The 121,896-nt window shown below is 44.6% G+C and overlaps 3 protein-coding genes across 4 annotated transcripts; 1 reads left to right on the top strand and 2 right to left on the bottom strand.

Annotated features, from left to right (window-relative positions):
- Positions 1 to 12,575: 12,575 nt before the first annotated feature.
- On the bottom strand, positions 12,576 to 45,325 carry CLIC1 (chloride intracellular channel 1). The gene is made up of 6 exons (XM_063291289.1): positions 45,198 to 45,325; positions 15,922 to 16,031; positions 15,556 to 15,681; positions 15,342 to 15,448; positions 13,748 to 13,929; positions 12,576 to 12,936 (listed from the first exon to the last, which is right to left on the bottom strand). Exons 1-6 carry the CDS (start codon positions 45,234 to 45,236, stop codon positions 12,775 to 12,777), a joined length of 726 nt encoding a protein of 241 aa, XP_063147359.1. The 5' UTR covers positions 45,237 to 45,325; the 3' UTR covers positions 12,576 to 12,774.
- Positions 45,326 to 57,421: 12,096 nt separating this feature from the next.
- Positions 57,422 to 75,560, top strand: SAPCD1 (suppressor APC domain containing 1). The gene is made up of 6 exons (XM_063296380.1): positions 57,422 to 57,812; positions 67,219 to 67,349; positions 71,854 to 71,991; positions 72,907 to 73,008; positions 73,947 to 74,054; positions 75,384 to 75,560. The coding sequence occupies exons 1-6, from the start codon at positions 57,422 to 57,424 to the stop codon at positions 75,504 to 75,506; spliced, it is 993 nt and encodes a 330-aa protein (XP_063152450.1). The 3' UTR covers positions 75,507 to 75,560.
- Positions 75,561 to 83,806: 8,246 nt separating this feature from the next.
- On the bottom strand, positions 83,807 to 120,799 carry VWA7 (von Willebrand factor A domain containing 7). 2 transcript variants are annotated; one of them, XM_063291291.1, is made up of 17 exons: positions 120,725 to 120,799; positions 114,568 to 114,822; positions 112,780 to 113,061; positions 111,177 to 111,273; positions 108,687 to 108,800; positions 105,412 to 105,607; positions 101,718 to 101,887; positions 101,333 to 101,445; positions 100,395 to 100,511; positions 99,465 to 99,644; positions 98,049 to 98,226; positions 89,597 to 89,749; positions 88,809 to 88,901; positions 87,789 to 87,988; positions 86,258 to 86,394; positions 85,105 to 85,273; positions 83,807 to 84,361 (listed from the first exon to the last, which is right to left on the bottom strand). In XM_063291291.1, the coding sequence occupies exons 2-17, from the start codon at positions 114,805 to 114,807 to the stop codon at positions 83,921 to 83,923; spliced, it is 2,880 nt and encodes a 959-aa protein (XP_063147361.1). In that variant the 5' UTR covers positions 114,808 to 114,822; positions 120,725 to 120,799; the 3' UTR covers positions 83,807 to 83,920. The 2 variants fall into 2 exon arrangements, with proteins under 2 accessions (XP_063147361.1, XP_063147360.1); XM_063291290.1 differs by having other exon boundaries at positions 87,708 to 87,988; positions 120,725 to 120,795.
- Between the last annotated feature and the right edge of the window lie 1,097 nt (positions 120,800 to 121,896).

Genomic DNA, 121,896 nt, shown 5'->3' on the forward strand with positions numbered 1-121,896 from the left:
GAGCTAAGGTATCTCAGGTTCCTCATCCCATTGCAAGCATCACAACTCATCAATGTGTACAAGGCAATGTGGACACTGGGAAACGCCATCCAAACCTTTTAAAAGGGACTGGGATCATGGCAAGATATTCACTCGGCATTAACAAGAGGGAAGAGTTAATCACACCTCCCAAAAGGGGGACTCCGCCCAGAGTCCCCCTTTTGGGAGAGGTGGGTGGTAATAGAAATTTGAAAAATAAACAAATAAAAATAAATACCTTCCCAGGAGGAGGCTTCCAAGGCTAGAGAGCCACAGCTGAGAAAAGTGTCTCATGAATTAGAACCTCAGAAGACAAACAAGGTTGCTACCTCCTTGGAGAACATCTTCCAAATGTGGATTCAATGGTATGGTTCCAAAGCTGTCCATAATAAACCACAACAGTGTCAACATGGTAACATTTGCCTTATGACATCATTGCGTAAATGACACAGTTATGCACTTGGGACACAATGTCGCGACACGTGTCATCATTTGCACTTCCCTGCACCACCACCCATGGTCATTTGCACTGCCCTCTGCTCGTTTCACTTTGGTCAGGATGAGTGGACCTGACCCTGGCTATGGCTTTCCAGATCTTCTTAGACTTCATTTCCCATCAGCCCTGCTGGTGAGACCTGATGGCAGTTCCAGTCCAAAAATATCTAGAAGGCCATGTATTGGTCTTTTCCAAAACAATATTTTCATTCACCCTAGGATACAGTCTCTGAATGAATGAAGCCTATGCTGGATGAGCACGAGGAAAGCCATTGGCTAACTTGTCTCTATTCATAGCCCATACCCAAACCTCATGTTCAACAACCATGTGATAATTCCTCAAGAGTTCATACCATCATAAGAGAGCATTAATTAAATTTTGCATCCTGTGACTATTGTTCGAAACAATTCAGTGTGGCTGTCTATTCATTAGAGGGGTACATCCTTTATGAAAGAAGATATGGGTATGCATGCCCAGGTTTATGTGAACTGTGTAACATTGTGGTGTTTGTTATAAGATACTCTGAAAAGGCAATCATAATCAATAGAGGAGAAGCAGCACAACAGTACAGCATCAACACTTAGAGGCACCGTTGGGTACAGACAGACACCTTAAAATACAAGATATATGATCTAAACTAATGATATTCAAAGGCAGACTATAAAACGTTTAAAACAATTTAAAGCTCTTCCCATCCCACTGAAATCTGGAAGTTTATCTTTGGTCAAGGGTAGCCCCCCTTGGACTCTATGGAAGAGAAAGTTGGACTTTGAAGAAGCTGAATATGAAGAGTATTGACGCCTTTGAACTTTGGTGTTGGAGAAGACTCCTGAGAACACCATGGACAGCCAAGAAAACAAATAAATGGATAATTGAACAAATTGACCCAGAGTTCTCACTCAAGGCACACTTATCCTATTTTGGACACATCATGTGAAGACCCAGCTCTCTGGAGAAGGCTCTAATGCTGGGAAAGGTAGAAGGAATGAGAAGAAGAGGAGGATCAGCAGCAGGTGGATGGATTCAGTTATAGTGATGATGGGTGCACCATTGAATAACCTGAAAGACCAAGTTGGGACAGATTGTCATGGAGAAAATCTATTTATGTGATTGCTAAGAGTCAACACCTACTTGATGGCATATAATCTATCTATCTATCTATCTATCTTGAGTAAGAGAATAGACAGAGGAAGTGATGACAAATATGTTTTTATGTGATAAGCAGCTTTTTCCTAATCAATCATTCAAGGCCCCTTTGAAATTTGAAAACACATCATGTTACTGTCACAAAATGGCTACCACATCAGGTGGGGGGAAACATACCTATTCATACAATGCTATCATAGTGGGCATGGCCAGTCTCAAAACACCCATTTACCAGAGACTGTGAATTCTAGTCCCACCTTAGGAACAAAGCCAGCTGAGCAACCTTGGGCCAGTCATTTTCTCTCAGCCCTAGGAAGGAGACAGTGGCCAACCACTTCTGAAAAATCTTGTCAAGAAAACTGCAGGGACTTGTCCAGGCAGTCTCCAAGAATCGAACATGATTCAACAGATTAAAAAAAAATAATGGATCTGCACTCCAAATTCTCCTGTAATCCCTGACGATGCTTATCTTTATTTTTTCTCTGGGCAGGTGGCATATTTCCAGACAAAACCTGGACTGCATCTATCCTCCATTTCTATGCTCCAAGGATGCTTACCTACAGCATCTTCAGAACCTCTGGATAAGGCCTTTAGAACCCTCTAACAGATGTTCCTAATTTTTTTTAATGTAACAGAAAGGGAAAACAGTTAACCAACTACGGGACAGAAGAGTCATTGCACTAATTCTATTTATTTCTAATTAAGATGTATTCTAAATGAAATGAAGCTGAATTTAGTTTTTGACCTGGACCTGCCTCTTTTGGGAGTGTGTTTTTGGCAAGCTGCTGCAAAGCTGGGGGTGGTTCTTAGCTCAGAGAACAACACGCAGCCCTGGCCGATGGGATTTCTTTGAATCCCAAAGGGATCCTTGCAAAGAAATACGATGCAAAAGGCAGTCATCTTGTTTTGCAGCACCACAGCTTCCCTTTCCACTTTTAAAAATAAAATGAAAATAACATTGAGCAGGCAGGGTGTAAATTGGTGCCCTTGGATAGCCTGTGGCCTACCCCTGTTTAGCTGTTCCTTAAGTCTGAACACTGAATTTTTTGCTTACTAAAAACAAGGGTGGAGAGGCACAAAATATTTTCTGCTCCTCCGCCTCTGCTGAGTGGGTTCCCAGCATTACATTTCTGCCATTACAGATGCTGCAGCTGCAACCCAATCTCTGTGTAGGTTGGCTGAACTGAAGGCAGCACTTGAAGCTCTCCTGATGTTGCTGCTTCGGCTGTGCTCTACCAAGAGCCTGCCCAACCCCAAATCAACGAGCTCTGTTCATCCCAAATCTCTAGAGCTTTTGGTCACAAGACCGACTCATCATTAAACCTGGGTTGCAAACACGATGCTGCAAGCGCGCTCACTCCCAACTTGCAGAAACGCCCCTGTTTGTAACAGGATGGGACAAAGGTGACTTCAAATGGCTATTCTGACCCAGTGTCTTGAGCAAAAGATTGATTCCTGCCACTTGGGTTTAATATAAGTTCCACTGCCAGAAGCTGCGTGCATATAAAAACCAAAATATTGCTGACGCTCGCACAGACGTCCTTGATCTCACATCTACCTTTATTTTGTATTATCTTGATTGAGGACCGCTGGTCAGTGTTTAACTTTTCAAACACAGCGTTACTTTTCGGGGTTGCTAGAGGTGCCCGGGTGCTTGCCTGAACTATGGTTTTTTTAAAGATGGATTGTTGGTGACATGACAAGAGTGGCATTCACACGTCATGATAAGCTATTAAAAATTGGTTCAGAAGTCACTATTGGCTGGGAAATGGATTGTGCTGTCTCCCCCCCCACACACACACACATGGAGTCAAGTGGAGAGGACCAACGTTTTTGGCCTTTGGGGGAGGGGTTGGGGAGGTTTTTAAGGGCTGAAACAGGTACCTTAAACGTGGAAGATGTTTGTAGCATCCATTCTGTGTCTCATTTTTGCCCCTCCCACCCAAAAAAACAGGAACATTGCAGCCACAATCACCTTCATTTCAGGGCTGCGACTGGCAGTGCTGTGGAATCACCAAAGGCCATGTGCAACCTGTAGGATGGGTATTGTTTACCCCAGTGTTTCTCAAACTCAGCAACTTTAAGATGTGTGGACTCCAACTCCCAGAATTCCCCAGCCAGCCATGGGGAATTGTTGGCTGGGGAATTCTGGGAGTTGGAGTCCACACGTCTTAAAGTCACTGAGGTTGAGAAACACTGGTCTACCATATGCTAAATGAACAAAATAAACCACATTGCCAGCCCTGCTAGGTTAACCAGACCAGGAAATCCACTCGGCAGGAAACTCCTTTTATTGAGATTGGCTATAATAACAGAAACTTGCATTTCTGATTGGGTTGTACCTCCTCCTCCTCCTCCTCATACTTCAGTGAATTAGGGAAGTGTCTGCCTCAGCCGCTTCTGAATGTTATCTCTGGACTTCAGAGTTTCAACCCCTTTTGCCTAGGTAATGATTACTGCATATTTCTGCCTTCTTGACTCTCTACACAGATCATGCAATTTGTGAACCCAGTCAATAGCATACATTTTACAAGTTCTAATAATATCATAAACCTGAGGTGGGGCAAGATTTATAGGCTGCGTCTCCTTTGATCCGTTTGCTTGGGATTTGGATGGAGATCCATAGCTTCAATGGCAGGCCCCATTCTTCACCAGGAAAAGGACATTTTGAGTTCATATCTCCAGCCTCTCTCGTGAAACAAGTCCCAGAGTTTTAAGGAAAACATCTGCCTGAAAACCTGAATTGCTACTATAAAGAGACAGTCCAGGGCTGGATGGACGAGCTCTATGATTTAGAATACATTTTATATACCACACACCTCTGTTGTCCACAATGCAATTTTTTTGGCCATGTCTAATTCTGTTACTGACAGGAAGCTCTGGCGTGGGCTGGTCCATGAAGTCACGAAGAGTCGGAAGCGACTAAATGAATAAACAACAACAACGATTCTGTTAGCCTTACCAGGTAGACCAGATAGGAAACAGGACCAGAGGAGCTACTTCTACTTTATTGGAAAGCTACATTAACAGAATCTTGTAAGTCTGAAAGTACAATTCTCCCACCGTCTCCTTTACAGCCCGAGAAACAGGGAGGGTCCCTTCCGAGCCTCTTGCCCCGCCCACTACCCAGCTGTGGGCTACGCCCTCTTACCTGACCATTTCCTAGGCAGCGTCTGTTCGCTCCCAAGGTCTTTCCCACATACCATTACAAATTAACTAATATCAGAATAATTAATACCATTATGTCACTGGCAACTCATCCTTTCCTCCATTAGAAATAGTAAGAGTAATTTAATACCGTGCACAACAGACTTACAGAATTGGAAAGGGATTTCTCCACTCCGTTTCCTTGCATGCGTTTTTTTTACTTATACATCTGTTATCTTCCACTTAATTGAAATCTACCTGAATGGATAGCTCTGCGAGCCAAGGTCTTTCTCCAGGGATAGGAGAGATTTGTGGATTTCATATTGAGAATGCCAATTCATCTAACCTAATGCAAATTCAAATCAGTGCAGAAAAGGAAGTGTAGTAATTATTGAATATTCAGAGTTGGACTCTGAGAGAACCATAAAATGCGGGAGCCAATATCAAAAAAGACCCATTTTGGTTTAAATGTAGGTTGACATCAGATTATTTAAAAATCTGTCTGCCATCAGATGAATAGGTCCATGTTCCACCATCTTAACTTTCGGGGGGGGGGGGCAAGCGGTGCCAAAATGAGTGCTGGGGGGACACCAAAATGAGCGTGGGGGGGCACCAAAATGAGTGCGGGGGGCGCCAATATGAGCACGGGGGGGGGCAATATGAGTGCTGGGGGGGTGCCAAAATGGGCGCAGAATCCATGTTTGCCCTGGGTGACACAGACGCTAGTTGCAGCCCTGAGTAGGACCTCACTTATAACAACATACTGAAACTTGCTTCACTGGAAGATCCACCAGATTCCCCTTTTATACCCATCCTGATGTTTATTCAGAATTGGTTGATTTCTTCTAGCCTTTGAATTGGCATAATTCTGAAATCTTGCCAAGAAACTGCAGGGACCTGTCCAGGCAGTCGCCAGGAATCAACACTGACTGGGTGGCACCAAAACAAACAAAAAGAATTTACTTCAGAGCACAACAGTACCATGGAGGAAATGTGGAATACAAATGTAATAACAGACGAAATCATAAACATGCACAAGATTATGATCCTGAACAACCCTGCCAAGTAGTACTGTATACAGTGAGAGGCCTTCTGAGTAAGCAGGTATAGGACTGATTTTTAGCAGTGCTACTGAATTTTTTGCCAACTATTTTCAGAAACCTGAGGTCCTTTGGTACATATTTTTGCAGGAAACAAATGTCCAAATCAATTTCTTCACTTCTAATTTTTTTTAAAACATGGTTATTAAATTACAGTTAATTGGATGAAGAATGTTGGTAATCAGTGGAGCAGAAAGTTTAAAAAGGAGGGCCTTTTGCCTAGCTCAGACCCAGAAGGAGAAACATGAAAGTAATCTTCTTAGTTGGCTACGCAATACTGCTCCTCTTTGTTCCCCCAGGTAAGTGGAAATATCTGGGAAAATGTAGACTTCAGAGAAAGACGATTTATCTATTGATTTGTTTGCTTTATAATACAGCTTTTTCCAAGGTGGCTAACGAACTATGAAAGCAAACCAGTTCAAGATATAGACTAAACAATTATGTAAATAATATCACCTAAGAATTAAAAACTGGGTGAAAGAGAGGCATCTTTATAGATTTTGTAAATTTTGAGAGAGTAGGAGCCAAACATGACCCCAGGGAGTGTATTATGTAGCTTGGGAACAATGCAAGAAATTGCTCAGCAATCGCAATTTCCTCCCATCTCCTGGGAGGACAGAGATGAGCAGCACATGGGCCAAAGAGGATTATAAAAGGACAAAGCTGCCAGATGCTGTGCGTGTGTGTTTTTATGGCTGAGTGCTATTGTTGTTGTTGGACTCCAGGGGTAAGGTTTATACAGGTAGTCCTCACTTAATGACCACAATTAGGACCGGAATTTTGGTTGCTAAGTGAAGCGGTCATTAAGGGAATCTGGCCTGATATTACGACCTTTTTTGCAGTGATCATTAAGTGAACCATGTGGTTGTTAAGCAAATCACATGGTTCCCCATTGATTCTGCTTGCCAGAAGCGGGCTGGGGAGATTGAAAATAGTGATCGTGTGACTGGGACACTGCAATGGTTGTAAGTGTGAGGACTGGTTGCAAGTCAGTTTTTCCAGCACCATTGTAGGTCTGAACCATCGCTAAATGAATGGTTGTTAAGCAAGGACTACCTGTGGAATTATAGAGTCAGTCATAGGATAGGAAAGGACCTTGGAGGTCTTCTAGTACAACCCTGTGCCCAGGGCAAGAATTCTCAGACCATCCCAGACAAATACTTGAAAACTCCAGTGATGGAGACCCTAGGACACAGCCTCTATTACAGGTAGTACTTGTTTAGTGACCACAATTGGGACCAGCACCTTGGTCATTAAGCGAAGCAGTCCCTAAGTAAAACTGCAACTGTGCTTATGATCTTACTTCAGCTTTCCAATGCTTTACAGACCTGCAAAGGTCATAAATGTGAGGATTGGTGGCAAAGTTATTTTTTCATCATCACCCTGTGAATGGTTGCTAAATGAGGCAGTCGCTAAACAAGGACTACCTGTACTGATTATTAATTCTTGCAGTCAAGAAATTCCTCAGGATTTCAAGTTTGGATCTCCCTCTGTAAAGTTTCCACTCATTGGTTCTTGTCCTACCTTGGAGAGTTACAGCTCTTCAAGTTTTGCCCTATGCCTCCTTTTCCCTTTTTGTTCTTTAGGCTAAACACGTCCAGCTCCTCTAACTGTTCTTCACAGGATTTCATCTTCAAAGTTGTGACACTGCGTCATCACCAGAGGGACAGCGAGCAAACTTTGGCTCAGACTGATTGTTTTGGTGGGGGTTTTGTGCATTGCAGTTGGGGGGCTAATAAATTCAAATAAATAAAAAATAAATAAATGTTCTTAAAGGAAATGGGTGCAGTAAGGTTAACAGAGGCTTAGCACCCTTATTTTGCCTGTTTCCATGGGGCAGGGAGGGTCACATCACCCCTCCTCTAAAAGGAATGAATACATTCAAAGTATTCCAAGAATTTTCTTGCTTTGACTCATTTGCTTTTATTTTCTTCTACTCTCTTGCCCTCAATATCCAGTTTATATCTTGGGCCTTTATGCAATGCTTTGTTGCAGCCTCTGGACGTATGATTTGGTAACATAGGATTTAGATTTTTTTCCCTTGCAGTCACTAGGGGTGTTTCTCAACCGTGGCCACTTTAAGGTACGTGGACTTCAACACAGCTGGCTGGGGAATTCTGGGAGCTGAAGTGCAGACATCTTAAAGTGACCAAGGCTGAGAAGCACTGCACTAGAAGCTCAGTCTCTAAATGGCACTTGGATTCGTCTTGACTTACAGTTGAGATTGCAGTGAGAAAACTTAGATATGTGTAAATTGGAGAAGAAAAGACCAAGATGGGTAAAGGTGGGACACAAAGACATTTTTGAAATGTAGAACAGGAGTGGACAGCTGTCCAGCTCCACTTTTCCATTCTTCGAACACCCCCAAGATTGTCTGCAAGAGCCAGTTCTGTTTACTGCAATATATGACTGTAACAAACAAATAAAATTTGGAGACAAAGGTGTGATTTGGGTGCATTTCTGCAAAACTCACAGGTAGGACTAGGTTGAAACCTCATTAGTTTAAGTACATGAAGGTGGCTTTTAGGTGAAGGTCAGAAGAAACTGTGGAGTTCTTGGTGCTCTCTGACCTTGGTTATTTACTTGTTCAGGTAGGCCTCGACTTACAACCGTTCGTTTAACGATGGTCTGAAGTTACAATGGCCTCAAATGGGTGCTTTATGGCCTGTAAAGCACTTCTGAGCATCACAAAATGTCGCATGATTACATTTTGGGTGCTTGGCAACTGGCTCGTATTTACAACTGGTTGCAGCATCCCACAGTCATGTGATCGCGTTTTGCAACTCTTCTGCCGTTTTCTGGCAAAACGCACGCATTGGGGAAGCTGGATTCACTTAATGACCACAGTGATTCACTTAACAACCTGTGGTTCGTTTAACAATTGCTGTAAAATCTGATCTGGTCACATGGTAACTCGACTTACAACCGCAACGGCTTATGATGGAAATTGCAGTCCCAAGTCTTTGACTATCTGTAGACATTTCATTACCCAACTAGATAACATAATCAGTGCCAGAAACATCTTAGAGGAAATGTCTTTGTTTAGAAGAAACTTCTTTGAAGATGAATGTTAGAAGAGAATCAGAAAGAAAAGGCTCTTTCAAGTGGGTCTTCAAGCAGAAACTAGATAGCCATCTCAAGAAGATGGCAGATCTGGATTCCTTGCATCAAACAGGCAGATCAAACCAGAGGGTTTATGAAGTGTTCTGAAGCTCTTAGGGATTCACACCCCATACAACTTCTGTATGTCATCTGGATATCATACAGCAGTTGTTTTTTTGAAAATCTCTAACCTAGAGAAGAACGTCTTCACTTTTAAAAAATAAACTTGCACAAGAAACAGGTATGACATCAATTTGAAGGAGCAGAACCTTCAGCAATGTGAAATAGACTGGGTCACGATTTTTGGCCTGAACACTTGAGTTCTCAAAGTTGTGTCTAGTTTTGCCAGTGAAATTTTGGAGAGTCAGGCATTTGTAGTAGTTAAGGCTACCGTTTCTAGTGGAACCGTGCCAGTGCTTTGATGGCAGATGCAGGACCCGCCACAACTGCTTTAATGTCTCACCAGGCCTGGTTCTTAATTCTTCAGTACAAGTTCTTCAGTACTTTTCTGGAAGCATCATCCATTCTGGGTTCTGCTTACAGTTCATTGAACAGACATTTGGTGTAATGGTGAAGGTGATCAGGGAAGGTTCAGATCCACATTCAGTTTATTGGATAACCTTGGGCCAGTCACCATCTCTCAGCTCAACCTACCTTACAGGGTTGATTTATAAGGGGAAAATGGGGAGGAGGAGTACTATTATGTACCCTATTGTAATGGCATGTGGGAAAGACCTTGGGAGACGGGGCGAAGAGATGCTGCCAAGGGAACAGTCAGGTAAGAGAGGGCGTAGCCCACAGCTGGATAGTGGGTGGGGCAAGAGGCTCGGAAGGGACGCTCCCTAGTTTCTCGGGCTGTAAGAGACAGGGGAAGACTTGTACTTTCAGACTTGCAAGATTCTGTTAAGGTAGCTTTATTGTAAAGCTACCTTAACAGAATCTTGCAAGTCTGAAAGTACAAGTCTACTTTATTGTAAATGGTCCTGTTTCCTGCCTGGTGAGGCTGACACCTACCTTCAGCTGCACAGACAGACAGACTTAAACCTAATGAATAATAAAACTCTCTCCTCTTCTTCAAGGTGATTAGACAGTGAACAGTTTAAACTCACAGTTTTTTTTCATGTAACGGGTGGTTTTCAGAAAAAGCAGTGACGCTGGTATGACCCAGCATGCTTCACAGACCGTATGGGGATCTGATTAGATGTCTCTCCTGACAAAATCTAGTGCTTTAGCTGAACTACTACTTTAGTTATCGGCTGCGATATTAAAAACTTTTGTGAAGACAAGCTTTGTTGCTGCTTGTTTCCAGGATCCCTTCTGCGATGTTACACTTGCCTCTTCCCCACCATCTCCCCCCTGGATTGCTTGAAGTTTGCCACATCATGTGGCCCATCGCAGAAGTGTCTCACATCCACAGCGAAAGGTCACAGAGGTGATGCTACAATGTTTCTCACTGTTTTTGCAAAATGTTTAATCTTTTGATCCTATTCTCTCAAAGGCTAGGGGAAAAAATGGAGGGCGGGGCAGGCAGGAACACCAATCCCAACTCCACCCTTTTGCTCTTTCTGCTTGAGAATTCCGATTGGGTCAACACAAATGGACATCAGAAAGGTACCTGAGGAACGGGAGACAGACCAAAGGTTCAGGGAAATCCTGAAAGATTGGGTCAAGCTCACATCCAATGAAATGGAAAGGCCATGATTGGACATGCATGGTATTCGTAATGATCTTCCATCTGGCCTTGACTCCCGTCTCTCCCCCAGGTGCCCTTGAACTGGTCATCCACGAGAAGACCTGTGGGGATCCTTCCATGTGTGGAACCCGTGGCATTCGAACCATACTGGGAGTCAATTTCACCTACAGCACTTTCTGCTGCTCCACTGACCTGTGCAATGGGGTTTCTGGGGAGTTCAGTAACTTCTGGAAGCTGATGATCTTCACCCCACTTCTGTTCATCCTGGTCTATCTCTGTTAAGACAGTCATCTCAAAAGCAGCCTCACTGAATGGTATGTGATGGCACTGCAGCCCATCACTATCTATGGTTACAATCTCTGTTTAACTCAATAGTCCTGGGAGCTCAAAATGCTATAGGGGGGTCTCAGGCACATCCTTTCCTTTTCCTTCCCTTTCTTTAGATAATTTCTCAATTTTGCAGAGGGAAAATAAAGAATTTTTTTGAATGAATGAACGAATATCTTTATTACGGTCTCTGACCAGCCTTTACAATAGAAGAAAATAGTTTAATCTAACAAATCATTATCAGGAAAAAGGAAAACAATAAAACAGTGAAACAATATATCTAATAAAAAGTTTTACGCAATTGTATAACTTGATAGAAATATTTGGCCAGGGAGTGTAGAGTCAGCATCCCTTAAAAAGAAATAAACATAAAATCTATCAGTATGCTCCTCAAATTTAGAGATGATTGGGGACATCAGAGCATGACTTGGGGCATCATAAAAAGGACACCATATGAGGACATGGGGAAGAGTTTTTGCCTCCCTGGATCCACAAGGGCAAAGTCTCTGTAAATAAGGAGTCCCATGAAATCTTCCTGCCAGCAGTGGTGAAGGGAGGGAATCAAACTGGGCTCTGGGAAAGGCCCACCTATATTTGCTTAAATTAAAATTGTATAGATACCCTGCAGGAGGAGGTTTGTGGCTATCCAGAATTTGACGACAGAATTTGGGAGCACTGATAATTCCAGTATTTCCTAGCTGACATGGACTTTAGCCCCAACAACTTGGGATGATGAGAATTGTCTGGAAGAAAAGAGGTTGAATTATCACTCAAGAATCCAAAGATTCCAGGCTGTGGGAAGCTGCTTCAGTGATATCTGATTACAAACGAGATTGGAATTTGAGAGTCACTGGGTACTTTCTAGCTAAGATGCTATAATTTAACAGTATTAATTACCACAATAGTCTTTGTAAGACAGAGAACACTCACTGGATAGGTAATGAAAATCTTCCCCCAAAACTGAAAAGAATGCTTTCTAGGGGCCATTTTAAGGAATCCATGTTCTTAAGACTTCAACTGTAAGATATATTACAGCCTGCAACTGATTTTTCCCCCCAGCTACAGACAAAGTGTTCAGTGGGAAGAATCACAGATCAGTTCTGACCTGGGTCACACATAAAGCTTTGGCTGAGGAAAACTAGGCTCAAATCCTGGCTACGTTTGTGCACTTTTCTTGGCAACACTATGGAAGTGGCTTGCTCTTGCTTTCTTCTAGAAGATGTTTTGACTTCCCAGCCTACCCTACAGAACTGGTATCCCCTGGTGGTCTCACCTCCAAATACTCAACAAGCCCACACTCCCTTAACTTCTGAACTGTCAAAGCAACACTGCCTGCTCTTCTGGTCATCAAGCACAAAATGCTGAATAACCTAAAAGGCAGGATTGGTACACAGCTTGCTCCATCGGGTTTGCAGAATTGTCCAGTGGGATATCTCCTCATGACAGAAGCAACTCAATAGTCCTCTGGTGGCCATAGTATCATGCAACAACTTATAATTATTTCCCCCTCCTTTGGCAGGGAACAGGTAAAACATTAAACTTCATGTTTTGAAAAATGCGTATTTTTATTTCATTCTTGCTCATATTTAAATTCAAATCATTTTGTCCCTCCAGAAAACAGCATTCCCCCTGTGCTGCCTGCTGCCAGGCATGAACACGTATGTTAAAATACCCTTTGATAACCCCAAACCCCAAGAATCCCCACCAGGGAAGCCCTGTGTCCCTTTTCCATGTTTAGAAGTTTACTACTTCAAGGCTTTGGCAACCAGCTCATAAGCTAATTCGATTTCTTCGTCATCTGGGCAGGTGCTAGCAAACTCCTCACGGGCGTACGCGTTCTTGAGATAGCGGTGGATGCCACGAAATTCCTCAGGAATGGTAAAGTTGCGGTATTTCTTGCAAACCACCTGTTGGAGATGGACAACCGTAACTTATTTGCAACTTCAACGTATTGATCGATCAGGCTTGGATATGGATACGTTCTGTAAGGAGGGATTTGGCGACTGCATAGAATTTAGACCCCGAGTGCCTTAGCTTTTAGGAAGAACCGTTTTTAGCCCGTGTGACTGCCAAAATTAAAGGTAATTAAATTTGAATGAATGAATGAATAAATAAATAAATAAATAAAATATGCTGATAGTGAAATCTCAGCTAAGGAGGAGCTGAAAAGATTTGGAGGGAATCACGGTGGTAGGCAATAGTCAGACCTGAAGCAGGCATGAGTGCTTTGAATCTGATGTGGGAACCCTGTCTCTGTCAACCGTTTCCCTCCTTTTCCTGGCCTCGCACAGATGCAGCATGAGCTCAGGAAAACATGGGCTGGAGTTAAGGAGACAGCAACAGGTGGTTCCATTCTGTTGCTGCCTCCCTAATTCAAATGCGTATCTCCCTGAGCTCACACAAGCCCAGGATAAGGCACAGCTTTAGGGAACGGCTGACAGAGGGAGAAAGGGTGCACACCCCAAATATGAAGTGCCCTTCCCACTTCAAATCTGAACACGGCACTCAAACGGTGGAGCTCAAATGCTCTGTGGAGGTCTCTGTGCCTTCCTGTATAAAACCAGAAGCTATGGAAGTAAGACGAAAAGTGTCATTCTTCCAGCATTTTTTCCCCGAGTGGATAACTATATGCTTCTGGGAAAGGAAATCACCCCCTTTATTTTAGCTGCTGTTCCCCATGATAATGCACAGGCACCCTGTCTTTGAAAAGACTTTCACCTTGACAATATGGAGCTTGGGCAGCAGATTGCAGTCTGCCAACGTAAGTTCATCTCCGTCAAGAAATTTGCGGTTGGACTGGCCTTCATCTTCCGCGCTGTTCTCGTCCACCTCATCAGGGAGCGGTGCCATCAAATAAACGTCCAGCACTTTCAGCGCTTTCAGCAAACCTTTCTCCAGGTCTAGGAATTGAAGAGTGGTGTAGGAAGGAAGAGGAACAAGAGGGACCAATGAAAAATCCAAAGGAGAAGACTACACGGCTGGAAGGATTCAACTGGTAACTGGACCGGGAAAATGCTCAAAGGCTTAGAACAAGAGGAACAAGGGAGATGTGGAGATGTGGATACAGGAAGCCAAGAGTACCTGCAATGGTCTGTGGGAATGACCTTGGGAGACAGGACAAAGCCTTGCAGTCTAGGCAATGATCAGATAAGAGGCAGCTGAGCCCACAGAAGGAATGGGGGCGTGGCAAATGTCTCAGAAGGGACCCTCCCTAGTTTCTTGGGCTGTAAAGGGAATTGGGGGGGAGGGGGAGAAATGTACTTGCAGTCATGCAAAATTCTGTTAATGCAACCTTACAATAAAGACAGAGCTAGTACTCCTGGGTGTACTTCTTGTCTGGACTAACTTGCAAGGTTGACAGTATCCAAGAAGAAAGCAAATAGGACCGATTCCATCTATAGGATTTATGGGGTGAACTCAAAATGGGGCCATAGCAGCCAGTGGGATATCAGGGACAATGAAATGATGAACGCTTATGATCTGTTTCTTTTTTAAGACTGTTCTTATTGTTTTTAATGGAAGCTGCCCAGGGTCATTTGGAGTCAGGTAGCCTCTGAACTGTATTAATTAAAAAACAAAGAAAAATAATGTCAAAGAAAAAAGAAAAAGATTTAGCCAGTAAAAATTAAAGACAGCAGGTCATGAAAACAGAGAAGTAACTGACAGGCAATTTCACACGTCAAAGTGAAGTCAAGCATGAAGAAAGTTCCATTACACACTAATGAGAATGGAGTTGAAAGGTGAAAGCCGCCCAGAGTAGGGTGGCTTATAAATTAAAATAAATTAAAATAAAATAAAATAAATACACACCCAATGAGAAGCTCCACTTGGGAACTATTACCAAATATTGCAGGGTGGAGTGCTCTTTCTTAGAATTCTGCCAGCCAGCCATGCCCATTTTCAAGTTGGTCTATTCCATTCCGCCCTCCGTTCACTCTCCTTCCCCTCCCCAGACACTCAGTGTTTTATAGGCAGTCCTCATTGGCTACTGGGGCTGACCTCCCCCAATTAGAGTGTTTCCTTAACCTTGTCCACACACACACACACACACACACTTTTGCAAGTAGTAGGTTTCCCACAAATATACTTACTTCCTCGTGTTTGTTATCCATATATTGTACAACTGACACTTTGTGGGAAATGAGCTGAAGAATTTTGAATTGAAGAAGAGAAGCCAAAAGAGAAAGAAGAAAGGGAAAAAGCAAGGTTGAGGAACACAAACAACCAGGAAGCAAGAAAAAGGAAATGAATTCATAAGAGTGAAGCACTCACATAAGAACAACAATCAGGACTTGTGGCCCAAGATACTCACTGGAGTTGAGGGATGGGATTGAGTTCTTGATATAGGCAGAGAATTTGGCAAAGACATCAAGGCCAGCTGTGTTGGATTCGGGGTTACGAGCAGCCAGCTTTGGATATCTAAGGAAGAGGCAAAAAATGATAGGTTTGATAACACTGTATGAAATTCCTTCTATATTCAAAATTCCACTTTGCCAATCAGCTCTATGACTTTGTTTAGTTCGTACTTAGGAGGGCACAGAACCTCTTCCAGAAATTCTTCAATCTTGTTAGTGTCCGTATGGACCTCGGTCCCATACATCAGGAATGGGAGCTGGCCTCCAGGGCAGAGCTTCTGCACTGCTTCAGTCCTCCTACAAAGAAGAGGAAAATGTAAGTAATGAAAAACAGCTAACTGAATTTAATTTAAATTGGATATGCAGTTTGACTAGACCTACCAACCTACTTCTTTCCACATGTTTGGGACTTCAGTTCCCAGAGCTGAATGGGACCTAGCTGGGATTTTTGAGAGCTGAGGTCCAGAGTGGAATGGAGAAGGAGGGTTAGCCAGTAATGTCAGGGGAATAGGACAAGATTAGTGTTGTCTCACATACCTTTTGGTGTCCACTGTGGTGACATTGAAGGTCACTCCCTTGAGCCAGAGAACCATAAAGAGTCGCTGGGAGAAGGGGCAATTCCCAATTTTGGCTCCATCGCTGCCAGCCTGCAAAAGTCCAATCCAAACATGGAGGCTTGGATATAAGCATCAAACCCTAGTTCACAGTTCAGCAGAAATTGAGCTACAGCTCACATTCGGCTGGAATTGGTAGCAAGAAGAATAACATCATTTCATTTCTCTGGGTACAGTAATGGCAATGCCAGTTTGAGAGCCAGTTTGGTCTAGTAGTTAAGACACTGGGCTAGAATCCAGGAGACGGTGAGTTCTAGTCCCGTTTTAGGCATGAAAGCCGGCTGGGCGACCTTGGTCAGTCCCTCTCTCTCAGCCCAGCTCACCTCACAGGGCTGTTGTTGTGGGGAGAACAGGAGGAGGAGGGAGTGTTAGGTATTTCTCCACCTTGAGTTATTTATAAGATGATGATGATGATATAAAAATTAAATAAATTAAAAAATTAAAATGCCTCAGTTCCTCTAACAGATGGTAGGAAGGCTGGAGCAAAGTTCTACTCAGCAATCCCTGCTAACACCACTAGATGCTGCCATTTCACAGAAATATAGTAAAATACCCAATCTCCCTGGAATTGCTTTATACCAGCAAAAACCAAACAGCAGTACATTTGAAAACTGAAGCCACTTTTTCTCTTGGTCCTACTGCCTCCTACCTACACACACACACACCCTTTCCTGCATCCTTTCTAATTTTACCCCCACCCTCCTTATTTCTTCCAAAATGCCTGGGATCTCCACTAATTCTACCATCATCTTTTTTTTGAGGACACTTTTTTCCTTCTAAAAAATCTTGGCTTCCTTTTTCCTTCTAAAAAATCTTGGCTTCTTGTCACCTGCCTTCTCATTAGGCCCAAGTTGCTCTTCCTAAGACCCATTTTCCTTTTCACCAGGGATGGGCAACCTGTACCCTGCAGGCCTAACTTTAATGGCATGTGGGAAAGACCTTGGAAGACTGGGCCAAGAGATGCTGCCTAGGGAATGGTCAGATAAGAGACAGCATAGCCCGCAGCTGGATAGTGGGTGGGGCAAGAGGCTCGGAAGGGACGCTCCCTAGTTTCTCGGGCTGTAAAGGGGAAGTGGGGAGACAAGTACTTTCAGACTTGCAAGATTCTGTCAATGTAGCTTCACAATAAAGTGGAATTAGCTCATCTGGTTGTGATTCCTGTCCGGTTTACCCAGCGAGGCTGACATAACTTTTATTTTTTTCCCTACAGCCCATTGAGGCTTCCCTGACCACAGGTGCAGAAAAGCAGCAGCAGCAGAGTTTCCCATCATTTAGAGGCAGGAAACTCACAGAAATTATAGTTTAAGCCCAATATTAACTTAATGTTATTTTTAATCTAAAACTTCCGAAACTCCTCCCACAAACCCCAGAGGGATAAAACTACCATCTGCTCTGGCCCAAATACATAGCATGGCTCTACCTATTTTGCATTACTACCACTTACCACCAAATACCATTTTGATGTATCCTCCAACCACAGAGAAGTTGGCCAGCCATTTTACAATCTTGTCTCAAACCCACCTGTTATCTGAAGTCTCTGCTTAACTCCTTTGATCCCCACTTGCCTCTCTATTCCCAAAAGTACTATAAATTCCATGGACAAAAACAAGTTTTCTTGTTCTTTGCATATGCCATAAAGCGCCATGTTCTAGGGCTGTGCGCCACTCCAGAAATACTTTGGAAGCATGCAAAAGTGTGAAATAGCACCTGTCTGCAACCCTTTAAAGCCACCTTGGCTTTTTTGGGGAGTGTCTGTTTGCCCTCTGCAGGTGTCCCGTACTTCCAAGAAATGGTGTGACTGTACATGCTCCAAAGCCCTTTTCTAAAACGGAATCCAGAGCCCTACCATACTGCGGTGCATAAATAGACAAATAAATAAATATATGCCAGTTACCAATGGATCACACTGCCTTAAAATAAATGGACAGTAAGAAGACCGTTAAAGAAACTTATAAGTAGGTAGAAAAAAGCAGTATTGAGGTGATTGTTCAATTTAGAGAACAGAAAGGATGCCTTAAGAAGTAAACCAAAGCATAATGTGATTTGGGTGTGCAATTCTATCCTTTGATCATACTGGGGACAGAGAACTACAGCCCCAGGCCATATTCCACAAACATGTCACAGACAAGCACAGGGTCTACCCAGACTTCTCCGTGAGTGCCAACACCAAAGCAGGTCAACAGAGAGAGAAAGATGCTCATATTTAGAAGAGGAGAACAGGTATTGCAATGGGAGTAGAAGACCAAATATGCACGTTCCTGCTCACCCATGAGTTATTCTTCCTGGGCCTGAAATACCCCAGAAGGTTTGAGATGCAGTGCCTTGCGTAACAGCCAACCCCCAAGACGCAAGGGGAAACTGAAGATCATTTCTCCTCTAAGTTAGAGAAGACAGCATTTCCCAAGAGTCTGAATTACTGGCAATTTTTAACAGGGCCACTCAGCCTTTAAAGAAAATTGTATCAAAGAAGTTCCAGCTATGACTATTGCAATTACTGATAAAAGAAAGGCTGGATTTTTTGCTGTCACCGTTAAAAATTGCATCTCTGCAGTCACAAAGGTTACAAACACCACCCATATCAACGATGAGTCCTCCTGTTATGAAATGGGCTGAAAATCCAGCATTAGTCATCAGGTGATATGCTTTTCATAGCTCCTTCCAGGAGAACACGGTGTAACGTCCACTAAAACTTTATTTTCCTCAAGAGGCCATGGCAACAAGACAGGCTTGTTAACACCAAGCTTGCTAGCAGAACTACAGACCTGCAACTGGGTTTCTTTTACTAGGAGCTTACAACTTTTTTCCAGCCATGGCATCTGGAATTTATCATTAAATTACGTAAAAGAAGGAAATTACGTGGGCTCATTAGATAAATAGTATGTGGTTATTTCTAGTAACTCTTAATGGATTTTTGCTGATTAGGATGGATGATAAGGTTTATTGATACGTTTATTGAGAACGGGGTGAGAAATGGGGCAGAGATTGTTGTATTTTAAGAGCTGGTGATAAGTTGTTAAAATTATATATACTTGCTGAAGAACGGGGAAGTTACTACTTTTTCTTTTTTCTTTTTTCACTTTTTGTAATAGTTTCATCTATATATTGTAATCTTTAATAAAATCATTATAAAAATTATCATTATTATTAGTAGTAGTCGTATTACATAGTCTACCTCATAGTTTTGATTGGATTTGTATTTTTGACTATCGAGTTTAGGATAGCTAAAGAACATTGTCACAGCATGTGCACAGGTCCAAGTCATGCAACTTTTCATAACTGGTGAGTTGAGATTCCCTCCATTCCTCCATGCATCCAAGAGCTTTTCCAGATCTTTGGCAGAGCACCAACTACACCAATCCTTATTAGCCCCACCACTACTTTCCTTTTCCGCATTTGCTCAATTTCCACTTGATTACTTATTATTGGGTTATTCAAATTTTATTTTTTAATGTGACAAACAAAGGAAGCGTGTGCGCACAACAGGTGTGTAATGAAGCCAACTCCCTGGCTATCTTGAAGGCCTTTTAAGATTCTCCAGCTGCTATGCGTTTTTATTTTTTGTGTGTTTTGTCTTTTTAAGTTTGTTTTAGTAATTGCATATATTTTTATTTAAAGGTGTCATTGCCCAAAGTCATGGATGTGAGATAGGTGGCCATATAAATTGAATCAATCAATCAATCAAATAATTAAGGTTTAAATCACATTATAAATTACAATTTGGGAATAACTTTTGGGGGGTTCCAGGGGAAGAACCCAAGGTTTTTAGGCGCTCAGTAGTTGCAGCCCATCTCTTTCTGGTGCTCGGTGGAATAGATAAATCCTTCCCAGGTTGCATACACATTGTGCTAATGTGCATCAAAGATGCTACTTGAGACTTGATTTATACCAAGGCTGGCAACGACTGATAACTCGGAAGGCAGCCAAAAGAGAGGGCCTTGCTTCCAAGTTTCTCCTGACTGTTCCTTCTACCAGACAGCCCTCATGGGAACAGCCAGCATGGAGCATGGAGAACTCCTCTTAGCAACAGCTGTCAAGGAGGGGAGGCTTTCTGCCCTGGCATTGTACAGCGATTGCAGAGATAGGCAAATCACACTCCCACAGGCCTACAGCCGTCAACTGCTACTATGGGAACAGACTGGTTTCCCTCAAATCCACTGACTAATCTGGAGGCTACGGAGCACATTTGCGCATCCGGAGAGCACTTGCATCCCCTGCTCGGCTTTGCAGAGAGGCCAGGTTGCCACGGAGACACCCAAACAGAATGAAGCAAGGAGCACATCAGCAGGCAAAATGGCCGCCTTACAGCTGCCACCCGTGCAGTTTTGATGAATGGCCCATCTATGAGAGATGGGCTTTGCCTAGTGCGGGCAAAGAATAGAGTTGACCATTTTTGACAAATGGCATAATTACAGCAGAGGAAGAAGGCTCCTGGAGGCACCCCCAAAAGATGGAGGTGTCATGGTTATTTTAGCCTTCCCACGTGGAAATTGTGGGGAAGAGGAAAATAACGCAAGCATGAAAGACTCAGGGAAGCGGCATGCGACGGGCCGGGTTCAGACGCTGCAGGAGCAGATGGCTTATTTGCAACTTTAGGCAGCTGCCCGCTCCCGGCAGCTGCAGCTCAGTGTTTCAGATGAACCCAGTGAATCAAAACACTCATGATTCCCCTTCCAAAATAGGGAAAAATGACTCAAGGGAGGGTGGGTGTTAAAGGATGAAATGGGTGTCTTAAACCTCTGGTCATTTCACCCCTTAAAGGCCCCATCCTCCCCAAAATGCAAAAAAAAGCAATCAAAACTTCAGGCCCTCTCCATTCCAAGGGGCTTTGGGAACTATAAATGGAAGTAGGGGAGCTTACAGATTGCTCATCTTGGAAACTTCAAAATGTCTGGACTTCAACTCCCAGAATTCCCCAGCCAGCAAGCTTGCTGGCGGGGGAATTCTGGGAGTTGAAGTCCAGGCATCTTAAAGTTGCCAAGGTTGAGAAACACTGGCTTAGGGTGATTATTTTTAACTTAGAAATTCTTAGAAGAAGGGATCTATTGGTGGAGAGGGGGAAAAATTCCCCCCAGATCACCCCTCCACAGCCTTTTCATCCTTTTCTATCTAAAACTACTTCCAGCGGCTTTAAATGGCCACTCTTCTCCCTTAACAGTTCACCAATTATAAATCATCATCTGTCGTTGTCAGGGACTACTAGATTTAATTTAAAACTACTCTTCCAGTGGCTTGGGGTGGGGGGGTGGGGATCCAACCCAAAACCACAAATCCATACATGGAGAAAAATATGCCTTTCCTGGAACTTGATCAAGCGAGAATGAACTATAAAAATAATACCTCGATCAGCTGCTGGGGTAAAGTGGTGTGTGAATATTTGAAGAAGGGTAGGGAAGGCGTTCGAACCAAAACTACATTATTCATTGTGGTTTGAGCCTGTCTGTTCTGATCTGCAGGAAGACAGGGGCTTCCCAAGCTGATCTCATCCTGAGACTGAGAAGGGTTGCCAAGAAGGAGAATTTCCATTCAGCTGTAGACAGGAAATTCCACTCTAAGCTGTCAGAAGCTCCTTATGCGACCAGCCCTTGACTTATCTTTATTCAATGCATTCCCTTTCCAGAAGCATTGTAACTCCTCCACCAGCCTGCAGCCATTCCACTGCCTAGTCTGAATCAGGGGTGCACAGCTTTGGGGGGGGGGGCAACAGCCACACTCGGCTTTTAAGTAGCATATCGGGGCCACAGTCCAAAAAATAAGCGAAATCGGGGGGGGGGGAAGGTGGATAGAGCCAAGCCAAAAACTTTATTCCAAATTTAATTTAATGCAATTAACAGAATTACTCCCCATTATATTTAATAACTTCCCCATTCTATGAAATTTATTTATTGAATTCATATGGCCACCCATCTCACTTGCATGTCACCCTGGGCAGCGTACTCCGTTAAAACACAACTAACAGTCACAACCTTCCACCACTAAAACCAGTTAAAAAAAACAGTTAAAAACTACAGTTTAAAGATAGATATATTAGAAGTTACAATTCAGTGGCAACTCTGAGAGAGACTTTAGAGACTGCACCCATGACTTCCAGAAGTCATATGTGGCTTGGAGCTGCTAATCCTGTCCCCGTGCTCTAAATCATCAGATTTCCCCCACCCTAACTTTAAAGATTCCAGGAGTCCTAGCCCTTAATTTGCTTACCAAATCGCACTCTCTGACCAGCCCTTTGTTTTGCTAAACAAAGGATGGCAGATCAAGGACAGCATCCAAATTGGTGTACCAGAATTCTCCAACACTCTACATCAACTTGGCAACTTGAAGATGTATGGACTTCAACTCCCAGAATGCTGGCTGGGGAATTCTGGGAATTGAAGTCCACACATCTTCAAGTTGCCAAGTTTGAAAAACACTGCTCTACACAGAATACAAGCAGGAATTCAATAGCAGGAGTTCAAAGACTTTGCCTTTTGTCCTTTCTGGATCTTCAGCCGCAGACTCTGGTCTGTTCCTTTGGCAAATATCTCCTTTATCTCAACTGCTATGCCTTACACCAGGGAGGAACAACACTTACTCTTTCAAAAGTACATTCCTCTGTGTAGAGGTCAGATGGTACTAAAGGCTGAAAAGCAAGGAGTAGGTGGAAACAGACTCTAATTATCTCTGACACCTTTTTCCTCCTCTTCATAGCACCCAGTTCTTCTCTCTCATTCCATTTCACCCCAACCGTACACTCAAAGGAAGCCTTTTGAACTCAGCTTTCAGGGAGGACTTTAGAAATCATGCTGAAGTCCACAGCATTTGGCCACAGACTATGCAGCTCTAGGCCTGCAGGTTACCCTTCCTTGCTGTATACCAGCCTTTCCCAACCTTCTGACACTGGAGGAACCCCTGAAATATTTTTCAAGCCTCGGGGAACCCCTGCACATTCAGTCTCAAATATAGGTCAGAAGTTACAAAATTATTATATTAGTTTCATGGGTAGGCCTGTATATATGTATGAACAGTGTTCTTAAACTAAAGAATGAAACATACCTCTTTTAACGTGAAGTTGCCTGAATTTGAAATAGTTTTTTAAATAAATTGTGATCTCCCAGGGAACCCCTAGTGACCTCTCACGGAACCCTCGTTGAGAAACCCTGCCTGTGGATTCCTTCTAAACTTTGATCTACTAAAGCCTGCTCCTTTCCTATAAAGGAAGCCTAGTCAACCAGACAACCAAGGACCATGCCTATGCTACAGTGGATGGAGAAGCTGCATCATTAAAAGTGGCAGATCTTCAGCAGGCTTTGATGTGGCCTCCTGCTTGCTCAAGAGAACCTGCAGGCACAGCTAATCTCAGTTTGGCAACCAAGAGACCCCCACCTTGGCATGAGTTGAAGCTGTACACAAATACCTGGACCGCAGCCCTACTGGGCTTAACCTATGCTAAAAGAAGGAGCCTTTCTGGCATGAAAAACTTCTTGATGACAAAGGCATTTCTGGAGGTGTGTCACTTCAGGGTGGCTAAATATAGACATAGGTAAACAAGGAACCAGGAGCCCCAATTTTTCAATTTTCTCCATGTGCAGGTGTGTGTGCATGCACATGCATCCGTGCAAAATGAGAAAGAGAAATGTATGGAGGCTTTATTCTCAGCCTCCACCCTTTGTACTAGCCTTGCTGACCTTTTCAAGACAAGGGGATTAGCCCATTACTTGTCTCTAGTCTTATATTTATGTATTTGCATTTCAAACCAGGACGAAAGCAGCAGAACCTGAAGTCTATATGTATTTGTGGGACTGCCTTTCTCCTATTGCTTCTGCCCACCCCACCAGATCTCGTAAAGGCGGCATGCTTCAGGTCCCTTCTATTGAACAATGTCATCTCTTTGGGCCTCAGAGCTGTGCCTTCTTAGTGGAACAGAATCCCCCAAAGCAGTGTTTCTCAACCTGGACAACTTTAAGATGTGTGGACTTCAACTCCCAGAATTCCCCAGCCAGCAAGGCAGGCTGAGGAATTCTGGGAGTTGAAGTCCACACATCTTAAAGTTGTCCAAGTTGAGAAACACTGCCCTAGGGATTCGGATGGCCCCAACCCTGTTAGCTTTTCACAAGGGATTGAAGACCTGGCTGTTCCTCCAGGGATTTGGACCAGAGTGGAGATGAGCTCTTCTATCATGGATGGTTAATAGTTTATCCCAGGGGGTTATGTTGGGGAAGTCGTTTGTTTTTAACCCTGTAACCCACCCAGAGTCACTTGCATAAGAGGGGAGGCTATGTAGATGATATAAATAAATAAACATGACCTTTCCAAAAAGGCAAGCCGAAATGGCAGAAAAACAATGTTTGCTCAATCTAACCTCCTGCTCCAACTTGCCTGCTCTTGTCTCCTGTTTTGGGGCCTGGGGACAACACTTGAAAAGTGGAAAACTTGTTGTGGGGGCTCTGAAAACGGGTTGCCCTAGACAGAGTTCCTGCCTGTTTAAAAATGGGGAGGCCTCTGCGGTAGATGTGGCAAGTCATAGAACCCCATTTTCCAAAAGGGAACTTAATAAAGTTAAATCCAACCCCACAAAGCTCTACCACCTACAGCCCATCATGTCTTTCTCCTTTATCCCGGGCAAGCTTTCAAACAAAGCACTGGGCCACAGTCGCCCCTCATTTTTATTTTCTAAAAACACTTATGAGACCTACAGACAAGCTTGTGAAAAAAATGAAGCTATAAGCTGACATTGTACCTCCTGTTACATTTTTTTAAACTAAAAGTGCCTTAATTAAAGGCAGGAGGAGCAAGGAGGCTGATGGATGCCCAAGAGAATGTCCATGGGTACACCGGTGTCCCAGTTGGGTTGCTCAGTAAGTCCGATCACCCCCAACTGCCGAGCCTTGCCCTTGCGAACTGTCACCTGAGACACCTGGAGGTTACCTGGTTAGAAGATACCACAATCAAGGACCTCAATGGCCTCTGATTGTAAGTGCTGAAGACAGCTGGACAGATACAGCTCAGATTCACAGGTCAATGAGCAGCCTCTGGCTAATTCAAATGAAAGTACAGTATTATCTCTTCAGCTCAGGTCTTTGAGTGACACCTTGCTGGCAAAAACAGTCAAGTTCCATGGACCTGTCAGTCAAAGCAGAACACCTGTGCCTGCTGCTTATGCAAGCTCATGGATGGTTGAACCCAATCTTCTAACCCCAGATAGCTTTTCTGCCCAGAATCCCCTTATCCCCTTACTAAGCTGCTCACATCACAGTACATAGTACTCAGGCAGCCTGCATAAATGACCCAGATATCCTTGATTCCTGCCAATCTCCCCTTTCTTAACCTACTAACTGTGAAAAGAACTGCTTTCATATTGGAAGCCAGCTATAACCACTGCAAGGGCAAGTTGCAGAGAGAGCTTCTTTCAAGGGGTCTGAGTTTGGCTAGGTCCCCTACCCCAAGAACAGCCTCCACCTGCAAGGGGGGTGTAATAAAGCACCTGTGGTGGGGGAAAAGGATGCAGAAAATTGGAAGCCAACATTTTGCAACAGCTGGAGAAAGGACATGCAGCACTTAATGTCTCACACCGCAGACCCTATCAACTTCTTTTCACGCTCTGCTTGCCCTTGATTTTCAGAACCCTTATCCTGACTGCAATGCCCACCCACAAGGTAGATTTCCCAAGTGGGAGGGAGAAGGCAGCAGGAGGGTTCACGTCAGACTATAGTTTGTTTCTTTTCAGTTTACCACTGTGACTTCCTATTATGTATAAACCAGGCCACTACGGCTTACTCCTCAATCACAGTTCAAAAATCTTCTCTCTGCCTGATATCTGACTGCACTCAAATTCCTCTTAATCTGGGATGAGAATGAGGAAGCTCTCTGCCATGAAGCTTGTCATGAGTGCCGTTGAGCTGAAGACATCAGCACAACGGCACACATGACAATACCTAGGAAGCAGAGGAAGGGACTTAAGATAAGCAAAGCTCGCACAACAACAGACACAGACCCCGGCCGGATGATTCAGCCATCAGGACACAAAAGAGAAAGAAGGAAAGACAAAGACAGGGCGGATCACGAGGCACACCTGAAGCTGTCAGCAAAGCGCAACGGAGATCGCCCAGCTGACAGCAATCACCGGCCGAAGGGAGAAACAGATTATGGGCAATCCCGGGGCACCAGCAGGGGCCCCGCAACCCTTCACCTACCGGCACGGAAGCATGCAGGACTAAGGGGGGATGATGCAACCCAAAGTGAGGGGGCGCTGACCGGCGCGGGGTATTTAAACCCCACACCGGCGCGCTCCCTTCACTCTCAGCTTTTTTCTGATCCAGCACTACGCTGAAATAAACCTGAACCTGCTTTCCCTGAAACAGTGTCTGTGTTTTACTCAGCGGTAGGCAGCGTGTGACAAAGCTAAACTGGATACTTGTAAGGCTTCTAACATTTCTAAGCGGCAAAAATCTGGATCATGACCTCCAGATGGCAGCAAAGAGAAGCAGAAGAAGCTGTTCCTCTCCTGCCACCTAATGGCTCTCGGGATTTTTGCACCTGAGAGTCTTAGATTTATCCTCAAACTAACCAAGCTCAGAGGGTTGCTAGGAGGAAAAATGGAGGAAAAGAGTGAGTTCTGAACACCATCCTTGAGGAAGGCAAGGATAAAAATGTCGGGGAAATAAGATGCGCAAGTGAAACTGTGCTGGGTGTGATAGCAGCAAAGAAAAGGGTGTGTCAGATGTCAGCAATTAGTCTTTTTGGGCAATTGTGTAGGCTTCATGTCCTGTTGAGATCCTCAGCCAATACCTGTAATGGAATGTGGGAAAGACCTTGGGAGACAGGCAAAGAGATGCTGCCTAGGGAACAGTCAGATAAGAGAGGGCATAGCCCGCAGCTGGATAGTGGGTGGGGCAAGAGGCTCAGAAGGGACTCTCCCTAGTTTCTCAGGCTGTATAGGAGATGGCAGGGAATTTGTACTTTCAGACTTGCAAGATTCTGTTAATGTAGCCTTACAACAAAGTAGAATTAGCTCATCTGGTCGTGTTTCCTGTCTTCCTGGTAAGGCTGACAATACCTTATCTGGCCATGAATTAAGCTTAGCAGCAGGATATGTTTTTAATTTCCTGCAATGCTCCCAGGCTTTGTGTGAATGGCCACTCCCAGGTTAATGTAACTAGAGAAATGATGATATAGGAGCAGGACCATTGACAGCCACATTGTCAAAATGTCGAATTGTTCTTAGATGAGTTTTAATAGGATCTGAGGTCAGATTCAGGAAGTCTGACATACAAGGCCAGCAATTTAATTCTATCCTATTAAGCTTCTATTGACCGTGTATACTGGTACTTCCGAAGCTAATCGCATCTTAGCTAATATGAGATCTACGTTTCTCTTTCATTATGTACTCATTTTATTTGCCCTCAGTAAAAGCCCCACCCTTTGCAACATACAGTACAAAAATAAAAGAATTCAAAATCACAACATGGAACAAGTAACTATTTATTTGCTCAAATACAACAGTGAATCATTCTACCTGGATCTGCTCCAATAGTCTCAAATGCATCCAGCAATTGATCCTGCATCAAGATTAGTATTATGTCCGAATAATTCCTCTTACACTCTGACTTAAGAATCAGCAACTTAATATGGTTGAAAAGAGCACTAGAGGAAGAATAAGTACACAAGCAAAGAGCCTTGAATAATCCTTAGTTGACTACTGTTTTGTTCACACGCGGTCTACATTTTTTATCATGTTAACAAAGTAATTTCTAACAGATTAGCTCCAGCTATACAAATGCCTTTTTTTAAGAGGGAACAGTGAATGTTTTGTAATTCTTTTAAGCTTATGAAAGAGAATATCTGCAGCTCAGGGTTGAACTGTGGAGTCCTTGGTGCTCTCTGAGCTTGGCTGTTTGCCCTGCTGATGTTACCTAGTCGGGTAATGAAACATTTGCAAGCAAACAACCAAGCTCAGAGAGCACAAAGGACTCCGCTTTTAAGCTTATATCTGTAATAGGCACATTCCCAAACAACGCACTTGATGAGGTGGGCGGCTACAGAAATTAAATAAATAAATCTGTTTATTTTAAACACTGGCTTTTGAGTCAGTTCTGTTTGGGTTTAAACTTCCCAATACTGTCTGTGCTACCTGGGGTTGATGGAAGATTACCTATCCTTGCTTTATAGTTGGTAGAGTAGCTCAGCCTCTGCTAATAGAAACAAGAATTCACTGGCTGACTACGCCCCATGTGTGTTGCAGCCTTAGCCTGTTCCATGGAAGTCCCAGTTTCATCCTGCTTGTTCCCCACTCAGGCGCACACCTATACATTAGTCAGGGCTTGGATCAAATGTGCTTGGCCCGTTCAACAAGGAAAGTGAAACAAAAAAGAAGACATCTGTGATTTATGGGATCCCACTGTAGGTGTGAGAATGATTTTAATCAGCAGGAGGAACAGTGAGAGAAGGAAGAGATAAAGTTGCTTTATAATATGTAATAAATACATAAAACCAACAAAACCCAACATCTGCAGAAAAGTCCATTTCTGCAAATCACAGCTACCGTGTGTATTCCTGAGAAGAAGGCCTTAACTTATCGCTGGTAGGTCCACAAAGAGCTCTGTAAAAGTTGGGTTCCCAACATCTAAAGCTACACCTTCCAGTGTTTTCTAATTTACTTGGTAACATCCTACTGGGGGGGGGGGATGCAATAAAGAGTGTTCACTCCTTTGCCCCCACTGCATCTGAACATTTGTCCTTTCAGTGTGACCATCCTCCCCACTAAGAGTTTGGGGGGTGGATAACTGAAACAGATGGTTCATGGTGAGCAAGTTTCATTGGTCTTCGTAGACAAAGTGGATCAGATTCATCCTGACTTTCACTTAGTGTTGGGGCAGGTCACCAGGAGGCAATCTGGCAACCACTTACTCGGTTCTTATGAATTGTTTTCAACATGTACTTTTCTAGGTGATGGATAGGAATGTAGGGAGATGAAAGCTACCAGTTACCATCTGTTTCCCAGACGCTTGCCTCCTCCTGGTTGATTAAATTGGTCAACATGAGACTGATCCTATGGTTAAGGAGGTAATCAATGTTCCTTTGGGTATGGGATTTATTCTTGCCTGTTTAAATGACACAGCGTAAGATCTCCTCTAACCTGTAAGATCTCTATAACTGTAAACCAGGCCAGTCTCAAATAATCCATCCCTGGACAAGGTGGTAGCTTCACAATTCCAGTTGCATTTTTAAGCAACTGATTATCTGGACCCATTTCAATTGAGGTTTCAACTGGGTCACAGTACTAAGGCAGCTCTGAATACTTCGGTAGATTACCTACTCCAGAAACCAGACTAGTTCTCCTGACCTTTTGGTAGCTTTCAAGTCCATCAGCTCTTGTATCTTTCTGGGCAATTTGATGGATTTGAGCCTTGGGGCAGTTTTTTCAATACAGGTAGTCCTTGCTTAGCGACTGCCTTGTACCGCAACTGTTCAAAGTTGCAACAGGTGATGAAAAAAGTAACTTTGCAACCAATCTTTGCATTTACAACCTTTGCAGGTCTGTAAAGCAAAGGAAAGCTGAAGTAAGATCATAAGCACAGTCACAGTTTCACTTAGCAACTGCTTAGCTTAACGACTGAGTTGCCGGTCCCAATTGTGGTCGCTAAATGAGGACTACCTGTAGTTCCAGTCATTCTGCCAGCTCTGTTCAGAAGGTAATACTGGAGCTGACACCTGTTTGGCACTTGGGTCACTGGCTTATATATGCCATAGAAGTCAATCATTCTCTATGGTGTTTAACATTAACATGAAATCACCATAGAAGTCATACATAGCTCTGGAGTTGGGTACCTTCTTTATAATGACAATATCCAGCTCCAGTGCTCCTTACCATCTTACTCCAAGGAAGCAGTCAGTGAACACTACTGAATTTCAACAATGTGCTTGATGAGGAAGAATAGGCTGAAACTGAAAGCAGATGAATGGAAGCATTGATGGTAAGAAGAAAATTGGATTTGGGATTCATATGAAGCCTGTTTTGGATGAAGTGGCATTTTTCTTGAAACATCAGGTCCACAGCCTGGGAATGCTCCTCCATCCTCAGCTGTCACTGGGTTTGCAGGTGAAAAGCTGTGCAAGGAGCAGCTGAAGATTTATGGCTAGTGTGGCTTTGGGGCCAAATTCTTTTGTTAACTAAAATCTAAACTTCTAGAAATCGAAGGGCATCTACAAACATGTGACAGGACTGATTATACCAAGCGAGATGATTCATGGTCAGGAAGAGGCCACGCTTATAATCTCCTTTCAACCGGAGATACCAAAGTTGAGACTCTCTGTGTGCAGAGCATGTGGTCTGTTACTGAACTACATTCTCAAAGCGGCGGATCTGAACCATACCAAGAGATGAAGCTAGTAATCAGGAGGCCCCTGCTTCAAGTCCCACTTCTGCCATCCATCTGTGCTACAGAGACTTCAACAAGCTACAGGAAGTAACCGATCCACAATACAGGGACACTAGAGTAATAATGAGCAGATTGATGGAGACTGTCATGATTGAAACAAGGTGTGCTTTACGCTTTCTCCAATGCTATCTAAAGGACAGGTTTATCATCATCATCACCACCATCACCACAGACATGACCATTAAAGGCCCAGCTCCCTGATCCCAACACCTTTTCTGATTCTTGGATGTTAACAGGTAGTGCCAAATGTGTGCACCTGGGATTCCTCTTTACAAGATGGTGCAACCTGCAAAAAATATACAGAGTCTGGCCTGTCGTCTGATGTAGACTGCCACAAGCATCTTTTCGCTGCCCTTTCTCTTCCTCTCCCCTCCCCATCCCGCCCTCCCCCTTGAATCCAATAATGGGAGGAACAGCTGAGACAACAGCCTGTATTGTGGCGCCTAATGGAGATAACCGACAGACAGCAGATGCTTTGTTGCAAGAGAAATTCAAGATGACAAGCGATGCACAGTAAAAAGTCCAAGCTTGCCTTCAGCTTGGGCAAAGTATTTATCCATTTATTAAAAATATGCTAATTGCCTCCCTGTTTAAAAAATATCCAAGGTGATAGACAATCAAGAAAGCTCATTTGAGCAATAAAATAACATCAAGAGCAAACAGAAAGCAGCAAAAAACCCCTAAAACATCAGGCAATATTTTCGAAGGTTATTCTTGTGACCTCTCAGCCTAGCCTAATTTGTCACATAAATATTCTGTTTTGACTGTGTGCTCGATTATTCCTTGGTTGTTGAGCCTCAGACAAGACACAAGAATAAGACTTTATTAAATAACATTTACATTACAGAAAAGGAGGCTGGAAAGACATTTTTTGGCTATGAATAAGGGCAAAGTTTGGATGAAACAAGGGGAAATGGTTGGACAAAGTCTAAGGATTTCATTCATCAGTTGGGGGAGGAGGGGGGACAAAAAAGTTGAGATGGTCACAGCTGCACAATCACAGCTGCCGCCATCTTAACTTCTGTACACTCCTTCAAGCAGCCCCTTCCCCATAATTTAAGCACTGTCAGCAAGGCCTTGGTGGCCTCTCTTTGACTTGGCAGGTCATGATTTCTACAGCTCTCCTCTGTCTAGTTGCCACATTTGAGAAAAAGATTAATAGAGCTGGAAAAAGTGCAGAAGAGGGCAAAATGACCAGGGGATTTGGACAACTGCCTTATAAGAAAAAACTAGAGCTTCAGGGTCACATTAGCTTAGGACAGTGTTTCTCAACCATAGCACCTTTAAGATATGTGGACTTCAACTCCCAGCATGCTGGCTGGGGAATTCTGGGAGTTGATGTCCACGTATCTTAAAGTTGCTGAAGTTGAGAAACATTGGCTTAGAATACAGGTAGCCCTCGCTTAATGACCATTTGTTTAGTGATGGTTCAGACTTACAACAGTGTGAAAAAACAACTTATGACCGGTCCTTACACTTACAACCGTCACAGCATCCCCACTCTTACATGATCACGATTTGGGCACTTGGCAACTGGTTTGCATTTATGACCGTTACAGTGTCCCATGGTCATGTGATTGCCATTTTCAACCTTCCCAGCCGGCTTCTGGTAAGCAAAAGCAATGGGGAACCATGTGATTTGCTTAAGAACCGCCACAAAAACAGTCATAAAATTGGGTCAGATTCACTTAATGACTGTTTTGCTTAGCAACTGAAATTCCAGTCCCAACTGTGGTCATTAAGCAAGGACTATCTGTAAAATCAACTGAGAAAGAACACATGATCAAAATATATAGAGAAAGTTTCCCTCTCTCAAAATAGTATGAGAAGGGGTCATCCAACAAAACTGACTGGGAAGAACAGTCAGACAAAAGAAGAGACAAAAGAAAGCACATCTTGACAGAACACATGATTAATATGTGGATTTCATTACTACAGGATAGAATGAAGGCCACTAACTTGAATGGCTTCAAAGGGAGATTGGATACAGTCGCGGAGGACAGGTCTGATCAAAGGCTATTAACCTTGACATCCAATGGTACCTTCTGGCTGGGGGCAGACTGCCTCCAAATACCAGTTGCCAGGAAGAAAGGCCAGAAAGAGAGAAGTTTCCATCTCCTGTTTGCAATCACTCCAGAGGGATCTGGTTAGCCTCTGTGAGAAAATCCATGTCAGACCAAGATGGGCCTTGGCTTGATCCAGCCCACAGGTCCTGCAGGGTCGTTCTTCTATTCTTACATATTCTGTATTTAGGCACCCATCTATCAGCGTCCTTATGCTTGCTTGCTCATTTATTTATGACATTGGTATCTGGCCTCACTCTCACCAGACTCGCAGTGGTTTCACAAGAGGACATACATAAAACAGTGCCCCCAATCCCAAAGCTGGTCCAGAAGGACACCATGGTCAATGGAATCAAAAGGCTCTGAGAGATCTAACAAAGCCAGGACAGGTGCACTGCCCCAATCAAAATCCTGACAGAGGTCATCTACTAGCAAGACAAAAGGTGGCTCCATTCCAAGCCCACATCTGAACCCAACAAGGCTCCAGATAATCTATTTCATCTAGGGCACTCTGTACTTGGTCTCTTGCTACATCTCAACAAGCTTTGCTAAAATGGGAAGATAGGAGATTATCCAACACCTCTGGCCCCAGGGAGACCATCTTAAGGAGGGGGCATATCACCGATTTCCAGTCCTCTCTCTAAATAAACACAAAGACTCTGCACTGCTTTGCCTGGGACACATAAACCCATTTGTAACTAGCTGCTACCTCTAATCCTCAGAATCACTTTCTTCTCCTCGATGCTCATCAGAGATGGTTCCATTAGACAACTACGGTAGAGAAGATTGTCTCCAATAAAAAAAAAAGGCAAGGGAGAGACAACTAAGCAAGAGGGTGGAAAATTCATCCATCAATATCGAAAAGAATGAAGTCACTCTCTTTAAACAGATGCTTGCTGACAGAATGAGGGAGTTTGAAAGAAGGTTGGACACTTCTGCTCTTGTCTGTACTACAAGACATTTACTGGAGTGCTTCCTCTCAGGTAGTCCAACCTTGAAGTCTACCAAGCCATGCCAGCCTACAGCAACTTCCTCCTTCGTTCTACCATTCCCATCCTGATGACAGTTGTAGCCTGATATATTTGAGGGCACCAGGTTGGGGGAAGTGTGTATCAGGTTTCCAGCTGGTTAGAGAGGTTCTTCATTTGTCTTAACTCCTTTCAATTTTACGGTTGCTTTGTTGCTTTTATGACACTGCTGTTTTGTTTTTACAGTGGTACACTGCTGTGGAATCCATTTTTATAAAGAAATGACAGGCTAAATCTTAAATTTTAAATCTTAAAAGTACTGTATGAGTGATTTCCTTCTACTAGAACCACACCCAGTTGTTCCTACCACTGATCCTTCAATGCTGCTCAACAAGCAGAACTACAGTTGGTTTTCTATGCTAAGGGGAGAAACTGCATTTTTTCCATATATTCATCCTTTCATCTTCTAACGATACCAGCAGACAAAATTTAGTTGCTATGGACGGCTAAAACAAATCTGATATTGTAACACAGGTGCACCCTATCCTTTGAGTTAGGGATCAGTTTATCATTGCATTAATTAGATTAATACGCTTTTCCAGCTATGATTTCTTTTAAAAATGGAAATATTAATGAAATGCCATTGAAATATGTATCCTAGTACTACAGCATTATAAAACAAGTGTTCTACTGCTGTAAAGTTTTAATTTAAGTGGCATTTCACTAATATTTTTACAAACTACTGGCAGAAGTAGTTTAGCACTAATTAAAAGATTGCTTTAAAATTAATTAATGCAATGATAAAGTGACCTCAGCCTGATTGAAAAGGAAATATGCACGCTGTGATAAAATGGCCCCATCACTGAAATTATGCAGAAACACTCTGTTAACTACATTTACTTGTTTAGTGAGAGTCAGTTTGGTGTACAGTAGTGGTTAAGGCACCAGACTTCAAGCTGGGAGGCCGTGAGTTCTAGTCCCGCCTCAGGCCCAAAGCCAGCCAGGTGACCTTGGGCCAGTCCCTCTCTCTCAGCCCTAGGAAGGAGGCAATGGCAAACCACTTCCAAAAAACCTTGCCAAGAACACTGCAGGGACTCGTCCAGGCAGTCTTTCAGAATCAGACACAACTGAACGAATTAAAAAAAAACTTGCTTAGTAGGTAACTGTCCATATGCTTTAAAAGGTGGAAGTGAGTCCCCAGACCCACTATTAATCCTATGCCATTTGCACTAGGTTTTCAGTATGCAGTGGGGAAGCAGACAGGGAGGTTCAGAATGACAGTAAATGGATGAGAGTTGAAAGACGCTTCATAAAAAGGTGGTATCAAAGCACGGCCTCTCCAAATTAAATATGTAAACCGCTTCTCAAGAACATTTTTATGGTGGAATTTTCCTTCCGGATTTAGACAAGATCCCAGGAGAATGGGTAGGATGTTCAGACAATGTCCATCACCCTCCTGCTGTTTTCCATAGCATTCTCCGTTTTTTTTAAATCTAGAAATTCCATTCAGAGAGGAAAGGAGGAATACCTGACAACGACTTTTATTGGGCAGCATTGGTAAGCCTCTACCTAGAAGTATCTCTAGAATGGTTGCAACCTAGTCTAACTACTGATGTATTTAGTCCAGTTCTGCCCACTCCAATGGCAGCAACTCTCCAGTGCTCCTATCAAAGTATTCCCATCCATATTATCCTTTTAAGCTGGGGATCTCTGGGATTGAAGGCCCTTTTCACTGAGTGGCTGTTGAACTGGAGATGCAAATGATTGTCCTTAGTAGTCTTCTCATGCCAAGCATGAGCTCCCACTCTGAGACCTCAGCCAGCCTTCTGGGCCTTGGCGCCTTCCACATATCCTGGTCTCCAGATCCCATCACCAACAGCTAGGCGGGTATCTGGATGGCAGATGACCTCTAGAGAACCTGAATACTCGCCCACTGTTGGCGACCTTGAGTTGGCCTGATAAAGGTTCGCAATATCATGGACCACTGATCGTGGCCATTTGCTAAAAGCCTGGCTGGAGAGGATAAGACAAACATCCCCATTTTGTTAAGCTAATTAACACCTGTAAATATTTAGCTTCTTTTCCGCTGTTCCACCCCAAAGGAAGCTGTGCTCAGTGAAGGACAGGAGGATTTCCCTGAAGACAAAGCAACATACAGCACACATGGGGGAGGCAGATCCTTGGTTCTATTTTTGTTTTTCTTTGTGAAACAGTAGATGGTACAATGGACCAACAGAAGAGAGTATCTGCAGCTGAGGGTTGAACTGTGGAGTCCTCGGTGGTCTCTGAGCTTGGCTGTTTGCTTGCAGACGTTTCATTACCTGACTAGGCAACATCTTCAGTGCTAGAAGGGAGTGGGGCTATAAAGAGAGAGTAACCCCACTCCCTTCTTGCCCTGAAGATGTTGCCTAGTCGGGCAATGCAACGTCTGCAACCAGCAACCATGCTCATAGGGCACCAAGGACTCCACACGGTAAAATGTCCTTGCGGAGTCATGACAATATTCCCAACATATAGTCACATGCTGCTATATCCTGACAGATGCTAACAGAAAGCACATGTGAATTCAACAAACATGATCAAGGGAAATCACATCATTCTTTCACCCCTAACTACCTTCGTCAGGATGGGACAGAACCGACTCATGAAAACAGCCCCATATTTATACACACACACGGCGGATATTTTCACGGCCGTAGCCAGCAATGTCTCTGCAGTTGTCTACAACTCCAGATGAAAGTCCACACTTTTGCCTGTTGTAATCAGCTTATTCAAAGCAATGCAGAAAAGCAGGAGGAGCCTGGTAGCCCCTTTTCTGAACAACGTTTTTTATTAAAAGCCATAAGCTTTGGTGACCTGCAGCTCGCTCCATCAAAATCACAGCCCGGCTAGGGTGACATAAGATTTGGATAGGGATGAGGCAGAGGGGGGAGAGAAGGGAAGGCCGGTTGGTTATGCAGATGCAACTTACATGTGAGACAAATTACAAGTACCTTATCAATTAACAATTGTAATGTTTAAAAACCTATTCTGTTTGTTGCATTTGATTTGATTTTTTTTCTATCATAGATTAACAGGCCTTTCTTTTTTTATTATTTATCCCGACTTTATTATTTTTATAACTAACTCAAGGCAGGGAACATACCTCATACTCCTTCCTCCTCCTATTTTCCCCACAACAACAACCCTGTGAGGTGGGTTGGGCTGAGAGAGAGGGACTGGCCCAAGGTCACCCAGTCGGCTTTCAGGCCTAAGGCGGGACTAGAACTCTCCTACCACACCTGATTGGCTCTTGGGCTGAGAGAGGGGGACTGGCCCAAGGTCACCCAGCCGGCTTTCGTGCCTAAGGCGGGACTAGAACTCTCCTACCACACCTGATTGGCTCTTGGGCTGAGAGAGGGGGACTGGCCCAAGGTCACCCAGCCTGCTTTTGTGCCTAAGGCGGGACTAGAACTCTCCTACCACACCTGATTGGCTCTTGGGCTGAGAGAGAGGGACTGGCCCAAGGTCACCCAGCCGGCTTTCGTGCCTAAGGCGGGACTAGAACTCTCCTACCACACCTGATTGGCTCTTGGGCTGAGAGAGGGGGACTGGCCCAAGGTCACCCAGCCGGCTTTCGTGCCTAAGGCGGGACTAGAACTCTCCTACCATACCTGATTGGCTCTTGGGCTGAGAGAGGGGGACTGGCCCAAGGTCACCCAGCCGGCTTTCGTGCCTAAGGCGGGACTAGAACTCTCCTACCACGCCTGATTGGCTCTTGGGCTGAGAGAGAGGGACTGGCCCAAGGTCACCCAGCCGGCTTTCGTGCCTAAGGCGGGACTAGAACTCTGCTACCACACCTGATTGGCTCTTGGGCTGAGAGAGAGGGACTGGTCCAAGGTCACCCAGCCAGCTTTCATGCCTCAGTGGGACTAGAACTCACGGCCTCCTGGTTTCTAGCCCGGCACCTTAACCACTAGACCAAACTCACTCTCCAGTTATGCAATTTTTAGAGCCCTCGTACGATAAGGTCTTAAAGATATTCTATTTTCACTACCTACTACCTTTCTGTCAACAGCACACTCCTAAGCATCTGCTCCTTAATCTTACAATGATTTTATAGCTTAAACCAACAGTTAACTTCCGAGATATGTCCTCTTTTCTCAACATTACATTACAGAAACTTTCCAATGAGCACTTAGAATGTTTGCAGACACTGAGTGCTATTATACCTCAAACGAATTGCTGGGTGAGATTTAAAACTCTCAGTTTTGAACATATATTTAGACCTGCCACTTCACCACTGGAATGGAATAAGCCACAAAACTTTACGTCGGCCCCTCTTGCCTAAAGATTTAACACCAGTTCAGCTGTTGGTAAGAGATTTCTCATCTGGAAGAAAAATCTGGACAATATGCTGACCCGGAACGTGTCGCAGAGACCTAGTTGGGAATCAATCTCTCGCGCCATGCTCTCTTGAATTACTCCACTAAATACCAAATTCAGTCTGAAAGGCAGGGACGTGCAGTAATAACAATTCATAAGAACGCCATCCATAGTTTTGAGAGAAGCATGAATGAATGAAACCAGAGAAGGGATGTGCACAAGATGGGAGTCAAAAAAGTCAAGATGTCAGTCACAACCATGCGATTGAAGCCTCAGCCCCCTTTTTATGAGCACCAAGGCATGTAGAGAAAGGCCGAGGCTTTGTCCCCACGGTTGCAGCTGCCATCTTGACTGGGGGCGTGAAGTGGGGACAAAAGGCCAACTTCCTGTGCCAAGGTCTCAGTTAGATTCACCCACGTATTTGCCCAGTGTAATAAGAGCAAAGCTCCCACTGGAACCAGCAGAAGTGGAGGAAAACAACATCTTGAGCCCAAAGGCCAACTCTTGCATCTTTGACCCCAGGTCCAGTGGAAGCTTTCCTTATTTTGCAAATATCAGGTGTGGAGGAGACAACACTGTGATGACAAGGATTTCACACTGTGGTCTTGACGCAGCTCCTATCCCCCCCATGCCAGACCGTTTGTGAAAGAAGAACACAAAAGACTAACTTGCGTTCTCAGACAAATGTGGGTTGACCCAAAAAGGTATGAGCTCCTGGTTCTTGGTATCTCTTCCAACTCTCAGAAACTTTCTGAACACTTATCTGAATATTGTTCAAAACTCAACAGCACCCTATAGAACAGTGTTTCTCAACCTTGGCCATTTTAAGAGGTGTGGACTTCAACTCCCAGAATTCCCTAGCCAGCCACGCTGGCTGGGGAATTCTGGGAGTTGAAGTCCACACCTCTTAAAATGGCCAAGGTTGAGAAACACTGCTATTGAGCCACCTAACTTTTCCACTGGCAGCCCTCTAGGCCAGTGTTTCTCAACCTCAGCAACTTTAAGAGGTGTGGACTTCAACTCCCAGCATGCTGGTGGGGGAATTCTGAGAGTTGAAGTCTATCCCTCTTAAAGTTGCTGAGGTTGAGAAACACTGCTCTAGACTATGAACCAAAAGCAGGGAGTGTACAGGAGCAGCATTCTGTTTCTAGAAAACCAAATTAATCTTTTATTTTACTATCGGAGCCATTCAAAATTAGGTGCTGCCATGCTATAGCATTTAAATGTGGCTCTATGCCATACTGGCTGGAGAATTCTGGGAGTTGAAGTCCACACATCTTAAAGTTGCCAAGGTTGAGAAACCCTGCTCTACACAATGTTCCCAAGGCAAGCCACTTTGGAGGCCTGCTTAATTTTAACTACGAAATAGCACCAGAACGCTTTAAAAAATACACAGGCGCTAAAGCATGGTTTGCTGAGTAAGCCACACTTAGCTGGGTTCATATAATCTGCTTTATTGAAACCAAACAAGCCATTTTATGGCTTAATGTGATGGGTAGCTATGTTCACAAACAATACTCATTGCACAGTAGTCAGCAGAGATGGCCGATTTGCTATCCTCTGCAAATTGTTAGACTGGCTCCCATTAGCTACGAGACCTGGAGGGGGATAGATTCTGCTGCAAGGAACTCCAGTTTGGAAATTACCTCTGTGCTCCCAGAATTAAATGAAAACAGCAAACTTGCATGAGCCTTGGGAATTTAAGTAGAAAAGGATTAACCGCCCCCCTCACCTTAACACTCTCCCACTGGGAAGTCAGCAGGCAAATTAGCAAAAGGTGAACAACAGTCTAGCAGGAAAATTCATCACAGATCAGTCTTGGGCAACCCTATAAATAAAGCATGCCTAACGTTGTTCCAACCTAGAAAAGATTTTATTTATCTGCTAAGAAGCAACCTGGGATTCTACTCTACTAAAGAAGAAGGGAGCACGCTTCTGCCAAGGATAGCAGGAAATGCAGGTCCCTTATGCAGATGGAGGACAGATGGACAATTCATCTCTCCTCATTCTCTGTAATGGTCATGGAAGAAGGGCCATTCCTTAGTTATTTTGTTTGTGATTAACATCTCATTTATCTGCCCATAGGATAGGAACTAATATGGAAACTAAACTAGGTCTCCTAGGATGAATGGAACTCCACTGCTTTCATAAGCTCCTGGTGAACTACAGAAACCAGACAGTGTATTAAATACAAGTTTGGATAACGTAAGAATAAGCTCACCTTAGTCCAGCACTTTGCTTCTCAGAGTGGCCAACCACATGCCTTTGGGGTACTCAAGACCAAGACATAAGACCTCTCACAATTGTTCTCCAAGAACTGGTATTTGGAGACACACAACCCCCTAACAAGAGGTACCATTGAGTCTTCAGGACCAATAGCCTTTGATAGACCTGCCCTCTGTGAACTCATCCAACCACCATTAACAGCTATTCAGGTTAATGAATATCAGCTTGGCTTGTGGCAATGAATTCCAGAGATTAATGGTGCACTGACTTTCTCATCAGCTATATTTGTCCTAGTGCTTTAGGAGAGGGAGAAAAAATTCTCCATGCCATGCATGATTTTATACAATCTGATCATGTCCCTGTTCACCTTTTTTCTAAGCCAGAGTGTCCCCATTTGGATGAACACTGCAACATGGTCACTGAGGAAAAGAGGATGGGTAGAGTGTTCCAGAGAGCCATGTGATAAATGTCCACTAAAAATTCATAAATAACATAGGATCCATGGTGCTCTGAGCTTGGTTGTTGGCTTGCAGACATTTCACTACCCAGCTAGGTAACATCATCAGTGCTAGTGAGTATGGGGTTTGCTCCCTGTTTATATACATAGGATTCAATCTTTTATCCAACATTAGTCCAATCTACATAAGAGAGTTAGAGATGTTCATGCAACAAGCAACATACATCAGGAAAGATGTCCTTATGGAAGCTTTCTGTGCAACACTGGAGCAAATGGCCTTGAGAAGGGGCTCCCTTCCACCAGAGTGGTTTATAGTTAGAAGCTGGAAGACCAGCTTTCAGAGATGCTGAAGTTTAACAAATAGCCATGTTTAGACCAACAGCCACATTCAGCACTGAATAAGGGCCATGCTCAAAAAGTGGGTGTGACAAGGAAAGAGTAGTCAGGATCACACCCATTTAAAAACTCTGGTTATAAATATTTAACATCCAAAGTAAATAGAATTAATATTCTGCCTCTGGCAGGAGGCATCAAGATAACATCAAGATGTTCCAGAGAAGAGTAAAAAAATCTGAGCAGACCAGTCAGTCTCATAAAGACTTCTGACTTTTTTTAATATTGGCAAAATACTGAAAAACAAATGTAACATCTGCACCTTTTTCTACCCTTACTGTAACTGCTATTATCATTTTGTGTAATTTCTGTATTTGTGTAATAAAGGCAGAAGAAAACCAGTTGCCACAGAGGGAGGAAATTCCATCAAGAATCTTATGATTCAATCCAGACAAAACTAATCAGCTGCCCGTTTAGATCTCAAAGGTGGGGCAGCATGGCAATCCTAAAACACGGTGTTTCTCAACCTTAGCTATTTTAAGATATGTGGACTTCAACTCCCAGAATTCCCCAGCCAGCCATCAAGGCTTCAGAGATTATTCAGAATAAGGGCCTGAAACATCTGTGATAGAGGGGGAGGAGAGACCACTGTTATTCCACACCATAATGTGGTTTGCATATGGGAAGAACTATTATCAAACTGGACTGAAATCAATCATGATTGGTAGCAAATGAGGAAACGCTAGGGTGGAAACGCCCAAACCAGCCTTTGCACAAAGTACTGAGACTTCCCCTGGCAGCAACGGCAGGAGGGGGCATATGTCACTGTCACTTTCTGCTCCACCCATTTCACCCTTCCAGGACTGAAAAGAAGCAATCCTGAAATAAAGACATTTCACAAGCGCTCCTCCCAAGGACAAGGTCCTTTAAGGGCCAAATACAGTCAGGAACTCAGAAGAGGGGATCAATAAACAGAGGCCACAGGTTTGCCAGGCCCCATTTCCCTTAGGCTATCTGAGAAAGCGTTCACAATTTACATTTATTCTACAAGACTGCTGCATCAAACCTGTTGCCTGCTCCCTCTTATGCATTAGCAAGGCTGCTTGGAAAGGTGGAGGAAGCAAGTTTGAAAAACAGTCCTCAAAGCTGGTGAGAAAATAGAGTAAGGAGGGATGACAGATAGATGTAAGGACAAAGGATGGAGAGTCACTAGAACTCCCTCTGGTGAGGTGACCATCAAAGGAAGTTGTGGCACTGCAGAAGACCTGGCAGTTGTCATGCAAAGACCTAAAATTCACTTTCCAGTACCTTCCATAAAAGTAGTCTCAGGGAAAGAATCCTGACTGAGTTCCTAAACACATCGTCCAAGTTCAGACATTACCCAAAGCCACAAACCATGGTTTCCAAACCACAAAGTCTGGATTCACACAATGCACCAAGCCAATGTTAAACGAATTACATTACAGCTGAGCTCAAGCAGACAAATCCATGCTAGGTAGATTAATGATCCTGATTTTTGTCTGATGTAGTGGCGTAAGCCCAAAGGACAGGACCCCCCAGCTTCAGAGAATATACTGCAAGCCACTAAGAAAACTTCTACTTTTGTCCAAAGATCGTACGAGCTTCTCCATCCTGTACCACCGGCTGGCCAACTATAGGCTAGCAAAAGTATAGAGCCAATAAATTAGCCACCAGAAGAAATGGCGTGGCAGGGTGTGGCATCTTTCTCATGGGACCCAGATTTGCTTCTCAACTTTTTGAAGAATGCAAAGACCAAGCTGGATCAGAAATGTAGAGGTTCTTTCTGCCCAGGTCTTTCTCATATTTTTTAAACTTTCTGAAGGAGCAAAGATGACTTCCTGAAAGAGCAGGTAGGCAGTTCTGGATCCTCACCTGTCTCTTCAGGTACCATTGATGGCAAAGTGTTTATACCAGTGTTTCTCAACCTTGTCAACTTTAAGATGTGTGGACTTCAACTCCCAGAATTCTCCAGCCAGCATGGTTGGCTGGGGAATTATGGGAATTGTAGTCCACACTTCTTAAAGTTGACATGGTTGAGAAATGCTGATTTACAATTATGTTTAGTATATGAGTTGTGATCGTTCAAAGGCAACCAGGTTCACATACAACTGAATTATGGCCAAATCCTCTCCACGGGTCTACCTCTGGAGTTTGTCTGAATGGTACAAAATGTGGCTGCTGTTAACCTGAATAATACTAGGATTACATCCTGTTTGTGCTGACACAGTGTTTTAATTTGCCAATGATTTTATTATTCAGATATTTTTAAATTGTGCTTTAAGTCTATTTGTTAATCATTTATTTAGGTAAGCAGGCACTTTAAGCATCCTTGTCAGATGAAAAAGGAGGGTAAAAATCTTTTTAAAGTCACATTCAGAAAATCTGTAGTTTGAAAGACTGAAGCAATCCTAGCTTTTAGAAAAAGACAAGGACATTTTCTTAAACCTCCTTCCTTCAAAACCTTTCTTAAATACACCACCAGCAGTCCATACAGTACTTTAAAAGACAAGGGCAGCAGCTAAATCAAAGCACCTGAAAAGCACCCACCCCCTGAAAAGCAACATTCAAAGGAAGGGAAAGAATTATTTTAAATTCTCCTTTCTTAGTTCATCAGTTTGTACCTCAAGAGGAAGGGAATGAAAGATGAGAGACAGAGATGTCAAGGCTTGAGAGAAAACGATTCATTTGGACTTAAAACTTATCCTAAACTGACAGTGGAACAGAAGTGCAGGAGGCCAAGTTATGGGTGGCTGCCTGCCAAGCCTTGAATTCAGCCTCCAGAAGCCAAGTTGCCAGTAATTACTTGGCAGAAGGAAATTGCTAAAAATGAAGGGAAAATCTTCTTGACTAAATTTAGTTTATTTAAGTTTAGAGAAGTTTAAAATAAAGTTGAGTTTTTGTCTCGTCCCCATTTTTTTGTCCCATCTCCTTCCACTTTCTGGAGGGCAGTGTTTACCTCCGCCCCTCCCCCAAACTCAGTCCCCAGAAGTTGTTTTAACAGGCCACAATGAATCTCGCTGAATCCTAAAGCTTAACTCCCTTTATTCCAATAAAGAGACTTATGATAAATTCAACACAATCAGGTCCAGATCTAGGAAGTAAATGTCAAAACTGCCTCCCTTGGTTTAGGAGAGATACATTGGATTACAATCCCATCAACCTCCATCAATCTGACATGAGATTACTGGAGTTGTAGTCTATGACATCTGGGAGGCATCCTTTTGGGGAAAGCTGAAATGGGGATTTAGAAGGGGAATTTTAAAAAGTCGCTATTTACATCCCAAAGCTAAGCTCTCAACTGAGCTAGCTCTTTGAAATACAGGTAGTCCTTGCTTACCAACCATTCATTTAGTGATGGTTCAGACTTACAATGGTTCTGGAAAAATTGACTTACGACTGTCACAGCGTCCCCATGGTCATGTGATCATGATTTGGGTGCTTGGCAACCAATTCACATTTATGACCATCACAATGTCCCATGGTCATATGATCACCATTTTCAACCTTCCCGGCCAGCTTCTGGCAAGCAAAATCAATGGGGAACTACATAATTCCTTTAATGACTGACCCAAAAGGTCATAAAATTGGGTCAGATTCACTTAATGACTGCTGCACTTAGCAACCAAAATTCCAGTCTCAGTTGTGGTCATTAAGCCAGGACTGCCTGTAGGGTCTGAGTAACTGTTCTGGGGATGACACACGCTTCTTTGTTTCACTTCGCCCTCTGCCTTTCCGAAATTCTGCACGCCTCAGAGCTGAACGCTGGTGCAGACGGAAAGATCGGAAGTGGAGCAAAGGAGCGCCGGGTCGAATTCCGACTTGATCGCGCTTAGCAAAGGACCCCCGAAGCTCAGGGGAATGGGCGAGTCCTTCCCCTTGGCACCCCGTCCCTGGACTTCCGACCGCCCCACCCCCACCCCGAAGCCAGACGGCAGTCCCCAAGCCACGCGCCGCAAGCCAGCAAGTCTTCGCCAAAGTCCGCTGAAGCGACTTTTAAATAAATAAATAAAACACCACGCGCCGCTCTTCTCTCCGCTTTTTTGCTCAAGCCCGGGAGGAAGTGGGCGGGAGGGGGAGAAAGAACAGCGAGGCAGGGTTTTCCGTTTTCTTCCTCCGCAAGACGGAGAGCGCGTTAATCGGGTTTTTTTCCCCCCCCTAAGGAAACGGGAGGGCGAGAGTCCCCGGCGAAACGCGCGCCCGGCAGGGGCTCGCTTCCTCTTCCAAAGCCTCCACGTCCCCCGACTCCGACTCCTTCGCGGGCGGGGAGCAGCCCGCTCGCCCTCCGCGGGAAAGCGGGCGGGCAGGGCGAAGAGGCCCCGGGAGCGCGACGCGCCCCTCCCTCCCCGCCCGCTTACCTTCACGAAGAGCTCGACCTGCGGCTTCTCTTCAGCCATGGCGGGGGAGGCTTCGCCAGACGCGGCGGGGCTCGGGAGAGCGGCGAGGGACGCTGGCCGGGACCCGAGGGGCAGCGAGGCGAGGCGAGGCGAGGGCGGGGGCTCTCGCAACTTCGACTCAACTTCCCTCCGCTACTCCGGCCCCGCCCAGGAACTGAGCCAGCGGGCTCTGGCTCCGCGCCCGGGGAAGACGCCCGCGCAGGCCGGGCCCGCCAGGGCAGCAGGCTGCGCCGCGGCTCGCGCCCCTCCGCCCGTGGGCGCGTCCGGACGCCGCCGGGCGGCCGCCTCTCTTTCGGCTTTTCTCGGGGCGCCGCGGGAAAGTTGCGGCGGGGCGGGGGCGACGTGGCCGAGCCACGCTCCGCCGGCCTTCTTGGGGGCCTCGGAGGACCGGGGCGGGGGACCGCGCAGCTGCCTCGTTTGTCCCAGGATGCTGCGTCCGGTCAAACAGGTTTCTTAAGCTCCGGCGACAACACTCAAACCTGCCTGACCCGTTTGCCCGGGGGTGGTGATGAATATGCCCTTTATGAGCGGGGAGCAGAGAATCTGTTTCCGATTTCGGAGGGGCCACGAGAGACCCACCTCGAGGCTTATACGGCTCGGATTCGAGGGGTCTGAGGTTCGGTGTAAATGGAAGCGGTTGGGCCAGTTCACCTGGTGCACAGGGCTAGAAACTTGGTTTTCCTCCAGATCCCCACACAGCCAGGCCCCATTCCAATATATCTGAGGTTGCACCTGTTTAGAAAACCTGGTAGCTGTCATACTGTAATTGCCATTAACAGTTTTAGAAGTAATGCTTTGAAAACTGGATATGTTCACCTCTATGTGTGTGAGAGGATTTTGTAATGATCTGTATCAGATGGCAAGGTGGTGTTTTCCCAAATACAACCCCCTTAACTTGACATAGTACTAAACTCAGAATACAATAAAATGTTTTCTTCGTGAACATATAATCCAGTTTACAGAATCCAGTTTGACCGAGTGTTGCACTGCTGTCGAGGACCTATTTCTGAATGGCTAGCCACTCCCCAGATAAATGAAACTTTAACCTTCAAAAGCCATCTACTTTTTAAAATCCCATGGACCATAAACAACAAGCATATTGGTTTACAACTTTCCGTGGTATCTAGCTAGGTTTTCTATTAATTTCCTGACTTTTATTCCAATTTTCCTTTCCTCCCACCCATCTTTTCAGGGGGTGGCGGCTGTCTCCTATCATTCTATTTCATATCATCATCATCAAACTTATTATGACTTCAGCCTGTCAGTAGAACAATGGAGAGAATGTAAACCTACAGTTGTTTTCAGCAGAGACAGAATAAGAAGTGCAAACAGAAGGAAATCCAGAACTTAGGTTCACCGGAGATAGGGCTTCAAAAGATTGCAGGATTTGAACTATGGCAGGATAGAAATTCTCTATCATCATTTCCTCCTGCCCAGAGCCTATCCTCAATTGTTCATGATGCTGTACCAGTAGTACAATAAAGATTTAGTTCCTAGATGGGTTTGTCTAAGTGAGTCTCTGGAAAGTTAATTCCTGGCTGGCATCGTTGGGGAACAGCCTTACTGAAACATTATTATGATATTTATGCATTTGTAGGAAGGGAGAGGTTATGGGCTGCAAGAATATATATCCAAATGCAAAGCGCCTTGCATAGCCTTCCCCAGACTGGGGCTGATGATATGTTTTGGACTATAATTCCTTCTTAATGAGAAAAAAAAAGTCTCATCCCCAGTACATCGACCCATCCCACCCGGTCATGCAGAGAGGGCATGCTATGGGCCCCATCTGTAAGAGAATTCTATCTGGAGGGGTCCAGGAGGCAGGCCTTCTCTGCAGCAGCTCCCGCCCTTTGGAACATCCTTCCCCCGGAACTGAGGTTAGCCCCCTCCATCCTGGACTTCAGGAAAAAACTGAAAACCCGGTTTTGCCACCAGGCTTAGAGTGGGGGGAGGAATAACCATTCTTGGGGTTGGCTGGTTCCCTAGTCCGGCCTTTGACCAGCCTTACTGGCTTATGAGCTGAACTAGATCTGCCATTACTTGGATTTGATTATATTTTTATATATTTATTGATTAATAGTATTATTTATGATTTTTATTGAATTTTTAAACTTTTTATTGTGAACCGCCCAGGGTCCCTCCTTGTGGGAGAGATGGGCGGTGATAAAAATGTGACAAACAAATAAATAAATAAATACCATCTCCCAGTCAAATGGTGTAACAAGGGATGACAGAATTTTAAATTCAACATATCTGAAGGACATTAAGCCAATGAAGGCTGGTGTGGTATCTGATTTCGTACCACAGAATCATTCAGAAGCAAGTCTGGCTCCACCTACGTTCTGATTTTTGGCCATATCCGTTCACAGTGTGCTAGAATCTTAAAAAAGTAGCTTTGCACAGGCAGCCAAGGTTCACTCAGTTGGCTCAACCACCATAGGCTGGGTTCTCACCACAGGCTAAACCAAACCCAATCAAGCCGTGAGGATGGCACAGGGGTATCATGACATTATTGTGCAAATAACACAAATGATATAATTCTGTTACTTCCCCCACTTGCATCCATGTGCAGAGTGTGTAACGTCAATTGAAGCCAACTCACATTCCAGCTCCACCTAGCCATAGGAGCTTAAACAAATAATGGGAAAATGGTGATACTACTTTAAGGAATCCACTCATGAAGGTTAATGCAACTATTAAAGAAGTCAGGCTTCTTGAATGAAGAGCAGAAAAGGTCTGTGACCTCACGAGGTCCAACACTTCTGAATCCTATTATTCAATTCCGGAACCTCTGAATAATTCATTGCTGCTGATTGGTTGATGTTCAGCGTTTAGAGTAATTCTGTTTCCCACCTCTTCACTCATCTGTTTCCTTTTCCCTTCTCTGCTGTCCTTCAACAACTAGTTAATTGCCCTCGCCAAAGGCTAAATTCAATGCAGTTGATAAAATGGGCTGTGGTTTAACAAAAGCTTCTAAAATAGTGTATTTGTTAGGCTTTAAGAATGCATATAAGATTCTATGCTATCTTACTGCAAAAGGCTTACAGGTAGTCCTCGCTTAACGACCACAATTGGGACTGGAATTTTGGTTGCCAAACAAAGTGGCCATTAAGTGAATCCAACCTGCTTTTACAACCTTTTTGTGGCAGTCATTAAGGGAATCACATGGTTCCCCATTGAAGTTGCCTGCCAGAAGCCAGCTGGGAAGGTCGAAAATGGCAATCACATGACCACGGGATGCTGCAACAGCCATAAATGCAAAGTGGTTGCCAAGCGCCCAAATCATGATCATGTGGGGACACTGCGATGGTTGTAAGTGTGAGGACCAGTCATAAGTTGGTTTTTCCAACACCATCGTAAGTCCAAACCATCACTAAACAAATGGTTATTAAGCAAGGACTACCTGTAATCCGCTAGGGAAAATGTGTTGTTCTGACCTCTGAATGCTGCATGCGTGCTATGATAGGAAGAGGCCCATTTTGATGCAAGGGGCTCACCAAGAATTTGCTGCCATGGGAGATATCTTTGTTTATAATGGCTGTCTTAGCGTTGCCATTTGTCAGAAAGCTAACTAGCCATCCAGAATGCTAGTTTGTGGAACCCAGAGACAATCCTTGAAATTAAACTGCCAATACTGTGCTTCCTAAATTTATTTTATTAAAAGAAAACTTATAAAACTTTCATGGGGCATCCAGTCTGGACAGACTGGAAATAAACAAATTGCTTTTCACAGTTGCTGTCTTTCTTCTGACTTTTTTTTCCTGTGCACATTCCCACAATTCATTTTTTTCCTTAGGATATGCTCAAAGCTGGAATTAGGGCCTTCTGTGACTCTGGAGAAACTGGAGCAAAATGTTCATTTTAGCTCCATCTATATACTAGTTATGGCTAGTTAGCTTTCTGACAAATGTATTGTGTCTGTTTGTACTTTGTAACCTTTCACTGGGCGAAACGGTGCATCGTAGGGCAACAATTTTTGAACCACAGTACTTCAAATGAGCTAACTTACAGAATGCGTCCAAAATCTGGGACCTGTGACTTCTGTGAAATTGAAATTTGGCAAATATTATAAAACGTTTTATGACATAATAAAAAATGTCATAAAACATGTCCTGTGGTCAGCTCCTGATGTCTGACTGTCCTACACAGCTCAACATTGACTCCTTCCAAGGCAGATACATCTTTCCCTAAATTTCTATGAACTTTTCCAGTACAGTAGAAGCTCTGCTGTTGATGAAGGCATTGAGGAAACTGGTAAGGAAATATCTCTGAAATGGGTCACAGGTTGTCTAGCCATTACTACATTTTACTGGCAATGTTTTTTTTTAATGATTTGCTTTTTATCCATTGAAGTCAATAGCCCAGTAAGCAGGAATCTGTAGGGAAAATACAAAAGATTGAAATAACTTTTGTGATTATAGTTTAACTGCTTTGTATTATTGCTCTGAATGGAAAATATTGATCCATCTGATTATTTCAAACACTGACTCATACTTTGGGTGGGCCTCCTAAACACCTGGGCTGTGAAGTAAGTAAGTCCTGTGAGTGTGTGTGTTCATGTCAGTCTTGATTCTGGCTGACTACGAGGACAAGTCCACGCAGCTTTTTTGGCAACATTTTTCAGAAACGATTTGCTATTGATTTCTTGTTAGAGCTGAGAAAGCTTCATGACTAGGGCGGGACCAGAAGTCACGTTTTTCCATTTTCTAGCCTGATGCATTTAACAACTATACCAAACAGGTTCTAATTAACTCCTTTACTACTCCTAAAATGTCTCTCCTACAGCACATATGAGCCAGTTGGTGTAGTGGTTAAGGCACCAAGTCTCCAACTGGGAGACCCTGAGTTCTAGTCCCTCTTCAGCACAAAGCCAGCTGGGTAACCTTGGGCTGATCCCTCTCTCTCAGCCCCAGAAGAAGGCAAGGGCAGAGCACTTCCAAAAAATGTTGTCAAGAAAACTGCAGGGATTAGTCCAGGCAATTGCAGGGAGTCAACACTGATGCAAAAACCCCACGCACAAAAGGTATAGTGACAACAGAATGCCTATGGGCAAGTGCAAAGTGCATTTTACTCTTTGTAGCGTTAGCCTTCCTCCACATACAGGTAGTCCTCAACTTATGACCATTCATTTAGTGACCATTCAAAGTTACAATGGCAGTGGAAAAAGTGACTTACAACGGTCCTCACACTTATGACCATCACAGCATCCCTGCAGTCACGTGATCAAAATTCAGGCACTTGGCAACCAGCTTGCACACACACCCGGTTGCAGCATTCCGGGGTCATGTGATCACCATTTGCAACCTTCCCAGCCAGCTTCTGACAAGCACAGTCAATGGGGGAAGCCAGATTCGCTTAATGACTGCAGTGATTTGCTAACCCTCCAAACTCCAGCAGGTTCTGCTCTCAGCTAAACAACCCTCCTGTTGCCCTGACTGAAGTCGGAAACTCTCAAGAGAGAGCCAGGCGTGGACTAGGCACACAAAATACGCTCTATGCCTTCTGATGAATGGAAGACTCATGGCCAGAAGCCACAACCTTTTTAAAACAAGCCATCATTCATTTCTAGACTTTTGCGGGAGAAAGGAAAACGCGGAGCGGAAGAGCAAAAAAATAATCTAGAAACCCCCCACCCTCTGGCAAGAAGTACTGAGCGTGGGGCTGCTTTCTCGAAACGTCATAGTGCTACCAGGATCACACTGGGAGGCACTGGTGCGCAGGAAGCGGAGCTGGAAGAAAAGGATCCAGACCAGGTTTTCCAAGGAGCTGAGAGTGGCTGTTCTATTCCCCACACACACACACACACACATGGCACTGTTTACTCTTGGGGAATAGAAAACTGCAACTGCCAGGCTACGTTCAGATGTTCAAACTAGGAGAAAGTTGGGAGGGGGGAAGGAGGGAGAACCCAAGGGGAGATTAGAGGGCAACACTAAAGTATCTCTTTTGGGGGTCCTGTTCTGTCCCTCCATCCTCTTCTCATTCTTCGAACCATGTCTGAGTTGCCTTGTTTAACAGGATGCCACACAGTTTCCTTTCTCATGGGAAACCCTCATCCTCTTTCCTTAAAGAGCTGCCCGCCAAGTCCCCACAGTATCCTCTGCATTACAGCCAAGAGCATGTAATACAGGTAGACCTCATTTAATGAGTGCCCTGTTTAGCGACCGTTCGAAGTTACGACGGCGCTGAAAAAGTAACTTTACAACCAGTCCTCACACTTACGACTGTCACAGCATCCTGGAGTCACATGATCACCATTTGCGATCTTCACAGACAGCTTCCAACAAGCAGAGTCAATGGAGAAGCCGACAGTGAAGTTGCAAGTAGCAGTCACGTGATGTTTCGCTTAGTGATGTCGCTTAGCAAAGGAGTTGCCAGTCTCAATTATGGTCACTAAGTGAGGACTGCCTGTATTATGGGCAGAGTGAGTAGATTAGGCTCCTCTAAGTTCGCACCCTTCACTGACTGTGTTGCATTAAACAAGCCACATCATCTGGACCAGAGGGCGCCAAGTTGGGGAAGGCTGGGTTCAAGCATGGGCTAAAGTTGCGCATGTAAGCAATCTAGTTCTATTTATGTAGTTTTTTCGTTTTGGGTAGTGCGTGATCCTGCACATTGCATTTGTGAAGCACGGCTTCCGAAAGCAAGCATCCCTCTTGAAGTCTTACTTCCCCGTGTCAGTGTGATCGCACATGAGGCCCCACCAAGAGTGCAGGGAGCACTCCGGTTAGGAAGTCTGCCTTCCCATCGAAAGGTCTTTAGGACTGGCCAGGCCCCCATATGCATCTATTTTACAAACAGGCAAGTCTCCCGTGGCAGCCATTTTGGGAGTGCACCCACAGGTCTATCTGCAGGTCAAAGAAGTCAAGATGGTGGCCATGATGGTATGATCCAAACTCTGCCTTTTCATGGGCTTGGCTTTCAGGCCACGCCCTGCAGATACCCCTGCACTGCACATTCTCAAAAGTCTGCATTTGCCTCAGCCCCAAAAGATTGTTCATCCCTGCTTCGTAGCTTAATGAATTGACTGTGCATTTTACATGCGTCATGTGCACCATGATGCACATTAAAAAGAGTTGGGGCTTTGATCATGTGGTCCCAGCTGCCATCTTTACCTTTTTGACCCCGTTAGGTTGTCCCTGGCTTGTACTGTTGTAATGCACAGTCTGGAATGCAATTAGAGGATTTTGAACTTTAGGGAATTGTAGTCCAGTGCATCTGGTGGATGCCAGGCTGTGGAAGGAGCAGTATCCTTGGCATGGATCCTCTTCTGCCATGTTCTCCTACAGAAAAGTCAGTCGTGTTTCTTTTCTGGGCACAACCATTGTCTTAAGGTTGAAACATTTGCACCCACTCTACACTGTATCTGATCAGTCTTGGTCAGGACGACAAAAAGGGGAAACCGAAGTATTTGTAACTCTGTTACTCCAAGTGCTCATAAACTAGATGCTTTAAAGCAAAAAGATATGGGGATCCTTCCCACCTGCTCCTGAAAATCACAAGCCTAGTCAGTTCTACAAAGGCTCCAACGGCAGAGTAGTGTTCGTTGATCATGTACTACCAAGACAATGTTGAGTCTTAGTGACCACATAGATTTTCTCCCAGAGGCTCTGTCCCCAGCTTGGTCTTCCAGATCTTCCTACGATGCACCCACTGTAACGGAGCCCATCCCCCTTGCCGCTGGTCCTCCTCTTCTTCTCTTTCCTTCCACCTTTCCCAGCATCAGAGCCTTCTCCAGAGAGGTCGGTCTCTGCATAATGTCTGAAATAGGATAATTTGCACCTGGTCATTTGTACTCCAGGTAAGAACTTGGGGTTGATTTGTTTGATTTCTTGGCTGTCCATGGTATTCTCAGAAGTCTTCTTCAGCACCTAAGTGTCAATACTCTTCCTATTCTGCTTCTTCAAAGTCCGACTTTTGCTTCCATAAAGTGTTACAGAGAAAACCATCGTGTGCACAGTTCTGATCTTTGAAGGTGTAGACACATCACAACATCTCCATACCTTTTCCAAGGTCTTCATTGCTGCCCTACCAGTTGCTAGTCTGTGGCGTATTTCTTGAGTGCTGGTTCCTTTACAGTTGACAGTCAATCCTAAAAGGCAAAAACTATCTACCCCTTCAATATCTTCATTGTCAATTCTAAGGCTATTATCATTAGTCTGATCTTCTACTACAGACTATGCTCAGCTACTTATTAGACAATCAACCTTGCATGTTGCTTAACGCCAACCCATTTGGCTCCGGTTCAGGGTGCTGAGTAAACCAAAACACTGGGTTAATTGAGTTAAGGCAAATGTACAAGTGGAGTCCCAGACTGATAAAGATCCAGGAGACAGTTATGTAAACAGTGATCCACCTTCTTGGAGGATTGTAGGAAGACTCTTAGAAAATCAAAAAGTCTCCACCCTAACCAACACTGAGATTTTTTTTTTTAATCCATTCAATTGTGTCTTATTCTTGGAGACTGCCTGGACAGGTCCCTGCAGTTTTCTCGGCAAGATTTTTGGAAGTGGTTTGCCATTGCCTTTTTCCTAGGGCAGAGAGAAAGTGACTGGCCCAAGGTCATCCAGCTAGCTGGCTTTGTGCCTAAGGCAGAACTAGAACTCATGGTCTCCCGGTTTCTAGCTCAGTGCCTTAACCACTACACCAAACTGGCTCTCAACATTGAGATATATTGGCACTAAATGGAAAATAATCCTGGTGCAGGAGTTCTTGTAGCTCTATCCCATTCATCTCAATAAATCTTGAATTGTGTGAGAATTATACAACGAGCCTGACAGGAAGCAGATGGCATAAAAGTGGCCAAGAAATGAATGGCTATGGATTTTTGGGTTGGTTCTGAAGGGAAAAGGAATTGAAGGGAAAGTGACTGCAAAAGGCCACAGTAAAGCCACAATGACGTTGCACGCCCCATGATGTCATGGCTCAAAAGATGTACTTGCATCAGTATCATGTATTGCCTCCAATACTGCTTCATATCCTTTACATCCTTAAGGGTTCATGTCACACTGAGGGATACCGGAGGTCCTGCGTAAGCAATTATCTTAGCCATATCTCTCCATGCTCTGGGAAAAATTAATAAAGGTTTTTTTCCCCCCATTCCTGAGTGCTATTCCACAGTTGCTATCATTTCTGCCACCTACTCTCTCCCCCACCCCCACTCCCCAATCAAGCAAAGATGAAAAGATCAGGGGAAAAGGAAGCATGGTAGAAGCATGGTGGAACAGAGACAGAGCACAGCCTGGATGGATGAGAGTCAAAACTGAGTTTGAAAAATAGGTGGCAGTATGGGTGGCAAAATAGGTGGCAATATGGGTGGCAAAATAGGTGGCAATATGGGTGAGACCCATGAATGTTTGTCATAATGAGTATGTTGGGTGAATTGTCTCTTTCCTCTGAGGCATGCATTTACTTATTTATTTTTTAAAATGTACATTGGCCTTCTGCTTTTCAGCCCTTGAAACAGGTGGCAGGAAACATCTGCAACCTAGTTCCCTCCAGATGTGCTGGGCTGTAATGTACACAGCTCCTAGGCAGCAGATAAGATCAACAAAACAGTTGCCCATATAAAGCTCAGGAAGACCAACCCATTTTAAGCAGGCAGAGCCTAAAATAACACGACTGTTACTAGGTCTGACAAACCAGAAAAAGTCCTGACCCATTCCTTTTTGCTGAGCGTGTGAATGCAGGAGCACCAAGGAAAAAACCCTTTAGAGATCTGAAGCAGGTCTCAAAAAAAAAAAAAGGCAGTCCTTTTGGTTCCCAACCATAAAAGGCTATAACAGTCATCACAAGCCTTTTTAACACAAATTGCACTCCTAGCTCTTTCAAGAAGGAAGTCATGTGCTTCCTCTGAGTGGCCCCTCTTAACAGCTCGATTAGTGTGCTCCAGACCAGAGGCTGTTTTCAAAGGCAGATCATTGTAATTCTCTGGTTGCAATTCTTGAGCATGGAGGCCAAGCCTCTAGGAAGGGAGCCTGTGAGTTGGTTGTACAATGTGTGAGGGTCTTTTTTTTCCCAAATAATTTTTGTTAAGAATTACAAATAAAAAGAATAAAAACTCATACAAATGCCAAAAAATATAGATATACAAAAAGAAAAATACAAAAATGGGGAGAAAAGAAAAAAGAAAAGAAGCTGGGATGAAGGGAAAGGATACTATGTGTCAGATTCTGACACATTCTCCTGCAATCTTCTTTATATTTATGTTTGTTTTTAATGGTTATCTTTTTTTTTTAATCCAATCAATTGTGTCTAATTCTCAAGAGACTGCCTGGACAAGTCCTTGCAGTTTTCTTGGCAGGTTTTTCAGAAGTGGTTTGCCATTGCCTCCTTCCTAGGGCTGAAAGAAAGTGACTGGCCCAAGGTCACCCAGCTGGCTTCATGCCTAAGGTGGGACTAGAACGCACAGCCTCCCAGTTTCTAACCTGGTGCCTTAACCACTACACCAAACTGGATTTCAGTGGTTAGCTGAGCTTGTTTTAATTGTTGATTTTCTTTTATGCCACCCAGATTCATGTGAGATGGATGGCTATATAAATTTGATAAATACATAAATAAATGGGAACAGTTAGGTTACCAGCTTGAGTCAAACAAAGAAGCTAGCTGGGTTTGCACATCTCGCTAAACTACTGCTTAAAAACATAAAGGCACCTTTGAGTTGAGCTCAGCTCCGTACGACTCCATGGATATGCCCCTGTAGTTTTCTCTGCAGTGATACAGTTTTGGCTGGCCATTCCCTTCTTATGTACAGCTTCCTGGTGGTCCCCCATCCAAGAATGAAGCAGGTCTGAATTTGCTGAACGTCAGAGCCCCCTCAAGGTTGGCTGGATGCTGCCACCTTCTGGGACAACTTAGCTGATTTTATGTACCTTTGAAGATGGTGAATTAGACTTCTTTTGATTCTTTTTAACCTAACATACTTTGAAAACTAGCTTTTCTTATATCAGTCCAGTATAAAACTCTTTGCTTTCTTTCTGCCTGCATTTTCCACCTCCCAAGAGAGTTGTCTGTTTCACCTAAGGAAGGAGATGGATCCATCTGAGAGCATTTTCAAAACTGGGTGATCAGTCATTTCATCACCATCATGATCATCGTTATCTAAATTTATATGCAGCCTGTCTCCCAGCAACTCTGGGCTTCTTCCTCCCCTCTGGCCTAAGGCCTTCTGAAGCCATTGCAGCCTCCAGCAGAGACAAACTGAGCTCCCTGCAAACTTCTCCCTCGTTTCAACATATGAGCTGAGCTTGCTCAGTTTGCGTCTGGCGTGTTGTGCGAACTCAGCCATTGTGGTTCAAGTTAAGGCATGGCTTTGGGCAGAGCCAAAAAATGTGGGGAAGATGCCCGTGACTAACTGCGGACTCTGTGGCTTCAACACATCTAGCCACCTTCCCCATTGCCCTCTGCAATTTTTTTTTTTTAATTTTTAAACTGTCTATGCTGAGGAAGGATTCTGGAAACAGGAACATTGCTCATGATTTGGTAAGCTTGGCTGGGCCTCGAAAGGGAACTTCATGAGGTAGATTTGGAGATGAAGGGATCAGATTTGGAAGTAAGGGAAGAGGAGGGAGAACAGGAAAAGAAAGGCGTTATTGATATTATTCGGATTTTATTGAATTTTATACTGTTTTATTGTGAACCGCCCAGGGGGAGATGGGCAGTAATACAAATATGACAAATAAATAAATAAATAAAGACGCCCCGATCCTACACTTTGGGTTCAACTTCCAACCCCAGGAGGCAAAAACTCCCCCCCACCCCAACTTCCCAGTCACTCCAGAGGGGAATCCACCTCATTAGCCAGAGCTGCTAATCATCTGGCATCCAGAGTGATTATCTGAGCGGGTCACATGACTCAATCCCATCGGATCTTTCGACTGGGACAAACGAGAGATCTTCCCGTCGGATTGCCGGGGCGGGCAGGGAAAGAGGGAGAACTCGGGAGCTTCCCTTGCCCGTCCTTCTGCCCTAACCCTTCCCAGGGAGCCCAGCTACTCCGTTTCCTCTTCTCTGCCCAGCAGTTGTTGCCTCCCTCCAAGAAATCGAGCTTTTTAGCCTCGCCGTTCCTCATTCCAAGAACCTCCAACTTTCTCCATCACTGCCCCTGGGCTACCCTACCCGCTTGCCCCAAATCAACAATCTAAGCCCTCCCCCGCCTTTTGGGGCCCCCGATCCCCGACGGCCAGATGAATTCTGGGGGGCTGACGACCCCTTCCCTCCCCCCAGCCCCAGAAGACCCTCCTCCGTGGGCGGCCCCCCTGCCCCGTCCTTTCCTCCACAGCCTCCGGATCCTCTTCGAAATCCTGGACGACCAACGGAAGGGGGCCGTTCACATCTCGGAAATCGAGAGCCGCTGGGGGCGTGGCGGCTCTGGGGTGGCCCCCCAAGGGGAGCAAGAGATCCCAGCTGGGGTGCTTCGGGCCCTCCGGCAAGTGGCAGAGCCGTGCGGGGGCTTTTTAAGTTTTCCCCGCCTAGTGGCCGGGTTGAGAATTGCCCTCTCGCAAGCCGAGGAAGATGCCGAGGCGGCGGAAGGGGGACGCGGAGCTGCCCCGGCGTTGAGGAGTTTGAGTCGGACGCGTGAGTGAGACGGGAGGAGGCCAGGAGGGCCAGTGGATTGGGATAACGGGGTTTGGAAATGAGGGGGGGGGGCTTCATTCTCTGGGAAGTGAGAACATCACCAGGTGGCCATCAGCTCCCAGAGATGGTGTGGCAAGAGATCAAATGCATTGTCCGGGGGCTGGACTAGATGATTTTTAAGGTCATTCTGCAATTTCAGAACGAGTTCCAGATTAAACCTGGAAATAAGTGAGATGGGAAATCGAGACCTCTGGTTTCTCACCGGACTCTTGATAAAATGTATTATTTATAGATGCTTCTGTTTCGCTTTTGGATCTTGGGAAGCCTTGCTCCAAAGATTGTGCTGGGTTCTTGCCATCCAGCCTGGGAAACTCTCTAGCCCAGATTCTGTAGAAGGATATCTATTGGAAGTGTTTAGGGGGGAAAGTGTTCCTGTTTTCTCTGGGGGAAATTGAATAGACTGCTTTCTGTTCCTTTCCAACTTGCCAGATCAATAGGCCTGCAGTAGAAATTGGGAAGCTGACATCTGAAATTAGGGACTGGCAGAGTGAATGAGCGCCCTCCGTGCCTTTAAACAACAGGAAAGTAGGCCAGAAAGTGGCTAATTTAAAAAGGAAAAAAAAAAAGCTTTGAGCTGGCTTCTGGGTTTGTAAGCCCTAAGACTACATGCCTGAGAGTGATATTGGTTTTATTTTGTGGAGTGCCATCAGTTCAGGGGGGAAAAAAAAGATAGCAATTTGGTCTGCAGGAAATCCAGCAGATGAAGTTTTTCATGGCATGGAAAATAATATCCCACTGGGGTCCTTTGAAAATGGACAAATACAGTACAGCCCAGTGTTTCTCAACCTTAGCAACTTTACGATGTGTGGACTTCAACTACTAATGCTGGCTGGGCAATTCTGGCAGTTGAAGTCCACAATCTTAAAGTTGCTAAGGTTGAGAAACACTGGTATAGCCTGTGTAACTAAGCTTTGAAATGCAGTGGTCAGCAGTCTGGTTTAGGGCCACAGATTTCTCCCTTCAGATCCCATGATACTCTGAGAAGATGTTGGGCTAATCACTATTTTTCAACCTAATCTACTATGCAGGGTTGTTGTGAAGATAAAATGAGGAGATAAGTCATGTACATTGCCAAGAATTCCTAGGAAGAAATGAAAAAAATGAAAACTGTTGTGCTCTGGTTTTCTCCTCTGCATTAAACCTAGATTGATTCTGAATAAGCAGAATGAAAACACTCTAATGGAGATGGACTTTTCCAGTGAAGTATGAGAATGGCTTTTTCACACTGCACACATTTCTTCTTTTTTGAGAAAAATATCTGGTTGCACATGAGATTTGAGCATTTTTGCACTGGGGCCAAATCAGACAACATTTTTCCATTCTTCCTTTGTGATATGGACTTTTGTTTTAGACACAAAAGGAGGCAGAAAACACACTATATTTCTGATGACAGAGGTTGTATCTACTGAGCAGAGAGAAAAGCCTTGTTTTGATGCTCTTTGGTATGAAGACTTCCCAAACATAGCAAATTAGCATGAGCTTAGGCTGTTGCATGCAATGATCTGCCTCTAAATAGTTTTGCAAAAGCCCCCCCCCCCAATACTGCAGGTACCTACAGACTCCCTATTTTTCCCCCTCATTGTGTGTAACAAATTTGTTTTGGAGAAGTTGATTTCTGTGTGGGTAGATGTATTTTGCACATTGCAGAGTTTCAGCAGAAATGTGCTTTTTGAAAAAGTAGACCTACATCTACTTTACATCAATAGTTATCAACCAGTTTTTAGGATGCACAGCAGCTGCCTTAGCAAAAATTAAAATACATTTAGAAGCCCCCAAATGAACACTAAACAACAATTGGCACAAAAGCCATGGTTTGTAACTATTCAGAATGAGCCAGATCCATCAATGCAACAGGATCAACCAGTGTAAGATAGCTTCTCTGGTTGTAAACAATCTTAAAACCATAAAAATACTCTTTAAATCAGAAGATTTAGAAATCCAAAAATGCAACAGGCATTAGCTAAATCTTCACTGAAAACAACATATTTGGCCTTTTTCCAAGACTGAGTTGTCCACTGTCCTTTGGGTCAGCAGCACACAATACAGGCACAAAATGGTTGTCCCCGCTGCCCATCACACCCATTCCTCTGTGATCTCTGTTTCAAGTTAGTTCAGCCCCTTGGCTTTCTTCCAAGTTAAAACTGATAAAACTAGCAGATTTCACTTGCCTTCAGGTTGTCCTGGGACAGTTTCAGAACCAGGGGAGAAAGACTATTATTGCACCAGGACAGCTCAGGATGACCTCAGACTGCCTCCATCTTGGGCTGGGGACACGATGAAGGCAATGTCATGGGGAGATGTTGGAAAGAAGACTTTGCCAGGACATACTTGGGCCGCAGGTAGGTGGAGGTGGGGAAAGGGCCTGTGATAAGATAAGAGAAGGAAAGTCTATGTCAGCGTTTCTCAACCTTGGCAACTTTAAGATAGGTGGACTTCAACTCCCAGAATTCCCCAGCCTGCATGGCTGGCTGAGGAATTCTGGGAGTTGAAGTCCACACATCTTAAAGTTGCTATGGTTGAGAAACTCTGGTCTATGCAGTTGAAGACATGGAGAAATCAGAAGGGGAAGATGGAAAGGGAAAACACTAGCTAGGGATGTGATAGGCTAACTTTCCTTCTATCCCCCACCCCTCATCAACATGACCCCACAAGCCGACAACATACGGCCAGGGATTTCATGCTCCTGAGCCCGTCTCCCCGGCCATAGAGACAACCAATCCTCTTACCCACCCAGCTGCCCTGATCCGACCTCCCCCATCATAAGGAGCTTTCCTTAATGGCCATGCGGAGAGCAGAGGCAGGGAGGGTGGGCGTGGGATTAGAAAACGGCAGAAATAACAATTGGGGGCCTACCCTTTTTCTCCCAATTCTCCATTCCTTCCATCTTCCCATAGCAGATGGGCTTGCCCATTCTGCTGCTTCTCCATTGGACCCCTTCCTGGCCACCTCCTTATCTGGGATTGGATTTGTGAAAGAAAGATCCTGCTGTGTTTCCTTCCTCTTGGATGAGTCCGAAGCATTCTGCCTCTTCAGGATATTGCAGAAGAGATTATCTCCAGATTTCCATTATGATGCCACTGAGCCAAGCAATCGTGCAGTCCAAGAATCCATCCTGTCCTCCTGGGCAATATTGTACAGGAGGAATGACGATCGGCACCTCTGAGCTCCTAAGATGACGCAAGAAAGAAATGTTTAAAGGAAGGGTGGGGAAGTCCAGGCAGACCCCTTCTCTCAACCATCTTAACTGCAGCATACCCCTTCAGTGATTTCCTTCCTTCCTTCCTTCCTTCCTTCCTTCCTTCCTTCCTCCCTCCCTCCCTCCCTCCCTCCCTTGATTTTAAATTCTCTTTATTATCAGTGTTCCTATACCACCTCTCAGCTGTCTTCCCAAAATGATTTGCAAAAAATATACCTACAGAAGAAATAGAAGAAATGAAAAGAGTGCAGAAAAGAAACAAACAGCATAGAACTGCCAGTGAGCTTGGGATCGGAAGTGTGTGTTCCATGTGCTTCTTTGCAAACAAGTTTAAAAACCCCACACTTCTTTCCCCCATTGGTTGAACTATAATGCCTATGATCCCAACCAGTCTTTAGCCAAGCAGGATGGAGACAAAGTTGGGACAGCAACAGATGGGGGAAGTTGAAAGTAGTTTGTGGTATCAGAGACTGGCCTATACAATTTCTTGGAAGTCTAATTTTATGTCTGATAAATATTATTGTTTTGAAGCTGGGCTCCACTTCCACTCCTTTGGACTTAACATTTCTCACTTCTAGCTTAATCTGCATGCTTTCGGACAGTGTTTCTCAACCTTGGCAACTTTAAGACATGTGGACTTCAACTCCCAGGATTCCCCAGCCAGCCATCTATGCCAGTAATTTCCTCCTAGCAGTACCATTGCCCCGATGTTTGTAGCTAGAAGCCCAGTTTATGTTTACTTTGCCAACTGTCAGTTTTCCTTAACTGAATTCATGGAGGGAGGGCATTCTCTTCTTCACGTGGTTTTGATCCAAGAAGACTTGCCCAAGTGCATGCTGGGATGAATTAAGTCAAGAGCAGGAAGCAAAAGAGAGATCACACTTCTGATTCGATCAGTAACTTAAGAGGCACATTAGCATTGGGAGAGTAACAGAGAATATCTGGTCTGAGATGGGCAGCTATATAAATTGAATGAATGAATGGATAAATGGATAAATAAATAAATCTGTTGGCAGTGAATGGCTCCTGTACGCCTTCAGGCTGACAGCTGATAGCTCAGCTGCTGTCTATGCAGTGGGAGATGGTGGCTACAGCTTCAATCATTTGGCAGCAAGCCTCAGACATCCTTCCATCTGTCGAGCTGACCCAGAGCCACTTTGTTGGGCAGCTGCCACGTGATCCGTGGCTGATGACTGGCACCATGCATCCCATGCACAGTAGACCTCATATGTCAGCTGTGGCTTGGGCTGTCTTCCCAGCTTTGTGCCCCTTCGGCCGTTGCTTTCGTGGGCCTTTGCTCTACATGTAGCTGACCAACTTGGAGATGGTCCGTGTCCTCCTCTGTGTGAAGCTGTCTTGTATTGGATCAGATCAGCTTCCCAGACTCAGTAGTGCGTTCTGCAGGGCCTGCACAAGCCAACTGCAGCCCATTCAGGACAAACTGCGATCTGGCAGACATCTTCAACCCCCTTCGTTTCAAAATACTGCTAGTGAAAACAGGAGGTAAACGGCAGGGTCCTGGCTGGGTTGCCTTGAGGTTGCTGGATCATAAATTGTGCATGGAGGTTCCCTCGTGACTTGGGGAGTAACAACTGTACAAGCTCTGTGGTTGGAAACCTTTTAATATTTAGAGCCCATATGAAGGTGGTGCATCGGTCTGGCTGGGAGCTGAAGTCCATGCATCTTGACGCGGCAAAGTTTGAAAAACACTGCCCCAACCCAAGGCCTGGAGTGAGAGCCATTTTCAAGCCCCCCCTTTATTATTATTATTATTATTATTATTATTATTATTATTATTATTATTATTATTATTCAAATTTTATTACCGCCCATCTCCCCCAAAAGAGGGACTCTGGGCGGCTTACAATAAAATCAGGCACAACAATAAACATTAAAACTCTCATAAAAATCAAACACGTTACAAATATAAAAGGCAATAAATAAATACTTATTTACTTACATGTTTATTTAAATTGTTTAAACATATTTAAATAAATATTTATTTGTTTAAATATGTATTTGTTTACGTATTTATTTACTTAAATTATTTAAGCAATGTCACATCAGGGGTATCACAGGGATAGACTATCTGTAGACTAGCTTGCTGGCTGGGGAATTCTGGGAGTTGAAGTCCATGCATCTTAAAGTTGCTAAGGTTGAGAAACCCTGGTCTAGGGTAACCAGTTGCAGAAGAAAATAGGGGGTGTATGGCTGATATTGGTGTGGTAGAAGAAATTTCATATATTGCAGCTTCTCAACCTTCCCTGAAAAGATGTTCTGGCCACAGTGATCAGCGATGCCATCTGTTCTCCTTGTTCCACCGCTGAATTGGCATGAAGATTCTTTTCTTGACATTGCAAAGTATGATCTACTTGGGTGGTGCACGGTGCATTTACAACCCATTATCTTGATGCTTAAAGGCAAAACTGAAATACGTTGGCCACATCATGAGAAGACAGGACACCCTGGAGAAGATGCTGATGCTAGGAAGAGTGGAGGGCAAAAGGAAGAGGGGCCGACCAAGGGCAAGGTGGATGGATGATATTCTAGAGGTGACGGACTCGTCCCTGGGGGAGCTGGGGGTGCTGATGACCAACAGGAAGCTCTGGCGTGGGCTGGTCCATGAAGTCACAAAGAGTCGGAAGCGACTAAACGAATAAACAACAACAATCTTGATGCTATTTCTCCTTCAGTATTTCTTTCCCCCCACCCCCACATAATTGTGTTACTGTTGTTGCTGAAACGTACTGACCAGTGGGATCCGCAGGGAGGGGTCAAAACAGGCAGGGTGGCAGTTGCAGGTATTCACTGATGGCATCTGATTAGGGTACATGATATACCACAGAGGATGCACTGGATTCGTTGATGTGAGGGTACAAAAGCCAGCAACTGAAGGGAAAAAAGAAACCCTATTATACCACAGCAAGTGAGTGTGAGGAAAAGTTGGGGTTTTGGAAACATAAAAAGTGCCAGTGTAGAACACTCTCTGGTCATCCTAAGTGTGGCAGATGCTTGTGGAAATAGTAACAGTAGTGGCACCTGGGGGCGGTGTCAGAAAGTCAAGATGCATGTAGGAAGGGGGAAAGGCTTTGATTGCAGCCATGTTTACTGGATGCCCTGATTAAGATCAAGAAATATGACAGAGATTTATGACACTTGGTGGGGTAATAATGAAGGCCTTGGAAAAGATATTGTAGGGAGTAAGGAAGATGACTTTGATAGGGATATGGAAGCTCTGTTGCCAAGGCAACAAGGGGGAAAACATTTTTTAAGTCCAGAATGTTGTGATAACATTTGGAAACAGATCAGACAGACACCTCCCTAATTCACTGAATTATAAGAAGGAGGAGGAGGTAAAGCACCATCAGACTTGCAAGATTCTGTTATCATAGCCAGTCTCAGTAAAAGTATTTTTAGTCTTCCTGCGGAGTTGATTTCTTGGTCTGGTCTACCTGGTGGAGCTGACCGACACTCAGATGCCAGGATGCATCTATACCTACAAAGATCAGAATTATGCAGGCAATCTTTTCCCTTCGGACACTCTATAGAAGCAAAAGTTGAACTTTGAAGAAGCAGGATAGAAAGAGTATTGACACTTGGGTGTTGGGGAAGACTTCAGCCAAGAAAACAGATGGATCAAACAAATCAACCCAGAGTTCTTACTGGAGGCACAAAGGACCAAGCTCAAGTTATCCTACTTTGGACACATTCTGTGGAGACCCGGCTCTCTGGGGAAGGCTCTGATGCTGGGAAAGGTGGAAGGAAAGGGAAGAAGAGGAGGACCAGCGGCAAGGGGGATGGACTCAGTTACCATGGCGATGGGGGCAACCTCGGAAGGCCTGAAGGACCGGGTTAGGGACAGATCCTCACGGAGAAAATCTATCTGCATGGTCACCAAGAGTCGGTACTGACTTGATGGCACATAATCAATCTGTCTATCTTGAATAAGGGAATAGACAGGACAGCATGAAGTGATGAAGTATCTTCTTTTATGTGATGAGCAACTTTTTACTCATTAATTCTGTCTCTAGGAAATCAGCCTGGGCAATCAATCTCATCAGACCCAAGCCACCCCCGGCTCAGTTAATCAATTAGTACTTGTAATTGGTGGCTTTAATTAAAGTGCTAATTAGATATAAAAAAGGACCTTGTCACCCTTTTTACTGGCTCTGCTATTGTGCCTTTAATGTCACATTAATGCTGGGGTGGATCGGTGGGGGTGAGTGGGTATTCCCCCTTCTGTATTTTTTTCCTACCCGTTTTCATTCCATTTGATGAAAGTGCATTTGCTTTTTGAATTAATTTTGTGAAACCTTCCTGGAAGGTTATAAGTGCAGGAATAAGTTCTTGCACTTATTTTGTTATGAGGGAGCCAAGAGACATGTGTGAATATTCTGCATTTTCACTACATGCTAATCTTTCCAGCACCCTGGTTTCCCATGTTTTCATTACACCACCAGGAGAATCTGATAAGGGAAGTCTTCCTATTTAGCCTTTCAGGGATGTCCACAAGGTATGGTCAAAAACAGTCAAAATGGTGGCCATGACGGTGCAATCAAAGCTTCGCTTGTTTTTTATGAGCATTGAGGGCCACTATCTTGACCTTTTTTTAACCATACAATTTTCCGTGGTGGTACTACTGTTTCTGCTAAGGGGACATCCTTTTCCTGAGAGATGGTTAGCCAATTCCTCCTCCTCCTGGAGAAATTCATAGAAATGGCTAGCCCAACACCTACAAAATGAGTGGAGCATTTGGAGAAGATTGATGTTTAGCTCTAAGTAAATTTAAGTCATTTAGACTTTTCTCTCCATTTCAGCATTGTTTTCTAAAATCTCAGGTATGCTAGGCTGCTCTTAAAGGTAAAGGTGCAAAAAGGGCAGCAATGCAATGCTGTTGGCAAGGCATTAAAACTATTCTTTAATCCAAATGTGAAGGGAGATCTCCAGTTTTTCTTCCATCCTCCCTGCATATTTCTGAACACAGTTCCACATTCTGGCACTGAATGAGGGGCAAACAACGTATTTCAAGGAAGGGATGTTACATTTTGATCCAGCGACAGTATATATTGCACTTACTGTAGAACATTTTTTGAAGCATACTGCTTACATCCATTTTTATTTTGAGAGAAGTTAGCAGCTGTCACTGCTGCATAGAACTGCTCATAACTAAACCAGTGTTCCTGAACCTCAGCAACGTTAAGATGCATAGACTTCAACTCCCAGAATCCTCCAGCCAGCATGGCTGGCTGGAGGATTCTGGGAGTTGAAGTCCATACACCTTAAGGTTACTGAGGTAGAGAAATGCTGATCTAAACAGGGATCTTCCTTATTGGACTTAGTCTTTATTATTGTGAAAGCATGAGGTGGCTGTTTCTTCCAGAGTCTATTAAATGCCTTTTCAGAACAGCCTTTCCCAGCTAGGTGCTCTCTCAATAAGCTGGATTTGTGTTTCCACACACTCTTTGAAGGCGTTTTTTAACTTCCTCCTTGAAGATTGTTCCTAAAGTTGGTTTATACTTCTTGTGCCTGGAGAGTGCAATTTTGGCTACATAAGAATCTACATTTGGAGAAGTACAATATCAATACTTAGGTGCAGTGGAGAACCCCTGGGTGATGGGCTGATTCTTCTCACTAAGTTTCCTCATCTGGCTTTTGAGGAAAAGGAAAATGGCTGTGCTGGGAAATGCCATTTAAGGGTGCTTGGGAAGGGTGAAAAATGAGTGGGGTCCACTCAACTGAGACCTGCTCAAGATTATGGTTTCCTGTCAAGAAAGATGAGGGGTGAAGAAGGCCGGCTTGGCTGAAATCCACCATCTCAAGGTGCCTCCTAGCATCTTCTGAGATGACTGTTATTGGAGGTTACAGCTTTCAGGAAGAAAACAGTCCCCGTGCTAGTTATATTGCATGCAATGTAACAGAGGTAAATATTGTGCCATGTCAACAGGAACAAAATAACAGATTAAGGAGTTTGATTTAGAATAAATCCACCAGAATGGCTTCTTAGAATCTGTGTTTCTGAAGCCCCCAAACTTGTACAAGTTCCTTCATTTTTGTAAAATCAGCTGACGGGGAAAAAAACCCCAAATAGTTCATAGTTAAAGGGGAAAAATCCCAGAAAAATCCAGCAATCTTTTCTGTCTCTTTCTCCAGGGGAATCCAATGGGAAAGGAGTCACTCGGTCCAGGAGCACAAACAGCTTCTTGTCCCAAACTGGCCAGTGCAGGATCATTCCAAAGGAACCGCGTAGGCACACCATTTCCAGTGCCGTGGAATATGAAATGGTGAGGGGATCCAGAGAATGATTCCAAGGGGTTACTGAAAGTTTAGCCTTCCCTTCCCGGTTTATTCAAGCCTTAAGAAGTGCACATCAGTGCCATTAATTAATCTAAAGTGTATCACCTTATGTTAGGGCTGTCCTTCGTATCTATTCTATTTACGATCCTATCTTTTTGGTTTTAATTTCAGACCTGGTTTTCAGCTCAGGGAACCTCAGTAACTATAACTGGATGGAGAGGGAAGGAGAAAAGTCGGCAGAAAAGAACGCCCCACCCTTTGGGGGCCAGTGAGGATATTTGGAATGGGGAGAGCATGGCAGGGGCCCTCCCACAAAAAGATTAGCGATTGGCTATTGGTCGATTGCCAGTACCCATTTGCCAGAAGGCGAACAGGTGGAATTTTGCCCCACTGTCCCCTCTGCTAGAGGCATGTATAACATTCTGATCCAAAATGCGATGTTCTGACTTTAATGGGAGCGGTCCAATAGGAAAATGGCCAGTCTAGTCTGACTTTCCTTTTGCAGGTGGCGTAGCTCTTCCCATCACTCTGGAACAGCCCAGTTGCAGGATCAGAACACTGGGCCCACCTTTATCCTCCCAAGCTGACCTCAACTTACCTTGGTCTTTTTCTGGGCAGATGGACACTCTTCCCACAGAACACAGGAGCTTGGGAGTACACGCGGGTCTTTGCATACAGCCACATTAATGCCAGTTCAGTCTCTGGATGAAGAGCATCCATCATTAGTATGTCACTACTGAGAAGACTCTCTCTCACTTTGCCACAGATGCATTAGAGGTAGTCCTTGCTTAACAACCACAATTGAGACCGGAATTTCAGTTGCTACACGAAGCGGTCATTAAGTGAATCTGATCCGATTTTATGACCTTTTTTGCAGCAGTCGCTAAGCGAATCACCATGGTCATTAAGCAAACCACATGGCTGTTAAGTGAATTGCGTGGTACCCCATTGATTTTGATTGCCAGAAGCCGGCCAGGAAGGTCAAAAATGGCTATCGTGACTACAGGACACTGCGATGGTCATAAATGCGAACTGGTTGCCAAGTGCCAAATCGTGATCACATGACCAAGGGGATACTGCAATGGTTATAAGTGTGAGGGCCAGTCGTAAGTTGTTTTTTTCCAGCACCGTCATAAGTCTGAACTGTCACTAAACAAGCGGTTGTTAAGCAAGGACTACATATATTCCCAGTGGTGAGATGCAGAGAATAAGCTGTTTTCCTACATGCAGGAAAGACTGCAGTTGATGGCTTTGAGATAGATGAAAAGTGATAAGCCATGAGCCGTCACTGCTACATGGCATTGCTCATCCAAGGAGGCCTGTCACATGAGTGTAGGAAGTCATGTCACAGGGATATGTCATAGAACTGCCTTGGAAGCTGTAGTAAAAGCAGGCCTTACCATTGGGTGGAGTGAGGCAACTGCCCAAGCAGCCAACTTGTGGGTTGTTTTGTCTGTCTGTCTGTCTGTCTGTCTGTCTATCTACCTACCGATCTATCTATCTATCTATCTACCTACCTACCTACCTACCTACCTACCTACCTACCTATCTATCTATCAAATTTGTCACCACCCATCTCCTCTCACCAGGCTGGCTGGGGAATTCTGGGAGTTGGAGTCCACATGTCTTAAAGTTCTCACGATTGAGAAACACTGATCTAGAGATAGCCTTGAGACAAGCAACCTTATAATAAAATATAACAGTAATTTATTAAACTCGTATGCTGCCCAACTCTCAGTGATTCTGGGTAGCCATCAAAGAAATCACAATAAAATCAATAAAACATAAAAAATGGACCCCTACAGAGAAGTGTGTGTTAAAAGGATGCTTAGCCTTTTCCTTGACAACTGTTTCATGTACTAAAAAAAAAAAAATCACACTCACACACTCCTGCTCTGCTCTCTTAGGGGTTCTGGGTTAATACAAGCCATGAGGACAGGGAAGGGAAAGAACTGTGTCATTTGGCTGATTTTAAATGCACTTCTCCAATGTCCTCTTGCATTGCACCTTTCACCCAACCTTTTCCATCCTAGTCTGGTGAGCCATTTTCCCTGGCGCAGGTGGGTCTGAAAAACGGGGGATAAAAAGGCATAAATAAATCTTCCACCGGCCCTTGCTGACTCAGTGTCAGAACTCCGGTTGCAGGGGTTTTAGACATTCAGAGGAGTTAATCCTCATCCTGCTGCTCACCTCTTCCATTCCCTAAACTCACGTGGCCAGCTGAAAAGGCTGGGTTTAGAGGTCCTATTATCCTGGGCAACTGAAGCTTGAAGTCTAAGCCAGCATGCGTTGGGAACTGCCGAGTTCAGCAGAGTGGGGCAAACGAGACGTTTCCAGACATTGAGTATATCCCCTCCAGGGTAGGGGAAAGGTCACGGGGAGGGAAAGAAGCTCAGAATAAAGCAGAGGGCCGTGAAAAAATCAGGCAGCACTGAGCCATGGAAAGGAAGACCACAAATGGGGAGGACGCGTGGGAAAAACAGAGCAGAGGGCTAGCCATCAGGAGACGGGCCTGAAGGTGTGGTTACAGATGGAGAGGCAGGAGGGGTTGGGCAGAGGGCTGCTAAAGGAGGAAAGGGGAAGACAGATGGAAGGAAAAAGGGGGTAGCAGGGAGAAAGTTGAGGGGAGGCGGGGCGGGGACATTTCAGAAGTGGGCAGTGAGCAGCTGTTAAAGGAAGGCGGGCTAGCAGGATTCAAGAAGGAGAAGGGAGATGGTAGAGTGGTCTGAGGAGATCTGTTGAGAGGGTGGCGGGAGAAACTAGGGTGGCTTTGCAGGAGTGGGAGCTGTCCGGGTGGGTTTTATACCCGCAGGCATGGGATGGCTTCAGCTTTGATCTCTGGAAGGGTGAGCAGATCAAAGAGGTGGCTCACAGAATCCGCATAGAGTTGGGAGGGGCCTCAGAAATCGTCTAGCCCAAAGCTCCAGCTCCACAGAGGATCCAGTAGAGTATCTGTGACAGGTGACCCGCCAGCCTCTGTGGAAAGACCCTCCAGTGAGGGGAAACTCACCACTTCGTGGGTCAGCCTGTTCCCTCGGCTGGCAGCTGGGACAGTCAGGAAGTCCCTCCTGGTGTCTAGCTTGAAGTCAAAGAAAACCTAGTGAGGGAGAGCAAAGTCGGGGTCCTCAATGCTCCTGCCTGCCTGCCACTACAGGGCCACCATGGCAGTTCAAGGAGGCTACACCATCCTCATCATCCCACTGGGAACGGCCCTCAGCAACCTGCAGGCCTTGCGATTCTTTGCCTGGGTAAGTCCTGGGGAGGGCCAGGGATTCAGGCCCGCAACTTCCAACCACCTCCTTGCGTGCACCTTAAACGATATTTTGCTCTAAAGTTCTGGGATGAAAGGGACGGCAGATCCTGCAAATGAGGAAATTGCTCTCTTCCTATAGAAGTCCTTCAGTGCTGGAGGCATCTTAATTTATATTGTGCTTATGCTTAACAGTCACTGAGGTCTGCTTCAGAAGTTCTTCAAGATCTGTGTTTCCCCAGGTCTTCTGGAGATAGGTTGAGTGCCTCTTCCTCCTTTTGGTCCTCCTCTTCTGGTATAGGGGTGTACGTGTGTGTGTGTGTGTGTATACGTGTGTGTACATGCATAATTATTGATTTCTTCAATCCTGCCATCATGGCCAACAGTCGTTTGGTTTCATGCTTATGGTGCTCTGCTGTTTATTGTAATGGGTTGTGAGTGTCTGTTGCCACTACAAGCCGCCTTGAGGACTGATTTTGATGGAACTCCTCGGGCAGTTTTGCTTGGCGTAGAATTTTATTTTAAAATAAAGAGCGGAAAATACCAGAGATTCCAATTAACCGTCCAACCAACAGAGCTTCTTCCAGAGAGCCAAAGTGCTGCAAATCTGCTTCTGGGTTCAAAGAGGAGAAACATAGTTTTTTACCAACAGAAGAGAATCTCTGTAGCTCAGGGCTGAACTGTGGAGTCCCCGGTGCTCTCTGAGCTTGGTCGTTTGCTTGCAGACGTTTCATTACACAACTAGGCAACATCTTCAGTGCTAGAAGGGAGGGGGGTTGTCCAGAACAAACCCCACTCTCTTCTAGCACTGAAGATGTTGCCTGGTCAGGCAATGAAACCTCTGCAAGCAAACGACCAAGCTCAGAGAGCACCGGGGACTCCACAAATATCATTTTTGTTTTAATTTACAGGCAGAACGAAGTTCACAGATTGAGTCTCTTCTGGCCGGCAGCACCCTTCATGTCTCAGATGACTTCCATCCCCTTGTGCTTTAAGCCCTTGGAACTGAGGGCTGAGCGTCAACCCTTCTGAATGCAAACCCCGTGCTCCTAAATTATGCATCCTGGGGGTGGGGGGGCATGCCTTAATACCGTACGCCTCTTTCCAGGGTGCCTTACGTCTAGTTAGAAGTGCCCGGGTCATTGCAAAGAAATTCCCCTGTGAGTCGAACAAGCAGCAGGCGGCACCAGTTACTGTTTCTTCTCCACCCCCCCACCCCCCACCCCCTTCTCTCTTTGCAGCTGAAGCAGATGCAGCAGCTGGAACGGGAACGGGATGCCTTGCTGCAAGGCTTGGAAATGGTGAACCAGGTGCGCGACTGGTTACAGCGCCATCTGCTGGAGGCTCAAAAACGCCAGAAGCACATGGGAGCCCAGGCGGTAAGTCAGGGAGGGCAGCCTTTTATCTATCAAGTTTGGGTGTCCTCAAGCACAATCTGAGGGAGTGGCATGGCAAGCAGGGCTCCAACAAAGAATGAATGGTTTTTCTGCTTTTTTTAAATTACAAGTATAGAATAGAATTGTGAGTACATCTCCAGGGGGATCCAGGGCCAAAAGTGTGGGCTGATGCAGCTCTAAGACTGAAGGTTGGCAGGCGCCCTGTGAGACATAGCAAAAACGCACAGAATTAGGCTTTGTATAAATACACCATAAACATCGCAGATTTTGCACTTCTTAAGGGCATCTCTTCAGGCAATCTATGACTATTGTTGAATAAAATGAATAAATGAAAGAATAAATGAAGTTGTATTTTAACACATCTGGACAGCACAGAGGCCATGGGAGTTGGGTGGCTAATAAATTCAAATAAATACAATAAATAAAATAAACTAGGTTGGGAGGGCCTGCTATAGCTGAATCACCTTGTAGTGGAGATGTACTCACAATTCTATTCTATACCTGTAATTTTTAAAAAGCAGAAAAACCATTAATAGATTTGTCTGAGTTTAAAGCTTACTATTATACTGAATTATTGTCAGTATTCACATTTCTGCTATGGCCCTTTACTGAGTACGTAAGTTCCTGTTCCAAAGATCTTACAGTCTGTTATTTGCTTCCATGAGAACAAAGCAACTGTGTGAAAGTGGAATCATAAATTAAAGTAGGAAGGGAATATGCAGTTAAATTACAAGTACTTATATGTAACTAAGTCTTCAGACGTCCATAGAAAGAGTAATGGTTGCTATCTTAAATGCAAGAAATCCTGTTTTTGTTCCATTTCTTCAACTGGAATGTTTGGGATACACATCAGATTTTCAGTTCTGACGTTTATTACTCTGCTTTGCTTAATTGCAGAATAATTACCAAGATTCTTACTCTAAGCAGAGCTGCCTGCTGCTGGCCAAGATCCAGGAAGTCAATCTGTGCTTGAAAAGTTTACTCACTTCTTCTGGAAAGGTCGGTAGGACTGAAGGGGTGGGATGTTGGAAATCAGTAGTGAAGGCAGACATACAGGCTACAGCAGCCCCATGTGACAGATACAGATAGACCTCGCTTACCGACCGCCTTGTTTAGTGACCATTCGAAGTTACAACAGTGCTGAATAAGTAACTCTATGACCAGTCCTCACATCTAGGACCTGCACAGTGTCTCCGCAGTCACGTGGTCGCCATTTGTGTGCTTCGCAACTGGCTTGCGACCAGCAGGGTCAACGGAGAAGGTGGCAGTAAAAGTGGAAGTCATGGTCATGGGATGCCTTGCTTAACGAATGGGAAGTGATATCGTAAGTCCATTGTGGTCATGTGATGTTTTGCTTAGCAACTGCGGCACTTAGTGATGGAGTCGCCGGTCCCAATTGTGGTTGCTGAGCGAGGACTACCTGTATACAGGTGGGAGAAGAGGAAATGGATAGATCAAATTTGCTGAGTAGGATACTCCTGAGTGGGCAAGGATTTCTTTGTTTCAGCAGGACAGCTTCCTGGTGCAGCTCCCCCCTCCCCAGTTTATGAGAGTTGAAGCCTGGCAGAATTGATGGATGAATTAGCATTCATTAGCTGATCCATTAGCATCACTTTCACCATACGTACCCTTTGGGTGGCATATTCAATACATGGAGGTGGCGCAGGGTGGTTGTAGGAAGTTTGACATTTCGATTGCATTGTGTTCTTCAAGTGTTTTGCAAAAGTATGGATCTGAGAAATCTGTGGCTTTTCCTGAATTGCTCCATTATCCTTTTACTCCAGACTCATATCGTATCTTTTCCCCCAAACTGATCTTCCTTAGATACTGAGTTCTAAGACAACTTTGTGGTAAGAACTTTGCCACCAAGCAGCACTGCTGGTTCTTGACACCTGGGTGGCGAGTCACACTTAAATTGTGTTTTTCCTCCTTTGCAGTCTGAAGTGCCACTCAAGAGTTGTGGGATTCCCTTTTCTTCTCCAGGAGATCCATTTCACCAACAAGCCATCATTGTGCTAAAGGAGCAGAACCACCTATTGACCAAGGTAACCTCAAATGCTGGCTAATCTCCTTTTGATGGAAAAGGGGAAATTTTATTTAAGATGACTGATCCACAGGTAATGGAATCCAGGGACCCAGGCCTATCCCACCAAGCAAGTGTGCCTGTGGTTTTTAGGACACACACATTGCACAGTCACCTGACCCTGAAATTCACACCTCTCTTAGTGTTTGAGAAATAAGAATAATTCTTCTTTGGTAAGGGAACAAAGGGTTTGTGGTGTGCAATGAATAAATCTAAAAATGGAAGAACTGATATGGGATGCAGGGGGTGGTGGTGGTATTTTTTATTTAGAAATTTTGGTTGTTTTTTTCCCCCCTAAGAGAAAATAGCATTTCTGTACCATCTGGAACAAGGTCAAGAGAAAGTAAATTTTAACCTACTGGGAAGTCTTTGATGGACTGCAGTACTTCCACAAAGGGTTTATTTCTATCTTCTAATAGAAAGAAATCTAATATCCCCCCTTCTCAGAACTGTTCCTTAAAAATCATTTATAGGTTCATTTCAGACAATCTATTCCTCCCCTGTAATATGAATTGCCTTTGAAATATTAATTGGTTGTTGCTGATCAAGTTGGAATCCTTGATAGTAACAAAGAGGGATTTGAACACGTAGCTTGTGGGTAACAATTAATTGGCATCTATTCTCATAACTAGACATCAGGGTTCTAATAGAAAACAGATTTGACCACATTAGCCCAAAACTGAACCACCCCCGATCTAAAAACCACATTATCATATTTAGAGCATCGTATTTAGAGGATCTGTATCTGGAAACAGATTCTGTTTTTTTGCAGAATTTAAAAATTCAGCTTGCACCTATAACGTGAGATGGTTTTCTGGGATCCTTTGGCAAGACGCATCTTTTTCACATACGATAATCTTTATATAAATTGACGAATAATTGCATGAGGCTCAGTAAGCCTCCTTATTTGGTTGAAAAGAGAAGCGTGCGACTAAGCTTGTGCCCCATCCTCTCTCCCCCCCACACACACACATCGTAGTGTGAAAACTTAGTGCAGGGAGGACATTTTCGGCCCTCCAGATGCTACTGAACTGCCATTCCCATCCTCCTCGTGCCAGCTGTCCAAGACTGATGGGAGTTGGAGTTCATCGACTCCTGAAGAGCCATTGTCTGCCCATCCGTGGTTGCTCAGTACAATGGCCCCAAGGGGTGGTGGTGGTGGTGGACCGGTTGAATTGGGATGTAGCCAACCATGAACTCTTTCCAAGAGCAGGAAGGCTGTAAGTAGGTCAGGTGAATAAAGAAATGATGCTGCTAGTATCGTAATCCTCGATGTCTACCTGGCTAACAGGAAGTGTCCCAAAAATGTCAACGTATTGCCCAACTGGAGGAAGAAAAAGCATCTCTTTGGAAGCAGCTGAAGAAGAGCTGGGGTTGTGGACTGCCCGGCCACAAGGAGTTCACCTTTATCTGACGAGACGCTCAGGGGCGGGCAACAATAAGCTCAATGACGCTTCGGCTTCAGTTGGCCATGCCTGGGACGTCACTTCCTCTGGGGACGCCAAACGATGGAGCGCACTAAGTTCTTTAGTTAGGAAAGATGCCGACAGCGTTCCCATTCCTATTCCCCCTCCATTTGCAGAGGGTCAGTTTTATTGGAGAAATATCAGAGATGGCTGATGATTGTTAGTACAGGTAGTCCTCACTTAAAAACCACAATTGGGACTGGAATTTTGGTTGCTAAATGAAGCGGTCATTAAGCAAATCCAACCCAATTTTACACTTTTTTGTGGCGGTCATTAAGCAAATCCCCGTGGGTGTTAAGCGAACCAGGTGGTTGTTAAGCAAATCATGTGGTTCCCCATTGATTTTGCTTGCCAGAAGCCAGCTGAGGTGGTCAAAAATGGTGGTCATGTGACCACAGGATGCTGCAAGAGTCATAAATGTAAACCGGTTGCCAAGCGCCCAGATCATGATCACATGACTGCAGAGATGCTCTGATGGCCGTTAGTGTGAGGACCGATTGCAAGTTGTTTTTTCCAGGACCCTCATAAGTCTGAACCATCATTAAACGAATGGTTGTTAAGTGAGGACTACCTGTATGGGAAAGGTGAACAACAGGCTCTTGAGATTCATGAAAAATAACCAGTGGATGGGAATGGATCAGGCAAGCAGATGAACCAGAGCTGCGGAATAGTCTGGGCAAAGCTCTTAACTGCTTGGTTACCTGTCCTATCACCCTCCAGCCAATATGTTTCAGGTTCTCACCGGATGTGAGGTTGAAAATCTCCTCTTCTTACAACAGCTTCAGGATTTTGCAGTCTGTAGCTCTGCATCAGGAATTCAGGAGCCCAGAACTCACATTGTGGCAGCCTGGGTCATTTCCCGCCCCCCCAGTCCAGGAAAAGAACACATGCCCATCGAAGGTCTTTTCATCCAGAGACCAGCACCGTGTGCCAGTTGTCTCCTTGGCTTCCAAATTTTGCAATCTCTCCCTTGATACATGTATCATCCTTCTGACCATCCTTCTAACTAATAGCCATAGTTCTATACTTCAGTTGCATATTAATTGAGTGGCTGACTGACTCTTTTTTCTGTAGTTAAGAGACACGAAACCAAGAGATTTTTATGGCTGAACAGGACCATGAAACCAGGGAGCATGGCTTGGTATGGCTAGCCTACAGTCTGTGTTAGCTCTGAGCTTCCTTTCCTCATTTTGCAGTTATTTCTGTGGTCCAAATGCTTCTAGATCAGTGTTTCTCAACCGTGGCACCTTTAAGAGGTGTGGACTTCAACTCCCAGAATTCCCCAGCCAGCCAGGCTGGCTGGGGAATTCTGGGAGTTGAAGTCCACACCTCTTAAAGGTGCCACGGTTGAGAAACACCGTTCTAGATCAATCCTGCCCTTGTGGGTGCATTTACAATGTACTCGTTTTCTTTCTGCTTTTCTGATTCCACTTGATATTTTTCTATTACCCTCTTCCTTTTTTCCTTCTCTTTGGAATGGCCTTTTCCTTGTAAAAGAAACCATTTCTTTCTCATTCCCTTCTAAAGGTAATGTTCAGTTTATTTGGTTATTTATTCAGTTTTAGCCCTCTGCAATCTGTCCACCCTCAATGGGTCACAATCAATACTTTGCAATAAAACGTCCAGGTACACTCAAAAGTAAGTGGTCAAAAATTACAACCACAAGATAGTGTCTAAAACGTGAATTCCAAGACGAAGAAATAAAAACGACAAGGAATTAATAACCAGAAGCTTGCATTCAAACACAAACTCCCTCCTGAACAGTTGCCTTTCTAATAAATTCCTAAAGCCCAATAAGGCAGGGGCTGCTCAGAAAAACGTATTTCGAAGTCCTGGTGCTGCAACAGGGAAATAGCATCAGTGAGCCTGCATCCAGCTCACTTCCCCAAAGTGGATAAATTCCTAATAGGTTCTCCTAGAGGCTTTGCAAAGGGCAGGTTGAAACTGGGACTTGTGGAACCTGGGGATACTTCCGCTGACCCATAGAATAAGAACAGCCCTGAAATTAAGAGAACGATACACCACCCTTCCTTCTGATTGCCAGAGGACCCCAGCTAAAAGAACTCTCGACATCCCCAATGAAGATTGATGGGTAGACTTCCGCTCACAAGCCATAAGCACCCAGAGAGCAAGGATCAGCCCGGTTAGTCAATGCTGAAGGGCCAAATCGTCTGACTTTTCAATAGTTGGCTTGTTTTCAAATTGTTGGAGGCTGAGGTGTTCTTTGTGGGCAGCAGCATTGTGAGAGGGGGAATCCTAACCATGATTACCAAAGCTGGTTTTATCATGGTAACAGAGTTATTTATGAGAAATACATCATAGGTTTAGGCAAAACCTTTTTTTTTAATCCGTTCAGTCGTGTCTGATCCTCAGCGACTGCCTGGCCAAGTTCCTGCAGTTTTCTTGGCAAGGTTTTTCAGAAGTGGTTTGCCATTGCCTCCTTCCAAGGGCTGAGTGAGAGTGACTGGCCAAGGTCACCCCAGTGGCTTTGTGCCTAAGGCGGGACTAGAACTCTCAGTCTCCCGGTTTCTAGCCTGGTGCCTTCATCGCTACACCAAGCTGGCTCTCCGGCAAAGCCTAGCAATCTAGTTAGCTACATCCTACCAGGAGAATCAACAAGAGCATGCTCCGCACACACGTGCTAGGAACCAAGGCAAAAAGACGTGACCTCAGATTAGCAGTATCTTAGACAAAGCGAGGCACAGAGTGAGTCATTAGATCTCCATGCCCTAGTGCGCTCCTGTGGTCTCAAAGTGCTGTAGGGTCAGTTCTGTCGGATTTGGACCTCCGACACCGGTGATGAGGTGACAAAAGGGGTGAACCACAATTCAATGGTAGAACCCCTCTTTGCATACGTAGGCCACAGGTCTTTCAGTACAGTTGCTCTGAAGTGCAGTTCAACTCTCCTTGACGCAGCAAAAGCCTCGCTGGCATGTTCGTTGTCCCCATGGCCAGTTCCTCGCCTATCAGCTCTCTTCCTGGTTTTTCTGTAGCCACTTGAGTTGCCTCCAGCATAATGGGTGATGGTCCAACGAATTGAACACACCTTCCAACTGCCTTTTGATGACGTCAAAATATGGCGAGGAGGACTATTTAACACCGGTGGAGCGAAGGACAACTGATGACTCTCTCCTCGATAGGCAGGTGACCAAATCATGGGGACGCTGCAAAACTAAAAAGTTGCCAGGGCTTGTTTGTGCTGCGCAAGCGGGGAAAGGCCCCGGATTCGGCACCTGACACCTCGATGTGGCACATCACGGAGAACTCATGGGGCATGGAATTAATTACTTTTGCTGAAAGTCAGCCAGCCACCTGTCAGCAATGCTTTAAACTGGGGCTTCTCACTGTGCAGGGGGATTTGAACCTGAAGAGAGGTAATTATTTTTCTATCGATCCTATGTTCTGCATCACTGCCCTGTTTCACTGTCAGGCCCACAGCATTGAGCGAATCATTTCAAAATAAGTCCTGTTGGCAAACTTGCTAGTTGTTTTCTTCTTCATTAGTTGCTGCCTCCCTCTCCTGGTCTGAATAAGCAACTACAGAAAAAGGAAATCCCAAAATAGTTACAGGTAGTCCTCCCTTAATGACCATTTAGCGGCGTTCCGAAGTTATGACAGCCTTGGAAAAAGTGCTTTACGACCTGTACTCACACGACTGTCGTCACCCCCACGGTCAGGTGATCGCAATTTGGGCACTTGGCAGCCAGCTCGTATTTACAACCAGTTGCAGCGTCCTGTGGTCATGTGATTATGATTTGTGAGCTTTTTTGCCAGTTTCCAGCAAAAAATGTCCATTGGGGAAGCTGGATTCGCATAACGACTGCAGTGATTTGCTTAACGACAGTCATAAAAACAGTCACAAAATCAGGGCCAGCCGTGTGGTGACTCACTTAACAACTGCATCACTTAACCAATTTTCCAGTCCTTATTGTGGTTGTTAAGTGAGGACAACCTGTACAGTACAATATTGCATTTCCACCCAGGTCCCCTAATCATTGAACTATTTTATTATTTTAAAAATTGTTTTGTATTTATTCTGAGGTTAATATCTTGAGATGTGTTGAAACCAATGTGTAACTAAAACGTTAAAGTATTTGAATGTCTTTGAACTGGCTCTTTGGGCTCCATAGGGAAAAATGGGTGGTGAAAAAGCGATCCACTTCCTCTCTAGGACAAGTTTCAGAACAACAAACATTAAAGGAAGCAAACACTTTGCCTTGAATTGGAGTTAACTTTATTGACTCCATGCTCAAACCTCCAAAAGATTCCTTACATAAGTCTCTATTTCCATATCCACAGAAGGCACTCACTGCATACAACCAAAACAAAATATATGGAAATAAAAAAATAATCTGCATACAAATATAAAGAGATTTGTCAGTAGGCAAAAATATATAGGTCAGATTTATTAGGAAAGGCTTCTGGAAATGGGAAGAGGTCCGCGCAAACAGGCACAGGTTGGAGGCTACATAAGCATCCAGGTTAAGGCTAAAGAGTCCAGAATAGCATCAGGTCTTCCTTATTCAGAGCAGCTGAGAGGTTCAGGCTGAAAGCTCCCACTAAGGATTCTGATCTGGGAAACCAATCTTGCTTCCCCAGTCAAGCTAGCACGCTCTTATGGCTACTCTGAAGTCAAGAAAGAGGGCAAGAGACTGGACCCTGGAGAAGACTATTGTGATGGGCTATTTGATCAAGGGCAAGATCTCTTCTGTTGCACATCCAAAGAGTGTTCTTACTCTCCCCCCACCCCACCCCACCGGCCAAACATGTCCATTGCAGGTAGTCCTCATTTAGCGACTGACTCATTTAGCGACCATTTTCAGTTATGACAGTGATTAAGAAGTAACTTTGCAACCAATCCTCACATGTACGACCTTCACAGTTCCATAAAGCAAAGGAAAGCTGACGTAAGATCATTAGCACAACCACAGTTTCACGTAACTGCTTTGCTTAACGACCAAGTTGCCAGTCCCAATTGTGGTCGCTAAATGAGGACTACCTGTATATAGTAGGGAGACGGGTCTCTTGGTGACTGGGGTCTGCATTTAGCTTACGGGCTGCAGTAGACATAATAATGAGAATGGCTGAGTAACCTTGGGTAAGGTTGATTTTGTTCTTTCAGTTTTAGAGCTGGGTGATGTTTTTCTTTCTTTTCTAGTCGACTTAAGGCTATTTTAGAGTTTACACTGAATCGTTCTTGTCTCATCTAGAAATGGGCACACAATGCTGCTGATTTTCAGCAATGCAGCTGCCAAAACTCATTAGCATGGTCAAAAGTTGCAACAAAAAGCACGGTTAGATTCCAGATGTGGTCCTGGAGCAGCAGCAGTTTCACAGAACAGAGGATTCGGACTGTACCCTGCATTCACACATTTAAATGAAGGCTTCTGCTTGCCCCAGTGTTACCTGCTTATACTGCATCCCTCCAAATGCAGTTTCTCTTTTGCCTCTGCTATTGCCCACTGAGAGGGAAAGACGTATGCTCACATGCCCTGGTTTGGCTTGGTTTACATTTCATGCATTCCAACATCATGCAATTTGGGAACACAACAAACAAGGTTTGTTTCCGGTTGAGAAATCCTGGCTTCTTCCAACCATGGCTTGACATTACAGCTGAATCTAGAAGCCTGATCCGTCCTGGTTTGTTTTTTATGCTTTTGTTCACAGGCAGAAAAGGTCGAGTAAACAAACCAGGGGTTGGCCCAAAATGATACGATTGCTCTGCAAGACACTGGCTTGTAAAAAAAGGCTCAGCCGGCTTCATATTCCTTTTCTCTCCTTGTCTCTCTTCCCTTATACTGGACGAAGGGAAGGGGAATGAGGAAATAAAAGGAAAGATGGTCACTTCAGGACTTCTGGCTTTTCCCCCCAAGATACTCCATCTGGCAGGTGTCTCCTTTTGAGGCTCGTGTTGAAGAAGCTGATGCAGTTACTAAAAGGCCAAGGTGACTGGGCTAGGGGCAAATGTCCCAGGGCAAAAACATGATTAGGCCACTGTAAGGAATGTGGCTTGCATGAAAGGAATATTAGGGAAGAAGGAAGAGGAGAAAGGGTTTCACCAGCATGGATGGGATGATCAAAAGGGGAGAAGATCCTGGAAATGGGGAAAGTTAGATCATTAAAGCCTCTGGAGCACAATTACCCAAGGTTAGGTGTCAGAAGAAATCTAAGACAGGTTGTTCCAGGCCTTAACTCCCTAGTGCCACCTACACAGAAGAGAGCTGAGATCCGGAGCCCTGCGCAATGATCCCTTGGCTAAAGTGGAAATGAAGAGGCAACTCATCCTACAGCATCAACTCTACTGGATAAAGACAATAGCAGAATTTCTCAACCTCGGCATCTTTAAGCTGTGTGGACTTCAACTCCCAGAATTCCCCAGCCAGCCATGGGATTCTGGGAGTTGAAGTCCACACAGCTTAAAGGTGCCGAGGTTGAGGAACACTGGACTCCTGGCTTCCTTCCCCCAGCACAGTACTTGGAATTACTCTCCTCCAGATCTTGCACTGTCTAGTTTTTTTCTTATCTTTGAATTTTGGTGCGGAGATGACCAGGGAAATGGGAATGCATAAAAGATCCTGCATAGCTCGGTGGAACAGATGTCTATCATGAACGATTCCACTGCTGTGAAATAATGTCACCTGCAGATAACAACGAATTAATGGAGGTTCAAAGTGGGGAAGGGACTGGGAGAGCTAGTAGATGCAACATTAGTTCTGTGACTAATGGCCCCACCATCACCTGAGAGACCCTTGCATAAAGAGGAGGGCTTCTTAAGGTGCACAAAATTCCATTTTTGTTCAGCCCAAAGGGTAAAAACCAAGCAAAAGGAGTTATTACTGGGCACTGCTGTGGAGCAATTCAAGGAGAGCCATGCAAACCACATAAGAAACAGTGTTGTGTTTTTCCTAGCATCCCCAGGAAGAATATTCAAAATTCAGTGAGTTGAATACAAACTACATTTTGTCCATTTTAAAAACCTCTCTCCTTTGTTCCTAACTCAGATGCCTTTTCCCTAGAATCCCCTTGGATCTACTTCTCTCTACATAGAGAAGATGGAATGCCACTAATGTTTGCCTTAACACTCCGATTAATATTTTACAATCCAAACCATTCTCTCCATTTAAGACTACAACATTCTCTTCCTAAAGAAAGTTACAAAGTGGCATAATGCATATTTTGAATTAATGCTTTCTACGCTTCAGAGAATGTCAGTGGTCTACATAAAAGTGCTGGACACTAATTGTTAGTATATGCATATTTGTTCACAGTTTAACCATTACAGTGTCAATGGGCTACCTGTAATCACTTCTATATCAATAGCACAATCATTATGGAGTAAAACTGAGATGTATCTACATTTAGGGATGGTATGTACCATGATGAAGTACCTACCAGCTTTCCAGAACATGCTGTGGTTCACCTTCTACCTTCTATGTGCCTTCGTTTCAAATTTCTCCAACTCTGTGCCTTTCAGCTACAGTCGGAGCTGAAGGCACCCAGTCGGGAAAGGCTGTTTTAGCAGAAGCTGCTCCAAAACAAAATTAATCCCATTTCTTGGCAGTCAAGAACAAAGTGATGCAATTGGCAGCATGTGTCTATGATCAGAAAGGAATAAACTTCTGCACTGAAGACCAGACACATTTGGGGAAGCTGAAAGGATAAGAACTGCAGCAGACACCACACACGGGTGGCAGGGTCATCTGGAGCAGGGGTGGAATGAGGCAAGAGATGGGGTCAGCATGCTCAGCCTGTGGGACTAGCAACCCCCAAACAAGTGCTGTCCATCAAAGCACGTGGTTCCTAGCAGCAAGACTGTGGGTTCAGGCCCCACGTAGGCCTTTGGACACTTCCTCCTGGGAAGTCACATCCCAGTGCTAAAGCCCATCCTCTGCATACAGATGTTCCAGTTTCTATCCTCTCATCTCCCGTAAAAAAAAAAAAAATTCAAAGAGGCCAGCTCACACAGGAGAGCAAGCTCATCTTGGAAAACTACCACCTAACAGATTAACAATCCTGGCCACATGGATCAACAGCCAGGTTCAACACAAGGTTGTGCTCATGGACACTCTGCCACATTAAAGAGAGTGAATTCTCGCTCTCTCTCTAATTCAGCTCTTCCAATCAGGTAGGAGGATTTTAGTGACTTTCTGCACACTCACTGTGGATCCCAGCGTGACACCCAACAATAGCCCTTTGAGTCCTGCCTGCCTGCCTGCCTGCCACAGGCACCCAAATATTGCTCTCCTGCTCAGCTGATCCCCCTCTTTTTAACTTTATTCTCTGATAAGGTGAAATGCCATCACTTCCCAGCAGAGGGAGCCATAACACTGAGAGCTCCTCCCATACATAACAAATGGGGGCCTCAAGGTCCTAGCCGCACAATGGCCAAGAAGACTGTTGATATCCACCACCAGATTGTGGTAGAAGGAGCAACAGCTCTATCAACAGCACCAGCAGCATCTGCCACCATCCTAAAATCCTCTGGAGTTATGGTTACTGTCTTGCCAGGAAGGTCAGGGAGCCATACTGCTACCTGGCATCGATATTTCTCCCCAGACAGGTTGGTGACCACCAGCATTGCCTGCTGGGAGCAACAGTCTGAGGTGTAAGTGACTGATTCCACCAGCCCGTGGGCTTGGTGGGGAAGCACAGGACCCTCTTCCACCTGCACGGAGTGAATGCCAGCTTTGTCCCAGATGTGCAAGGTGGCTGTCCAACGTTGGCTGCGACAAGGGGACTGTGGTGGACCACAGGAATTCTCTGTAGATGTGACATTGCACACTGGGGATGAGATGGTCTCCTCCTGTGATTAAAGAACAACAGGGACAGGTTGTAACAGATAAAACAATGCACTGGCAAGTCTTCATGTGAAATAATTTGATTTTTTTCCCAGTACTGTAGTCTTAAATAATACACCTGCGAAGAGCAGATGCGACTTTATTGCACTGTACTGCCGTTCAAAGTCACTTGCCAATATTATAAAAATATTACTAGTCCACTGTATGCTTAAGAATGCATGCAGCCCAGTGGGGTGACCAGTGAATCCCTCGAGGCTCCAAATCCTAGATGTTTATGAAAAATGGGCAGATGTTTGTCAACATTTCCCAACCTGTTGCCCTCCATGTGTGGTGGCCTCTAGTTCCAGAAGCCCTTGCAGCTGTTAATTCAAGACATCAGCAAGGATCCACTCACTTAGTGCAGCATACACACCGTATCTCACTTAGCTAGCTGCTACAGTCAAGAAGTACCCAAACTGCACAGATCAAACACGTCCTGTTAAGACAGATTTTTCCACCCCTTTCCTGACATTGCCTGTTCTCAGAATCTGTTGCCTTTGGCAAACATCTCACTGGCTTAAGGACATAGCTGGACATCTGTAGCAGAATCTTCTAACCATCACTGCTCAAGGCAGAGTACTAGATGAGGTGGCTTCTCGATCTGATCCCATAAAGTTATTTTTGATCGAAATGAAGAGCTCCCCAAACCATCCAATTAGCTCTCTCCTTCAGAGCCCATCCCAACACGGCTTGTTCGCCCATGACTCACCAGAGGTTGAGGCATCACAAGAAGATCAATATGGGCAAAATCAGGTTCTGCAGAAGAGTTAAGAGACTTGGCCTGCAAGGTTACTGTGATCAATGACCCAGGCAGAGCAGCCTCAGGAATATTCAGGGATATCTGTCCCGTTGCTGTTTGGTTAAAGCCTAACTGCAGTCTGCAAGAAAGAGAAGTGGAAAATGACAATACTGCTGGACAGTCTAGTTTCGATTAAAAAGAGGAGCATATAGCTTGATTGGAACTAATTTATTTATTTATTGCATTTTTCCACCTCCCATCTCAGCAATGACCACCGACCATCTGAAACATTTCCTCAAACCTCATGTATGCGCACATGGTTGACTCTGGAGCCACCTGCATGAAAACCACAGACTCCTAGATGGAACTCCAACCATGCCAAGATGAACAAGGTGAGGAACTGAGCCACAACTCCCATCCAAGGTAGGTAATGGAGAAGAATGCTGGGAGTTGTAATTAAGCCCCATCTCAGAGGGTCACAGGCTCCCTTTACTGGAATGCAAGGGTGTGTTTAGGTCCTAAGAACAAGTCTGGAACACAGATGATGCTAAATCTAAGCTGAGCAGGGCCTGTTAGGGATGGGACGGGACCTGGGATTCTACATATGCTGCCTTTCCTCTGAAGAAGTATAAAGAACTATAACAAAGCGACGAAGCAATGACTGGAAAATATATGCAACCAACTGCATACCTTTGAGAGGATGCCTAGAAATCACACTTACAAATCAGAAAAATGTTTTTCATCTTTATTACAGAGGAATGGGTGTAGGAATCCTGATTTTCTATGGCTTACTTTTTTTCTGCCAGACCTAGGGGGACAAAGGGTTGTGCACAGCGCTGAATCATCATCTCCAGAAACCTGGAAATAAAGCTGCTGGGATTTCATCAAGCATCATCCGAACACATCCAGCCCTATCTCTAAAAACTTAAGGATTAGTAGTTCTCCCCCCACCCCCAAAAAACAGATAACAGTTTTGTTTTGCAGGAAGCTCTATTCTGTTCTCGTCTGCAGTGTAATTCTGAAACATAAACAGCCTTGATTCCAGACAGACAGGAAATACTGTCCATCAAGCCTCAGCATAAGAAAAAAAACTTATATAATGTTGCTTATCCAGAAGTGTTACCTGGCGTTAGAGATGTTGGCTGCAATCTGGGGAAGGCTGATCACCTTCAGTCCATAATTTTTAGGTGCACCAGGATTTGTCACCTTCCAGGAGATGGAAACAAGCCTCCCTGGGAACACAGGAGTCTCTCTGCTCAGCTGGAACAAATCAGGGTTTAAGTTACAGAAACAGAGAAGAGACAGACAACAGCTCCTTAGGTATCTGCTGACAGATTTGTTAGCAGGTCAGTTTAAAAACAGAAGACAGCTCAGATGAACATTCCCTGGCTAGGAAGGCCAATCAGGGAGAGATCTGAGGGAGGAGACTTTAAAACTAGCATTGGACAGTGGGAGAAAAACATGGGTCCAATCCTGAAAGGGAAAGATCACATAAAATGACAGAAAAGGGAGAAACGGAAAAGTGCTTTAGCAGCATGGAAAATACACAATGCTATCTCAGAAGTACTGTACAGTTAGTCCTCGTTTAGTGACCACAATGGGGACCGGCAATTCGGTCATTAAGTGAAGTGGTCACTAAGTGGAACCACCGCTGTGCTTATGATCTTACTTCAGCTTTCCTTTGTTTTACAGACCCACAAAGATCATAAATGTGAGGAGTGGTTGCAAAGTTACTTTTTCATCACCGTCGTAACTGTAAATGGTCACTAAACGAGGCAGTTGCTTAATGAGGACTAGCTGTACTGAGAGTGGACAAAATCTGAGAGCAAAAATAGAAAACTGACATGATCGTTTGAACACATTTCCCTCGTCCTTTGTAAGGAGCTGTTTTTCAATTTGTGGCTGTAATTTCTGTTCAGTAGCACCTGCTGGTAGAAGTAAAATATCTGCAAAAAGTGGTTTTGAGACTCCCCACCATCTCCAAGGGACTGACAGCAACTTGATCGAGATCAGTGTTTCTCAACCTTGGCCGCTTTAAGCCGTGTGGACTTCAACTCCCAGAATAACCCAGCCAGCTGGCTGGGTTATTCTGGGAGTTGAAGTCCACACGGCTTAAAGCGGCCAAGGTTGAGAAACACTGATCTCGATCCTTAAGTCTGCCTCCATTCTATCCAGTTTGGCGGTCACGGATTTCCTATTAGAAAACCATTCACACATAGCCACACGGGATAGGAAACATGTTTTATTTTCCTAAATCGTTGCAAATTATCTATCTATATCTATCTATTTAGTACTGGTCTGAGATGGGCGGCTATATAAATTGAACGAATGAATGAATGAATGAATGAATGAATGAATGAATACATAAAATGTCTATCTATCATCTATACAGACACACACACAAATGTATTCAAAGCATTAAGAAGAGGCAATAATCACTGGACGTAAAGTTCTACAGAACAGAATGTCTATAGTACTGTACAGTCATGGCAGGAAAAGGAGAAAAATGTAAAATACGGCTGTAAAATACAGGCATGTGCCCCACATCTTCCTCCGTGACTTTCCCATCTTACCTCTAGGAGGGATCCTGTGATGGTTGCAAGTTGAGGAGCAGATCTCTCCAACTTCTGGCCCTCGCCATCCACTCCATGTACCACTATGGAAAAGCTGTTGGTAGTTGACAGAGTGGGAGGCAGCTCGGCCACGAACAGGTCCATCCGACGGTCTCCTCTCTGTAGCTTTAACTCCCCGAGGCTGCCGGTCCTTGCTTCTAAGTTCACCGACTGCAGCTCAACAGAGCCCGACTTACTCTGATTCAGACCAATTGCCATCACAACCAGGTAAGTAGCCAAACCTGTTGAAAAGTGGATTAAATACTAATTGCACCAGACATCCAATATCTAAGGAGCCTGGTGTGCCTGATTCCTTTAATCCTCAACCAAGGAATGTGTGCGTGTTCCGCCTAAGGATGGAGAGACTTCTAAGGAACAGCCGGACGTTCTACTTTCTAAAGTGGGGAATTCGAGCACAGCTGGTGTGGTCTTTCCTTCTTTCCATCAAGGAGGTGCAACCTCAAAGCATCATAGCAAAGACAGGGTTGAACATCTGTTTTCTCCCCCAATTTCAAGTCATCCTGTATTTGGGGTGATACTTCCATGAGATGAGTTCAAAAGGTGGGAGGAAGCAGGATGAGAACATGATGGTACGAAGACTCTCTAGCACCGCTGTCTCTGTGACTAAGATGGAAAATAAGGTGCAGCGGAGATTATGGATGCTTCCGCATAAAGGTCTGCCAGCCAATTGTACTAATCAAAGGGCATAGTGCAAAAGATGCCATCTTTTCCTGCCTTAGAATTTTTTTTTCTGGAAAGAGGAAAAAAATGGAACTAGTGTAAGAAAAAACACTGAAGAAGACAAAGAGAAAAAAAGTTGGGAAAGAATGGCTGAGTAATAGATGCCTCATCTGGATGCACAGTGTGGGAAGGAAATGATCCATGATCTCTAAGGCTAAGATGCAATGATACAGGTTGATGGATCGTTCCCCGTAAGTTCACACCCTTCAGAAATCAGCTGTGACTGCCAAATATGCAAGGAAGGCTACCATTAAATAGAGATCTCCCTCTGGTGTAAAAGCAAACACGGATCTTCTGGACAGGAGCAATCTCCATATTTACCTTCAACAGGGGGACTATCCAGCATGAATAATCCCGGGTGACGTCCATCAACAGGAACAGCAAAATAATACAGGAAATCGAGGGTGCTCTGACCTGTCAAAACGTTAAGATAATTTAAAAGCAGACCAAATGCCACGGTCAGCAGTAGACTAGGAGGCTGAAGAGTGCGGATGGAAATGCTACCTTTTCTTCACTCACTCTTCTTTAGAACACAGAATACTACTTCCCCATTAATCCCAGGAGTCTCCTATTGTTCTGCCTTTTTTTGCCTCCAACACTTAATACATGGCCATTTTTGAACTGTTACGAAATAACAGTTACAAAGGCACTGTAAAAAGTGACTCACGACTGGTCCTCACACTTACAACCATCACAGCATTCCCGCAGTCACGTGATCATTATTCGGGCGCTTGGCAACCGTTGTGCATTTACGATGGTTGCAGCATCCTGCAGTCAGGTGATGGCCATTTATGACCTTCCCAGCTGGCTTCCGACAAGCAAAGTCAATGGGGAAGCCGGCAGGGAAGGCCACAAATGGTGATCACGTGATGTCTTGCTTAATGCCCATGGCAAAAAAAGATGTAAAATTGGATGTGGTCACATGATGCTTCACTTAACGACCATGCTGCTTAATGATGAATTTTCTGGTCCCTATTGTGGTTGTAACTTGAGGACTACCTGTACTGAAGCTTTACACTGGGGAAGACAACCTACAGCCCTGAGATACCATACCTAATGGAAGGACTGGTCCTGCTGAGCTAATAGCCCAGTTTAAACCCATTTCTCACCTTGAATGTACACCGAATAATGCCCTTTGGACTGAAGTTTCAAAGTCCATTCACCAGGATGGACAGGAGCAGAAAGGAATGCTCTGTAAATTCCACCAACGGACTGGATCTTGGCTAAGGGACCGTGAACTGTTGCATCCGTTTGGAATCTATCTGTACAAAAGGGTATGGGAAGAACATCAGTGGTATTTAAGACATGAGTTTATGTCTGTTTCTGCCAAGCATGTTGTACTGTAGAGTGAAAAGGCAGCCATGTTTGCTCCCTGTTTAAGAATAAGATACCCAACAAGCCATCAGGAATCAATGTTATTTCTATACCTTACTGAACAGTCCTACGCATAGGATTCAGATGCAGTGGGGTACAGTGGTTAGGACAGGGTTAGGCAACCTGTGGCCCCAGGGCTAGACATGAGCCCAAGTCCCCTTTTCTTGGCACTCAAAACCCCATCTGACTAATGAAAACTGAAAATATAATTTCCTTCCATCTTGAGATGGGAAATAAATGAAAACTCTAACATAAACTGTCATGTTCCCATTCCAATGTCTGGTTAACATTGTAACGTTTCACATGTCTTCTTCTGTTCCGTGTTCCTTCGCCCGGGGTTTTTCCATTCCTTCGCCCTCCGTTGTTTGGAGGGCTTGGAATGCATGTTTGGGTTTGCGCTCCTGTTCAAGGTTACTTTCCCAGGCGCGTCTAACAGCTTCTAGCACCTGGGAGGGGGAGCGTCCTGACGGGCGATGGGGCGGGATCTGCTTACAAGCAAAGCTTTTAAGTTTGTATTTGGCGCGCTTTTGCTCATTCTCAGCTTTCTCTGTATTTGCATACTATTCCTTTAATAAATCAGTTATCTTTAAGCCCGAGCTTGTGAGACTGAGTATTTGGGTTTAGGCAATCGTTACATAAAGCTGAGAATCATTTTATCCATTTACCGCTAGCCCCATCCAATCATTGGATAAGAGGGAACGCTAGCGATGACAGAACCTCAACTTCGCGCAAGTGAGGGAAGCGAAGAAGAGCGGGAGGCGGCCAAAAGTCGGCCAGTGCTAACTTCGAGAGCGCAAAGAGCAGCACGTCGGGAGTTGCGAGATATCCAATTGGACGAGCTGCTGATATCCATGCAGGAGAGTCTCAGGAGTGAACATAGAACTGTCATGGAAAGAGTACAGGGGAGGGGGTCTCCACAGTTGACCTGGGAGCATGAAGTCCCCTTGTCACCGCGGGTGGTGGTAACCAACCAACCCTCGGAGGAGCCGGTCACTCCGGCCCGTATGAGGGCATTAGAAGATAAAATGGATTTAATAGTGACGATCCTCAAGGATCTACCCAAAGAGGATCTACCCAGAGAGGTAGAGCCCACCCCGGAGGATTGGGAAGAAGAGCCGTCACAGTACCCCAGACATAGTACCATGTCGACCCGGGGGAGAAACAAGATTCGATCAGACCGTCAAGGGGGGGAGCGAGAGGCAAGACCTCCTAGGGATCGACCACCCATGGGGGCTCGGCGCACGCTGACATTCGCGGCACCGCCACAGCCAGCTGAGCCGGCAAGAACCTTCCCACCATTTGGAGTGAAGTTCGATGGGGATCCCACAACGCTCTCCTTCTTTATTACCAATGCCAAGCACTACATTGAAGATTGGGGTCGAAACTTTCGGTCTGAACATGGCAAGGTCAATTTCATTGCCAACAAGCTGAGAGGAAAGGCAGCGGATTGGTATGTGCAACTATGCCAAGCTGAGGCAACTGAGTTAGAGGACTTCGATGACTTTTTGTGGGCACTTAAGGAGCATTTCGAAGACCCCCTAGCTCAAGAAACGGCCAAAAATGACCTGCGGAAAATCTACCAAGGGTCCCTCTCAGTTGCCAAATATGCGTTGGAGTTTAAAGCTTTGGCAGGAAAAGTGGAAGACTGGTCCGAGCCAACAATCATCGAATTGTTCAAGCAGGGGCTTGAACCCGAAATCCTTCGATGGGCTCTGGGCAGAGATGACCCTAAAACGCTATATGGGTGGATTCAGTTGGCAGGAAGCGCAGAAAATGCCCTACGAACCTATGCCCATACCAAAGAGCTTAGACAAACACGTCTCGCTAGAGGGGCGCGCACATCTGGACTTGCCAGCCGCCCCAAACCGAAAACCTGGGAAGAAGAGAGGGAACAACGGTTCTCCAAGGGTCAGTGCCTCCGATGTGGGAAAGAAGGGCATCGAGCCACGTCGTGCCTGAGACGCCGTCCAGAGGAACGACAGACGAAACCCACGGTAAAGACGTCTGCTCCTGTGCCACCGCGGAAACTGAAGGCAGCCCTCGCGGAACTGGACCCCTCCGACCTACCCTTCGGGGAAGAGGAGGAAGAGTTGCAGTTCGAGCAGCCGGCGGGAAAAGCCTACCACCTGCCCTGAAGGGCGCCCTAGGGCAGGTGGAAGAAACCGGGCGTAACCATGATTCGGTGAGTGGAAACTTCCCCACACTGACTGTTAAAGTTAAACTGAGCTCAAAAACCAAAACAGTGGAAGTGTGGGCCATGCTAGACTCGGGTTGCTCCCGTTCCCTAATGCACCCTGATGTAGTAGCGGCTCTGGAACTGCCCACGTTCCCTTTGCCAAGACCCATGATTTTCACCCAATTGGATGGAACTATGGCGGGAGGGAAAGCAGTCAATCTTTCCACGGGACTGGTCGCCTTGCAGATGGGCTCCCATCAGGAAAAGCTGCCATTTGTGGTAGCTCCAGTGGGGGGTCCTCTGGTAATCTTGGGGATGCCTTGGTTTGTGCAACAAAACCCTTTCATCAACTGGCTACATAGAACTGTGACGTTTGCAGATGGATTTTATAAAGTACCCGAAAAGGACCTACTGGAGGACATGGAGGGTGGAGGGGTAGCGTATACCACTGTACAAACGCTTCAACCTCTTGAGGGACTACCCAATCAGTATCAGGAGTTTGCTGAAGTATTTGGGGAAAAGGAAGCGGATCGCTTACCACCCCACCGGAAAACGGACTGTGCCATTGAATTTTTACCAAATGTAAAATTGCCTCACCCAAAAATATACCCCATGTCTCCCAAAGAGCTTACCACGCTAAGGGAGTTCATCGACAAAAACCTGGCTAGAGGTTTCATTGAGCCGGCAAATTCCCCGGTAGGAGCTCCTGTCCTATTTCGGCCAAAAAAGGATGGGTCTTTAAGGCTTTGTACCGATTTCCGCGGGCTCAATGCGGTCTCAATATTAAATAAATATCCTTTGCCCCTGATCAAAGATATGTTATCACATCTGGCCAGGGGCAAAATTTTCTCAAAACTGGATTTGAGAGAAGCGTATTTTCGCATTCGCATAAGGAAAGGGGATGAGTGGAAAACAGCGTTTAACTGTCCTCTTGGGGCTTTCCAATATAAGGTCTTACCATTCGGTTTGTCTGGGGCACCTGGGGTTTTTATGCAACTAATCAATGAAGTCTTGCATGACCACCTATTTAAGGGGGTACTGGTATATTTGGATGATGTATTGATTTATACTGAAACCATGTCAGAACATATCCACTTGGTGAGTCAGGTACTGGCTAAGTTGAAAAAGGCAGAGTTGTACGCAAAATTGTCAAAATGTGCATTTCATCAGTCGCAAATTGATTACCTAGGGTACCGAATTTCAGCTCAGGGCATTGAAATGGACCCTGCAAAAGTAGAAGCTATTGTAGCATGGGAGCCTCCCCGTACCAGGAGACAATTACAAAGTTTCCTTGGATTCTCTAATTTCTATCGGGCATTCGCTCAAAATTTTGCAGAAATCGCCCTCCCCCTTACTGAACTGTTAAAAACTAAAGGACAGGGGGATACGCGACGTTCAAAGAACCCAGGCGCACTCCTTAAATGGACTCCAGCCTGTCAGCAAGCGTTCGAAGCGCTCAAACAAATCTTTACCACAGAACCAATTTTACAGCATCCAAACCCCTCTAAACCTTTCGTTCTACAAGTGGACGCTTCGGATTTTTCCATAGGAGCAATTCTGCTACAAGCTGACCAATCTGCCGCTTTAAAACCCTGTGCCTACCTCTCTCGCAAATTCACTGAAACAGAGAGAAGATGGCACGTTTGGGAAAAAGAGGCTTTTGCTGTAAAAACGGCTTTAGAAACATGGCGACACCTATTGGAAGGCACTTCAATCCCTTTTGAAGTCTGGACTGACCATAAAAACCTGGAAGCTCTAAGCACCAGTCGAAAACTCAGTCCCAAACAGCTCCGCTGGGCTGAGTTTTTCAGCCGCTTCGACTTCACCCTTAAATTTATACCTGGCAAGAAAAACTTTTTAGCTGATGCACTCTCACGCAGACCCCAAGATGCTGGCCCAGGGCCAACGGTCCAAGGTACCGTCTGGACCGACAAACAATTAAGTTTGGCGGCAGTAACTCGCAGCCAGACCCGAGCGCAAGCAAATCAGCCTCCAGCCGCTTTGCCTTCCAGCCGCTCGCCACACTTGTCAATTCCTTCCGATTTGCAACAACAGTTGCTTTCCCACCTAAAAACAGATACTTGGTTGCAAACCAATAGACACATTTTAACTTTCACCGATGGTTTTGCCTGGCGCAACGATCGTCTCTATATCCCCGAGGCAATGCGAAAACCCATCCTCCAGCGCTGCCACGATGACAAGCTAGCTGGACACTTTGGCTACGTAAAAACTTTACACCTTGTTCGCCGGCAATTCTGGTGGCCAACTTTACTCAAGGATTTAAAGGAGTATGTCACTGCATGCCCTGTATGTGCGGCGATAAAGCGCAAACCAGGGAAACCCCAAGGTCTCCTTCAACCTGTTGCCACTCCATCTGTCCCTTGGCAGGATATCTCCATGGACTTTATTGTTGATCTACCCCCTAGTCAACGCAAAACTGTCATTTGGGTCGTCAAAGACTTTTTCTCCAAACAAGCCCACTTTATCCCCTGCGCTTCTATCCCCACCGCCCAACAGCTGGCACGCCTCTTCCTCATCCACGTTTACCGCCTCCACGGTATCCCCGCCCGTTTGGTGAGTGACAGAGGTACACAATTTACGTCACAAATTTTGGCGGGCATTTTTAAAACTTTTAGGTACAAAACAGTCGCTTTCCACCGCCTGGCATCCGGAAACGGACGGATCTACAGAGGCGGTTAATTCTACATTGGAACAATATCTCAGGGCTTTTGTTAACTACCAACAAGACAACTGGGTCGATTTACTCCCATTTGCTGAAGTCGCTTACAACAATTCCGTTCATCAAACCACTGGCCAAGTTCCCTTTAAAACAGTTTTTGGACGTGACTTTGTTCCTATTCCTGAACTTCCTCATCCTCAACCGCTACCAGCCACCCTTGCTGAATGGGCAGACTCTCTTAAAGACTCATGGTCTAATATTCTACTGGCTCTTCACCATGCCCAGGCTGCCTATAAACGCCATGCCGATGCAAAGCGTTCCCCGGAACCATCCTTTGTGGTCGGGGATAAAGTCTACTTATCAACTAAATTTATTAAGTCTCCACAACCGTCTAAGAAACTTGGCCCTAAATTTGTCGGCCCTTTTCCAATTGTTGCTCAGCTCAACCCTGTTACATTTAAACTTGATTTGCCCCACAACCTTAAACGTTTACACCCTGTTTTCCATTGTAGTTTACTCAAACACTGCCTGTCGTCGGACCGTTGGCATCCACAACCCATTCCTCCACCTCCCCTCATGATTGACAACCAGCAACACTTCGAAGTGGCATCCATCCTCGACTCCCGCCGCCTACGCTCCCGCTTACAGTACCTCGTCCGCTGGAAACATTTCCCTCATCCTGAATGGGTTGCTGCTCCAGACGTCCATTCCCCTCATCTCGTCACCCAATTCCACTCTGCCTATCCTGACAAGCCGGCTCCTTAGTTTCTTTTGGGGGGGCAATATGTCATGTTCCCATTCCAATGTCTGGTTAACATTGTAACGTTTCACATGTCTTCTTCTGTTCCGTGTTCCTTCGCCCGGGGTTTTTCCATTCCTTCGCCCTCCGTTGTTTGGAGGGCTTGGAATGCATGTTTGGGTTTGCGCTCCTGTTCAAGGTTACTTTCCCAGGCGCGTCTAACAGCTTCTAGCACCTGGGAGGGGGAGCGTCCTGACGGGCGATGGGGCGGGATCTGCTTACAAGCAAAGCTTTTAAGTTTGTATTTGGCGCGCTTTTGCTCATTCTCAGCTTTCTCTGTATTTGCATACTATTCCTTTAATAAATCAGTTATCTTTAAGCCCGAGCTTGTGAGACTGAGTATTTGGGTTTAGGCAATCGTTACATAAACTGTACAATAAGCATATATTTCTTTAAAAAAACCAGAAACCCCCTCAAAGCCACTCCTATCTACCTATGTATTGTGGCTTCATCAACTCTGGAATCCTTAACTCCCCCAAAAACTCCCCAAAAATGTGATGCACGGTCCTTGGCCCTCAAGGGTTGCCCATTCCTGGGTTCGCCTGGAAACCAGAAGATTCCAATTCCAGTTTCGGATTCAATCCTTGGGGGAAAATAACCCAGAGAACCAGTGTCAAGGGGTGTTTGTGACAGCAGGTAAGATGGACCACATTCCAGCTTCCCTATTTTGCAACTAGGATCCCCATATCATGGGAATTGATCCTTGGAGCTGGAACCCCTATATAATTAAGAGACTGAGCAAAGTTCTTGATTCACACTCTTTGCAACTACTACCAGGAAGCACTGTCCTATCTCAGCCTAGGTTTCTTCAGTCTTGAGACTCAAGGTGTCATTGCATTTTCATTTATCTATGTACCAAAAGAGCATGCATGGGAGCATAAAGGAACACACGGGAAATCCAAATTTGCTTCCCCACACCAGATCTTCACAGAAAGATCTTTTTATCACACATCATTCCCCTTCAGCTAGTGTGACATGTTAGGATTAAGAAGTTCCAAATTAAAATATCATTGTGCCAAGGCTTAGTAGCTAAGATTTAATGTGGGATGCTTGGTTTGGGCTCAGCATTTGTAAATTCAGACATTATTGTTTGTAAACCATAATTTATGGCGTACAGCAGGACTGCAGAACCTTTTTTAAGGAGGACAGCCACACCTGATCATCAACTGAGCCCCTCTGTCTCAACAACCTTGCTAAAATGGAGCCTTCCAGCTTCTACATTCCTGGAACCAGGATGGGGAAGGCTGCCTTAGAGTACTCACCAACCACCAGGATAAAAATAAAAGCATAGCTCTGAACCTGAAGATCTGAATTAGCAGGTAAGATGTCTTCCAGGTGAGCTTTCCGATACTACTGATTTCCTTATGCATTTCCAAAAAGTTCAGGTATTCTCTGCAGTTGAGTCCAATCACCCCTGTTCTATGATGTTCCTTAAAACAGATAAACCTACAGGCTATTGCATGTATATTTCTCATGTATATAAACCACTCAGAGTCCCTCTTTGGGGGGAGATGTGGGGTAGTACAAATCTGAGAAATAAATAAATAAGTATTTCTGTGGGGGATTTTATTTATTCTACGGTAACCTGTGCCCTCAGCACCACTCAGTTGCTCTTCTTGGAGCTGCAAAATGCAGCAGCCCACATACTATCTGATTCCTGGCACTGGGAGCAGGTCACACCAGTTCTGCAGGCCCTGCATTGGTTACCAGTTGGTTTCCAAGTCCAACTTAAGGTACTAGTTTTCACCTATAAAGCTTGCAGGACCATCTACTCCGTCCAGGACCAGCCCAACCAGTGAGATCTACCAGGAAGAAACTGCTGCACGTTCCTCACTTCTTAGCGTGGAGTCATTGCTTCTCTGTAGCTGCTGAGACTGTGGAATAGCCCCCCTTTGAAAATTAGGTCGACCCCCCTCTGGGTCACTTTTTCAAAAACTGCTGAAAACCAAGTTGTCTTGACGAGCCTTTCCCTGATTTGGTGTGGCCTTCTTTTTTATTTTCCGCTTTTATATTATTATTGTTGTTGTTGTTGTTGTGGTTGTGGTTTTTCTTCTGTTGTTTAGTGTCACTCTTTTTTTAAGTCTGTCAGCTTTGTCCATCGTACTGTGGATATGTAAACGGTGTCATTTATTCTACGTGAGTCACCAGAGTGGTTTTTTTTCCCCCCAGTTGTGATGGTGGGGTGGAAATCCGTTTAATAAAATAAATAAATAAATATTCATTTGTGAGATAACATAAGCCACGTTTTGTACAGGAGCTTCAGGTGAAATACAGAGCGCTCTCTCTCTCCTCTTATTTTTTCCCCAACAACCCTGTGACAAAGAAGGACTAGCCCAAGGCCCCCCGGGAGCCTCCATGGCTGAGGGTGGGGTAGAATCTGATCTCCCCACTGCTTGCCCAGCATCTTAACCCTACACATTTGTTCCCCCCAAAACTAAGAAGAAGAAACGATTTACGAAGTATAAAAGGGTTTTAAAAAGAGTACAAGACCTATGAAAGCAAATCAGTTTAAGGGAGAAGATAGATCACTACCTGTGGGGTCCCGTATTTCAAAGAACTGCACGGCACCTTGGATGGTCACAACCACGTGGTCCACCAAACTGTCAATCCAGAACTGGTGGTTTACCAACTGGGGAGCCTGTTTCTTTGTCCTCCATCGAGTCCCTTTAGATCTCAAGATGTTTCCTTTGTGGTAGCGAAAGAGAGTCATCTAGAAAAGTAGGATGCTTTCCATCAGTCAAGAGCTATCAAATGGGGAAATCTTCCTTCCTTCCTTCCTTCCTTCCTTCCTTCCTTCCTTCCTTCCTTCCTTCCTTCCTTCCATCCTTCCTTCCTTCCTTCCTTCCTTCCTTCCTTCCTTCCTTCCTTCCATCCATCCATCCATCCATCCATCCATCCATCCATCCATCCATCCTTTATATCCTGCCAATAATACTAATACAGTACATAGAGAGCCAGTCTGGTGTAGTGGTGAAGGCACCAGACTAGAAACTGAGAGACTGTGAATTCTAGTCCTGCCTTAGGCATGAAGCCAGCTGGGTGACCTTGGGCCTGTCCCTCTTTCTCAGCCCTAGGAAGGAGGCAATGGCAAACCATTTCTTGAAATCTTGCCAAGAAAATTGCAGGTAGTCCAGGAAGTCACCAAGAATTGAACATGATTGAACGGATTAAAAAAAAGCACATATTGATGGATATAACCCCCATAAACCAAAGTTCAATCATTTTTAAGAATGTAAAGGGGTCCCGAGACCAAAATGTTTGAGAACCACTGCCTTAAACTCTCAGAGCAGAGATACAGATGTTACATTATGTCGAGCCCCCATGTATGAGGTTTCCACCCTCCTGGGACTGGAAGTCATGTAAAACAAGATGACAAAACAGATATTAAAGGAAGGGATCAATTAACAAAACAATAATGATTACAATGGAAAACAACAGAGAATTTATATTCTAAATAATCTAAATATTAAGAGGAACAAAATTATTTTAAGAACTATATAACTCACAACAATGGCAAAAAAAGGAAGTAAAGTGACTTCAGAATAGGGGCATCTATGGGGGTCAAAAATTCAAGATGGCAGCTTGGTCATGTGATCAAAGCCACACCCTTTTTTACATGTGTCACATAAAGGCCAGGGCTCTGATCATGGTATAGTCATGGCCACGATCTTGACTTTTTTGACTACCCCTATGCCACTGCTTCCAAAAATTAGGATTGTGAAATGATGCAACAGGTGCTTCCAAAACCATTATGATTAATGAAAAATACTTCCACTCTAGGATAAATTGCAAAAAACATGACAAAAAGCACAAATGAAATTATATTTAAGAGTTTGATCAATCCAAAAAAGAGGGCTATAGTCAATTAATGAGCTAAGTATGATCTCCCTTAAAAAGTATATAGGCAGAGCATACACACATATATGCAGACATGCACCTTGCCATTACCGAAGATAAGCTGGATTCACCAATAATCTCAGCCATCCGCCGGATGTTATCGTTGTCTGTAAATATAATCTGGCCCCCTGAACCGTGAGCCAAGTGCACGTACAAGTCAAATCGGTCCGGGGCAAGCGTTTCCCGCTTTGTTCGGGTCTTGGATGGGTCTTCTGTGATTAGGAAGGTCACCTGATATGAGGTTGAGAAAGAAAGCATCCCAGGCTTAAGATCCAGACTCCAGAATATTCTAAATACAGAATTTGTGGATCAAAATGGTTTAGAAATATGGATAGATTTTGCATGAAAATGGCAACTTGGTGTTTAGAAATAGTGCTGGGGATGGAGAGTATACAATTCTGGATTAATATTTAGGGTTTTTTTGTTTGTTTTCATTTTGTCATTAGATTTATATTCAACCTTTCTTCTAGGAGTTCAGGATGATGTATGTCTTCTCCAATTTGTTTCCCACAATGACCACTCTGTCAGTTAGATTCGGCTGAAAGATACTTACTGGCCCCAAATCAGCTTCCATAACTGAGGATGGACTTGAACCCTGTTCTTCCTAGCCCTGAGTCCAACCAGCAGCATTTGCAGCAAACTTAACTGTGATGAGTCCAATATGCTAACATGCCCACAGCGATGTCATCACCCAACTGTTGCCATTACATACTTGTGTCCCAATGGCTGATGCAAGTATGTAAGTTGCAACATTTGTGTGACGATGCAATCACACACGTGTCATCATTCCCCCCTGCCACCACCACCCCAACACCCATACGACTGGCCCCTTAACCACAGCACCACAGTGTCACCCCAGTACAAAACTTCCTGGGACGCTGGGAGGAAGAGGCTGGTGTATTTTGCATTGGCGTACTGCACAGTTGGAAAGAAATATACCAAGAAGAAAACTGTTTGATGAAAGTAAGAGGCCCAGCTGACCTTGCACTTCTTTTCCTGAATAAGGGACTCCACGCTGTTCTTTAGATGAGCATCTTTAGCAGATGCATCAGTAAAGACAAAGATCTCAGAATAGGGTGGTGAGTTCTGGAGGGCAAGCTAAGTAAGAAACAAGGAAGACAAGCAAGATTCATATACACCCACTAAGCACAGTATTTATTTCTTTAGCTACAATGGCATACAACATTAAAAAAAACATGTTTGACACTGATGGTGGAAGAAAAGAGAAGAAGATGACCAGCAGCAAGTAGATGTACTTGATGGCAGTGGTGATGGGTAGACTTGAAGGACAGGCTGGGGACAGGTCATTCTGGAGAAAGTCTATGTGGATGCTAACAGTCAACATCAACCTGATGGTGCACAATCAATCAATCAATCAATCACTCATCAACCAATCATTATGAAAACCATGATCCCTACTAGGATCAGTCAATGAAGATTCTCAGTCATCCAGGTGGAATTGGCTGTAGGTTGAGTCATGGCAACTAGATTTGTTTCTTTTTGGTAGAAACGTTGGGCCCAGACTGAAGAAGCTGCTTGGACAAGGAGCAAAACGTTTCTACCAAACAGAAAGAAATCCAGTTGCCACGACTCAACCCACAGACTACTACGATCAGCTATTGAAAAAGCTATTTCGACTGCTATTTAAAAAAAAGAGAGAGAATAGACTGCACTGGAACGATATCATGAAAAGGGTACACTCAGACTGTGATCCATGCAAACTCTATTTAGAAAGCCTATAGAAAGATTGGAAAACAATCAACATTTGATCTGCATGTGGTTTATGGATTTCTGATGTTTTTAAGCTACTTTGACCAGGACTGGATTACTAAATGCACCGTGACTGGATGAGAACTTCTGATCTATAAAATTATACAGCAATATTTCTGTATTATACAGCAGTGTTTCATGAATGCTACCTCCAGAGCAGAAAGACACATTTCTGGCTCATCCCCACCACCCAGAGGGCTGATGGCGTCCAAGACTTTCCAGAATTCTTCAGGGTCACTGGTCTTACTGACGGGACCAAAACCTAGAAGGTTGAAAGAGAAAGAGAGAGAGAGAGAGTGTGTGTGTGAGTGTAATGACCAATTCACACAGACATCTGGTACAGGTAGTCCTTGCTTAACAACCACAATGGGGATGAGAATTTCAGTTGCTAAGCGAAGCGGTTATTATTATATTTTATTTTGTATTCTGCACTTTAACTTTGTATTCTACTAGCTGTAAAGCAGGGGACAAAGTTAACGAGCGAGTGATATAACTATGAAATTCTACTGAAAAAGCCTATCTCAGGAACCTTACCAGGATCATGGAAAGGCACCAAGAGGTAAAAATCTGGTTGTTGAGGGGTGCCATGGCGCCGTTCGATGATCTCCCGTGCCTGAAACTTAGCAGCACTGATTTCTTCTCCCATACTTCCAGTGGTGTCCACAACAAAGCTCAGGCCTGTGGTTGGACTAATATCTAGCAACCTTCAACAAAATAGCGGGAACTATGATTTAACAATTATTCTTTAGGACAGATTCATACATGATGCTAAGACATAATGTGGTTTATCTGGGCTTGGGTTAGCATAGTGTGTCAACCTAGCCATTCTGGTCTGTAAAATAGGGATTATGGCTTACCAGGCTACGCAAGGACAACCAATTGTGCTTTATTCAACCAAGTGTGACTTAGTGTGATGAACCAGTCTGGGTCTCTGGAAATGTACAGGGGGAAGGTCTCCAACTTACTAAGCCATCTGTAGCTTCAGCCAATTAAAGATTAATTGAAGTTAGAAATGCCCTAAAAGATTGTCAGATTTTAATCCTGTTGTATAACAAGCTAGTATAGTGGTTAAAGGTACTGGATTACAAGTCATTAGAAGTTCTAGCTGGGTGACTTTGGGCCAGTCATTCTTTCTCAGCCTTAGAGAGAAGGTACTGGCAAGTCACTTCCAGGAAAGTTGCCAAGAAAACTGCAAGAACTTCTTCCTGTAGTCACCAGGAGTCAGTGTTGATTTGATGGATAATAACAACAGTCACGTGACCATCTCTGTTCAAAGTATTTCAAAGTTCCAAACTCTCCTAACATTTAATCTGAGTGCTAGATTTGCAGGAAACCTTCAGAATGAGGTGTAGGTAGTGACGAATTGGTATGATCAAATTTTAGCCAAAGATTGGATCTTAATAAATATCCAGCCAGATTTAGAAGGAGCCTCTTGGACATCAACAGATAAGAACGGGTCATAGAATAAATCCCAATCTTAGATAATTAAAACAAAAAACCTTTGAGTCATAAAGTACTTTAGTCATAAACTTCATAATTTGCTTTACATCAACCCTTGTGTCATTTGCTTCATCCAGCTTAGTCCTGTCCTATTTCCTAGTCAAGCCCAACTCCCTCTTAGGGTTGTCAATTGGCCAGTAAATTAAAAAGAGCCCAGCATCTAACAGGTTTAACATTGTCTTGTATTTATTCTCCATAGCACTTGAGTGCAGGACAAGAATCAATGGGCGAAAGCTCGTCAGAGGGAGATCCAACCTGGAAACAAGGAGGAATCTCCTGATAGTGAGAACTATTAAGCAGTGGAACAGCTTGCTTTCCGGAGTTGCCGGTTTTCCATTGCTGGAGGTTTTCAAGAAAAGATTGGACAACCGTTTGTCCGAAATGGTATGAGGACTCCTGCCTTGGGCAGAGGGTTGGACTAGAAGACCTCCAAGGTCTTCATCCAACCCTATGATTCTATGCTTGTCACCTGTGAATTGCTGCTGGTCATATTCAGTACTGGTACTGAGCACCTTCAGTGCTAGAGAAGGTTCGTGAACATTTTAAGGATTCAGGGAGGGGCATCTGTCAGAAATAGAATGTTGCAAAATAGCACACTTGAGTAAGAGATGTGAAAGACCAAATTTAGCTGGGAGGGAAAAAAATAAACCCTTATTCAGGCATGGTGAAGGGCAGGGTTGGAAAGATGGTAAACTGGCATCAACTGATACATCACTGGTCATTCACAGTTGATCAACAAATAATCCAATTATAATTCTCCCCCTGCAGGTGCACTATTTAACTTGGCCCAAGGGGAAGTTAAAACCAGGGTTGGGCATCCTTTGAAGCCGAAGATTGTCCTTAATATTGTCTGACAGTACAAGAGTCACAGTGGATGGTGTAATTATTTAAAGCGGGTGCCACTTTTCCCCCCTCATTTTTCCAGGATAAAAATTATAGGGATTTCTATGTCTTTTAAGTGACATTAAATCTGATTTTATACATGGCTGGGAATGAGACCAGGAGGGACTGGGCCATTCAGAGACCCAAGAATGAATGAGAATTGTAACTGCTGGGCGAGAATCTGTGTAAAAAAGGATCTGTTGCTTCAGACAGAACATTTATTTATTTATTTTTATTTATTTTCTATCCCGCCTTTATTATTTTTATAAATAATTCAAGGCGGGGAACATACCTAATACTCCTTCCTCCTCCTACTTTACCCACAACAACCACCCTGTGAGTGAGTTGGATTGAGAAAGAGCGACTGGCCCAAAGTCGCCCAGCCAGCTTTTGTGCCTTATGTGGAACTAGAACTCACAGTCTCCTGGTTTCTAGCTCATTGCCTTAACCGCTAGACCAAACTGGCTTATTTAGACATAAGTTTATTCATATATACACATGGTGAAGGGATGAATTGAAAAGCAAACTTGATTTGACTATTTATGATGAAAGACCCAAAGAATTAGTGAAGGATAGAAAGGTGATGCCTGGTTCTGAACATGGGACAGTCCATTTCTGGTAGTGTTATGAGCAGATCTTAGGAAAGAATAGACATGGATTTGTGATGTCCTCTTCGCTGTTTAATGTATTTATGGATAAACCTCTAGGAGATACTTGAGACATTAAGGTGTGTTGGTCAGGGACATGAAAGTTGTGTATTGTTGTATACAGACAAAGCTATGTTGATGGCTGTTATCTCAACTAATTTACAGCAACTGTTAAAGCAGTGTTTCTCAACCTTGGTTAACTTTCAGATGTGTGGACTTCCAGAATTCCCCAGCCAGCCAATTCCCCAGTTTTCCAGAGGCACAGATGCTTCAATCCATGTAGTAAACAGCATGTGGGCTATTATGAGGAATTAATGATCATCACTAGAACTGAAAATGTGGGGAATTAATGTTTATTTAAAGAAGCCTAGCTGGCTCGGTATACAAGGAAACTTCTGCTTGCTTTGTTACGTGTCAGTGAAAAGTGAGGATGACCAGAAAAAGAAATTTGAATATAATGGGAAAGGGGTACTTAAGAAACATGCGTATGGAAACAAGAGGAGAAAGGGTCAAGAATGAATAATGAAAGAATGTGGATTGATACAAAAGTGAGTGACAGTTTGAAAGAAGTGTATTGATGTGGTGTAGTCATATAGAGAAAACAAATGAGAATTGAAACACAGAACAAATAAGCAAAAAAAAAAAAGAATGGGTTGAGAGGAAGAAGATTGAGAAACATGGCTGGTAGGAGCCGGTGAGATCCTCAGAAAGGAAGAAATGAGAAATTTAAAGAGCAAAAAAATAAAAAAGCGATGTACGAATCAGTGTTTAGACATAGGAGAAGCAAGGACAATTGGCAAAGATAGAAAGGTATGAAGAGGTATGGCAAATGGGGTTGCTGGAAACTAGTTTTAACTATGTTTTCTTTTCTTTTTCTCATTTCACGCCTTTAATTTCTTTGGCTCACTATTCCTTAGTCCTTTTGGGCACTTTACAGAATGCTGCTCACCACAAAAGAGATTGGTGTGTTCTATTAATTTATTTATGACATTTATAACCTGCCCCAATTGGACCAATCATGAGCAGCAAGGTAGAACGGTCCTAAGTTGTGTCACTAATTTCAGGACTAACGATCAGAGGAAATTCTGGAGACTTCAGAAAAATGGCCCTGGGGCTGCCTACGGCCAATCCCCATTTAGAACATACCCACAGGCAGAAACCACAAGAACCTCAGATTCCTAAAGAATGGACCACATTACCTCATGAACTGCTTGTTCCCTATTTCTCGCCACATCTTCTCCAGGAAGTGTATGGAGGCCTCCTGGGCCAGAGAAGCTGCCTTCTGGTGCAGATAATGGTGAGGTGAGAAGAACAAGGAGGTGCTGTCCTTATTTATGCCACCTCGAGGCTCCCAATGGCGGCTGTCATCGAACCTCCCACCATGACTGCACTTCCCTGAAGAGACAGGAAGGAGGAAATATACAGTCAGCCTAGCATCTTCACCTGTAAAGGTGGAGCAGGGTGGAATAATACCACTCCTGTAGAAGAATCTGCTTGGAGACTGGTCAAATTAATAAAGGGATGGGAGTGTCCCTCATCCATAGAGGAGCAATGAGTAGATTTATAGCTCTTTCTTTCTTGGATTGCAACAATCCGAGTATAATTGGGCGATGGCGTAACTGAGTATTACACACACCTTTACACAGCCTTTTCTTCCTTGCCATGCTTATTCTTTTTTCTGCAGAGATTTTATTCATTCATTCATTCATTCATTCATTCATTCATTCATTCCAAGCATGAGGAGACTGACATACTGTATTCAATCCTCACTTGTATTTCAGAGGTCCGGAGCCAAGAAACATCTATCAGTTACTTTATCACATTTGTCCTCTGATATTTCTCAAGAAAATCAGCTACTTCTAGCATTGTCTGTGATTTCTTTCAGAGCTCAACTCTTGGGGACTGTAGCCTTACAGTTTTCCTGGAAGTATTAACAGAAGAGGTTGTTTTCTTTCAGGATGTTTTTCAACTTCCCAGTCCTGCCAACTGTCCTGGTGTTCCCAAGTGATTCCCCCATCCAAGTACCACCTTGAGCAGATCCTGCTTAGCTTTTAAGATCAGTCAAGGCCATCTAACTGCTGCCACCTGTTGACACAAAACTGAAGTCCAGGAAATGTACAAGATGCATTTCTTTGTACAGTAATGTTACTGCTGCAGGGTTCCCATTTTTTTTTATCTAGACCCTGGTGTGCAAGAAAACGCTAATCAATCTTTTCTCCCCCCAGCGTACCACCCACTGCTGGCTTGTACAAGGACAGCCCACCATAGTTTGCTGCCTAAAATACAAGACAGGATAACCCCTTCCCACTGTTCAATGCAAACTAATCAATCGGCTAACAGAATCTTGTTTCAGCACTGGTAATGTGGGTGAGGGAATCCACAGGGTAGTGAGTGGAATCAATTAATATTATTTGATTCCCAGGAAATCAGGGGGAAAAAATCCATCAGAGGGCAGCAAAAAAAAAAAAAATGCTTTAATTATTCCTTGCTGGCAAAAGAAAAACACCAGCAGTGGCAGATTGCAGCCAGTCTGCTCTTGGCTTGCAACTGGCAATTGCCAACAGAAAACAGGCCAGCTGGTCTGGCTGGCCTGTTTTTTGTAAGCAAGCAAGGAACAAGTTGGGCTTCCATGGTGCCTGGGCATCTGCAACAATGCCACTGCACCAGCCCCACAACACAGCGGCATCACAACACAAGCAGGCGAAGGAGGGGCTTCACACAGGGATGTCAGTCTAGAGTAGGGCTGGTTATAACTTGTCCCACGTAGCTGCAGAGAACCCTGAACAGGAAGCTGTCTTCTACTATGGCTGGGGAGCACAGTCAAAGGGCAACCTGAATCTTGTTGGCTCTGATCTCTAACATGTGGTAATCTTTAATATCTGCTGTCTAAAGTCATGTTGCCTAACAGTAGGGCCAACTCCGCTGCTGCCATGAATAATCCGGGAAAGCAAGTTCCCAAAGGTATATCCTTGCCTGCAGGAGGAACAACTGCAGCAAATTTGGACAGGATGCGGGCCAAGGGAGTGCAGCTCATCTCTCCATTTCTAACCCACTATGTTCCAAGCGTTAGGGGCAGATCGTCATGGAGAAAACTGATCTATGTGGTTGCTAAGAGTCCACAACGGCTTGATGGCACATAATCAATCCATCCATCAAAATGTTCCAAGCGAAAAATCATCTTCCCCCGCAATAGCTATGAGCAGTTAAAAAAAACCCAGCAGCTATTAGCAGCTTTTAAAAAACCCAGTTTCTGCTTTCATGTGATGCATTTAGCTGCACCTCCAGCTTGGCCCTGGATGTATGTTTCCTTGCTAGGAAGACAGGTAGAAGAAACTCACCCACTAATTTCTGTTAAGGCACCGGGCTAGAATCCAGGAGACGGTGAATTCTAGTCCCTCCTTAGGCATGAAAGCCGGCTGGGTGACCTTGGGCCAGTCCCTCTCTCTCAGCCCAAGAGCCAATCAGGCGTGGTAGGAGAGTTCTAGTCCCGCCTTAGGCCTGAAAGCCGGTTGGGTGACCTGGGGCCAGTCCCTCTCTCTCAGCCCAACTCACCTCACAGGGTTGTTGTTGTGGGGAAAAGAGGAGGAGGAAGGGGTATTAGGTGTGTTCGCTGCCTTGAGTTATTTATAAAAATAATAGAGGCAGGATAATAAATAAATAAATATATTTTTTAAAAGGGCTGTCATGTCATCTTCACGGAGCCTGACAGCCAGAGGCTGTCTAAAATTCCATCCCGCCCACCCAAACCTTTGAGCAAGTCTGCACAAGGTGCATTTGTTAGGACAAGCTACATGCAAAAACAAAAAACGGATTTTCTTGCGTAAAAAAAGGAGAAGAAATCACAGAATGTTTGACAGGATGGAATGATAAAGGAATTGATTTATTTAGACCAGTGCTTCTCAACCTTGGCAATTTTAAGAGGTGTGGACTTCAACTCCCAGAATGCCCCAGCCAGCATGTCTGGCTGGGGAATTCTGGGAGCTGAAGTCCACACATCTTAAAGTTGCCAAGGTTGAGAAACACTGGTTCAGACTGACCCACAAAGCAATTTTGCTAGAAGCCACCATTTTTCTATTCTTCTCTCTTCCTGGGTCAGAGAAACAATATGGAAGATTCCACTAGGCTTCACAGAACAAAAAACCCCTCCAAATCCTGAAGCAGAAAGATTCACTAGCAGTAATTGGAACTTGCTATAAAAATGATCTCTCACACATACACCAGACACCAACTAAATAAAACAGGCAGCTGCTGGAGAGAAGAAGAAACATCTCAAGGAAAGAGATTTGAGAGAAAAAAAATTCCTTCTCTATGCTGTGCCGAAACCCATTTTCTCCTCAAAGATTTTAGCATCAACTCTCTAAGGATGCAATACGAATACAAATGAGGCTTTAGGCTTTGATAGCATTAAGGGGAGGAAAAATCTCCTTGGCTTCCAAACAGAGCCTTTTTTCCTTGGCTGGCAACAAAAACATACCAATAGGCTTTTCTGGACGGGAACCATAGTAACCTGTAGTCAAAACAGCCAGATCTTCCAGGAGATTTCCTCTGCAGGTCCATTCAGAGCAGTCACTGCAAGTCTGGACGCCAGCTGAGGAGGTCCAAGAGAAATGCCGTCAAATAAAAAAGGGGGTGGGAGAAAAGGCAGGGGAGCAGGGGTCCTGAGACCATCCTCAGCCTCAGCAAAACGCACCGTGAACACAAGTTTTACTTCTCCCACGCCTTCACTTGGCAAGCTCCTCCATGGAGTCTCCTGCCAGCTTTTCCCAACTTGGCAATTCCCAGATGGACTGAGACCTCAAGGTGCTGGATGTCACCTTTAAAGCCCTTCGTGGCTTAAGGGACCATCTTTCCCCAGTTGTTTCTACCCATCCTATCTGGTCTGGCAGGATGGGCACGCTCCCGGTCCCATCAGCTAAGGAGTATTGGCTGGCAGGGCCCAGCAGACGTGCCTTTTCGGCCGTTGCACTTGCCCTCTGGAACATCCTCCCTCTGGAGATCAGGTTGGCCCTGCCCCTGATGGCCTTTTGCATTTTTTTTAAATAATTTTATTAATTTTCAAAGTATAGTTAAATACAAAATATAGAATATAGAAAAGATAGAGTACAGAACTAAAGGAAAAAAGAAAAATGATAGAAGTGCAGAATTAGATGGAAAACAGAAAGTGACTTCCAACCTTCTCCAACGCAGATATAAATGCATATGATACAGATACAATCTCTTACCATTAATTAAACCTCAGTAACATTATTTCTATAAAATCAAACCATTTAATCATCAAAGCCCAAGGGCAAAACCTCACTTTTTTCAGACACAAGCAAATAATCCAAAAGTGGTTGCCAAGTAGAGACAAATGCAGACATGGTGTTTTCTCTTATTAACTTCGCCATTTGAGCCAATTCCATTAATTTAACCATCCATTCTTCCATTGTGGGGATTTCTGCATCTTTCCACCCGATGGCCTTTTGTAAGGCCCTAAAGAACTGCTGCTGTACCCAGGCCTGGGGCCCTGTGTATATGAAGGGACCGTCCCCTGGCTGTGTTAGTGAGTGCTATTATTTCTCTCGGCTGCTGCTGTTTCAATTCTTGTAGTTGTGATTGTAATTGCTTAACTTCTATATTAAATATCGTTCGCCGCCCAGAATCATTTGTTGAGATGGGCAGCTATATAAATTGATCTTCTCTGCTGTAGTCCGTATCCTCTGGAACAATCTCCCTCCAGAGATTAGGATGGCTGAAGACCTGGTTATGTGCCTGGGGCCCCAAGTGTGTTATGGGGCCCCGTTTCCTGGTTATATTGATATTTATGGTTACCTGATGTATCTATATATAAATATAAATATATAGATATATAGATAAGCTGAGAAAATAATTCTATATATCTGTATTATGTGTTTGGTTTTAACTGATTTTATGATTGTTCACCACCCAGGGTCACTTGTCTGAGATTGGTGGCCATGGAAATCAAATAATTTGTATTATTCTAAAGGGTCCAGGTGTTACCTGGAATTTTTAGGCTTCATTATTAGCTTTTTTAAAAAGGTGATATTAGCATTTAAGCACGGCATCCATGCCTTCTTTTCAAGTTCAAGAAACCATGTTTTCCTTTTACCCAAAACCCTTTCTTTCTTTTACGTGCAAAAACTAGACTTTTCAGCAGCTAACCAATAGAGAGCGTATTCTGAAAGTCCTTGAATACACTTGCAAGTTTCAAGATGATACAAAACCGGCTGGGAAAGGGAGTGACATAACCCATAAATTTGCCACTTGTGGCATGTTATCTAGATTCAATGTTTTCTATTGTTCAATTCTCACATGTAATCAATGTTTTTTATTCTTTGATTACTTGCTTTAAGATGTATCACGTATACTGAATGTTTGTATTGTTTGTCTCTGTACCCTTTAAAAGGACTTGACCCCCCGCCCCAATAGAGCTTTTGCCTGAATTGCTGTGTGATTCGTGTTTTCAGGTAGGCAAAAAGCCTCTTGCAAAGTTAGTCTCTCCCCAAAATTCAGGGACCAAGTTTTTATCACCTCCACGCCAAACTTGGCATGCCTGAGTTTCTAGGCAACACACGAAAAAGGGCCTTCTCCGTGGTGGCTCCCTCCCTGTGGCACATCCTTCCTCCGGAGATAAGACTGGCCTGCACCTTGATACTTTTCCGAAAGGCCCTGAAGATGTGGTTTGGTCAGCAGGCCTGGGGACCCCAGGTTGAGACAGAGCTGATCAAGTGTCTGATTTGATTGCGTTTGTAGCCGCCGTGAGGGGTGGGGGGGTTGATGGTTTTTTTGTATTGTGGATTTTAATTTTGTAAGCCGCCCGGAGTCACCGTGTGCAAGTTGAACAGCCAAATTCCCAGCAGGCTGGGAATAGGCTCCTCTAAATGAATCCGGGGCTGATACCCACTAGCAGTACCCATTTTAAGGCAAACCCAGGTAAAAGAGAAAAATCACACCCAACCCATACCTTCAGCGACAGAGTTAATTTCACGGCCCGGCTCAACCAAGTCCAGGTGTATTTCCTCATATCCAAGTTCTACCCAGTTACTGTGGCTGTAGAAATCCTAGCCAGAAAGAAAGACGGTGAGCAACTCCTGCATTATTATTTTGCTAAACTATTGATTGCAGACCTCCACTTGGATTTAAATGTTAGCAAACTCCGGTTAAGCTTCTTGCTGTTTATGTGCAATTTCGATACTGCTGGCAGAACAGCAAATTAAGAGCATTTGAAAGGGCAAAAGGATGAGGAAGTGCTGTTTCATAGTAAACAATATAAGAGAGTTTGGTTATGCTTCTCCCAGGCAAAGCTGTAACTCTTGGCTCTCCAGATACTTAACACCTTATTCTGGAATGGGATAGTTGGCAGAAAGTTTACAGACATGCCTCAGCAAAGTTAGTCTCTTCATTGGACAAGAATGAAGCCACAGAGACAGATATATCCATTACCATGCATAGAAATCAAAGCCCTTATATAGGTTTACGGTTCCAGGTTTAAATTCTAGGCTTTTTCCTCCTCCCTTTCCAAGTCAACAGATCCTTGGTCATTCTCTTGATGGCCTTGGAAGGCAACACATATACCATGGTTCTCTCTCTAGCATGGAGACTCTTCTGGCTAGCCTTGCTAGCCTCATTTCTTACACATACAAGTAGTCCTCACCTAGCAACTGCCTTGCACATCAACCATTCACAGTTACAACAGTGATGAAAAAGTAACTTGGCGACCAATCCTCATATTTATGACCTTTGCAGGTCTGTAAAGCAAAGGAAAGCTGAAGTCAGGTTGTAAGCAATCGCAGTTTCACTTAGCGATCACTTTGCTTAACAACTGAGTTGCTGGTCCCAACTGTGGTTGCTAAACAAGGACTACCTGTATTCTGTAACCGGATACCATGTGCTAAGATATGGTTTGCTTTCGCCATGAGTAACCCACAGCATGACCACGTTCACACACTGCTCTAAGTCATCAAAGAATATTTACAAATGGCAATGGCTGGGTGAACACAAAATGCTCAATCGAAACCGAGCCAAGCACACTAACCCACCACAGACTCTGGGCATCGTACAACACAAATAGAGACAAAAGCAAAGGCCAAAAGAATTCCCATCATCAAAAAGCAAAAACGTTCAGGATAGACACCCACAACCAACAACTGGTTTTATCTGTCTCATCAGCGGGGGTGGGGGGATGTGCACTTCTGAGGGCAGGATATTCCACTGTCAGCCCTGTGAGGTAGTCCAGGCAAGAAACCAAAACCATGAGAACTAAGACTACCTTTTCTATTAGGTTATAGTAAGGGAATCTTGCAAGTCGGACAGCACATCTCTCCCCCCTCCCTTTATGGTCCAAGAAACTAGGGAGGGTCCCTTTTGAGACATTCGCCACGCCCACATTTCTTCTGTGGGCTGCAACACCTCTTATCTGACCATTGTCTAGTCTGCGCCTCTTCCTCCTCTGGTCTCTCAAGGATATTCCCACAGACCATCACATCTACAGAGTTGGGGCTACCAGCGAGAAGGCTGCCATGTTCCCTGCTATCCTAATTTTGAGTTCGGCACATTTGGGTGGATACCTGCAAGGAATGGAGCAGCTGTCCCAGCTTTTTTCGGGCGATGCCGTATTGCTCAGAACGCACCGCTTGGAGGATCTCTTTGCGAACCTGCAACAGCCAGGCATTGGTGGAGCTGATGAGCTCTGAATCAAAGTGGAAAACAGGGTCATCCCGAGTTGTATTCACAAAGTCCATGGCAGCATTGGCATTGGCCACCTCTGCGATGGCTCCACGGAAACGCTTGGCCGACACCTCAGGACCATAGAAGGTGGCAAAGATGTCATCAGCCAAGAGGGTCTTGCCCTGTTGAAGTGGAATCAGAAATAATATTTAAAAATGTGTTAGATAAGCCCTTATGGTTTTCCCCCTGCAATATAGAGAAGGAACAGTGTGTTGAGGGGGAAAGAATGGTTAGGTCTCAATGGAAGTGCATACTATGGATGGATGGATGGACTGAATTTGTAGGTGACCCCACTCCAAACAAGTCTAGACCACAGGAGAGATGAGCTTCTTCCTATAAATGCCACCTTCTCCAACTTTTCAAAGCTTATTATTATATTTCATAACAATACTGGACAGTTGTTAAAGAGACATAAGCCCCACCCTCTGCCATAAGCCCCAAGTGCCCTGCCTCCTCTCCTGCCTTTTTGGACCTTTCATTGTCACCGAAGTTGTGGGGAAAAAACTTGGCTATCAACATTTCAATGCAAAAGAGCATTTCAGTGAAATTTTCAGGACCAAAGGATGGTGTTCTTGCACTTCTTACTCATAAGATGCAGACAAATTTAGATTCCAGTGCCCCTCCAGATCTACTTAGGACAAATGGGACCACCTTTGTGGGAAAGAATTAATGGACATAAATTTGACACCTGGACTCAAAACAGGGACAACATAATATCAGAGCATTTCAACCTCCCAGGACACTCTGTTGCAGACCTCAAAGTGACCACCAGAGATTGCTGAATTCACATAGATCAAAAGGTGTCAAGCAATTTTAGAAGATCTCAACAAATGCAGTGGGTTTTTAACACATTACAATTGCAAATTGATAAGGCATTGCCAACCTGTCTCATAGATAACTTGCATTTGCATGACCACCCTGTCTTCCCCTTCCTTCTCCACCGCCTCATCCCAATTTAAATCCTGCATCAGTCAAGCCACTCCATGCATCTGATGAAGTGAGCAGTAGCTCACAAAAGCTTATGCCTTTTAATGGAAGAACCTGGTCAGAAAAGGTGCTACCAGACTCCTCCTGATTCTTCACATCGTAGACTAACATGGCTCCGCTCCAAGAAATATGTTTGTGAATGTCCTGTCTTTGATTGTACCATGTCTCTCCAATGGTCCCCAGCTTCCCAGGCCTCAATTAGATCTCAGAGGAAGACGTCAGAAGGAGACTCCTGCCTTTAGGCTTTGCCTTTTGATTAGATAGTGTGGGCAGCCAGGGAGGCTTCAAATCATTAGAAAGTTGTGTAACAGAACATATCAGTAACAGCACTAGCACCCTCTGCCACTTACAATAATGAAGGAACTGTTCTCAACTGAGAATTGGCAATTACCAGCAAAAAACAAGTCAGCTGGCCAAGCTGCCTGTTTTTTGCTGGTAAGCAAAGAATGAGATGCACTTCTGTGATGTCTGAGCAAGTCCCACCCCTCAGTGGCATCACGACACAGGCAATTAAAGGAGGGCTTAGTGCAGTAATGTCACTGAGGAGCAGGGTTGCGATAACTTGCCCCACTTTGCTACAGATACCTCTGTTCTCTTCAACTCATGTTCCTTTCAGGTGTCCAAGTCCCATTTTCTCTCACCTTAAAGTCTTCTTCTTGGATGTGCTTCCCTTTGGTAGGGTGAGGTGTCTCCATAAAGAGGCGAAGGGTGATGTTCAGAATTGCATCTTCGGTCATGTCCTGGTGGGTGATGGATCCCCAGCTGAAGCTTACGGTACGAGACCAGATGTTGGGGAAAAATCCATGGACTTCTTGCAGGGGCAAATGAAGCAACATCAGCATCCACAGGAGATGCCCAAGGCACTCCATGGGATGGTCCATATTGGATACATTTATCTGAATACAGAGAAGAAAGGGAACTGGTGTGAGCTAATGTTCCCACTTCTGTTCTGCCATCATGCAGTCAGTTATACAGCCCTTCCTTGCTCCATCAAGCATTGCAGGCCACCCCACCCTGCAGTCTTCTCATTGGGCAAGAAAAGCAACTCCAGATTTCCAACACAGAAAGGACAGAGGATGTCTGAGCAAAGAACAAGGTTAAAGCTGAGCCCTGTCCTTCAAAACGGCGGACCGGATGCTGAGACATAGAAAGAGCATAAGAATATAACTTTCACTTTTTCTTTCTAGGACATGCTAGAATAGCAACTCTTTTAGCTGGTTTTGAACAGCTTTTGGTTTATTTGGCTTCTGTTATTGTTCTCTCTTTTCTGAACCCACATTTTATAATGCATACACAAATAAACACCATCATTTGAGTTGTAGTGATGTTAAGTGACGTGCCACAACGGTAGAATGTTGGGCTATGCTTTCTTAGAATCCACATGGGGACAGGAAGAGGGAAATGCTATTTTTGAATAATCACTTCAGTCAGAAAGACCAAAACGATCAAATGATCTATTTTGAGTGATGGTTTGATCACTGGGCTCACTGAATTACAGCCCACTCAGCCTGTTCATTTCGCTGTCTGTGTAGCTCCAGTAACATTTTGAAACTAAAGTTTTTATTCTTGTTGATTTAAAAATGGTGTGTCTTTCAACAGTTTATAACAATCCTATAAACAGGTATTTTTGATTATGTATGTTTGATTAAGGGACGCGGTGGCGCTGCGGGTTAAACCGCTGAGCTGTTGATCGGAAGGTCGGCGGTTCGAAACCGCGCAGCGGGGTGAGCTCCCGTTGTTAATCCCAGCTCCTGCCCACCTAGCAGTTCGAAAACATGCAAATGTGAGTAGATCAATAGGTACCGCTTCGGCGGGAAGGTAACGGCGTTCCGAGTCGTCATGCTGGCCACATGACCCGGAAGTGTCTATGACAACGCCGGCTCCAAGGCTTAGAAACGGAGATGAGCACCGCCCCCTAGAGTCGGACTCGACTGGACTTTACGTCAAGGGAAACCTTTACCTTTACCTTCTATGTTTGATTATGTTGATAGTATGTTTAATTATGTTGATAAGTAACTTTATTATTGACAGAAGTCTGCTACTTTGGGTATATATCCTGATCAACTGCAAACTACAGCAGATACCAGCCCTTAGCTGACCTTGCTTGATCTTGATAAAAAGCTATACAGGGTCAGACTTGACTAGTATTTCAGTAGGAGACTACACCATAATCCGCAGGCTATAAACTAGACTGGGTATTTTTCAAAAAGAAGTCTTGGGGAAAAGGCAGTGGCAAGAAAACTACATAAATCTGTTCATGTAGTCACTAAGACTTGACCTCAGCTTAAGAGAGATGTGAATCAATTACAGAGCTTTTTAGCAAACATTTACATTTTTAACATAACTTTTCATCTGAATATATAGCATAAAAGAAGAAGGGAAGAAAGGAAAATCTTAAGTAGGCACTGGGTTCCCACCTGTAAATAATTGTTTATATGTACTTTCCTCTCTCCTTACAGGTTACATTTCTAGAGAAATTGGAAAAGAACTGAAAGTTTAAAAGTAGAAACACCAATTCCTAGTAAACTATTTAAGACATCTCCAGAAGTTTTGCAAGGTAACAAACCTGGGCATGGTTTGCCCTTGAACATATACCAAAATAGAGACTCTGGGCAACATGAAGAATTAATGACTAGATGAACTAACTTATGCAGCTATAATCAGATAACTAGTTTCCAGAGAATAAGTCCTATTGGACAGAGGAGAAATGTAAAGGATTGTGTAGTGGGAAACATTAAAATTCAAAATATGTACTGAAGTCTCCAAGTAATCCAAGAAACACTTAGCAAAATCCTTGGATGAGGGACATTTCATATGCCTCTTCCACTGAAATATTTATTGTTTGTTCATTTAGTAATATACAGTATATATCCTAGAATTCCCATGCAGTCCCCACCCATGCACAGATCACTTACCGACTTCGCTACAGCAAATCATCTTTGTAAACTGCCTTGCAAGTGTTTTATATTTACAAACAAGACCACATATCAAGAGCTTGCAGTCACATTGTATAATTAATCTATATTATGGGACTGTGAGTAAGTCCCCTTGTTTAAGAATGGAATACAACATCACAGATGAATCATCTCTAGGTGTACAGGTCAAAAAGTTAATTTTAGATGCATCTGTCCATCAACTCCTTTGCAGGAATACAATAATTCTAACTGGTCATTAAGACCAGATAAAGTACCATCTGGACTCCTATTCCTTTAATATGGAACTCCAAAACTGCTTCAATTCTCCCATATCTTTCCTTACAACATCCATTTCTATTAGGAGAACCCCTTTGTTTACAGAATTCCTCATTGGATCAATTGCCACGGAATTTGAGAAATGTAAATCTTCAGGGAATCGAGGGAGAAGAGCAGGGAATGGCACAAGCAAAACTAGAAGGTGTTCTCCTAAAAATTAAAGGAAGAGGAAAAAAAGACAAAGTAACCCCATCCCCACCCCAGTTTTTGGATGTCCCCTTACAACATTTAGGCTGGCTGCAGGCCCGGCAGGGGGTAGAAACCAACTGGGCTAAGAGCTGAGTTTCATTTCAAGCCTGGCCCACATCCCAGCCCTCCAGAACGCCTCTCCCATTTCCACTTTCACCATCTTCTGCCTGAAGCAACTGCCTCAGTCTCCCTAATGGTAAGGCCAGCTCAGTGCAAGACGAGGAGGGGAAAGAAAAGCCACACCCCACATTTGTGAATAGCAGCAATGAATTGCCGTAGGTCATTGCAGAATTTGACCTATGAAATCATGGTTATAAAAGAGGAGAAGCTCCTGCTGGGTTCGGATGCTCTTCGGATCAATCTGCCAATTGGGATGCTAGATTTCTGCCCCCAAGTTCAACTCTGGGGGCACCACCAGGCCTCAGTCCCTACGCAGCTTATGATATGTGTGTGACCTAAATCGCTAAAGGCACCTGCAGCAAGTAGAAGCATTTCTGGTCTGTCTGCTTCCTTGCCCTTATGGATTCAACACAGGGGGCCAAAGTTTAATCACATACTGGTCTGGGCGACTTAACAAGAAGTGGGCGATAGAAGCCGAACCAGAAGCAAATCCTCCTGGATGATTTGAGCAAATGAAGTTCCACACAGCAGAAGCTACGGACGGTTCCTCCCTATCGACAGTTTTATTCCCCCATCACACAGCATCTCTCCTCCCGTTTTTTGGTGGTCTGTCTTGGGTTTTTTTTCCCCCTCCCTTTGCACAAACTCTGCATGTTGACAGTTAAGATCTGGGCTGTTTCTGAGAACTTGGCTGGCAAAGCAGACAGTTTGGTTGGCCAAGATAACAGCCCCTAGGAGCAAAGGCACATAAGAACACACACACACACACACACACACCTCAACTGAAAAACTGCAAGGAGTAGCTGATGGAGTGCCCACATACACACCATACACTGAAGCATAGTAGCAAATGCTCCTCAACAGTGAATCTGGTTGTGTGTTTTAATTTTCACACCCAGGAACTAGCAATGCCAGAAGCTGTATGAGAACTTGGAACATGCATCTTGTATACATTGGCTGAGTTGACACATGACCCTAATCCACAGCCTGTGGAATCAGGCACAATGGCTGGTTTTCATGTCACTCTTAGCTTTACCTTATAACGGTGTTTCTCAACCTTGGCCACTTTAAGATGTGTGGACCTCAACTCCCAGAATTCCCTAGCCAGCCATGCCGGCTGGGGAATTCTGGGGGTTGAAGTCCACACATCTTAAAGTGGCCAAGGTTGAGAAACACTGCCTTATGGTTTACTAATGCAAAGAGCCATGTTCTTATAGCCACTAAGCCAAACCCACATTTTGGCTTCCTGCAGGCACATTTTCCATGCCACAAACAATGTGATAAACACGACAGTGATCATAAATTTTGAACAAAGAGGCAACAAGTTAACTCATCTTCCTTAAACCACCATCAATTGTCATGGAGAATATTCCTCCATGACAGCATTTTCCTTTCTGATTCTTTCTTCTTAATGCAATATATTAGGGTTTGTCAATAAACTTTTAAAATCTATATTTGGCATTACATTTATGACCTTTAATCATCAGAACCTATTAACTGGAATACTGCAGATCTCTATTTGCCAGTACTTGTTGCAAGCTACATGCTTGCATCCCAACCAGCAGCAAAAAAATGCTCTCAGGATCAAACTAGATCATACCCGTTTCTATGCATGAATCACTTTTTAAAAATCAGATTACAAGTAGCAGAGGTGGGGAATAATTCCAGTTAGGCCCCTCATGCCTGCAATTTGATTCCTAAAATGGTGGGGTATTTAGTGTGGCCCTTGATTATACAAACACCGTATCATACAATGCTATACAACTTTCAGCATGCAACTGAGGAACAGCCTTTGCAGCAGAGGCATTCTGCTTCACCTGAGCCAGGATGAACCAACCTTTTTTTGTTTGCAACTGCAAAGTTTAGCCTAGGGTGATGTGAGAAAACAGTGCTTCTGACTATGTGCAGAGTGCCCTTCTCTCCCAATGCAAACCTCTCACTCTCTGCAAGCCTCACCTGACAACCACAGCGGGACCTCACCAATACAGCATAATAATGTTTTCGCCCTTCCCTGAGACACAGCTCCTGCCGCTATGGATCAAAAAACTTTATGCAGCTATTTCATCTTCTCTTGCTGAATAGATTTGCTTTTGTGCAAAAAGTCGGAAGACAAAGGATTCCCAGTAGAACATGCACCCAACGATATTCCATGGAACAGCAGCCCAGTTTTGCAGCAAAAACGCTTTTTGCATAATAAACATTCTGACTAAAAGCTTTCCAGGAATAAAAATGACTAGTGCATAGGAGACCATGTGGGTTAAGGTACTGATTTTAACTGGCACGGAGGGGCTGACCCCCAAGTAAACTGCATCTGGTCCTATCTGTAAAGGAAAGCGACGCACCGGCTGCTTTTGCGGTGTTTCCGAACAAGGAAGAAAGGAGACAGCCCCGTGCGAACTACTTTTATAGAGAGAACTGCAAACGACCCATTCTCAGAAGTCTCCCTCGCGGACCAAGGACCCAGATGTAAAACCGGGAACAAGCGCGGCGTTGAAAGGTCGCTCTTTCACACATTCCGTCACCTGGGGACCCTCCCGGCGCGCTGGATCTCAGCTCCCACCAACCCCAGCCGGCAGTCCGGGAAGGCTACCTTAAGCCATCCAGGTGCATCCCCAAATACCTCTCCGACCTGGAGCCCTCCCGCCCCCGATCCCTGCCCCCAAACAGCCCTTCCCAAGCGCCCCTCTGAAAAGCCCCCAGCCAGACCTACCAGCCAGGCTGCGGCAGCAGGAGCGGCTCGGGGCGGGGCAGAAGTCACCTTGAGCGCCCGGGCTGGCAAAGAGCGCGCGGACCACCTCTGCCTTTCCGGCTTCTGCGGCTGCTGCCCCCGCTGCGGCGCTTTCGGGCGGCCGCGGCCTTTGCCCTGCCGGAGCACGGGATCTCCCGGGCCAGCGCCCCGAGGGCCAGCTGGAGAAACAGCGGGCAGGCAGCGCGAGGACCTTCTCATCCAGGGAGGTCGCTGCAGGCGCGGACTGTCAGCGTAGCACACGTGAGCGGAGGGGAGGCCTCTGCGGGACCGCGCGTCCCGGCTCGCTCGCTCTTTCCCGCCCCCCCGTTTAGAAAACGCAGCCGCCCCCCCTTCCTCGCCGTTTTAGTGGCCCGGGAGCAGAGCCGCTCGGGGCTCCGACACACCTGCGGGAGTAGCGGCGGAGCGGCTCCTTCCGACCGAATGCACCTGCTGACGCTCCCGGCGCCCTGAGGCTTTTAGCCCCCCGGGCCAGGATCGAGTTCCTTCAACCGGCGCACAGCGAGGCGCCTCTTTCGGGTTTTTCCGAGCAATCCGGAATCCTCTTCGTCCCGCTATTCCAAAAGCCGTTTCAGCAGTGCGATCACCCGCCGGGCCTACACGCGCACAGACACATCTCTGAATGACATTGATGTTTATTTGTCACCGTGCCTTTCAAGCAAGTCAGCTGTGCTTGTGTCTAAGGGAGAGGGTGGCCAGCAGACATTGATTTAGAGAGCTTTTTAGCTTTTTTTCTGCCTCTCTCCCTACCTGAGTCGCGCAGGTGGGCCTTATGGAAACTCTGATAGGCTCTATCAGGCAGCACTTTCTCATTCATGCTTTTAGCCAAGAGAGGAAAACAAAAGAGGGAACAATAACTCTTTCCTGAGCTGCTTGCATGGGCTGCAGTCAAAAAGGTCAAGATGGCAGCATCTGTGCAATCAACATTCTGCCTGTTAAGTGCATCAAAAACAGAGTTTTGATCACACCCTTGTGGCAGTGCTTTGCACCAGTCAGTCTGCTCTTCAGATCTGGCTTTCTGATCCTGCTGGATCCTCAGCTCCTGTAAAGGAAGGTGGAGATACAGGTAGTCCTCACTTAATGACCACAATTGGGACTGGAATTTCAGTTGCTAAGCGAAGTGATCATTAAGTGAATCTGACCTGATTTTACTACCTTTTTTGTGGTGGTGGTGGTGAAGCGAATCACATGGTTCCCCATTGATCTTGCTTGCCAGAAGCCGGCCAGGAAGGTCGAAAATGGCATTCACATGACTACAGGAAGCTGCAATGGTCATAAATGTGACCCGGTTGCCAAGTGCCCAAATTGTGTTCGCGTGACTGCAGGGATGCTGTGATGGTCATAGGTGTGAGAATGGGTCGTAAGTTTTTTTCAACACTGTCATAAGTCTGAACCATCACTAAACAAATGGTTGTTAAGTGAGGACTACCTATAACCTTGAGGAAGGAAGGGATGAGCCATGGAAGGAAGAATAAAAATTCAGTGTGGGAAAGCGCAAAGAGAAAAATGTGCCCTAGTCAGACAGCCTCTTGTTTGTTCTTCTGCAGTGTGACTAATCCACAAGAGAAAATTTAGCCCAGCAGGGAAAAGATCCTTCCATAATACAGTAAACTAAGTGGAGTCTTGGCTCAGAAGACAGAATTGAGTCATGCCAAAAGATCACT

Source organism: Candoia aspera, chromosome 2 (assembly GCF_035149785.1).
Source record: "Candoia aspera isolate rCanAsp1 chromosome 2, rCanAsp1.hap2, whole genome shotgun sequence".
Lineage (NCBI taxonomy): Eukaryota > Metazoa > Chordata > Lepidosauria > Squamata > Boidae > Candoia > Candoia aspera.

Coding starts and splice junctions, on each gene's coding strand:
- SAPCD1 (XM_063296380.1), top strand. CDS start 57,422: ATGAATTCTGGGGGGCTGACGACCCCTTCCCTCCCCCCAGCCCCAGAA. Junction 67,350..71,853: donor GTGCCGTGGAATATGAAATG/GTGAGGGGATCC, acceptor CTCTCTTTGCAG/CTGAAGCAGATGCAGCAGCT. Junction 73,009..73,946: donor TACTCACTTCTTCTGGAAAG/GTCGGTAGGACT, acceptor CCTCCTTTGCAG/TCTGAAGTGCCACTCAAGAG.
- VWA7 (XM_063291290.1), bottom strand. CDS start 114,807: ATGGACCATCCCATGGAGTGCCTTGGGCATCTCCTGTGGATGCTGATG. Junction 89,750..98,048: donor TGAAATACGGGACCCCACAG/GTAGTGATCTAT, acceptor CCTTTTGTACAG/ATAGATTCCAAACGGATGCA. Junction 84,362..85,104: donor TTGTGATGCCTCAACCTCTG/GTGAGTCATGGG, acceptor CTTTAATCACAG/GAGGAGACCATCTCATCCCC.
- CLIC1 (XM_063291289.1), bottom strand. CDS start 45,236: ATGGCTGAAGAGAAGCCGCAGGTCGAGCTCTTCGTGAAG. Junction 15,682..15,921: donor ACCACAGTGGACACCAAAAG/GTATGTGAGACA, acceptor TCTTCTTTGTAG/GAGGACTGAAGCAGTGCAGA. Junction 13,930..15,341: donor AATCCCATCCCTCAACTCCA/GTGAGTATCTTG, acceptor TTCAATTCCTAG/ACCTGGAGAAAGGTTTGCTG.